The following is a 116,272-nucleotide window of genomic DNA, read 5'->3' on the forward strand; positions in this document are numbered from 1 at the left end:
CGCGCCTCGTAAATTGTAGCGCGTTCAACGTAACTGTCCGCACGCGCGCCCCAAGCTCTCCTTACTTCTATCCTGTCACTAACATCAAAATCCTGCTTTTTTCCTCGGAAGGAAATAAAAACCGGAGTTTTGAGGGGCTATTGTGGGGCCCGGCCCAAAATAATGGGCTAGTCTAACTACAGGCCCGTCCGAGAAGCATCCTGTCCGAGGAGAAATCACAGACAGCATTATTCAGGCCCAATTGCACCGAAGAAACCTGTCCGAAGAGTAATTCCTCCTCGGACATTACGAAGTCCAGACAAGGAACTTGCCCCAACCATTGCAGTTCATCCTCCCAGCATATAAAAAGAATAAAATCCAAAATATCTCATGGAAAGCTGTCACCACCACATTAATTATGCCACAACCACCCTCTTGGCCGCATTAATGAGGAAAAGACCCCTGAACAGTACTACCTTGACCTCTGCAACTCACAAAGGGAGTGATAGGGGTATCTGATGGGACAGGTGCTCAAGTAGATGTTTAGATGATCAACAAGTGTAAGGTTGAGATGAGAACAAGAGAGCGATATAATGTAGTGGAGTCCCTCAAAGAAGGGGGACACAAAAAACTGTATTCGGGACTAAAGAAATAGAATCTGACGTTGGAGATCCATCCTTGTGTTTTTATTTCCGCAATAATATTGTCCATGTATCATACCAAATAGGCTCGCTGAGGCTAAATTCTTTGACCCATCCTCTACAAAAATTTGTTGTGGGTTGCATCTTGGGCCGAAACCTGATCAATAGGATTTGGGCCAGGAAAATCGTGCAACTACAGTGAGTTTCAACTACCTAATGAATTAATGTTTTGATTATTTTTTGGTGATTAACGACATATCAATTTGTAAGTTTAATATAGTAAAATTTGTGGTATCTTTAAAACTATTATTAAAATAAATAGAACCAAAAAGCAATAATAATAGCCATCCAAATAATAATAACAATAATAAAAAATAATGAATTTTAAGAAACAACAGAAAATGTTTTATAACTCTGCATTTTTTACTTGGCTCTTTTTTTCTCCATACACATTCTAAAAAGGTTAGGCCTCTTATGCCATCAAAACAAATAGAGTAGACTAATATCACTTACCTGTTTACTTCTAAACTTTGAGACATATATAATATTATGCAATTAGCATGAGTAATCTACAATATGTAATCGAGATATATATATATATATATATATATATATATATATATATATATGTGGGGCCAGAGAATTCGTGGCCCAGGCCCACTCTACATTAGGGTCCAAGGCCTAAGCCGAGGAGAGCTATTGTCTAAGACGCATAGTGAAAGCCCAAAAAAGGCCCAAGGATGTGGCCGAGGACGATCATATGCTCAGCACTCACAAAACGCCTGAAGAAAAGGACAAACTCAGTACAGGGGCAAGACAAGGGAGAAAGCTGCCGACGTCGTAGTGCAGAATCCTGCATCTGACAGGCCCATACTCCAAACCATGCTATTTAACTTTTCCAACCACCCCCAACCACTCTGGGTATGGATTAATAGGACAGGTCTGCACCCCAGAAAGAAAACTTACACATGGACACTAAAAAGGGGGCGAACACTAGTATAAAAGGAGGAGGGAGCCCAGAAGAAAGGGGACCCCCGAAAAAACGGGAGAAGGGAAAGGGTACAATGCTCCTCGAACGTAGTCCGAGGATTTAAATCCTACAATCCGCACTAGTGGTAGGCTTAGCTAGTCAAGCCAAGTCCACACATATATAAGCTTCCATAAATACCACAACTAAACCGCGGACCTGTGACCAAGGTCATGCCTTTCAAGTCCACTCTCTACAAATCATATTGTTAGGGCCCTTTACATATGAGCCCAATGTCCTTTTTGGGTTGTTAAATAATCGTGTCCCTACAATTGGCGCCGTCTGTGGGGAGGCTCGCGCGTTGGCACAGGTGGCGTTGGAGTCAAGCCTCTGTCGTGGAAGGGTCTGTGGGGAGGCTCGCGCGTTGGCACAGGTGGCGTTGGAGTCAAGCCTCTGTCGTGGAAGGGTCGGTGAAAGGTCCTTCATTTCCAGCAGCACGTTGTTGTTGTTCCGACATAAATTTCCACTAGAGACTACGCCTTGTAGTGTCAAGGGCACGGGTGGCTCTAGGGGCTTCCAACATCAAGCTAACGCCCCCCCCCCCACCTTGGCCGAGGGGCTAATCTTCGAAAACAAGAAAAAATACAAGTTTTGTATGGTTCTCGAACTCAAGCCTCTGGGGAAACCAACTACTTAGAAGAAAAATACAAGTTTTGGACAGAACCAAGGCCTTGTATGGTCCTCGGACTCAAGCCTTTGGGGAAACCAACTACTTAGAAGAAAAAATCCAAGTTTTGGATAGAACCAATGCCTTGTATGGTCCTCGGACTCAAGCCTCTGGGGAAACCAACTACTTAGAAGAAAAATACAAGTTTTGGACAGAACCAAGGCCTTGTATGGTCCTCAGACTCAAGCCTCTGGGAAAACCAATTACTTAGAAGAAAAATACAAGTTTTGGACAGAACCAAGGCCTTGTATGGTCCTCGGACTCAAACCTCTAGGGAAACCAACTACTTAGAAGAAAAATACACGTTTTGGACAGAACCAAGACCTTGTATGGTCCTCAAACTCAAGCCTCTGGGGAAACCAACTACTTACAAGAAAAATACAAGTTTTGGACAGAACCAAGGCCTTGTATGGTCCTCGGACTCAAACCTCTAGGGAAACCAACTACTTAGAAGAAAAATACACATTTTGGACAGAACCAAGGCCTTGTATGGTCCTCGGACTCAAGCCTCTGGGGAAACCAACTACTTACAAGAAAAATACAAGTTTTGGACAGAACTAAGGCCTTGTATGGTCCTCGGACTTAAGCCTCTGGGGAAACCAACTATTTAGAAGAAAAATACAAGTTTTGGACAGAACCAAGGCCTTGTATGGTCCTCGGACTTAAGCCTCTGGGGAAACCAACTACTTACAAGAAAAATACAAGTTTTGGACAGAACCAAGACCTTGTATGGTCCTCGGACTCAAGCCTCTGGGGAAACCAACTACTTAGGAGAAAAATACAAGTTTTGGACAGAACCAAGGCCTTGTATGGTCCTCGGACTCAAGCCTCTGGGGAAACCAACTACTTACAAGGAAAATACAAGTTTTGGACAGAACCAAGGCCTTGTATGGTCCTCGAACTCAAGCCTCTGGGGAAACCAACTACTTAGAAGAAAAATACAAGTTTTGGAAAGAACCAAGGCCTTGTATGGTCCTCGGACTCAAGCCTCTGGGGAAACCAACTACTTACAAGAAAAATGCAAGTTTTGGACAGAATCAAGGCCTTGTATGGTCCTCGGACTCAAGCCTCTAGGGAAACCAACTACTTACAAGAAAAATACAAGTTTTGGACAGAACCAAGGCCTTGTATGGTCCTCGGACTCAAGCCTCTGGGGAAGCCTCTGGGGAAACCAACTACTTAGAAGAAAAATACAAGTTTTGGATAGAACCAAGGCCTTGTATGGTCCTCGGACTCAAGCCTCTGGGGAAACCAACTACTTAGAAGAAAAATACAAGTTCTGGACACAACCTGGACATTGTATGGCCCTCGGACTCTACCCCGGAGAGGAGTTACCCATTAATGGTAGGGTTAATCCCTAGATTGAATGGAATCCCCAATTTTTCCTCGGATCCTCAATACCTAGGGGACCAATGTGATTGTGATAGGGCCAGGTGTTATAAAAAACACGGTCAAAGTCCCTCACTGCCCGGCAGCCCATTCGGATGGTTTATTTTGAATTTCTCCTCCTCGGGCGGCTGCCTCACACGCATTACGGAGCACTCAGCAGTTATCGGGTTAGTCTCATAAGTTTAATCTACTGTGGGTTAACATTATTATATTTGGTAATGTCAATAAGTTCAAGTTAATAGCTTTTTGTTTCACGGTTTCCTGCCCAAAGTACCATCAAAGGAAAATACAAATGTAGTACACCCATTCACAAAGTAATTATTGCAGAATAGAAAAGTATTTAGAAGGAAACAGATTCATCTTTTATTGAGACAAAGAAAGAGTACAACGTACAATGAAAGAGCTTGAATAAGCTTATGCTAGAAACTAACTACGTAAGCAAAAAGAAAAGATACAAGGAAATAAAAAAAAATAAAAAAAATAAAAAAACAGAAGAGAGATGCAACAGTTCTAAAATGTTGTCTACGAAAACCATTCCTCAATACTTTTATATGCCCATAACTCGGGCAGCAAAAGAACCTAACATGAGGCTAGCACCTTTGAAGAAAAGGTGCAAGGAGCCGGAAGTTGATGAACCTCTATGTTAGCCACGCTCGTGATAGAGTAGATGGCGCTGATGACGGAAAACCTTACTGCTGACGCACCAAGAATCTGATGCGACCAGTACCTGCTTCGGATTTTGACTGAAAGAGGTAGAGATATCACCCCCACCTTGTTAAGACGGAGGATTATCTTGAGTCTGTGTCTCCCCTGTCCAGACCGCACCACCTTGAGTCTCGGAAGGATCCGGTGCCTCTGGGGCGGGTGTGGTTCCATCACCCCTACCCGTGCCTCAAACATATTGCTCTAAGGGTGGATTGCACTGGATATGGAGACTATGGCTTTGGCTGAAGGATTATGAATTTGAAGGGTTTATATGTAAGGGGAGTAACCTCCTATCCTACATATATAAAGGGCAATTTGGTAGCATTTAATTTATGCAGGTTTCCAAGGAATGCTACGGACAAGACGATTTTGGCTCGATTTCCAACATCATCTGCAGCCATAAGATTTGAATATCCTCGTGAAGGCGCGCCTCGAGCACTAAAACGTCAAGGACACCGCGTGGGTAAATCTAAAGGGATGCCTCTTAATTCGGCACATCAATAAGGTACAGAATTTGAGCAAACCATGATGTGGGCCCCGCATCACCAAAACCCTCCTCCCTAACTAAAAAGTCGGGCAGCAGGATTTTGAGGGGTTATTGTGGGGCCAGAGAATTCGTGGCCCAAGCCCACTCTACATTAGGGCCCAAGGCCTAAGCCGAGGAGAGCTATTACCTAAGACGCATAGTGAAAGCCCAAAAAAGGCCTAAGGACGTGGCTGAGGACGATCATATGCTCAGCACTCACAAAATGCCTGAAGAAAAGGACAAACTTAGTACAGGGGCAAGACAAGGGAGAAAGCTGCCAACGTCGTAGTGCAGAATCCTGCATCTGACAGGCCCATACTCCAAACCACGCTATTTAAATTTTCCAACCACCCCCAACTACTCTGGGTATGGATTGATAGGACAGGTCTGCACCCCAGAAAAAAAACTTACACGTGGACACTAAAAGGGGGGTGAACACTAGTATAAAAGGAGGAAGGAGCCCAGAAGAAAAGGGACCCCCGAAAAAACGGGAGAAGGGGAAGGGTACTATGCTCCTCGGACGTAGTCCGAGGACTTAAATCCTACAATCCGCACTAGTGGTAGGCTTAGCTAGTCAAGCCAAGTCCACACATATATAAGCTTCCATAAATACCACGACTAAACCGCGGACCTGTGACCAAGGTCATGCCTTTCAAGCCAACTTTCTACAAATCATATTGTTAGGGTCCTTTACATATGACCCCAATGTCCTTTTTGGGTCGTTAAATAATCGTGTCCCTACAATATATATTTTGAGAAATATTTGTAATCTATATATAATTGAAGATATTGGCTTTTGGTTGGCCTTAAGATATTTTGCCACTTAAAATTTTTAGAGCCACACAAATTCACAAGTCAATATTTTAATTAAATTTAAATTATATTGTATATTTAAACTCTCGATTATAATTTTTTCATGTTATATTTTATTTAAATAATAGAATAGACAGTTCTATATACAAATCCAATCAAAATAAAAAACTATGAATAGTGTTAGAGATACAAACTATTTTACAAAAAATTTTGCACACTGCTAATGTGGTAAATGATTATTTGTAAATAAAAAAGTAATATTAATAGTGGGTTTAGATGAAAAAAAATAAAAAAGTTAGTCACATCAACAGTTTGCAAAAATGTTGTAGTTTGTGACTGTAGTATTACTCAAAAACTATTAATGATTACTATAATTATATATTTAATAGTACTAAATAAAACCATAATCATATGTAATAAATACCTATTAATGATTACCATAAATTTATATTTAATAGTTTCATATAAAAACAAAATCATAATAAATGTCCATAAATAACTATCATAATTATCATATTCATATTTAATTATATACAAAATACTAGAGAGATAAAAACAATTTTTTAAAGATAAAACCATATTTTTTTTAAATGATAGAATGGATAAAACCATATTTTATTAAACATTGGTTATTGATTAGGTAACATATATAAAATTGAAGTTATTTGACTTTTGCCTAATTTTACGATATCTTGCTATATAAGCTTTTGTGGTCTCAGAATTTTACAAGTCATTATTATAAAAATATATATTAAAACCCTCAATTATAATCTTGTCACATTAAAAAAAAAAAAAAAATCTTGTTACATCTTATTTCTTTGTTTCTCAAGAAATTCGTGCAGCAGAAGATCCTAAATTTGAGACGTTCTACACCAAAAATATTCTTTTAAATGAAGGCATTAGTGCTTATTTCTTTAAATGATATAATGGATAATTCTATATATAAACATGATCAAAATAAATGTCTATTAAATATTAATGTTGAAAAATCACAAACCTTCTTAAATTTGACACCTCATTGGTTAAAATCTTGTATTCCCAAAGCTCTTTCCCTCTTTGAAAGTTAAAACAAAGATTTTTCATAACAAAAATTTTTCTTCGACCAATAAGATGGTGGATCAGGCAAAGAAACTAGATCCAAAAAGTGATATTACTCAAGGAGTTACACCTTTTCCAGCAGAAATTCTGGAGAAGTTACAACTTCCCAGCTCCAAAAATCATTAAGGATTTTTAACTTATGCAATAATTTTTAGCTTTTTTTTTTTTTTTTTTGACCCCAATAATTTTTAGCTTTAGAAACTACTGGATATGGATGAGAGCACATCATGGTGAAAGGACATTGAATGAGTCACCATTTTTTTAGATGCTACGAAAATGTTTTAGCAAAAAAAAAGATGCTATGAAAATGTACTAAAGATCCAAAACTAACATTAAATTTGCTGCTACACGATGAAAGGACATCAATTTTCTTCATCGATCCCGAAAATCGTTTTTGGAAATCTTTATTTTACATCAATGAGATGTTTACTGTTGAGGTGTCAAATCTAAGGTAGTTTGTGATTTTTCAACCAACAATCTGAAAAATGTGTCACTCAAACCTATCTTCTTAATAATTATCATAATTATTTTTTAGAAGTAATTACAATAATTATCAAATTTTATATTTAAATAAAAAATAAACAGAGAAAAAACAATATTTTCTTACTTTTTTTTTTGAATACATAACACGTAAGTTTGTAAGTGGTATGTAGGAAAATTTATAGAAAAATCAAATAAAAGCAATTAATAACGTGTGTGTAGGATTGGGTTCAAATTATACCTGATGTAATTTTAAACAATGTTTAACCACCTAATAACTTGTTATTCAATTTATATTTTGAAAATCTAATTGTTAAATTACATTTCTATATGTTCTTAACATGCACGCCAATTTTTATGCCAATCGGATGTAATTTGCCATTGATCCATAAACTCATCTTTTTTGCATAATTTTAAACTATAAAAACTTGAATTTAAATAATTATTTGATGACATGGCTATTGATCTTTAATCATCTTTAAATTTTGTAAGCTTAAAGAATATACGAAGATAATGTAATCCAGCGATAGATTTATCAAAATTCACATCTAATTAAAAAATATTAAGTGGTGTAACATTATTTAAAATTACACAAGATGCAACTTGAACTTAACTCATATATATATATATATATATATATATATATATATATAGAACAGAAAAGTCAAAGAAACCGAGTAGCAACTTGCAATCCAAAATTGCTGGTCAGCTACAGCATGCCAAAGCAATAGATCGGCAACTTGGAATCCAAAATTGCCGGTCAGCAACAGCATGCCGAAGCAATAGATCGGATTAGATTATAACTTTTTTTTTTTTTTTTTTTTTTTGGGTGGGGACAGATTATTAACAACCTATCTGGACCCTCAAAAAGTTAGGCAAAAAATTTGGAGGCTTGGATTTCTCTCATCAGCTGCTTTGCGTTTAACCTATAAAAAGTTTTCTCCAAAAAAATAACCTAAGTCTTTCCATTTTAAATATATTATACACTACTATATATATATATAATAAAATTTTTGGAGCTAACAATTCTATCTATGGTAAAATATGTATTTAGTTCATATCTTTATATCTCTTTACATTATATTTTAATTTGGTCTTTAACTTTTTATCTCTTGGATGAAAATTGTTAATATAACTAATAGTCAAAACTAATTTTATTTGTTAGAAACTAAATTAATATAATTGAAAAGTTATGGACTAAATTAAAATCTCTATCAACCAAAAAAAAAGAAAGTCTTTAGGGTCCACAAAAAAAAAAAAAAAAAAAAGTCTAAATTAGGGTCTCTTGGATGTTAACGGCACTTTATAAGGGATATGATTGATAGGGATATAAAGATACGATACATACGCACGGTAGATAAGGTACACCACTGGCAACGTAGCCTAAAAAGAATGGTGTAGCATTGGATATATAATAATAATTCATCATCTTCTATTGTGATTCACTGATTTGTATTTAAAATGCCTTCAACTATCAAAAGCTCTCCCCACGTTTCTCTGATACTTGGTACTAAAAAATTAGTGCTTTTTACTGTATTTCTTTACTCTTTTGTTATAAATAGTGTCTCTTCTTTCATATTTTGGTAAACTCAAAGTCCCAATAAAACCAAAACCAAAAAAAGCTTATTTGCCATTCCTTCTTATTCTTCTTAAAGTTTCAGAACTCAGAAGCCTAATTCCTTCATGGTTTGTCTCTCTCTCTCTCTCTCTCTCTCTCTCTCTCTCTCTCATACACTATCTATTTTTTTTTTCTCTCATGCACACAAAGGGTTTTGATATTAATGTTCTTCTCTTTCTTTTAACGTTTGCAGGCACAAGCACCTGACTTAGGAGGTGTTAAATATGAAGAGGTAAGCCTGGTTTCTAATTAATATTATAGATTCTATCATATTATATATATATATATATATATATATATATATACACATGTGTGTGTATTGAATTCATTGTTGATTGTTTGTTTCATAATTTTGCAGGACTACATCGTGAATTCCCGTGGATTGAAGCTTTTCACGTGTAAATGGATTCCAGAAAATCAAGAACCAAAAGCCTTGATTTTCTTATGCCATGGATATGCTATGGAGTGCAGCATCACCATGAACAGTGAGTTTTTTTGTTTGTTGGTTTGTTTGTTCATTAATTTTATATGGAAAACCAAATACATAGAACAGCAAATAAAAAGTATTCTGATATAATTTTTGTGATTGGATTAGGTACGGCAACCCGGCTTGTGAAAGCGGGTTTTGCAGTTTATGGGATAGATTATGAAGGCCATGGGAAATCAGCAGGACTGCAGGGCTTAGTTAAGATATTTGACAATGTTGTCGATGATTGCTCTGATCATTTTACAACCATATGTGGTCAGATTTTACTCTCTGTCTCTTTGAACCTTAAAAAAAAAAAAAAGCATATAGATCACAAACTGTCAAAACGTATGTGTTTGGGTGTTAAATAACCAATTTTTTCAAAAGCTTAATATAATTATATACTTCCTTCACATCCTTCACGTGTGGGCTCAAATTTTCTTTTAATAGGTAAAACTTAACACGTAAGATTTTAAATGAGTGGTAAAGGAAAAAGATATTGAATTTAAGATTCATTACCCTCATATCACCTCATATCATGTTAAATTATTAATTGCCTCAAAAATTTAAATTATTAGTAAAATTTCTACTATTGAATTCTATTAAATGGTTAGAATTTACTAAGTTCTTATCACCTTGAAAAACAACTAGGAAATTTTGGAGAATTTCAATTATAATTCAGCAATAAAGTCTTAGTTTTTGTCTTTTTCTGGCTTTGATGGAAAAAAAAAAGAGTTCAATATTGTGATTCTAATTAGCCTTTTTTTTTTTGGTGTGTGTGGGTGATATACAGAGAAGAAAGAAAACAAAGGGAAGATGAGATATTTGTTGGGTGAGTCCATGGGAGGTGCAATGTGTCTGCTATTACACAGGAAAAAGCCTGATTACTGGGATGGTGCAGTCCTGGTTGCTCCTATGTGCAAGGTATGAACTTCCATTGTTCATTTTTTTTCTCTTGTGGGGTTCAATGTTGTCCCGCTAGTTTTGGAGTGTGCTGATAAAAGTACGTATATGGTCCTGTTGCAAACTACTCTGTAGTTTCATTATTTGTCCTTATACAGTGTTCATTTGATGTGACCTCTGACCTTTATGTAATATTGTCTGAAATTTTTCTGAGGAGAGTTTGTTTTGAATTTTTTTTAGAAATTCTTAACTTATTGCGTCTGTTTTTAATTATGTCTGTTTTTAATGATAATTTTTTATTATCAAATTAAGATATTAATCAAATTTTAGTGTAGATTAGACCTTTAAGAATGAGCTAACAGTTTGTCTTGAAATTAATTGTTATTAGAGAGAGTTCTTCATATTTTTCACATTTTTTTTATACGCGGTTGGTGATACATAACTAGCACAACTTTTTATAGGGCCATAGGTATAGTTTTATCTCTCTTTTAGAATATAAATCCGTGTGTGATTAGTCAAATATAGATTGCAATTATTTTAGACCATTAACTATCTAGTGGGTCCTGTCTTAAAAGAAGTAAACTGTTGATAAAATAAAATAAAAAAGAAGCCTTGGCCGAGACGACTCTCCTTCGGAACCAAACAAAAGCGAGTTCCGTGATTTCTTGGGTGACACTTCAATAACGAAATAACATGGCATTTAGTCTCTATCACCAAGTTTTAAGGACTAAAAAATTCATCTTTTAAAACGGTATCACTTGACCAAATCAATTTAAAAATAGTAGTGATAGATAAGATGAGAAATGAGAATATGTTGAATGTTCTCTTGGAATAGAAAAATCTGGATTGTCAAAAAAAAAAAATAATAATAATAAATAGAAAAATCTGGATCCAATCGTGAACATTTATATCCCAACTCATGGTTTGAATTTTTCCAATAATTAGTCAGCCTCTAGATTCAATCTTGACAATTACATAAAGTTAATGACTATTTAAATATGACTTTATTTCCCATCAAAAAAAAAAAAAAAAGACTTTATTTTATTTTTAATTTGTTTTCAATTTTTATATTGTACACAGATTGCTGATGACATGAAGCCAAGTCCAATAGTCATCTCTATTTTGACAAGGCTATCCACTATTATTCCAACATGGAAAATAATTCCAGGACAAGATATAATTGATCTTGCCTTTAAAGAGCCCGAGATAAGAGAACAGGTATATATCTCCTGCTTTTGTTTTTATTTCCTATAAATAATAAAAGGGAAGAAAATAGAAATAGTTTATATTTAGTAACAAATAACTGAATAAGTTTTCAACTTTACTATGCCAGTGTGAAACTGAGTGTTAATGATAACATTTTAATAGGTAAGAGCCAACCCATACTGCTATAAAGGGAAGACTCGCCTGAGAACCGGATATGAACTTCTCAGGATCAGTACAGACATCGAGAAGAGACTTCAAGAGGTTAGTTCACATTTCTATTTTTGGACCTACCAAGTCTTTTTTTTTTTAATTATTATTTTCTGTTCTATTCTATAATCTATTAGGAAGTATTCTAGCATAAAATGATCATTGTCTATAATATCAATTATTCAGTTACAATGAATACTAAGAAAGGTATATATAGAGATTAGGAGATAGAGTTAGACATACATGAGTTGAGAAATATAATTGAGCCTATTGAACCTATGCGCATAAACCTAATACCTCTAACAATTGCCGACTCTATAAGACATTGTACATTTTGTTTAAAAAAAAAAAGAAAAGAATTTGAAGAACTTTTCTACTGTATGGAAGCAATTGGACAAGAGCATGAGTTAACATGTGTTTTTCTTTGACCTTTGTTAGGTTTCATTACCATTTTTAGTTCTGCATGGTGAAGAGGATAGAGTGACTGACAAAGCTGTTAGCCAACAGCTTCATGAGTTGGCTTCAAGCACAGACAAGACCATCAAAATGTATCCAGAAATGTGGCATGGTCTACTCTATGGAGAGCCACAACAAAACTTGGACATAGTGTATGCAGACATTATCAGCTGGTTAGAGAAGAGATCCAACTTAGGAAACTCGAGGTTGGAGAGGGAGCATAAGCATGAAAATGACCGATCGCTCAAAGACTAACAATGTGCCTGAAAAACAATAGCACTGCTGTTTTAGTGGCCAAAATTTAGGGGTGGATGGAAATTAATTAGGCAAGAGCAAGGAAAATTTTATGCCTGGTGAATTGCATATTAAATTTATTTATAGCTCAATTCATGTGTAAAAGAGAGCTTGTCAATAAGTGTGGCCCCAGGTTTTAAATACAGATACTATTGAATCTAAAAAAGAAAGGCTAGACCTTGGAAATTCATTACTATTTCTATTACATATTTGTTTCTTATTGAAAATTATAATTTTGCATTTTGATCTTTGTTTTGCACCTACTCTCATTTTTGTGGTTTGGAGGAATAACACTCAACTCCAAATCTTAAGATACACAAACCCCTCTTGAGGTTCGGAGAATAACACTCAACCCTAAACCCCCAAATCTTAAAATACACAAACCCCTCTTGAGATTTAGGAAATAATACCCAACTCTAAACTTTAAGATAAATTATACTCCATCTCCTTAAGGTTTAAAGAAATCAATACACTAATTCTCCTGTTAATAATTGTAACAAAATATTCTAAATTTTAAGAACATTCGTAATGGAAAATAGTATTTTATCTTATTTTACCATCTTAAAAAACTATTTTATCAATTATATCATACCATTTTACAACACACCCAACATTTCAATTTTTATTTTCCTATTCTACTCATCAAGATAATATATATTACCCACTAAAATAATATAATATATTTCAATACAACTCTCCCTCTCTTCTCCCCCATCTCTCTTCCACTTTATCAATTAAAATATATTATAATTTTTACTAAAGTGCTACAGTACCATCCTACATTTAGGATGGCAATGTAGCACAATTGCAAAAAAATTACAATTCTAGCATTTTACAAGTCCGGTTGCCAACACGTTTTTGTACTTTGATTGTACTTTTCCTTTACATTTCCCATTTGCAATTGTCAATGAAAATGCTCTAAAGAGACCCCTTTGATCAGAACATAGCCATGATTATTGAAGGCTTTCTTTTGGTTAAATATTGTTACATGTCACCAAATTGTGGCTAGGGTTTGATTTCGAGAATCTTTTCAAAATTTTGAATATATGTTATTATTGTTAACGAAAGGACTATTGTGTTAATTTGCTCAAACTTCAAGAAAAGTGAGTGTCATTTTCCTCCAAATCTTAAGAAAGATCATGCAATTTACCAAAAATAGAAGAAATAAATAAGCTGGAATCGAACAGGTGCACTCTTTCTTTTGACAACCATTCCTACAACTACAACCACATCCATACCTACAGCTACGTTGACATTTTGCTTAATTTACTATTTATTAATTATGATATACGTTATTATAATCTAAAGGTTTCAACTAATTTAGCCCCAAAAAAAAGGTTTGTGAATGATTTCACCAAATATTTAAAGAATGGGGGCTCTAAACACACCAGCCAAAGGGAAAACAAAAATAGAGGAAAAGGAAAATAAAGCATAGCTTTTATAGTTATAATTCAGTTGGGAGAGGGTGGATTTGAACCCTTAATATTTTTGTTAAAAACACCAAAAGATGCCAACTGAGTTGAGTAACAAAGTTCTTGGCAAAAAAACATAATTTTTATAAACTCATTAGGCATCAGACTGCATTTTAATCGATTCCCACAACCATTTTAAATTTAAACAATAATGCTAGTTACAAAACATATTTATTTTACAATGGTTGAGGAGATATGTTATAATTGATGTATAATAAAAGCAATGTTCAATGTAAGTGATGTTACATGTGCACCAATCACAACTTGCACCTCAATAAGTTGCAAAAGTTTTTTGTCTCTGAAACTGAAAACACATTACAGACAAAGATTGCATACTATCCATTCTTCTAGATCACCATAAATTGCTAGCTGAATAGCGTTAAAATTGCATGCTCAGAGACAAAAGAAACAGTGTATGAATGTTGATTGTTTCTAACTACAGCAGTGTCTCATTGTTCAAATTCCAAACTAGGTCGGACAGTATTCTCACATTATGTGATCCTGCAGGTTTATCTTAGTTTTTACAACTCCGTTTACTGACAAATATAAGTTCAGAAAAATCTAAGCGCTGAGCAGGCCTTACACACATTGACCAGGCAAGAATACCAGTAACTTTAACATACAATCCATGAAAAGAACAAAGTCAACGATATATTTTTTTTTTGATAGGTACAAAACAACGATAAATTTTAACTAAATACAACAAGAAAGGCTGTCTGGGATTTCCAATATGCTTGGCTTTTCCCAACATTAGGTGATTGCGTCTCTGTGTCTTGTTTAAGAATCAGACAACATTCCTTTGCCTAGCATCTACTGCCTCCTCAGTGCAATTACAACAGCTAATCTACGTAGATCAATATCTAGAACAATGGCCTGCATATACAAAGTACAAACAAATTATGGGTAAGATTTGGCCATTCTTAAAACCCTAACTTGGTCACGGTAGTCTGACTCTTGGTACTGTTATTAGGTTTTATTCAGTTTTCAGTGGTCTGCACTCTGCAGTTTGTTTACCATCTATATTTATTAAATTTAATTTCGTTCTACACCAATGTCATAATTCTGTTCAACTCGTAGTCCAAGCAGCATGTATAAGCTCATATAATCTGTCAATTTTTTCAGAGTTGGAATGAGAAGATAGCCGGCAGCCTAAAAATCTTCTTTCAGAATGTCATTGCCTTACTGCCTAGGAGAGAAGTGTGAACACTAAGGTTTGATTACATATTCTTCTTCTTTCTTTATTCTTCTTCTTTCTTTCTTTCTTCCTTCATGAATTGAAACCAGAGCGGAAATTCTGCCTAAAGTAGACTAAAATCTAAAACCTTGGGATTAACCCCATCAAAGCTTTTCCTAAATTTCTACTCCATTAGTGCATAACAGTATATAAACCTATAACATATCACACCATAACCAGCAAAAGATAGCGCAGTGCAAAATTTAAAGAACCCAGCAAAATTGTGCCCAAAAGGTGCACTGTTTTGACACAATGTCAGGACCAATTTGCTGGGTTCACCAATGTCTAATTATCTATATATATATATATATATAAAACCGAAACCTTTGAAACTTCCACAATTTTCTACATCATCATTTTAATTTAAAAAAATTTTAATTTTTAAAATTAAATAGTGAGAGAGTCCTCTACATCATCATTTTAATTTAAAAAAATTTTAATTTTTAAAATTAAATAGTGAGAGAGTCCTAACAGGAGTCTCTTTTATATATATATATATATATATATATATATATATAAAAGACAAAATCTTTGAAAACCCTAAAGCAATCTCCTCTGTTCGTCTCCACTAAGAGAGAAAACCCTAAGCTTCAATTTCTTTGGTACGCTTGCTATTGCTTTTTCTCTTTTTTGTGAATTAATTTTTTTTGCTTTTGTTTTGTATGAAGTAGTACTTTACAATATATAGTATAACTACAAGTATTGTAGTAAGTTTGCTAACTTTTTGTGTGGTTCAAAGATGCTATATTCTATATTATTTTAGATTATATAACCTTAAGCTTTACATTAAGTTTTCAATTCCTTTTGTGTGGATATTTTCTCACAGCTGTGGAGTAAGGTAGATGCACTATATGTTATCTTATGTTTTCTTTTATGGTGTCATGCTTCTTTGTTTATTAATTAAAGATTATGTTGGAAGCCTATATCATTTGCACCTTCAAAGTGTTCGACAATGTTTGAACCAAATTTTTCATCAATTAGGAAGAATTGGATAAAAAAAACTTAGAAAAACTTTCCATCTTGTCTCACAATAATGACTTTTTTTTTTAAATAATTTGTAGGTTCTGAATGTTTTGATTTTTAATTTTATTGTCTTTTGAAAGTTTGACCATCTAAATTTTTGGGTTCAATTTTTTGCAATATTTGAAACAGTTTAGCAAATTTCAATTGTTATAACTATGGACTATTCTCTTGAAGGTAACCTATCTTTCTCTTATATTTCTCTATTTGGTAGTCATATATATTTTGTTTTATTTCAATAATTTCTAGGCAGTGCCAGTAAATTTTCTGATTTTTTCCCCTTTCGAACGTTTTAACATCAGAACTTTTTAGTTATTTTTTTTTCAATATCTAAATTTGGCTTATTCATCAAATTGTAACTCAAAAAGATAGGAGCAATTCACGCAATAGTATAGTTTCATAATTAATTTAAAATTTTATAAAATTATTTTAGCATCCGTAATTTTATAAAATTATTCTTTCAGTAGGTTAATTACTTACTTTCAATAAAAATAATTGTCAATAACTTGCTTTAAATTATCCCGTGCATCGCACGGGTTAGCTACTAATTTATATAAAAAAGAAGAAAGAAAGCTATATTGATAAATAAATAAAATGAAGGGGAAAAAGGCACCTTTAAGTTGTTTTTTCCTCAAATGATCTTATTTCGAACTTCTTCAAGTTTCTTCAGTATCTCTCCTGGAGTTCTGTCTAATTCATCTGCAATTTTTCTCTGCAAATCCAGAGGCAGTGTAGGGAACTGCTCACATAGATCCCCATCGATCACATCCTGCCAATTAACAATTCAGTACTTACAGCATTGTTTCACAAAGTTAAGGTCATAAGTAATGGGACCAAATATATATACTCGCTCAGTCACAAATTGTTAGCCCTCTATTCCATTCTGGGTTGTTCAAAAATGAAGTCCCATTTGAAAAGTCAACTTACAAATTTTCAAACATACCATTTACTTTAATTAAAAAGTCAGTACCTCTCTTTTGCTAAAGTTTAAATTAGGAATGGTAGTTTTGGAAACATGTACTTATTTTTTTAAATGTAAAAGACAATTTTTTGTTTTTTGTTTTTGTTTTGATAGGTATGTAAAAGATAACGTTTTAAATGATGTTTCCTTAAAAAGTTGGATTGTCTAAACAAGCCTAACAATAGGGGAAGGAGGGTGTATATATATGAAAGGAAGCAAGCTGGAATGGTCAAAATTGATCCAATTAATAACTGGAAGTTAAACATGATCACCAAACACTGCTAACTTTTTGGATAAGAAGCTATGTTCTAATATTATTACAAGTAGGATTAGCATCAATAGTAGTAATTATAAATAATTTTAAGGCAATGGTCAATAGCTCATACACAGACCTGTCTTAAACCGTAGTAACAACAACATCATCAAAGTAGTAATTGTAAATATCCTAAGGCTATGGTCACAGTTCATAGACAAACCTTTCTTAAACGGTAGTAGCAACTACAGTATCAATAATGTTTTGGCAGTAACATTAAATTGAAGAGAAATAATTCAATTGTCCTTTGAAATCCACAGGTCACCTCCAAAGAAAATTCATATTTGTACATATGTACATATGTACATGAGATAAGAACTTGACTCATTCCAAAAGCCACCCTATTAGTGGAATCTTTTCCTTGCCCATATAATGACTCTAATTTTCTCCACAGAAGAGATCAAAATATGCCAGATATCAACAGCACATGCTCTATATAAGAAACAGCAGACCTATTATAAACACCTAATGTAAAGAAATACAAGAATCTCAAATATCTTTACTAAATTGCAAAATATCATTGAAGAACAAATAGCAGTTAAATAGGATTATCCTGGCATGTATGGTGGTTATATGGACAACAAGTAATATAACAGAAAGAATAAAAAAGGCATATTACCTTAACCGGAAAATATGCAGATCTATAAGCCATGTGATCTCTTCCACACAATGGAGGATTATCCTGCCTCAGATGCATCTCCAAGTGAGAAAAGAAGTCAACATCATCACGGGATGTGAATGCTAGCAATGCCCCCAAGCTCCCCATCACTGTGCCATATATGAGGCACTCTCCACCTCCTGGAATTAGAGATGCCTTCTGCAAGCAGGTGACAACATCACCGACATGAAACTGCACTATCTCCTCTACCTTGTTCGGAGCTCCATTCAACTTCCCCTGCTCCCATTTTATCTTCCCACCGGTTGGATCTTCTTCTATCTCATCTGAAACATCCTGTGGTAATCGCACAAAATAGACATTCCCAAACTTGTCTGCCCCTGCCATGGTGTCAAAGTCTATGTGGTATGATGCAGTCAACCATCTTGGAACACTATCATCAGCAAATATATACAGTTGATTCTCATCCCGTCTGTACTTGCAGTAATGGAACGACTGCAGAGAAGACACCAAAAGCAGTTATAGAAAGCACTTCCCAACACCCCACTTTCAGTATACACCACAAGCAGTTAAAAGACCAGGATACAGATTAATTCCACCTACCCAACTAGTGATTAGAATGACCCACCTGATGGTATGAATATATATCATATATGGTTTACTATCTATCAGTCATTAAAGGTCTGATAAATTGCTAATTATTCGAGTGCTTCATGTATTTTTTTATTTTTTTGGATAAGTGACTGCTTCATGTAACTCAAATTTTGAATGTAACAAACTCGAAGGTATAAATAAGAAAAAGAAATAAAACCATACCTCTTGAATGTCACCAACATATATCCGATCACGGTAAGTGTGAATAGAGACAATAGTGTTGGGGAACAGCTTGTTCTCACATTTTCTAAGCAATCTCCTCTTGCCCAAATCATATAATCTGAGCACAGGCCCTATACCAGCAAGTAATCTTCCCTGAAACTGGCACAAAGCAGTAGGAACACCTTCCACTTGTGTCTTGTGCAAAAGTTCAAGGGATCTTCCATCCTCTAAAAACCTATAAATATGAATAAAACCAGCAGTTGAACTTTTTTTGGGCCAAAATTGTAGTCCTTTTGCTGTGCCAACGGCTAAAAGAGTTCCATACTCCTTATCATGGAAATTCACAGTGCATATGCTGAAAGCAGCTTCATTCTCCTGAAGCTCAAGCAGACAAGTTGTACTTGCTGTCTTTGGGTCAAGAACTCTGATGCAAGAAACCCACCTCTCTGACTCTGCATTGGGATAGCCATAGTTCTCATCTGAGAGGGGATCATCTTTGTCTTCATCATCACCACCATTCTCCATCTTCTCTGCATTTCCATTTTCACCTGTTCCAGAAGCCTCAAAGCACTCCTTTTTTGCAGCTTCGCGCTCTTCAGCCGAGAATGCTTTTTGATCACTCTCAATAATTACCAACAATTTTCGCTTGGGTTGAAGGACAAACTTTCTTGGGGTGTACCTAAGGGGAATCACAGTTTCATTAAATGTTTCACCCAGTCTCTCAATTGTGAAAACCCTCAAAGCATCACCAGCAACAGCAACCACACCTTCTGCACATTGGTCGGAGGCAAATGATGCTGCATATTCAAGAGTCTCATACGACAGGGGTGTTAAAAGAAAATGTCCTTGGTGAATATAACCAAGCCAAGGTCGACTTGATAAGCAAAGCATTGCACGCTTGCCTCTTACAATAATAGAAAAGAGCTTTGGGGCTCTCAGTCCCAAGAATCGAGAACGGGAATCAGAAAGCTGACCAGTCACCATATCTACAACTGTTCTGAACAAAACCCCATTCTGTAGACCAGCATTAAGAAAAAGGCTTGCAGGATGATCAGCACCATCTTCCCCACCTACTGATGCCTGGACTTCAAGAAAAAGAAGAGATTCTGGAGCTGAAGAAACACTTTGTACACTGAGATCCTGCATACCTTCGTCAGGGTCCAATGTTAATATACGAATCGTGTTGTCATATGAACCAACTGCAAGGAACCGGGATCTCTGCCTTCCTTCAGGAACAGGGGCAATGTCCAAACAAGCCACATCACCATTCATTTCATGCTTATCCACCTCAATCAATTGACCAGTGATATCCACCTCAAAATACACCAGTTCACCCCCACTAAGTGCAATGACTACTTGAAGTCTGTTAGAGCCAACCTTGGCAATTGTCCTCTTTCCAGGAGCCCTCCACTCATTGATACGTCCATCCTCCCTAATATGCCTTATGCCATTGGGATGAACTTGCATGAGAGAGTCATCACCTATCAAAGAAACAGCAAGTGAAGGGGTAGTATCAAGAAACCCACTGTCACTAACTTCTTCAACTGTCTCACCAATGGAAAGAACAAGAGTTGCATTTGAGAATGACACAACAATGTATGCATCAAACTCATCAGTGACATTCTTTTTAACAGTCCAAACTGCACTTGGTACACCAGGAAGCTCTGACACAGCCATTTCACTAATAGCTAAACCAGGTCTTAATATTCTGAGGGATGAACGAGGACCCCGCCCACAAAGTGTAAAAATCTGAGGCGTTTCTTCTTCAAAGAGATTTACAACTTTCATGTCCATTATTGGACACAAGCTCTCAACTTGGTCAATCCTAAGAAGGTTCTTAAGTCGTCTGGGCTGGAAAAACACTGGCTGGAAACCTTCTTCAGTTTCCATCAACGAAGCCGACGAAGACTCCACATCGGCATCATCACCTATCCCCTGGAACTGATAAAAAGCATGATTCCCAAATTCTGAAGCAGCAAATAAGTGACCTGACTTCAACACACACATGGAAGAAGTAACTGGAATTGTATCAAAATACTTAATCTTCAATTCCGTAACATGGTCATTGTCATGGTCCAAAGTAACCTTAAAAATATCCCCATACTCCGTTTGCAACAGAAAGAAGAACATCGCTTTCTGCTTATGCGTAGCTGCTGAAACAATAAGAACCCCACGCTCGGCAGGCAAATCTGCACGCCTAGGAATCACAGCCCTAAGATCCGGGTGTCCCTGATTCTTATATATCACAAAATTTTCCGCACAAACCAACACGCCACTAGGCCCATCCCCACCTCCAGGAACAGTAACAAGCATATTTGCACCATTATCAACAGCCTCAGTCCACTTCCTAGACACATGGTTAAGCCCTAAATCAAGCTCATAAAAAGTCAAATTCTTCTGAGCATCACCTGCTGCCATCCCAGTCGAATCCTGGTCTGCCTCCGAGTAATCCAACTCAATGGCAGCAAATATGGGATTATCAAACCCACAATCCACCCCACAAATCGAATACACTATTGTATGTGACTTATGCGCCTCCAAAGGAGACGAAATGGTAAGCCTAGCCGCTGTATCCCTATTCAACACATAAACAAGCTTCTGCTTCTCACAAGCCCCAATCATCACAGCCCTACCTTTCGGATCGATACCCAAGTACTGACCCGGAACTATTCTACGACACCCAGATTTCCCAAAAGTTTCTTGGTGAATTTTATCGAACACATTCTTTTCCTTATTGTATTCAAGTATCACAATCCGACCCGAGTCGGAACCAACAACAATATAGTCTTTCTGAGATCCAGTGAGCCTAAACTGAGCTAAAGACCTAATTGCACCGAAAGTTTCGACGGAGAGAAGGGTTTGGATTTTACCGTTATCGTCGGGTCGAAGAAGCTCGAGAAGTTTGCCGCGCGCGACCACGATCTCTTGGGACTTGCCGCCGGAGAAGCTGCCATTGATGGCGCAGACTATGCCGGTGGCTCGCTGGAGAGTGAGACTGTAGAGGTACATGGTTTAGGGGGAAATTTTTGTGAGCTAGGGTTTTGAAATGCGAGGGAAAATTTGGGGATTAGGGTTTTAGAGAAGGGACATTTGGTGGTTTTTGCTTTCGAGAGGGTTTTGGAATTGGGTTTTTTGGGTTGTAATTTTTTTTTTTTTTTTTGATAAACTTTGGATTGGAATTGTGAGGGGAAGAAGAGTGTGCTAGTGTGTGATAAACCGGTGAATTAGTTAGAAGTGAGTTTAGAACCCTAGTGGACTTTTTGGTTTTGGGGGATGGGAAATGGACCAAATCAAATGGTTTTTGGGTTTGTTTGAATCAGACGGCTGAATTTGAACTACTATCGGTGAGATGGGCTTTATATAGGCTATAGCTGCTGAACCGAAATGCATCTTCACATTAAGATGGGCCCAAACAAGCAAGAACCCTATATTCTCAAAGAAGCTATTAACATTTATGGTGATCATTTATGGTAAAACTAAAACATGAGTAATGACACATTACTCAATGATCAAGGCAATATGAGTCCAAAAAGTTTTGGATTCATTGTTTAGTTATTGAAAGAATAAATAAAAGATTCATGAAATTCAGTTAGCTCAATTAATAAAATTTATTGTCATCTATGAGATATGAATTCAAATATTGTCTATATAAAAAATCAATTAGTATTTTAAAATAATGATAAAGAGTAATTTAATTTATATACTCCCTCCGTCCCATTTTATTTGTCCTGTTTGAAAAGTCAAATATTTTAAGGGAACATCATTTATTATTTTATCTGCTTTATAAAAATGTATAAATTTACAAAACTACCCTTAAATAAATTTATTAGCCATTTTTAAAAAGAGTTATTCTTAATGAGGCTTAGGGGTATAATAGGAATATTAGTAAACTAATAACTTTTATTTTTAGAAACATGACAATATTTTGGGACATCCCAAAATGGAATAGAGGACAAACAAAGTGGGACGGAGGGAGTAATATATCTTTCTCAAAAAAAAAATTATATAATATATAAAAACTAAAGTGCAGCATTTATTGTTGTCACATTCTTATTGATTTCATCAAGGTAGTATTTTGGTTCAATTCTTTCTATTTCAATCCAATTCGGTCCATTCGATGAATGCCTTAGGAGAAGATGTTTGTGTAGAAAGATGAGCAACTTTATTGAAAATTATGTCACATTCTTAGTGTAATCTTGTTAATTTCTTGATAAAATTACATTTTTATGTTATTAAAATCTTACATTTTTTTTTCTAATATAGGTGATGAATTTACTTATATGTTATATCTACTTCCTCTTTAGGTCATGGGTTGCAATTAGCAACTGGTAAAGTCTCTTGTTGTACACCATAGGTTAAAATTATCTGTATTTCCTCTTTAGATTATTCAAGACATATAAATGATGAACCCTTTGTAATGAGCACTAGAAACAAATTCCAACTACACATTAAATTATTTACAAATTATCACACCTTATATAATAATTGAATGTAAAATGCATTATGTCTCCTTGAAAAAAAAAAAAAAAAACTACTAAATTTAAAACACTTTCAAATAACAAATATAGATAACTTTTTTTTTTTTTTTTTTTTGAGAAAGACAAATATAGATAACATATTTTAGAAAATCTAATATATTATATCAACCATACTTTATTGAAAAATAATCACATCATTTTAAAAAATGTTTGAGACTAACACTTATAAATCTTGCCAACTATTTTCATTTTTCACTTATTAAACAAACAAATTGTCAAATTTTTCTGCACATCTATGACTGTAGGGGCCTTTTTGTGTATGGTGTATTGAGCTGCCTCCTATGGTGATGGGCCCAAATATTTCTGAGTAAGAGAGTTGGGGCAGGTCCAATTGTAACTCAATTTGGGCCGGTTTGTGCACAAACTTATGCCTTGTCTGCCAGGAGCAAACTTACGGTAAGTAGAACTGTTGCAGATGAGTTACGGCAGGCAGATATAATAATAACCAAAACAGAGTATTCTGACTATTTAAGTAAATGGCTATGTACTCCTTACTAATAAAGCATGATTACAGTCATAATAATGTCAATCACAGAAAAAGTAAAGAAAATAATACGAACTAATCAAATGAGCATAAATCAAGTGTTTTGGTTTAGTTTGCCGAAGCAAAACCAAAGAGGAGAAAACGCCTCTTCTCAATGCAAATAATCTCCCAGGAAAAAGATCTTGCCATGGGGATTAATGGTTTTGAGGGAGTCGGACCTGAATGGTTATTGCCCAAAGAGAAAGAGTCCTTATTTACGTTTTGGAAGAAAGCAAGATTTGAAGGGGGAGAGAGGAAAACCGATCTATTGGTGTATGCCCATTGAACTAACTCTCCTTTTTCCTTAGTTTCCTTTCCTTTCTTCTCTGTTTTCTTTCTTATCTTTTTTCTTTTCTTCTTCCTCTGTTTTTCTTTTCACTCCGTAAAAAAAAAATACTTTTTTTTTCGATCTTCTTTTCAGGGCACGACAAGGGTCCTTTTATAGTGCCTGCTGTGACCAACGTTTTACCGTTTTGCTCCTTAACCGCCTTTGTCTAGTCTGGGCATACTTGCCGACCACCAGGTCTGTGCAACATCCACCCTTACCAGACAGATGCAAGTTTGTTCTATTCCTCTGTATACCGTAACATTTCTTCCTACCACGGTATTAATGCTTTCTCTCTCTACTCTCAAGGCATGCACCCAACGATTCTCCCTCAAACTTGCCTCTTTTGGGTGGTCTATCATCCCAGCAGGACGTATCTCCCAAAAGGGTTTGGGTAGGAACCACAAAATAGACATTTTCCCCTCTCCTCACCACCAAACCATACCCCCTTTACCTCTTACCTCTGGTCCATGGCCCTACCATGTCCTATATTGGCTGGGTACATGCTGGTGGTGCCTGGACCTTACGCGTGCTTTCCTTTCAGATATGTCCAAGAGTCTGCCTGTTGCTCATGCGTCTGCCATGATCTGGAGACTCTCCGTCTGCGTTTCCTGACCCTTCATGTGGGCTTTTCTTTGGTTTTCCGCTCCATTCGGGAGTTAGGCTTCGTATGATAATGAGCCTTACATTTCTTTGGCCCACTTTTGATTTTCTTTATTACCTGCAACGTTGAACTGTTATTCCTGCTGTAATAACTTAATCCTGTTGGACCTCTTTTTGGGCCAGCCGTTTATCCTTTTTCTCAATGGCCTGTCATGGGCACTGTTTTGCTTTTACTCATAGGCTCCTATGTCCCTTTGGGCTTTCCTTTAGGCATCCATGGCCCGATTGCTTTCTTTGGGCTTCCTCGGCCCGTTTGCTAATTCCACACTCCCATGGGCTCTTTATTAACTTTATTGGATTTCCCCGGTTCAATAACCTTATTCTTATCTTTGGGGTTCATGGGCCTACCATAAACTCCTTACTCTCTTAGTTTGCATTGCCTTAGACCTGCGGCGGCTCTTTCTCACTTTTCTACCTCATACATTGCCCATGAGATGCTATTTCTTTCTTTCCTGGCTTCTTTGAGCCCGCTTGCCTCTTCAAGACCCATTTATTTATTTGTTGGGTCTGTGATCCATTATTCTTGTCGCTTAGGCCTAATGGGTTTCTTGCTATCTATTTTGTCAATTCTTTGTAGCTCTCATTATTGGGCTTTTCTGTCTGCCTGAGCCTTTACAAATGGCCCTCAACAATGACAAATGGTTCTCAAACCAAGTTCTAATGGAATAGAACACGAAGTCAACGAGTCCAGTCTCACTCGAGTCTGCAATTAGTTATCATAAAACGAATGTTATAAGTTCAAATTTATCACACACACGTGTATATATATATATATATATATATATATTAAATACACAAATAAAAGAGTTGTCTTAAGAAACAAACTAGTTAAATTCATCTTGTAAATAAAAGAATTGCTCTCATACCAAGGAAAAAAGTAAAATTGCTCTATTATATAAATTTGAAGGAGGAAGGCAACAATTTGCTTATTCGTCCCTCAATTAAGAGGCCATAAGATGAAAAAAATAAAAATGTCCATAAGATATTGTTTAGATTTAGACTTGATAAAAATACTAGATCCACAACTAACCACCCCAACTAGATCTAACCAAACCAATTCTTCGAGCCCTACCCTTTTATAAAATGCGTTGTCTGGCTGCAAAAGCAAAAGCATTATTTCCTCATGAAAATGGCCAAGCTTCCCTCCATGCTTACCGTAGCCTTTATCTTACTCTTATTCATGGCCATAATCAATCACTCATCTTCTGCTAGAACTCTTGGCAATCGAACCCCAACCCATCATAACCATTATCACAAAATCACATTTCTAATGAGAGACGTGCTCAATGTGACTCACCACCCCTTATCAAAACCCTCAACCACTAAAGTCACTGGTCAGCTGCCTTTCCAAAAACCACTAGGATTTTTTCCTCCTATTGGAGGAATCCCCTTAGACAATCCAAAAATTCAAGGCACAGGATCGTCCACTCAAACACTTGACTTATCAAGCATTGGTCTATCTTTCCCAGCTAGAGCTACTCTTCAAGAATTGGAGTTTGGGACAGTAAAAGCAATAGATGAAGAAATATTTAAAGGGCCAAGAAACATGTCACCTATACTTGGAAAAGCACAAGGGATATATGTTGCTAGTTCAGAAGATGGGAGTAGCCACATGATGGCCATGACAGCATATCTTGCTAGTAGTGACTTCAAAGATGGGTTGAGATTTTTTGGGGTGCACCAAACTGATGTTCCTGAGTCTCATATTGCAATTATTGGTGGCACTGGGAAGTATCAGGGTGCTAATGGTTATGCAACAGTTAAGGCTGTGGATGTAAGGTCTCATGTTGATGGGGAAGGAAAAGGAACCAATAAGGTCATTTTGTTCAATGTATATCTAAGTTAGTGAGAACTTTGGTAGCCAAGAGACATATCAATTTTAAGCTAAAGCTTGTGCTTTCAGCTGTTACATTTACATTTAACTATACAGTGAATGTTTTAATTGAAAATTGGGTTATTTGGATCATTTTGTTTTAATTAAAATTTTGAATATATCCAATTTTGGTCATGGCACTTGAAAACCTATCAACTATGTATTCTTTGAATGTTGAAACTAGCAAATTGCTGGAAAGATTTAAGATGTTTACGGCAAATTCATCAATATTTTGTTAATTTCTCAACTTCTCAAGGCATACAGTTCTGCAGAAAATGCTAATGGAGAAATTTTTAACATACTACCATTGTTGATTAATGATTAGCATCAATGAGCTGTTTTTTTTTTTTAAATTAATGGAGAGGTTTTGTTACTATTGAACAACTAAAGCTAGCTGCAGCTTCAGCTTAACAGATATCACTAACTTAATTAATTTCATATTCATGGATTTTTTTTTCTTTGGTCTTGCTGCCTAAACTTCCCTAAAAGAGAAGGCTTCAACCGGCTTTGAATTTTTAATGGCCTCATTCTATTACCTTAGAGCTTGAATGGAATTTTCAATATTTAACATTCCAATACATGATTCAAAGTAACAGGTACCAAAACTCACTAATCGTCACCCGAAAAGAGAAAATGGGGAAAAAAAGAAAGAAAGAAAGAAAAAGAGTATTAGGTACCGACTGTATTAGGAAAATTTTCTTGTAGTGGCCCTATGCTTCTTTTAGACAAGCTTCTGCTACCCTGAATCAGTTTCACAATTCCAATTAGCCTCTTCAGATTCAGAAAGAATGGAATATCGTAAATTGAAATTTATGAAGAATAACCAGATAATGGATCTTTTTAATGGCACTATATGCAACGAATACTTATAAAATTGTGCTTTTTTTATAGGTTAAAATTATGTGAAAAGTTACTTAAGGCAAGGAGTACGAATTAATTCACCTCCATTGTCTGCAGGTCATGTAAGTTGTTAGTGCACACCTAAATAAGCACTAGACTGCTGCACAATTTATATCTTCAGATCCTATCACTTCAATGTCTCACTGGTCTAAATGCAATGCACGTAATTTCCCGTTGTAAAATGCCCAAGATGGTCGAGCGGTTGATGGAAATGCCAAGTTCCATTCAACTTAATAATGGTTGTATAATCTATGATAACTTCTAACATGTTAAATTCAGTGATTTTGTTTGAAAGATAATGAATTAGCCTTCTAGTCCAAGCACCAATAGGCTCTGAGACTTTATCCTAGTTCGAGATGCATCAAAATACTGGCCATTGGCAAAAATTGATAGATACCATGGCATTGATATTGGGCAACTCCTCTGCTTCAAACAACCTTGAGTTCCCAAAAATTACAGATACTTGGTGAATGCACAGATACATTTCCTATATTAACAAAATAGGTCTGGAAAGGAACTTGATTTGCTCAATTATTAAACAAACAGAACCCACCAATTCATTATCAGTAGGTGCATGAGTTCTCTTACCTTCTTGAAGTTTGTTTTGGTTTGTTGGGATAAGTATTGTTTAAATGTTGTAAATTAGGAAGGGATCCAATCAATTTTTACGAGGAGGCCTTGTAACACTGATCTACTCCACTAGAGTCCCACTGCCTGTTTTTGATGTTCTATTATAAGATATTCCGACAAGAGTCCCCACTAAGAAAAAAGGTTATCCCATGGTTCAGTTTATAGTCAACAGCACTATAATACTATAGTACTCATATATCATCAATGAGTTAGGTGTTTCAACCAAAACACACCCTGGCTAGGGGAAAGGGTATGCAACAATTCCATTACATCAGCTCCACTTCTCTCTAGAAATTCTCCTCATAAAACTCTCCTTAGACTATATATATACCCATAGAGAATTCTCCCTAAGCAACAAAAGCACATTCAAACATTCTCCTTCTTCTTCACAACCCAAAATGGCCAAACTTTCCCTCCTCACAACCAAGACACTCAAAGCCACCATGTACCTCTTGTACCTAGCCATCACCCTAGGATGTGCCAACTCTGCCAGGATCCTTGATGAGGTGGACACACAACCCCCCATCCTCCCTAATCCATCTCAATTATCCAATCCTGCCACAACAACTGTCCCAAATGTAACTCCAACAGTTGGTCCCGCCACCACATTGCCAAGTGGCCAAATCCCTGCCACCACCACCGCTCCCACTACTGTAGTCGATGACACTGACTCGCCACTACCCGAACCTGAAACTCCTGACGCAAATACCACACCCGTGGCACCCGTAGTTAGTCCAATTGTTGACCCAATTGTTGACACACCACAACCCGAACCTGAAACTCCTGACGTAGACACCACACCCGTGGCACCTATAATCAATCCAGTAGCCCAGCCAAATGTTCAAGTACCCAACACCATCCCGACACCCGTTGCTGGCGTGGCACCCGTAACTAGTCCCACCACCACTGCCACCGCCGCCACATCTCCAACTGGACCAACCCCCGTTACCACCGCCACCTCAGCAACACCTGGCCCACAAATTCCCCCACTAACCTTCTTCATGCACGACGTCCTAGGAGGGACCCATCCATCAGCCAGAGTGGTCACAGGGATCATAGCCAACACCCAAATCAACGGCCTACCTTTCTCCAAAGCCAACGACAACATCTTCCCAGTCTCCGGAGCGGTCCCACTGACAAACGAAAACCTCAACGGCCTCCTCAACAACAACAACAACCTCCCATTCCTCGCAGGTCTCAACGGCATCGGACCCCAATCCTCCACCACCTTCCAAAACAGCGGCAACAACGCCATCACCAACGGCGGAAACAGCCAGCCTTTTGTGACGGCGGGCCAGTTGCCATCTGGGGCTTCGCTACAAAAACTCATGTTTGGATCGTTAACTGTTTTCGACGATGAGTTAACCGAAGGACAGGAGCTGGGTTCAGCTGTGCTTGGTAAAGCTCAAGGCTTTTACTTGGCGAGCTCGTTGGATGGGACGAGTCAGACCATTGCTGTGACGGTGTTGCTTTCACATGGTGGTGGTGGTGCCGGTGGTCAACAACATCATGATCAAACGGTGATTGAGGATGCGATAAGTTTCTTTGGGGTGCATCGGACGGCGTCGCACGAGTCTCAGATAGCGGTGGTTGGTGGGACCGGGAAGTATGAGAATGCAAAAGGGTACGCCACGTTGGGGTCGCTTCATCAGGAGAATCAGCACACCACGGACGGCGTGGATACCATCTTGGAGTTCAGTGTTTATCTTTCTTATTAGTAGTATTACGGTAGTTTGTGGTTGTTGTTGATTGGTGTGGCTGTTTCAGTGTCTGTGTCTGAATTTCAAGTTTCTGTATTTGTATGAGAATGTTGTTGTTTATATATTAAAAGAAAGTTTGGATTGTTTTGGGTATCGATTTGAATGAGTATGAGCAACGTGGTCTAGTATTTCTCGAAGGGGCTAATGCAAAGTACAAGTGTACAACATAAAATCTCTTTATCAATGGAATCAAAATTTGAAATAGCCAGCGATTAAGAAGAAATGCAGGATTCGAAGCCGATCCACTGTACTAGGAAATAGAAAAGCTAATAAAAAAGATAGTGCATACTGCATATCTCTTAATGCACACATAACCGTGACTTCAAGTTAAGATTTTATTTGAACTTCAAAACTGTATTTCTCTTGTTTTTTGAGATTACACTTATGTAGGGACGTGGCACCCAAAACTCAAGGAACAACACTGGGCCTAAGATTTGTGCAGGCCCAAGATGTACCTTTCCAAGAAAATGAGCTCAACTTCATAAGCACGTACCCTGGAAACCGACCTTATAGGGCCCATTACCCTCGATCTAAGCATGACTGGACCATTTAAACCATCCAGGATAAATGTCCATAGACACAAGGGCATCCCATTGAAGTACGAACTATATTATCCGAGGATGTCCAAAATGCCTAAGGCATACCATCGAGGTACGCCTAATGTTTGAGGAATATGCCCTCCAAATCTTTCTGTTGAATCCATAGCGATCCATCTTATGTAATTGCATTCAATGCAACAGATAACTTATTAGAATAAAACAATTAGTCCCAAAAGTCTTTGTTCATCATAACCTTAACAAAATAAGAGCCTGATGGGACAAAAAAGCTGCCTAATCATATCAAGATTGCACCTACTGTGGCACAAGGTGGAGAAGAAAATAAGAAGAACCACGCATATAATAAAAATGAGGAAGAAGGAGAGGAAAAGTATTAGAAGGAAAGAAGACAAACAAGTGTGTGTGAAACATCAGGAGTGAAAATTGTAATTGAAGTGAATAATATGAATAAGAGTTTTCCTTTTTTAAGTACTAGTATGAGTGTAAGTTAAATTCAGGATACTTCTTCAAACTTCTCATTGCGGATTGTTATAAGCTCATAATCTAAATTAATTGTATACTTAGGAAGGTAGTCTACCGTGGGTTGATTCCTTGCCTCTGCAACATATTTTTAACTGGATGTTGTGCGGCTAATCAATTGTAATAAAAAAACAAAAAAACAAAACAAAACAAATGTCAACCATAAACAAATACACTTTAACACTTGCTAACAAGACTTTAAAATTATAGGAAAAAGTGAAATACTACAGTAACATCACAATGTAAATTAAGAATAGGAGTGGACCTTAAGGCTTTTTTTTTATTATTTATTTTTTTATTTTTTTTATTGTTTTAAGTTGAATAAAAAAGAGATAAGATTTTGAAGGTAAATCACATCATACTAGACATGATATACCACAAGATTTTTTCATTGGCCTATAGCCACTACAAAAAAAATGCCTATTAGCGACCAAAAATTTATGACGGACCCAAAAAGCCCTCTCAAAAAATCTTATTTGTGATGGCAAAATAAAGTCATCGCAAATACTTGATAAAATGTGAAATATTTGTGACCAACAAAAAAAACCGTCCCAATTATGTGTTATAGCCATCACAAATGCTAATATTTTGGAGGGAAATTTTCCCTCCATATTATTTGCGAGGGACAATTAAAACCTCTCGCAAAAAGTGTATTATTTGTGACAGTTAAAAAAATACCGTCACTAATACTAAATTATCAGCGAGGGCTAAGATTAACCTTCACAAATAATTATTAAAACGTAAAAAATTTTGGAGGGAAATGTTCCCACCAAATTATTTCCGAGGGACAATAAAAATTCCTTACAAAAAGTTTATTTTTTGTGTGAGTTAAAAATATACCCTCACTAATACTAAATTATTTGCAAGGGCCACAATTAGCCTTCGCAAATAATCATTAAATTATTAATTTTCTTTGGAGATAAGAGTTATTTTAAAATTCCAAAAATATAATGATTGGTGAAACATAAAGTGATAGGAAATTTGTATTCAAAATTACGCCTATTAAAATTCATAATATCTTGTTTTTCATCTCTGGTTTTCAATTAGGCCACCAACTTATAGATGGTTTGCTCAAATTCTTTGAAACCTTTGGACTCAGCTTGACTTTGAACTTCTAATTTATCCATCATTTTCTATCTGTGTAATTAACCTCTACAAGAACTACATGATCACTTCTTTGGAAAGTTGCATGAACTAGACTACAGAGAAAATGTAATTTACATATCCACAACACATATAGCAATTAGTGAATGCCAATCACTCAATACTGGGAAATAATATAAACAAAAAAAAAAAAGAAAAAAAAAAGCCCAGTTTTAAAATCAGTACAAGGCAATTAAGTGGTGAGAATTGGAGGCAGTAATTTAGACTTGGATCCAAGAACTTTAGCCTTTGTGTCTGGGGAGAATTCTGTCTCAGGTAGCACTTTAACCTCTCCTTTTTTAGTGATATGAATGGGATAACTGAGCAAATGACCTGGCAAGTCATGGTTCAAGCTCAGACAGAATAAAAATAGATAGTATAATCACATATTAAACTCAATGGGGTTAATGAGAGCATTATATACTAGGGTAATAACCTTAGAGAATTAAGAAAGAGAGCAAGAGAGATAACTGCCCGTACCTTGTCTGTGACTAAATTTCTATTTCAATAAGCATCCTTAGTATTATGCACATGGATAACTAATCTAGATGAAGCCAAATACGGTGATGGAGTGAGGCTGTAAGCCTTTGAAATCACTCGATTATCATATTCTCAACACCACTCCTTCTCCAATCTATATCATCATCCTCATTTTCTTCTTGCAGCACATTTGCATTACAATGTAAATTGTCTTCTTCTTGGTATGGCTCTTCTTCATCTGATGGCATTTCATAAAGGTTTCATGGTTTGGTTTCAATCAAAACATTCCATGTGGGATCTTTTATTCCGTCAACATAGTAAACTTGAGTTGCTTGACTTGCTAATACAAATGGCTCTACAGTTTTCAACTTTCGTGATGTATTAACAGTAGTGGTTCCGTGCCGATCTCTCTTATAACCAATTCCTTCACGAGATACATCATACCAATCACATTTAAACAACACAACTTTGTTCCCTTCAGTATATTGAAGTTCAACAATGTCTGTTAGTTGTCCATAATAAGGCACATTGCAACTTTGATCCTCCCCTCTCACCATAACTCCATTATTTTATGTTCTTTTACTTTCATCACATTGATTTGTATGAAATCTAAACCCATTAACATTGTAACCACGATAAAAAACAACCCTTTTCTCAGGACCCCGAGCTAATGAAAGCATATGCCCATCAACTTGCCTTGTATTATATAAGTCGATGATCTACAATAAAACCTAAATAAGGTTAAACTCAAGTTGTAGTAATTAAAATATAAACAAACATACATTTTCAAAATAAACTACTATCTTACTCTTTTTTCGAACCACGCAATAAATTCTTGTTTATGCACCCTGTCAATGTCAAGAACATCTGCATTTGTAAGAATGTTCTTATGTTCTCTGCACACAGTTAAATATGCTAATCAGTTTTAATATCATATCATGAGAATATCAAAAAAGTAATTTTTGTGAAGATCATCTTACTCAACAAATCGGTTAGCGTCGACACAATTTTGAAGAACATAAAATGTTGCTGCATTGTGAAGATCATCATTCAACTCACACCTTATTGCTTTCCCTAAATGTCGTCCAGGTGTTGAGAATATGGACAATTGAGAGGTATTTGCACATGCGGAAGTACCTCCATCATAATTTCGCTTTACCCGATTAAATTTGGTTTCTATTCCATGTAAATAGCGAGAACAAAATGTTAGACATTCATCTGCTAAATACTTTTCTGCAATAGACCCTTCTGCGTGTGCCTTATTACGGACATAATTCTTAAGCTTGCGCAAATACCTATATTTGAAGGCATAATATGAAATTTTATCAAAAATAAAATACTAGTGTGCAATTGTAATTTAGATTATAATGAAATTTTGTAAACTTTACCTCTCAACTGGATACATCCATCTGTATTGCACTGGACCTGCAACTTTAGCTTCCCAAGATAGGTGAATGGCCAAGTGAACCATTACATCAAAGAAAGAAGGTGGAAAAATTTGTTCTAATTTATAGAGGGTTATTGCAATTTGGGTTTCAAGACGATCCAAATCATCCACTCGTAACACTTTAGAACACAATTCTTTTGAAAAAGTTACTTAACTCAGTCAAAGCATCAGATACGTTTTTAGGTAAAAAGTCACGCACTGCAAGTGGGAGTAATCTTTCTAGGAAAACATGACAATCATGAGTCTTCATACCAGAAATTTTTCTCTCCTCAATATTCACACATCGAGATAAATTTGCAGAATAGCCATCTGGAAATTTAAGATTTTTTAGCCATAAGCATATGGCCCTTTTCTCATCATTTGACAGTGTATAGCAAGCTGGAGGTAGCTCTATCTTTCCATTAACCTCTATGGGGTGGAGCGTATGTCGTATACCCATTTCTTTTAGATCAAGACGAGTGCTTAAAGAATCCTTCGTCTTATCTTTAATATTCATAATTGTCCCAATCACACTGTCAAATATATTTTTTTCAACATGCATCACATCCAAATTGTGACGTAACAAAAGTGTTCTCCAATATGGCAATTCAAAAAAAATGCTATGCTTCTTCCAATTATGAAACTTCCCATGCCCTTCTAGAAATTGCTTTTTCTGGCGTTTCCCAAATATAATTGGCTTTAATGGACGAATTTGTTTTAACACATCATCACCAGATAACCGTTTGGGTGCTGTCTTCCTTTCTTTTTTACCATTAAATTGTGACTTCTTATTACGCCATTTGTGGTCTAACGCCAAAAAACGGCAATGTCCCATATAACATATCTTATATCCATTTCGTAACCTGTAATGGGTAGTTTCATTATGACAACAAGGACACGCCAAATTTCCCTTTGTACTCCAACCAGAAATAACAGCATATGCAGGAAAGTCATGGATAGTCCACAACACTGCTGCTCTCATCTGAAAGTTCTCATTTGTTGAAGCATCATATGTACACACCCCATCTTCCCACAATTCTTTCAGCTCATCAATCAACGGCCTCAAGAATACATCAATGTCATTCCCAGGACCCTTTGGACCTGGTATAAGTAATGACATCAATGAGTAAGGCTCCTTCATGCACATCCAAGGGGGAAGATTATATGGAAATAAGATAAAAGGTCAGACACTGTATTTAATACTCATATTTCCAAATGGGTTAAACCCATCTGTAGCTAGTCCAAGCCTAACATTACAAGGATCCATTGCGAATGACTCATGAATTTGGTCAAATTTTTTCCAAGCTTCACAATCTGCTAGATGTCGTAACACTCCATCATTAACACGTTTTTCATGGTGCCATTTCATATCCGCAGCAGTTTTTGTTGACATAAACAATTGTTGTAGCCTTGATTTAAGTGGAAAATACCGCAAAACCTTCCATGGTACCTTTTTATTTTTTCCTTTACCACCCTTATTTGGCTGCCATCTTGACAGTTTACAAACTGGACATTGAGTTGCTTCTGAATACTCCTTATAATAAAGTGCACAATCATCTTTGCACACATTTATCTTCTCATAATGAAGGCCTAGATCGTTGACAATCTTTTTTGCCTCATAGTTCGAGCTAGGTAGTCTCTCACACATAGGAAATGCATCCTTTAACAACTCCATCAACATACTAAAGGACTTGTTGCTCCATGATGATATGCACTTTATGTGCAATAACTTGACTATGAAGGACAAGCTTGAATACTTTTCACAATCTGGATACAAAGGCTATTTAACCTCTTCCAACAATCTATAAAATTTCTTTGCATCTCCATTTGGCTCTTGTGGTTCATTTTCACTTGATTCCTTGCCACACACCACTTGTGGATAAGCATCCTTGATCATATCAAACATATCACCATATAACATACCATCATCATCATCACCTTCCACTTCACTATCACCTTCCTCTTCACTATCACCTTCCCCATGAAGGTACCAAGTAGTATAATCTCTCCTTATACCCCTAAATAAAAGATGATATTGGACCTCATCCCGAGTCCTACGATACCTGTTGCTACAATCAATACACGGACAGTTGATTATCATATCTCCATCTGTTGAATGTTTAAATGCATACTCAAGAAAGTTTTCAACTCCATTAATATACTCAATGCAAGATCTAGTAGGAAGATGCATCCAAGATTTATCAACTGTCATTTTATCTACACCATTTAAAGCATTGTAAAAAAAAAAAGTTATATCTACGAGTAATGCTAAATAGTTTTTCTTTTTGAGTAAATACATGTAATTGGTGTAACAATCTGTAGTGAATCTATGTATAAATAATGGTACTCTAATCATGACAATCATTATTATAAAAAATTATAAATAATTGTGTATAGTTATTATTATTACTTAAAAAAAATTATAGTAATAACTTATTGTAGTTCAGATTTAAGTATTTTTGTTTTCTCCGTGTATCACATTTAATACCAAACCCCACACACACCCACACAGAGAGTGAAGGAGCTTAAGCTCGTAGCTTTTTCTTGCTTGTCATGTCTGCTCTGGGATACAAATGTCATGTACAGTAATTGACATGCCAGCAGCTTACTTTTTCTCACACAAATTCCCAACACCCATTTCAACCATTAACTTAATATTCAAGTCAACGGTTTATAGGAGAGTAAAAACTGAGCACTGAAGACTAATTTCAGTGTGTGGGCTGTGGGCTGTGTCACGTGTGGCATAAATATAATAACACAAAATTGAATCAACGGTAATAAATTTGTAACTTCAAAATATCAACCCAATCTAACGGTGACAATTCTCCATTATCTCAAATGGCTCTCTTCACTCTCCTGACTCTCTTCACTTTTCACTTCGGACTCAATCTCAGAGTTTAGATTGAATGCTCCTGTCCGTGGTCATGGGACTCAGTCTCAGTTCTCTACTTGCCTCTCTCAAACTCTCACAGTCTCAATCCTCAAACCAATGCTCCAAATCCAAACCCTAGCCGCCTCCAATGCCATAGCCCACTCCCCTCTTCGCCTCCAATGTCTAGCTGCTGCCGCCGCTGTCCACTCCTCTCTCCGTAGCTACCGCCGGTGTCAGTACTACTCTGTTTCTCCGATCTTAGTTTTTTGTTAGTGTCGTTGGTTTCATACTTTCATTTGTTATGGAAATCCAAAGTTAAAATCAGGTAAACCCAAAGATTTATAATATGAAACCCTAACCCCTTCCTTCTTGGTTTCATTATAGGCAGACACGGAGGAGAGGAGAAATAGTCCGTCCACTGCTGCCTCTTCACCGCCGCTCGATCACTACCGCCTCTTTTCTGCTGCCTCTTGAAGATTAGCCAACTTAGATCGGTTTTAGATTTCTTGTTCTAATTAAATATGTCTTTTTCCATGTTCTTGATCTGTTGTTGTTGTTCTAATTAATTTTTTTTTAAAAAATTTTAGATTGTGTTACCATTACACTTGGGAGAGAGAAATGAGCTCGGTTGAGAAGGGAAAGAGTGAAGAAAAAGGAAAGGAGCTGATTTTTGGGGTCTGCTCTCCCAAAAATGACTTCGTACTTAATTTGTTTGTACTGGAGATGCTCTTATTATTTTTTTCTCAATATCTAATTTATGGTTTATATTTTATTTTTAATGGGTTTTGTATATGGTTATAGGATTTTTGAATAAACTTTCAGGAGTTTCCTAAAATATTTCCTACTCTGAGTTTTATTTATTTTTTATTTTTCTCTTTACCGCTATTTTCCATAATTTTTTCACTCTTTGCCGCTGTAGTTGCACGATTTTCCTGGCCCAAATTCGATTGATCAGGTCCTGACCCAAAACGCAACCCACAATAAATATTTGTAGAGGATGGGTTAAAGAACTTGGCCTCAGTGTGTCTATTCGGTCTGATGCATGGGCAATATGGTTGCAGAAAATAAAGACATGAAAATGGATCTCTCCCGTATAAGTTTATTTCTTTAGTTCCTCATACAGAAATTTTCGTCCCCCTCTTTAAGGGACTCCACTACATTATATAGTTCCCTTCTCTCATCTCAACCCTACACTTGTTGACTATCTAAGCACATACTTGAGTGGCTATCCCATCAGACGCCTTCATCTCTCCCCATGTGAGTTGCAGAGGCCAAGGCGGTACTGTTCAGGGGTCATTTCCTCATTAATGCGGCCAAGAGGGTGGTTGGGGCGCAATTAATGTGGTGGTAGCTCTCCATGGGATATTTTGGATTTTATTCATTTTATATGTTGGGAGGACGAACCGAAGTGGCTGGGGAGAGTTCCTCGTCTGGGCTTCGTGATGTCCGAGGAGGAGTTACTCCTCGGACAGGTTTCCTTGGCGTTTATGGGATTGAGTAATGCTTCATACGTGGTTTCTCTTCGGACAGGACGCTCCTCGGACGGGCCTGAATTTGGAATAGCCCATTATTTCTGGGCCGGGCCCCACATTAGCCCCTCAAAACTTCGGTTTCTATCTCCCTCCGAGGAGGAAAAGACGGGGTTTTGATATTTTGGGAGAGGGTGGAAATAAAGAGAGCGTGTGGCGCGCGTGCGGACCGTTACTTCTGACGCGCTGCAATTTACGAGGCGCGGCCATTAACTTCTGAAGGCGTTATGTTCCCTCATCCAACGGTGTGGCGTAGATCGAACGGCTATCGTTTTTTCCCGTATTTTTAGGCAGGAGCGATCTTTTCTCTCTCCTCCTGGCTATATAAGACGTCATAGGGGTTCAGTTTCTTCTTTTATCTGCATTTCACAAACCTTAGAGGCTTCCAGAGAACTCCATCGAACCCCAGAGATACACGAACACTTGCGACCGTTACGCCATCGTAGCCGTTTTTGTGAAGCGTTTCGTCCACGAGAGATTCCCAGGCGCCTCATTGAACGTTTTGTGAAGGTACCAGTACATTTCGTTCATCTTGCTGTTTCAATTTCCTCCTCGGACTCTACTTTTTTTTTCTGAGTCTTTACTTTTGTTCCTCGGTTCAGTCCAGATGGGTAGATTTGAGAAATTAGTTAACACCCCTGCCGCTATGGAAGCCTTTAGGGCTAAATATCACATTCCCCCGGGGGTTGGGCTGCGGTACTGTCCTCTTGAAGGAATATTGACAGATAGGCGTGCGGGAGAAGTCGTTATCCCCATGATTGCCTTCATAGAGGGAGGGATGACACTTCCCATGCGTAGGATTACAAGGGAGTACTTGTTCAACCATAGGTTGACGCCGTACCAGTGTGCCCCGAATATGTTCAAGATACTAGGCTGTGTAGATGTCTTAAACGAGCGGATGAATCTAGGCCTTACTTGGCACGATGTGGCTTATCTGTACGAATGTCACCGCCTCGGGGATGAGGGGTATTATCTTAAATCCCGGAGCGAGGACGTTAGGTTGATCTCTTGTCTCCCAATATCCAATAAGACAGTGAAGAATGATTTCCTTATTGCTTCTGGGGAGTGGTTCGACGGTATTCATTGTCCAACTCGGGTAGGAAACCCAGGTGCGGCGTTTCTAGGATCGGTCCCTTTTGGGATAGGATTTAGCATTGAGGGGTTACACTTTTTGCTTTCTTTATAACTGGAAGATTTCGTGGACTAATCCCCTTTTCCTTGATTGTTTGCAGATAAAATTCACGTCGCCCCTCGGCTAAACTTTGTGAACGTGCCAGCGCTGAACTACCTTCTTAGGTCGGAGATCTACGTTTCCGAGGACGGGCAGTTGCGTGCTGCCCATCTGGTTCTGGGCTATCAACCCCTGAGCAGCTCTTTCCAGGCTATCGGTCACGCCATAAGGGCTGGTAGTCCGAGGTTGTCTCGGATTGACGTGTCCAGGGACGGGCTCCTAGCTGAACACGATCTGCCACCAGTTGTGTTGCCCGGTGTTAGAGATCCCTACTTGGCAGAGCAGCTACCTCAGCCAAACGAGCCTGGTGCTGCCGCTCAGGTCGAAGAGGAAGCTGAATCATCTCGTCTTTCCCTTAAGGCAGAAATAGACGAGTTTTATTTTGAGGAGGAAGTTCAACAGACCCCCCTGGTGGAATTTTCTGATCCCAAAGGAGAGCGGGACCGACATTCTGCAGTTGGTGTTCCTTCCATCGTTCTCTCTCGGACGATACTTCGGACGAGGAGGTAGAGCCCATAGCAGAAAAGGGAAAAACTCTAAAGGAGCTGATGGCCTCCCGAGGGAAAGGCCGGTTGCCGAAAGGACAGTCCTCGAAGGCACCAACTCCACCACAGGGCAAGACCCTCCCTCCTGTGGTTCCTACGGACACCTCAGACCTTGGCCTTAAGGTTAATCCGAACTTAAAGAAGAAAAGGCCGGCCGACACTCCTGAGGAGGGCGAGGTGGTTGCCCAACCGACCAAGCAGCAAAAAAACCACTCGCGCGCCAAGGAGCAGAAGGGGAAACTCCTCGGAGAGTCGAGACGAGGAGACTCTTGCGGATGTACGTGCTACCCCGCGTGTATGGGGCCCCAGATTGGAGCTGGATGGGGTGGCCATTCCCTACAATGCTTCGATCCGAGAGTACAATCGAGGCCGGGTGGGCTACGTGGCCGAGGCCTTAGAGCAGCCCCTACTCCTTCCTCGGGATATGGAGGCTTATAGGCGGTTCTCTCAGCCCGAGATCTTCCTATCCCTTAAAAGGGATCTCGCGATGGTAAGTAATCCTTTTACTGTTTCATTAATTTCTTTGACCTTAGATTACAGCAATCTTGTTTCGTTTGTAGATTACCCAGCAGGTGTTCGTGGCTGAGGAATTTTGCCGTGGTAATAGTAGTCGGGCTGAGGTCGAGAACCAGGCGCGAGCGGAGGTGGAGAAAACCTTGGGGTCCCTCCAGCACGATTACACTGAACTTATGGACAAGTTCAAGGAGTCGGAGAACCGGCGCAAGTCTGCAGAGGCTGGTTTGAAGAGTGCTGAGGCCCAGGCGGAGGACCAGCGCAAGGAGCTGTTCTCGACCCAGATTAACCTTGCCACCGAGAAACAGGCAGTGCAGGATCTCAAAACCGCTCTGCAAAGGGTCGAGGATGAGCTGCGACGGGCCAAAGAGGAGGCCCAACTGATCCGAGAAGCCACAGAGGCTGAGAAGAGTGCCGCACGCCAGCTCGGGGCCGAAGAGACGGAGGCCAGGCTATCCGAGGAAATCCCCGAGGTATGCCGGGAGTATTGCGATATCTCATGGTCTCGTGCCCTCGACGCTGCAGGAGTTCCTGCTGACTCGGCGCTGAGACTGCCCGAGAGCATCTTCTATCCTAAAGAGATCCGAGCGCATCCTGATGGTGTTCAAGCTGCCTCTGAGCAGGATCTGGCGACGCCTGATGCTGTCCTTGTGCCCAATATGGCGGATGATCCCGTCGCAGACTCTACCATCGAGGTTCCGCCTCCTCAGCCCGAGCAGAAAGGAGATCCTCCTGCTGAGGCTTAGCCTTCTAGGCTTTTGATCTTTGTACTCTTTCCTTTTTTGACCGAGAGTCGTCCAATTTTCTCGCTCTTTTGTAAGGACCTCTCCTTCTAATGTACTCGGAATATTAATATAAAATGTTCGTTTTGCTTACTATGGATGCACGTCAGTAGCGCTCTTCTTTAAACATTTGCAACTATGTAGATACAGATAAACGGTCAAGATAAAAATGGGTTTTTGGGCTGCGCATCTGAGGGTTGCGATGGTGCCAGACTGCGCGCACGTATTAAAATGGTTCCCTTTAAGTAATGATCTCCCAATCTACCATAAGCAATAATTTCCCCCAAGTCTGTGGCCCGAGGAGCCATGCAGGACTTAGGTTCTGTTTAGAGCTATGAATAGTTGTCTTAAGTATTAATTTCCCCTTAGTCTGTGGTCCGTGGAGCCATGCAGGACTAGGTTCTGTTTAAAACTTATATTAGTAATAATTTCCCCCAAGTCTGTGGTCCGAGGAGCCATGCAGGACTTGGGTTCTGTTTAAAACTATGGATAGTTGCCTTAAGTATTAATTTCCCCTTAGTCTGTGGTCCGTGGAGCCATGCAGGACTAGGTTCTGTTTAAAACTTATATTAGTAATAATTTCCCCCAAGTCTGTGGTCCGAGGAGCCATGCAGGACTTGGGTTCTGTTTAAAACTATGGATAGTTGCCTTAAGTATTAATTTCCCCTTAGTCTGTGGTCCGTGGAGCCATGCAGGACTAGGTTCTGTTTAAAACTTATATTAGTAATAATTTCCCCCAAGTCTGTGGTCCGAGGAGCCATGCAGGACTTGGGTTCTGTTTAAAACTATGAATAGTTGTCAGTAGCCCAGCAAGCAGCGGATAATCATGAAAGAAAACGTGTGCTAAGCCATTCTCATTAATAATAATATCTTCTGAGGTTATTTACATTCCATGGTCGAGGTACAGCTTTTTCATCTAAATCTTCTAGGTAATAGGCGTCTATTTCGGCCACGGATGTGACACGGTATGGTCCCTCCCAATTGGGCCCCAACTTGCCCCAAGAGGGGTTCTTTGCGCTGCCAAGAATCTTCCTCATTACGAGATCACCTGGCCCCAGAGGCCGTGGTTTGACGTTAGCATCATACCCTTGTCTCAGCTTCTGGTGATAATAGGCCACATGAATCATCGCTTTTTCCCTTCTTTCTTCGGCTAGGTCCAGACTCCGTTCCAATAACTCGTCGTTATCGCTTGGGGTAAACGATCTAGACCTCAGTGTGGGAAAGTTGTTCTCAATCGGGAGCACGGCCTCAGCCCCGTAAGTCATCGAGAAGGGGGTCTCACCGGTCGATCGTCGCGGCGTCGTCCGATAAGTCCATAAGACATGGGGGAGTTCTTCTACCCATCTCCCCTTCGCCTCGTCCAACCTCTTCTTCAGTCCGTTCACTATGACCTTGTTCACGGCTTCGACCTGCCCATTTCCCTGAGGGTAGGCGGGGGTGGAATATCGGTTGATGATTCCAAACTCGCGGCAATACTCCCTAAAGTTTTTACTGTCGAACTGCAGACCATTGTCGGAAATGAGTGTACGCGGGGTCCCGAAGCGGGTGATGATGTTCTTCCAGATGAATTTTTGGGCGTCCACGTCCCTAATGTTGGCCAATGGTTCAGCCTCCACCCATTTAGTGAAGTAGTCCGTTCCGACTATTATGTATCGCTTGTTCCCTGCGGCCTTGGGGAAGGGTCCAACTAGATCAAGGCCCCATTGTGCGAACGGCCATGGACTCGAGAGGGGGTTGAGAACTCCTCCGGGTTGGTGGATATTCGGGGCGAATCTTTGGCACTGATCGCACTTCTTAGCGTATTCTTGGGCCTCTCTCTGCATGTTCGGCCACCAGTACCCCTGGGTAAGTGCCCTGTGCGCCAGCGATCTCCCTCCGGTATGACTTCCACAAATCCCCTCGTGTAACTCCTCAAGCAGAGATTCGGATTCTTCCGGGTGTACGCAGAGTAGGTACGGTCCAGAATAGGAGCGCCGATATAGTTTGTGGTCCTCTGACAGCCAAAACCGAGGAGCATTCCTTCGTATCTTCTCGGCTTCCAATTTCTCTTCCGGCAAGACGTCGTTTTGAAGGAAGTTCTTTATGGGATCTATCCAGCTGTGACTCTTTCTGATCTGATGGACTCTGGTAGGGCCTCTACTGATGGGACTTGCCTGGGCTAGATCTTCAACCAGGATAACTCGCGGCAGATTATGTGCCGAGGACGTGGCGAGAGTGGCCAGCGAGTCCGCATGGGTGTTGCCACTCCTGGAAATGTGTGTCAGATTGAAGGACTCAAAATTCATCTGCAGCCGCTTGACTTGTCCCAGATACTCTTGCATCCTAGTATCCCGGGCTTCCAGCTCACCCATCACCTGTCCGACTACCAGTCTGGAGTTCGAGAACGCTTCTATCATTTTTCCGCCCAACCTTTGAACCATCGTCATCCCTTGAAGTAAGGCTTCGTATTCGGCTTCGTTGTTCGTAGCCGAGAATCCGAGCCTTAATGATTTTTCAATGGCAGCACCGTCCGGGGATATTAAAACTATCCCAACTCCTGACCCTCTCTGATTGGCTGCGCCATCTACGTAGATCTTCCAATTCGTGTTTCTCCCTGTTGAGATCGCACCAACCGACTTCCCATCCATGTCCCTCTTCTCGGTTATTGTTTCTATGGAGGGCTCAGCAAACTCCGCTACCAAGTCTGCGAGGACCTGCCCTTTGATGGAGGATCTGGGCATATATTTTATATCAAAGGCTCCCAAGAGCGCACTCCACATGGCGATTCTTCCTGTATAGTCAGCGCTTCGAAGCACTGCTCGGAGGGGAAGCTGAGTCAGAACGATGACCGTGTGCGCCTGAAAGTAATGAGGAAGTTTTCGGGTTGCATGCACTATTGCCAGAATTGCCTTTTCTAAAGGTAGGTATCGCACCTCGGCCTCATGTAGTGATTTGCTCACATAGTACACCGGTCGCTGCACCCCATTATCATCCCGTATTAGTACCAGGCTTACAGCGTGGGGAGCTACGGCGATGTAGGCAAACAGCACCTCATCTGCCTCAGGGCTGGACATGATGGGTGGTCGGGACAGGTAGTCTTTAAGTTGCTGGAAAGCCTGAACGCAATCCTCCGACCATGCAAACTCTTTCCACTTGTTTATCAGGAGGTAGAAAGGCCGACATCGATCCGCAGATCTCGATATGAACCGGTTCAATGCCGCAATCATACCAGTGAGCTTCTATGCCGCATCCACCAATCGATCAATTCGGGGTAGGGGGAATGGGTCCTTTGGGCATGCCTTGTTCAGGTCCGTGAAGTCTACGCAGACCCTCCATTTCCCTGTCTTCTTCTTTACCACCACCGTGTTTGCCAACCACTCTGGGTAAAAGACCTCTTTGATAGCCCCCGCTCTTTTTAGCTTTGCCACTTCGTCTTTTACGGCACTAGCATGTTCCTTTGAAGGGCGTCGGGGTGGCTGCTTCTTCGGAGTGGAAGAGGGGTTGACGTTCAGGTGGTGACAAATAAGGCTGGGATCGACGCCCGGGGCGTCGTAGGCTTCCCATGCGAACACGTCGACATTTTCTCTAAGAAATCTGACCAGTTCCTCCTTTTCTTGAGAGGGCAATTCCGAGCCGACCAGAAAGAACTTCTCCGGGTCGTCGTTGACAACGATTTTATCTAAACTTTCACACCCTATCTCCTCGGCCAGTTCGTCGTCTTGCTCTGCCGAGGCGGCTGATTGCTATAAACTTTCAGGGGCCGAGGACTCGGCATGGGGCCGATGTAAGACGGCGGCCACCATACACTGCCTGGACACGGCCTGATCTCCTCGGATCTCTTCCACTTGTCCTTTGGATGGGTATTTCACCTTCTGATGAAGTGTGGAGGTTACGGCTTCCAGGGCGTGGATCCATGGCCTGGCGACTATCGCGGTGTAGGGTGAGTAAACGTCGACGACGATAAAATTCACTTCCACCACCTCCGTCCTAGTCTGTATGGGTAGTCGGATTTTTCCTTTTGGCGTAACCATTCTTCCCTCGAAGCTAAGAAGGGGGGAGTCATAAACTGTCAAATCTTCTAGCTTCAGGTTCAGCCCCTTGTATAGATCAGGGTACATTATCTCTACTGCACTTCCCGAATCCACCAACACCCTTTTCACATCAAAGCCCCCAATCCTCAGAGTGACCACCAAGGCATCATCGTGAGGTTGAATAGTTCCTCTCTTATCCTCATCCGAGAACCCCAGTATCAAAGAGCTTCCCTTTTTTGACCTTTTGTGTTCCCTCTGCCTGCTCCCGGAGGGGAGCCGATCAACAGCTAACACCCTGGGGATGGGTGGTCCCGTTCTTCCTGGTGCAGCGAAGATGACATGTATCGTCCCGGTGGGTGGTCTTAAGGTCACGTCCTTTCGAGGTTCTTGTGTTGCTTGGCCGGTGTGGCCGTTCGATGGGTGCAGCAGGTGACGTAACTTTCCTTCTCAGACCAACTGATCCAGATGTTTCCACAGATTCCTGCAGTCCTCGGTAGTGTGCCCATAGTCTTGATGATAGTGGCAGTACAGGTTCTAGTTACGTTTGGAAGGTTCTCCAGCCATCTTTCCCGGCCACCTGAAATAGGGTTCATCTCTTACTTTCTCCAGTACCTGTTGTACGGGCTCTCTGAATATGGCATTCACTGTTTGCGGGTTACTCTGCCCAGCCTGTCGCGAAAAATCTCTCCTCGGCTGATCATGATTGTGCCGTTCCGACCTGAAATCATTTGCTTTGGGGTGGATAACCTTCTTCTTCCCCCTCCCTTGCAGCTGATCTTCCTCCACTCTTTTGTACTTGTCTATCCTATCCCTCAACTGATCAACGTTGGCAACCGGTTTGCCAGTGAGGGATTTCCTTAAGCCATGGTCGGTGGGGAGGCCGCTTTTGAATGTGCTGATAGCGACAGCATCGTGGTTATCATCCAGGTCATTATATACTTCCCAGTATCTATCGGAGTATGCTTTCAGAGTCTCTCCCTCGTGCATGGACAAGGACAATAGCGAACCGAGGGGCCTGGGGACTCTGGTGTTAGTGATAAAGCGAGAGCAGAAATCCCGAGTGAGCTGCTTGTAAGAGCTTATGGAATTTGTCTTCAGGCCGTTGAACCATCTCATCGCCATTGATCCCAAGCTGGACGGGAAGATTTTACACATAAGGGCCTCATTTTGCGAGTAAATCGCCATCTTTTGGTTAAATTGACTCACATGCTCTACCGGGTCTGATCGACCGCTATAGATGGCGAACGCCGGTTGGTTGAACCGTCGAGGCAGCTCAGCCCCTTCAATTCTATACGTGAAGGGGGACCTTGAAACCTGATCTAACGCCTTCTTCATGGCGTCGTTTCCCGAACCCTTACTAGATGGGCTCTCATACTTCCGCACAAGGCGTAGTTCCTTTTCGTAGGTAAAGGTTTCACTTGGGGGGGTCCTTGACCTCCGTCGGTAACTCACATCCTCCGCATTAGAGGACTTGTCTGAGTCTGAAGGAGATCGCCTTTGCTGTGCTCGTCGTAGCTTCCTCTTCAGATCATCTATCTCTCGCTGCATGGCCTGGTGACTATTTCGCTTCTGGGACACGTGACTACCTATCTGAGTGTGACTCTGGCTTGTCCGGATAGTATGCACACTTCCCTCACGATTTCCCCTGCGGCCTGGGTTGACGGGATTATTTTGCCTCTGGGACTCGGCGGGTTGTGTCTGTTGGGAGTTAGCCTGGTGAGGATTCTCCTGGTGCGGACCTAGTCCTGCCATGCTTGACCGTTGTGCTAGCTGATGCTCTAGTTCTCCCCACAGACGGCGCCAATTGTAGTTGCACGATTTTCCTGGCCCAAATTCGATTGATCAGGTCCTGGCCCAAAGCGCAACCCACAATAAATATTTGTAGAGGATGGGTCAAAGAACTTGGCCTCAGCGTGTCTATTCGGTCTGATGCATGGGCAATATGGTTGCAGAAAATAAAGACATGAAAATGGATCTCTCCCGTATAAGTTTATTTCTTTAGTTCCTCATACAGAAATTTTCGTCCCCCTCTTTAAGGGACTCCACTACATTATATAGTTCCCTTCTCTCATCTCAACCCTACACTTGTTGACTATCTAAGCACATACTTGAGTGGCTGTCCCATCAGACGCCTTCATCTCTCTCCATGTGAGTTGCAGAGGCCAAGGCGGTATTGTTCAGGGGTCATTTCCTCATTAATGCGGCCAAGAGGGTGGTTGGGGCGCAATTAATGTGGTGGTAGCTCTCCATGGGATATTTTGGATTTTATTCATTTTATATGTTGGGAGGACGAACCGAAGTGGCTGGGGAGAGTTCCTCGTCTGGGCTTTGTGATGTCCGAGGAGGAGTTACTCCTCGGACAGGTTTCCTTGGCGTTTATGGGATTGAGTAATGCTTCATACGTGGTTTCTCTTCGGACAGGACGCTCCTCGGACGGGCCTGAATTTGGAATAGCCCATTATTTCTGGGCCGGGCCCCACAGCCGCTATTTCCCATAATTTTTTCACTCTTTTGCCGCTACTTTCTGCTAAAATTTCCCGCACAAAACCTGCTATATATTTCTTGTTTTTTCTACACCTCTAGTTCATCACAAAGAGGCTAGAGAACAAAACCAAATACAAGGGTACTAGGTATTGATTTATCCCCTCTAGTTTTATTCTTTGTGCCTTTAATTTATATATCTCCCTCTCTATTCCTAATTTTATATTTCTGTTTTCTATTAGCAGATTTGCTCAATCTATTATAGCTTTTGGTGATCCATCAATCAAAGGTATACATCTAGATTTATGTTTTACTATCTATATAAATAAGACCTACTTTAACTTTGAATAAACTAATGTTAAAGGATGACTAGCTTTACAGAATTAATCTTAAGAATTGATGTGATAGAATAGTTCGTTTGGTTTATTTTATAGGAATATAATTTTTTGAATCCAGTGATATCTTTTCCTATTGTAATATAATGAATTTCTTTCTGTTTCAATTTATCAATGTGATAGGATGATAAGCATGTATTTAGTTTTGAAAAAATTGAGTTATATTTTTTTTTTTCACAATAATGTCATTGAAGTAAAAGCTTTGTGGGTTAGGTAGAGTTGTGTTTCATGTGTAATTTCACATTAATATTCATAATTGCTAGTGTTCTTTATTTTTTGTGACCGCATTAACAAATTTATATTCTACTTTCATTGTGTTGTTTACAAGTGTTAGTTTTTCTAATAGTAGGTAGGCATGGCAAGGAAAGTTAAGAGGAAAGGTAAAGGCATTAGTGAGTCTCAAGACTCTCAACTACAAGAAACTCAGTCAACTAGGCCTTCCTTTTATCATAATGAAGTTTCTGAGCAGGAGCTCTCACAAACTCTACGTCCATCATCTGAGCCTCAAACTGATGAAGGAGCACATCAGGCCTCTAATTCCCCTTTAATAGGTAGTATTACATTATATACCTTTTTTTTTTTTATCGCATTTACTTAAACAATTGACATAATTCTAGATAATTATGTCAATAAGTATATGTTCTTTATCAAATTTTTATTATTATTTGTTTTATCAATAGGTACTAATGTTGGATCAAAAAAGAGGGGTCGAGGAAAGACTAAAGGCATCAATGCTGGAGATGGTGAAATAGAGGTTGAGATTTATGATGGCAAGTGAGTGACTTATTGCTATGTTGGTTTATTGAAATTAATTATGGTATTATAGTTATATGATATTGTTAACATGTTTGATTTATATTTTCAGAATTATTACACCAAAAGCCACTCGAGAGATTACCATTCTTTTTCACCAAAAGCTTAATGGAGCTTGGACAACCTTTACAGAATACCCAAATTCTGAGCTAGAGACTTTATATGCTCGATACAGAGCTCAACGCTTTAAGCATAAGCAGCCTGATGAGGAAGTCAAGAAGGCATTTATAGAATCAGTGAAACAACACTATTCTGATTGGATGTTTCGCATTAGAAATCCTATTTTTCAGAAGTACGAAGTGAAAGAAGATCGTTACAAGAATGGTCCGTCCTTCATTCCTACACCTTTTTGGAAAGAGATGGTGGATAAATGGATGATGGGAGATTGGGGGGTGAGTATAAATGAAATACAAGGCATAAATTCTCTCACTCTCTCTCTCTCACCATTATTTGTTAATATTTTCATAGAAACTAATGTTTTATTGTATGAATTATGCATGTAGGAGACAAGTTTGAAAAATAAGGGCAACAGAAATAAGTCTAAAATTTTCTCCATTACAGGTTTTGTACCAATGGCCAAGTACAGATATGAAATGGTATATTATACTATCATCAAATAGTTTTACATTTTATTGTGTATTTATATAGTTTAATAACTTTACCAATGTTTTTTATTCTTTTAAATATTGCAGTATCTTGAGACGGGCTCTGAGCCTAGCCCCATTGATTGCTTTAAGAAATTTCATACAAAAAAGGATGGCAAAAAATGGGCAACTGATCATGCTAAGACATTATATGTATGCAACTTATACCAAAGTTTTAATTTTGTTATCAACTTTAGTTTTTTTGTTGTTTTGATTATCCATGTGGTTTTTATTTATGTGTAGGAAAAAATGGATGCCATAAAGGCCCAAGCTGTTTCTGAAGGTACTAAGACAAATGATTATCAGATCTTTCGTGAAGTGGTTGGTGAACCAAGTCATGGTCATGTTCTTGGCATGGGAATAGGTATTAAGGCTAAGGATGTGTACGGCTTAACTTCATCTGGTAAAGGATGTAGCAAACGTTGTAGAGAAGATTTTACAAAAGAAAAAGAAGATTTGGAGGCTCGTCTTAGAGAGGAAATGGATTCCAAACTTGCAAAAGTTGTGGAGAAGCTTGAGGAGAAGTTTGCTCAAAAGTTGCAGTCAATGGGCATACTACAACAATCTGACATAGATCCAGCTACCACGGTACAATTTCAAACTTATGCTTTTGTCTCTTTGATCTTCTACAACTTTCTATTGGTTTGATGTGATTTACAGCTTGCATCTATTATAATATTTTATTATTTTATATTTAGTTTTGATAAATGATAATAGGACTATTATGACATTATCTATTGTTTTGAGTTTTGACAACTGTGTATAGGTTTTGTACTTAATTTTGTATATCATGTTTTTTGTGGTTTACATTTTTCATAATTGTTATATTATTTTAATTTATATTTGATTTTGATAGTAGTTTAAGTAATCAAATTTAGTTATTGTTATAGTTAAATTCAAAAAAAAAAAAAAAAAGTTACTTTGAGCAGATTGGGATACTAGAATTCATTTCAATTGTTTCATTTTAACTTATGTTTAATGTTTTTTATTTTTTATTTATTTTTTAGAATGGTACTAGCGGAGATGAAGAGGACAACTCAAACAATAACATAGAGGTTGAAAACAACTTGGAGAGTGACTCAGAGGAAGACTAATATAGATCTTGTCATAGAATAGTTGTTTAAGTTTAAAACAAAGTTGAATTTCAGGATTTCTTTGTATTTTTTATATTTTAAAGTTTGAAATGAATTTTTATCTGTTGATGGATCAATTTATTGTAACATGGTAGTTAAACAAAAATGATATAAAATAAATTAAAAATAAATAATAAAATATTTTAAAAATTATATAAAATATTACCATCGATGATGTAAAAATTTGGTCATAAATAACTTTATAGTGATGACAAAGTCTCTCGCAATTAATAGAATAGTGACATCCCTACCCTATCGCTAAAAATAAGTTGCGAGGGGTTAAAAGTCCTCACAAATAAATTCTAGCGATAATATTGTGAGGGTATAAATGTCCTCACAAATAGTTAGTAACGACAACGGCTTTTTCTCGCTAAAAATAAGTTGCGAGGGTATAACTATCCCTACAAATATTTATTAATGACAACTGCTTTTCCTCGTTAAAAATAAGCTACGAGGGGTTAAAAATCCTCACAAATAAATTTTAGCGATGCCATTATTGCGAGGGTATAAATGTTCTCACAAGTAGTTATTAACGACGACTACATTCCCTCATTAAAGATAAGTTGCGAGGGGTTAAAAGCTTTCACAAATAAATTTTAGCGATGCTATTATTGCGAGGGTATAAATGTCCTCACAAATAGTTATTAACGACAGCTGCTTCCCCTCGTTAAAAATAAGTTACAAGGGGTTAAAAGCCATCACAAATAAATTTTAGCAATGCTATTATTTGTCACTAAAAAGTATGTCGTCAATTTGGAATTTGCAAATAACTAATTGCGAGGGTATAAGGGTCCTCACAAATAGTTGTTAACGATGACTGTTTCCCCTCGCTAAAAATAAGTCGTCGACTTTTCTCGTCGTTTGGTAATATATTTGTGAGGGCGAATTTGTTCAGTAGTGACAGTAGATTGCCCTCATAAATTATTTATTTGCGAAGGTATGGTCGCAAAATCTCTTTTAGTGACAAGTGTAAATACGACGGCCTTCGAGGGCCATATGCCCTCGCTAATAACCTTTTGCGACGATATTTGAATTTTTGCGAGGGCATATGGTCCTCGCTAGTAGACTCTTTTCTTGTAGTGAGCCTTGGTGTTAATGTGTCCTACACTACTCAAATCCGTTCCTTTGGATATTTATGTTTTAACTTGAAATTCTATTTTTTTTTTTTTTTGTCACTGATTTATGTATAGTTCTTGATAGACTCTTTTTTTTTTTTTTTTTAAAGATACATTTTATTTTTTCAGAAAAATAAAGTATTAAAATTAACCAAACATGCACCTTAAGCAATTAAAATTCACTTTTTATGAGGTTAATAATAAAGAATTAAAAAAATAAAATAAACTCTGTAAGGACCAAAGGATCTAGCGGCCCAGGCCCACTTAGAATAGTGGCTAGATTAGTTCAACCGTGTCCCAAAACAAAGAATTTGTAAGAGAGAGAACCAGACAACCAAAGGGGGGATTCGCCCGAGGACAAAATCAAGGAAGAAAAGGCCAATTGTATTAGATAGGTGAACCAATTTATCCTTACAAGCTTGTCCGAGGAGGCCACAATTACATAGGAATTATTACTGTTCACTATGTTTTCTCTAAGTGTTCTTATCGTTTCTTCTCTGTATCTTGGTACTTGTGTCTCTCTCCCTTTCTGTAAAACCCCCATTTTTCTTATATACTTTTCCTTCTCTCATATCTCAACCATCCATCCTTACCTAACATACCTCTCATCATGACACTTGTTTCTTTCTGTATCTGAAGAAGGTGGCGGAAAGAATCTGCTTAGCTGTGACTTACACTATTCAGGTCATTTTCTCATCAACGCAGCTAATAAAACTATTGCCCACCATTAAATGCGGAGACAACAGGCTACTTCAAACTAGAAATTTCCCCTATGATCATGGATTCTCTCTCCTCATACCCTTCTCTCCACTTGGAACATCTTAGAATCCTATTACTCATCCCTTCCCCTCCTTGGGTCCGTGGTCCGTAGCATCTCAACACCAACACTGCAACTCTTCAACTTCGTCCTCGGTCCTCAGGCACCCACAAACTCCATGTTTTCGTTCTATACATTCAAATCAAGTTTGGGCCTATGCATAAAGTGGGGTGTTTCCAATATTAGTCAAGCAATCAAATTCATCATTTTTTACCATCTTACTTCTAGTTTTAAAATAAAAAGTAAGGTTCAACTTTTATTTAAAAGAAGTAATTAGACAATACTTTGAAAATATTGTACTCCCAAGATATTTTTTAATATTCTTATTTTAAAAAGAGAAGCAAGAAATCTAAAAAATAAGATGGTGTATATCTCATGCTATGTAGCGGATATAAGACCCCTTCTCTCCGGAATGGGGTCCTACTCCTTTCATAAGAAGTGAACTTCTAGGCTTAATTCTGTTATTTGTCTATTTAATTAGACCCATTAATTTATTCATCAACTATTGCCAAAGTGAATGAACGGGAGATATCTGGGTCTAGATCTAATCAAAAGACTCAAGCCCCTTTGAATTTATTTAATTACTTGATACTTTATCATTAGTATTTTTTTCTTGATAATTCTATAATTAAAGGAAGGGGGATTTGAATCCTAAAAATTTCGATAGTTGAGCTATAAGGTTCTTGCATTTTTTGTTAGATAATTCAATAGTTAGTGAGGGAGGATTTGATCTTAGATATCTCTGGTAGACACATTGGGAGATATTAGTACAACAAAAAGATTTTTGGCACCATTAGTTGTAAAGAGTCTAAAAGACCAATTATCTAATTTTAGCTAGTTCATCAGCCAGGCTAACAGCACAAAAGAATTTGTTTAATCATTTTAATCTACCATCTTTATACCTTTTAGATGAATTAAGGACACAATTCTTTTTATTATAGTGACCGTTTGGGTAGAGCTGAAACTTGCGTTTCAGCTCTACGTTTTCCTGCTTTTTTTTTTTTTTTTTTTTTCTCTGCATGTGAACAGTAAAAGCACTATACAGGAGACAAAAATTCTATTCACACACTGTTTATGTACTGTTCATGCACTGTTCATATTCATAGGTTCCACGACATTATTCACATATTTAAAAATTATTTTGCTACAGTGTTTTCAGTTTTCAGTTTCAGCAACAATAAGCTCAATCCAAACGGACCCTATATGTTAAAAAGGGGGGAGGTTTGGAGGCCATTCATGCGATATCTACTCTAAGATAGGTTGAATATATTATATGTAATTTTAGATGAAGATGAAGCCTAGGATGCAATCTGAGGAACAAGAAAGAAAATTGGTTCTTGACTTTGAAGACACCTCGTGTATTTGACATTTGTTGTTGAAGGTGTTAATTCAAGCATAAGGTGGGACTATATCAGTATATATACGACAGGATTTCCAACTTTAATAATTTATGAAGCTTTGCAGATCATGTTAGTGGATACTGCTATTAGGCACACCGGCTCCAAGAGTGATATATTTGAACCTATAACACGCTTATAAAATTTTTGATGATGGACTCATGCTTATTTCAAGGTTTTATTTTTTGTCAAAGAAACGAATATCCACCAAAAAAAAAAAAAAAAAAAAAAGAAGTGAAATTGGATGTATTTGGAGTTTGAGTTTTGTGTGAGTGTTTATGTGCCATCTTTGTGACTTTTCTATTTTAGTTAGTGAAACTTTCTCCTTGATGCCACTTGTGGACTTAGGCCTAAGGCCAAACCACGAAAATCTTCGTTTATATGTGATTGTTTATTCTGTTTTCTATTTCTTTTTTTCATAACCCTACTATTATAAATGGGATATACTTGAGAAAAATAGATGTCAAAGCTTTTGCTATATCAAATCTTCCTAAAGAAAAATTGTCTAAAATGACTTTGGAAGTGAATTGACTTTCATATATAAGTGTTTCACATATCACTCCATATCCATTTTGTTTCCAACATTTTGCTTTCTTTTTGGAAGTTGTTTACATCACATGAGATGAATATACTTTGCAATCTTTTAGATGAACTATCTTCTCAAATTTAGATGATCAAAGGGGCGTTTTCCATCTTGCTGTTACAATACCATCACCATGCCAAGGGACAAAAAGCCCCTCAAAAACATTGTAGGGAAAGAAACAAGTTGGAATCATTTGGTTTCACCAGAATCACAAATAATCAAACACATTGCTCTTTAAGGAGCTTACATTCCCAGATTGCATCTGTCTTACAATTACAGCAAAGTTAAAAAACCACAAACTTTTGACATTTCAAACACAAACGCATTAGTAAGAAATATAAACGGTGAACTCCAACTTCGTCTCCACCCCATCAGTTTCATGCTGCTGATTGGCCTGATCCGTGTAGGTCTTAACTGTGGCAAATCCCTTTGCATTAACATACTTTCCAGTCCCACCCATGATAGCTAATTGAGACTCTGACACACCAGTCCTATGTACCCCAAAGAAGCTAAGACTATCAGCATAATGCCCACTCTCAAACATAGCAGTAAAAGCCATGGTCTGACTAGTGCCATCCTCTGAGCTCACCACATAGAACCCTTGTGCCTTTCCAAGCAATCCTGACCTGAGCTCATTCCCCTCAGTTAGCTCATCATCAAATACTGTCATAGTGCCAAACATGAGCTTTAGCATGTCAGAGCCTGATGGGAGTTGACCCCCATTAACTACTGGAACATTTGCACCATTGTTTTGTAACACAGGCGAAGTAGCGCCACCAAGGCCAGTAAGGAATGGAAAGTTGTTGTTATCGTTATTTTGAGGTCCATTATTGCTGACTGGGAGGACTGCCCCATTGGGCTTTGCAAATGGGAGTTGACCATTGAGAGCCGGGCTATTAACTATTCCTGTCATGGCTTGGGCTGAGGGCTTTGTCCCACCTAGTATGTCATGCAAGAAAAATATTAAGGTATGGGAGGAATCAGCATTGGCACCAGTGGTAGTGGTTGCAGCTGAATTAGGTGTAGTCACTGGGGCTACATTGGTGACTGGTGGGACAATTGCATTGGTTGATTCTGGTGGCAATTCGTCGAGGCTTTGAGTTGAGTTAGCAGATAAAATGGTGAGGGTGAGGAACAAAAGGTAGGCTATGGCCTTGGTTGTGCTAGAGAGGGATTTGTGGGTTTCCATTTGAAGTGCTTGGTAAGGAATGAGAGATAAGAGAGTTTTGAGAAGATTGTGTTTGGTATTGTGGTGATGGATTGGAAGTAAGGCAAGTGTGCTTATATATAGTTTGAGGTTCCAAATTGGAGTTGATGGGATGGAGTTGGTGATGCATCTTTTGGTTTGACACCATTTGTTTGGGTTGAACAATGGTTTAGGTACCTAAGGAGATGCAAATAATTGCTTGACTTGCACCCACACAGCACTTGCAACTTCAAAAAGGATTCCCTAAGCCGGAATAATGTTCATTCAAAGACAGAGAAGTTGATTATCTTACAAGTTAAAAGCAGTTGGCATTAGAAAATTTCTAGTGGCCTTTTTAGTATGACATAGCAGTTTTTTTTTATGAAGTGTATGCATAACCATTTTTGTTCTGGTTAAGGATTGAAGTGTATAGCTTGAGCTTTGAAATTGGAGTTGATGAGATGGAGTTGGTGCATTGGGTCAGACCCTAGATTTTTATATATTTGACCAAGAGAAAAAGTGTTGAAACTTAAAAAGTGGATGAAAAGAATGATTTGGCTAGAACAAGGTTTAGGTCACCTAATAATAAGACATTCCATAATATTTGTTTGACTTGCACCCACTATGCTTGTGACAGCAAAAATGAGTTTCCAGAGCTCAAATAAGCTCATTTCAAATATTGCGGATGATCTGCCTTAACCGAGAGGCTAGCATTAGGAATGTTTGCCCTCATAATTTTTTCATCTTTTGTTCCTCCATGTTATGGATGATGGAGTGGTAACCAGTACATCACGAATTACCTTCTAAATTTTTTATTAAAATATTGAAGTGAACATCTTGGGCATTCCTGAATTCAGTTGTAAACAATAAACATAGGATCTAGTGAGTTCAATTGGTTAAGGGGAAAATTCACCTTTGATTTTTTTTTTTTTTTTTGGTATCAATAAAAGAGCATTAGTATTGGTGGTGCTAAAAAGTCATATTACTATTTTTAGCACTACCAATACTAAAAAGCATGCTGTAATGGTGGTGCTATAGTTGAAATTTTTTAGCTTCTTGTTACAGTGGTATCAATAAAAGAGCATTAGTATTGGTGGTGCTAAAAAGTCATATTACTATTTTTAGCACTACCAATACTAAAAAGCATGCTGTAATGGTGGTGCTATAGTTGAAATTTTTTAGCTTCTTGTTACAGTGCACAACTATAAAAAAATTTATTTTATTACACTTCCACGCTCTCTTTCTCCCTTGCACGCTCATCTTCTTCCTCTCTTTTTTTTCTTCTTTCTCTCTTGCACGCTGTTTTCTTCTTCTTCTTCTTCTTTTCTTTTCTTTTCTTTTTTTTTTTTTTTTTTAAAATTTCTTTTGCCTCTTTCTCCCATGCACGCTATTTTTCAGCTAATGACTCCCAGCTCTCTTCACTTTTTAGATGTTGGTTTGTTTTATGGGTTTTGCAAATTGGAATTTTGTGATTTTTTTTTCCCCGCAAATTTGTCTGTTAGTGTGTTCAAATTGGAAGAAAAATAGAAGGTTAAACCCACTGCAATAGTGGTTGTGATAACTGTTTATTGTAGTGGATATATTATTTTATTATGTTGTTTATATTATTTTATTTTGTTAAAAACTAAAATAAAACCACTGATGTTGATGGTAAAATAGATAAAATAATTTTTTGCTATGTCATTTGCTAAATTTATGGCTCCACCAATGTTGATGCTTATGGGAAAAAATTCTACATGTTTTCAATATGGTTAACACTAATCAGTATTCATCACTGTCAGAACTATACTATATGAAGTTTTGTAAATCATGCTTTCAAAGTTAAAAATTAAATAAATAAAAAATCATCCACTTCCATTTTCTGGAACCTAACACTACCACAATATCCCTCTGATTAGTTTTGCTTATAAAGTTTGCCAAATCCTGTTATCCCTAGTTACAAAGATGAGCCCAAAAAACAACTGCAACCGGTTCCTTTTTATCTGGCAACATCCTGGGACCAAATAAGAAGTAACCTACACCATAAATCTAGGTGCAAACTTAAACATCAAATTAAGTAATTAGAGAAAGGAAAGTTTGAACTTTAAAACATAGTATCTTCAAGGGTTTATGATAAAACAACAAGTCATCACACAAAAAATGTATATCACTGTTATAACACTTCGCAAATCAAAAGTAAGATTACTGCCGTTATGAGACATTTTGAAACTTCAATACCTAAATAAATAAATAAACAAAAACAATATCATGATGGTTTGAAAATCCATCAGAAATACAAGACCTTGAAAATTTCAATACACTCATGTATGAACAAAATGAATCTATACCTAAATCCTCTTCACACTTTGTCACTCAGATCAAAATGATTGCTATATACATTTTTTTTTTTTTTGAAAAGTTCTCATATTTCAATATAGATATCCGCCAAAAACAAAACACTACTGCTCAAGAAATGACAGTGCTAAAAACCTCTGCTACAAGCTCCTCAAGCAATAATCTCTCTATTTCTCTACCTAAAAAATTGATATCATCTCCTAAATCTATAGATCCTAGTTCCTTTCCCAGCATATTCATTGCTGAATCCTTGCTCACTTCCTTTTCTTGGCTGACCAGCAACATCCATAACTCTTCCTCAATCATGTCCTGGCTCATCTTTGGTTTAAATATTTTAGACACAGGCTTTGCCCATGAGGGCACGCCCATGCATGGCTGGAGAATCTCCAACAGCCCTGAATTTATTCGGTCAAAGAGAAGCCTCCTTTCTGACCTCTTCCAGGAAGACTGCTCACCAAACCTTTTCTCTAGGGTCTCAAAAACTGAAAGGCTTATTGGGCATTCTGAAGAGTGCCAGGCACCAAAGTCCATATCCAGAAGTTCACCATGAAAACCTGCCTCAGTTAATACATCAACAAGGTAGGAGAAATCCCTGCTTTCTTCAACACCAAACAAGCTCATCAAATCTTCATTTTCTTTAAGGTCATCTACAGATCCTTCATCAGAATCTTCATCACTTGAAACAATCATTCTAGCTGCCTCTGAGAGAGTTTCTGAGATATCTGTTGTCAGAAACTTGCATCCATGAACCCAGCCAAAGAAAGGAGAAAAGATATATCGAAAGAATTTGAACTAAAGGTTGGTTAATATAATGAGATGCAGTTATAGTCATCTTACCACTAATGTCAGTGCTGACACTTCCTAAGCATTCAGAACCAGATGAAAGCTCTTCTTTATAAGGTGCTTCCAGAACTGAAACTGGACTAGGATGATTAGCCTCCCCCAAGCTTAATATGGATTCTGGCTCTGTGCCAGAACACTGTGAGAAAACAGAACCTTCTTCATGGAATCCAGCATATGTTTCCTACAATTTATGACAAAATATGTTGTGTCAGAGAAAAATATTGGTACCATAAATCTATAAATAGGTGAACAAGGTATGTATTAACAAAATTGGCATGAAAATTGGAAACATGGAACCAGTACGAGAATCATTCATTCAAAGAAACACACACAAGTGCAGTGGCTATAAATAGAAAATTGGGATTTAAAGAATACCAAATGCTGAAGAAGAAGAAATAAATGGTGTTAGATTCTAGACACTGTAGAAAGATATTAGGCCATATTTAAGTATAAAAATGAATTAATGATTTTGAACCACATTTGGATTTTGTATTGTTTTAGAAAAGTCAAGTATGCTTTTTATGAAAAAGCTGATAAACAATCTTGAATTTTGCAGTACAATAAAAATTGAATGTTCAGTCTCTTCCCTTATGGCCTTACATATCATAAGATATTGTCAAGGTGTGATACATATCAGTGTTAGAATATCAAGCTTGACAAAAATATCAATAAAGCAGAGATATATTGCCGGCCCATATAGCAGATAGAAGAAGCCTAATATACAAACTACTACGCCAGAATATCTACTGTTTACAAACATCTAGGTATGTAATTATGAGAGCTTTGCAAAAATAAGTAATATCTTATATAAGAGAGAAACATTGTACCTGTTGAATTGAAGTATCTGAGGCAAGACTAGAAGAATCAGAATTTGTCTCTAGGATGAAAGTTGTTGGCTCAATCAGCTCTTCCTTAGAATTTCCAGAAGGCCTACCCACAGCCTTAATCTTCGCATCAGCCACCACATCAGTTACCATGCTTACTGAGGCAAAACTACAAACTGATGGCTTAGGAAGTGAAACATTCTGTTCACACATATTGATATTGTCAACATTGTTCTTCAGCTCTCCTTCCACCAACCATTTATCTTGTACAATGTGATTATTTTCCAAATCAGAGTAAGAAAAACTGGTAGTTGATGACTGAGGACCCAAAAAATTCTTATCAGATAGATCCTTCTGAAGTTTGATTTTCACCTCATCTACAGTATGATTATTTTCCAAATCCAAGCAGGAAAAAGAATGGGATTTCTCATAGCTGAATAAGTTTCCACATTTTAGACCATTTTTCTGGTTTAAATTTTGCTTCCTTGACTTGTGCTGTGCCCAACAAACAGACCCTTCCAAGCTCAAATTCCATTCACTTTGAAGACCTTCATATCTAGTCCTAATTCTAGGACTCTCCATGGCAGATGAAGATGCAGAAAGAGATCTAGACTTTGGTAAGTTTCTGATAGACCCATCCTTCAAACCATCCCTGCTGCTAATGCCTAAAGGACCACCGGAGTTCACATGTCCATCATTTGCACCAGTTTGATTGCTCAGGCCATGCTTGACAGGCTTGTAATCAACATTTCTTGCCCCAGTTTCATGATCAGGCATAGCAAGCAATTCACCCAGAGTACTAACTCTCCCAGCCAGTCCATCTTTTTGAAACTTCTTATTCATCTTCCATTGTTCGGAGATTTTCCTAGTTGCTTCCCTGGTGACATATGACCCACGTGAAGGGGAAAATGAGGACTTGTATTGGTTCTTCCAATGAGAGAAATTTGAAGGCATCTTCAACTCAGACTCTTTAGCAACAGTGCCATCAATTCTCAATCCTGACCTTGATACCTTTGTTGAAATCCCAATTGTGCCATGCCTTGTTTGTCTAGTAACTTCTTCTGAAATCTCTCTTGAAACTCTAGGTCGTCGCCTTGTAGGTTCCATGTCATTCGCCAAGTTCTTCCTCTCTCTGACTTCAACGTCTAATTTCCCATTTACAAGAAAAGGAGAATCTTTTAACTCCCCATCACCCAAAAGAGAACCTTCATATGAGCTAGGTGAAGCAAAACATTGTGAATTCTCTGGATTGCCATGGTTTGGTTTCAAAATAACAATTGCTGTGGGCGGATGGCATGCTTCACCATTTGACTCCAATTGTGATCTAGAATACTTGCATATATTATCAAGACCAAGTTCTCCATGCAAATTTCTAACAAGGCCATTCTTAGGTTTCTGCTGCAATTTAACATTCCCTTGTACTGTTGTCCTCCCAAATTTCCCACATTTGTCAATATTGCTACCGTAAGAAGTATGTGATGACTTTGAGACTGTATGATGCTCTGATTGCGAGTGAGGAAGAACACTATGTGACGACTTATCCACTGAAATGCATTTTGCATCTGAAAAATTCTGCCTTATGAAAGCCATTTGTTCTTCTGATGAACTTGAGCTGATTTTCCCGTCTTCAACCAACTGGTTATGTTGCTTACATCTATTTAATGTTTCCACTACTCTAAAGTTGTAACCTAATTCCTTCTGCTCTTCACTGCTTATTCTAAAGGAAGCACGCTCATGGTATGAATGCTTCTTCCGGACACCTATAGAAGCAACCCTCTGTAAATAATACTCAGAAAGCACTCTTTGTTGTTTTTGAACAGGCTGCTGAGGTGGAAGTTCATCAAGGCCCATCAATCTTGCAATAACACTTGGCATCCGTTCTTTGGACTCCATTTTTATTGACAAATCTTTGGCTAGTTTTAGCAAACACTCACAAAAACTCAAGCACCTTTTAGAAGATAAAAGTATGCTTCTGCACCAAACAGGGAGAATGCTATATGAAGAAGTGAACATATAATAATCACTGCCAACTAAATCTAATAATGAAATTTGAGGAAAACAATTTATCAAGATTGTAAATACAAAAGAACAAAAACAACAACAATCTGCTAACCAATTCTGGCTATGTAGTATATCCACAAGCATGAACAAATATCAAATGCAAAATTTGGAACATTTGTAAGTCTTAAAACCTCTCTGCTTCCTCTAAGTTCAGTTCTATAAGATTTAAATGAATACTCAATAAGACCTTATGCAAAACTATAAGCATAATTAAAAAAAAAAAAAAAATCCAAAAAAACAGGAAATTGCTCGTTTCACATCAAGATCTAAAACTATATTTAGCCCTAAATACAATTATTATTATTATTATTATTATTATTATTATTATTATTATATATAACATAATATAATAATAATATAATGAACAAATTGAAAGAATCCGGTTTTGAAAATCCCATGTAACTATGTAAGTGTCCTCTCATGAATACAATACAGTAAAGTTTCGAGCAATCAACAATGAAACCACTAAACAAGTGTAAAGAACATGAGTAATTGCAACATGCAGGACCAAGTGATTGAAGCAACCTTTTTTGGTAGGTAGTTACTGGAACAAAATTGAAACAACTAAACAAGTGTAAAGAACATGAGTAATTGCAACCTGCCATCATGATCCTTAAAATAGGCAAATCTGATACAATAAGCCTTCAAAACACTTGCACAACTTTATTATAAATAAAATAAAATAAAATAAATAAATAAATAAATAAAATCCTGCACAATAATAATTGCAACCACCCTACAGTTCATTGAAACAAAAACTAAACAAAATCATATTGATGCCACTACAACAGCATATCCCTATTAAATTTTCCACAAGAAACAAAACCCACTTTGATAAAAGCACACGCAAAATTCAAAACCCAACAAAATTATGGATCCCAATATTCCATATACTAATTGGAGTGGACCATAAAAAATCATTTTAAATAATAATAAATAAAAAAAGACCCAGAAATTGATTACTAAAAATAGAGAAAAAGCTGACCTTGTTTATTAATTCTCTGCTGTATCATAACAATGATTCTGGATTTTAATGCGTACCCATAATTCAAATGCTGTTTCACATGCAGAAACTCTCATAGCCCACTTCATTCCAAACCATCAAAGTTTGGAACTTGATAACAAAATCAATCAACAAAAGGACGCGCCGACATGATGACAAGTTTGGTCAAACAAAGATGCTAAAAAAAATTTAAAACGTCAAAATCACCGAGAAAAAAAAAAATTTTCCTTTTTTTTTTTCTATTTTGACACGCAAAATGGTCGGTAGAGCAAATTCTGGGAATTGGGTTATGGATTTTATCTGGAAAGAGAAATGGGTTTTTGAAGAAATAGTCTGAGACGTGAATTAAGGAAGAAATAATCTGAGAAAAAGTGTCTGAAACGATAGGAAACCAAAGAGAAAACATGGGAGATTTGTGAGTGTGTATGTGTTGAATTGGTGGAGTTTTTAAGTTATTTATCTATTTATTATTATTAAATTTCTATTGTCTTTTCTGGAACTACGCGCGAATATTTTTTTGTCCTATTAGCGTAGCTCGCGCTACAAATACATGGGTTTTTTTACCGAGAGTTTGATTTGCCAGGCACAGGGAAGGGTAAGTTTGTGGGTTAGTTGTTGTAAAAATGTGTATTATTACTGCACATCTTTGCCGTAACACTCGTTTTATAAATATAAGTGTTGGTAGAATGTGTAGGGGATAAAGGTTGAGATTTTGAGTTTCTAAAAGAGAATTTCATGCACATATATTTAGATTGGACTAAAGTAAAGTTTTATATTTTTATTTCAAATAAAAAAAATAAAAATGTATGTGTTGAAATGATTTAAAAAAACGTACTTTTTACCTGTATGTTATGTGAATAACTCTTCTAAGAATACACTACTAACTCTAAGATTAGGGTGAAGAATGGAATCAACACTTTGGTTATACCTTACAAGTCAAAGTACCCAAGCTATCAACCTTCTTTTGTGATGCTAGGCTAGCTATGTTTAAATAAGGAAAATACTAAGGTGGATCTTTATCCTAATCATACAATTATTGCATTAAATGAAAATATGAAATACACACAAGAAATTTTATTTTCAAAGATCACATATCATAAGGAAACATATCTTAAATTCAAATTCGTAATTAAACGAAAATTAAGTTAATTAGTCAAATTAAATCAAAGCAAAGAACTTGATTAATCAGTTTAAATTACATGTGAATTATATCAAATTATCCTATTTAAAAGAGACCTCCGAATAGAGGGAATCCAAGCAATATAATTCAAATTTCCTTTATTCACTCCAAAAGTGAGACCACGCATATAAAGGAGGATTATTCAAACCCTAAGACCTAATAAAGAAAAGATCATTGATTTTTTTTTTTTTTTTTTAAGATCATTGAAATATTTTAATTGCCCTAATCGTTGAGGTTTCTAATTAATGCAAACCAAGTCAGATTACATGTGAAGATTTATAATCAAAAATTAAATTCAACCACCCTTAAATCAAGCCAAGAATTTTTTCCCTTAATACTAAGAATAAGGAAAATCACATTGTGATGTCCCAATTATGTGAATTATATATATATATAAATATATATATATATATATATATATATATATATAAATAAGCACCTCATTTAGTAAAATATTATGTCTACAACATTTTTACAGTAAATCATAAGTGGCAAATTATTATTAGAAGACAAAAAATTAATTTTAATGACGGATTAAAATTAGAACCAACTCCAACTCTTTTTCTTTTTTTTTGAACAAAAACATGTGTTTTAGGTTGAATTTTAAAATCACAAATTTTCTTAAAAATACAAAGTCAAATTCCAAAAATTTCGTATTACATTACAATTCAGCGTCATCTACTTAAGACTTTTTCCTAACAAATTGTAGGGCCAGATGGAGTGGGAATAGCGAAACTTCGCGTTTTACAATATTCGGTACACCTCCATTTCCGACATGAACTAGCTTTTTGACCATACTAGGTTTTCGTTTCTCTTTTCCTTTTTTAGCCTTTTTTGGTCAAAACTAGAGTTGTCTGATCGTATCATATTTAACCCTAGGGAATTCTTTGGTGGCTGATGGGCCGACAACATTTTGTGACCCATTAAGGAAGTTTACTTACGGGCCTTATTGTTTCAGCAGTTATAAAGCTTTTTGTCGGCTTTAGTTTTTGGTTAGATTAGATTTCTCTAATAGGGCTGTGACCAAGGCCCAATTTATTTCTGAAGTAGGCTTTAGGGCCCAACTTGGACCATGCGGTTGTCGCACAAAACTTCGCCTTAATTATATAATTAGAGAAATACTGTGTCAGTATGGGTTTGGATTCAGCGGACGCTGAATAATGCGTCGCATTTTCCCCGGCTTTTTTTTTTTTTTTTTTGCTTTCATGAGTTTAAGGAGAGACAAAATTTACTGTTCATGATAAAAATACTGTTTATGCACTGTCCATGAGTTTCACGACACTATTCACATATTTAAAAGTTATTTTATTACAGTGCTTTTAGTTTTCAGTTTCAGTAATAATAAGTTCAATCCAAACGGATCCATGTTCATAGCGTGCCTTTGGGAGTTGCGGTTTGCGTGTTTTGTGTTTGGGAAGGGCACTATTCATGGACCAACCATGAAGTGAAAAACGAAAATAGGTTTCAAGAACGGTGTTTTGTCATTTTAAAATTATTTTGCTACAGTGTTTTTAGTAATAACTTTTCAATTTTCAGCAAATAAACGGTATTCAAACACACTCATAATATTTTCATAACAAATTTTAAGTGGTAGGTTGTTATGAGTGGGTAAAAAAATAATTTAAATTGTAAATTTAAATTAGAACCAATAACAACTTACCATTTATGATTTGTTATGAAAATATTGTGAATATAACACTTTTCTTATGATTAGTTCAGTCAATACTCTTGATCTTTCAAAGTTCAAACCAATGCCTTTGGGCTTTTAGGGCCCATTCAATGTGGTCAGCCTATTTGTGTTTAGTTTAGATAGAGCCTATTCGGATTTGCGCTAGTTTGGGTGGGAATTTTTACCTCCCTTTTTTTTATTTTTTTATTTTTTTTTGGGGGAGAAATTTCATGTATATTTTAAGCGCATGTCTATTTCAAACCACATGGGTCGTTTTCAGGTTATTATCTCCCATTCTCCCCTCCAACTAAAATTCTACTTGGGCCATTTGGTACCTGCCAAACCCAAAGGCTCTATTTGAAAATGAGTGGCAGGTATGGATATTAACATTATTAAATTGAAATTTATAATTTTATATCTCTAAGTTTGGAGTTATAAGTTATTTTATTTTACCTTTGCTTATGATTTATAAATTATTGGGCGAATTTGATGTGAGCGGGGTTAGATATATATATATATATATATATATATATATATATTTGAAACCTGGTTATTAGATTCATACTTAGATAATAGATATAATGGAAATAGAAGTAAATGCTTTAAGGAAAAGGATCTCCAAGATTATTTGTGGTTTGATATTTAATGGAAATGGAAGTAAATGACTCCTTACTTATTTAGTTATGAGCCAAAATTGAGAATGTTAACATGGAAATTTTAGATCATGTTATATATGGGAATTAGTCTTTTAAAAAATTTGGAGAAAGGTTGCCTACTACGATCTCTCACAGATTCTATAAAAGTGAGAGTTTTGTACATTAGTTACAATTTATTTATTTATTTATTATTTATTCTGCTTTGTTTTGTATAATCATTGTTTGGACAAGGTTGAGTTTGTTATTGGTTCATTTTATTGTAGTTGCAAGTTCTCTAATTTTCATTTTTGATTGCAATAGGAAAATAATGGTTCAAAATTGCTCTGAAGTCCACAATCTGGTAACTCAGTTCTAGATCTTCGCAATAGAGAGAGAGAGAGAGAGAGAGAGAGAGAGAGAGATAATGATTTTTTTACCCTTTTTACATGTTCAAAATGATGTAATTTTAGGGTGAGTTTGGTTTAGTTTTCTAAAACTGTGTCATATGAAAAAGTTGTGGTTTTATATTTCATTTTGTTGCAATTTGGAGTTGCTGCCTAAGGTGTCCATTGCAAAAACACAAAAAATCATGTTTATTGGACCAAACGATTAGAAGCTTTTATTAAACACAAAAAATCATGATTTGAAAATTGAAATCATGATTTTTGACCCTAAACACGCTAACTTAATTGCCACCTAACAATCTCACTAATGATGTGTAACCTTAAGGGTCACAATCTAAAAATTTTAAATTTTAAAAGATGAAAAATCAAAATTTCCAAAATTTTAAGATGTAGTCTATTAATTTTGAGAATATGCCAAAATATCATCTTGCCATACAAAGTTTTTTGGTGCATTAAGGAATATTCCTACTTTAGCAATTGCCAAAAAATAAAAGAGAAAAAAAAAAAAAAGAAAGAAAGAAGGAACTTTAGCAAAAGTAGAAATCATTAATAGGTTACTCTCAAGATCAAAAGTGAAAGTCATTACGCTTTTGACAATTTAGAGGAGAAAAGAGAAAGAATATGTGATAGATAGATAGAGCTTATTAGATAGAAAATGTAGACAAAATGAACCCATTCTCCTGGAGAAGTTGACAGTGAGATGATTCCAATAATTGCGTGGACCACGACCATTACTTTGCAATTGAATTGAAGTTGCTTTTTTTACATGACTCCAATAAATCCTGACCGTTTACCCAGGGTGGGATTAGGACATAAAGCACCGCCATGACATCTCTTTTTCTTCTTTTTTGGGGTGCGAGGTGGAGTGGGTGATGGAGCGACATAACAAATGACATATTCATAGATTTGAGCTATTTTGATACTTTGCCTGTGGACATTTTAGTCTGTTATGACACTTTGTATAATTGTATTTAACCGAGCGCAGTCCTGAATCTTTTGTTTCCTTTTAATTGTTTTATGCTATTCCGTTTTTAACCCAAAAAAGAAAAGAAAAGAAAAGAAAAGAAGACATATTGGGTGTATTGACATCTATTCAAAACGTATCAATTAGCCAAGTAAATGTTAAATCATTTTTGATAGTTTTTAAATAGGATGATTAAGGGTATATTTAGATATCGTTTATCTGTTAAAAATTGAAAACTAAAAATATTATAACAAAATAATTTATAAATATTTGAATATTGCTGTGAGACCTAAATTTATATTGAAATTTATGTTTGGATGACTTTTGTGAGTTCGTGAACAGTATCATGGGACCCATATTTTTTCAACAAAACGTACAAATGCCAGTCATAAACAGTATCCAAACATGCACTAACATTTGGTTTTTTTTTTTTTTTTTTCCTTTGATAATTCAATAATTATAGTAGGAGAATAATGATCTAAATTTTAGATGTTTTAAAAAATACAAAAATATATTTATAAATAAGCTACAGGGATTTTGATAGATCTTAATTACTCTTTTAAAGGATGTGTATTTAAGATACACATTTCGTCCCTATTATGGAGTATAAATTAAAATTAAACTTTAGTAATATAGATGAGAATTCGAGAAATGTAAAAAATATATAAATAATATTGTTGGTATTAAAATGTTAAATTAAGAAAAATAAATTAATTTTCCAAAAAAGAAATAAGATCCTATAAGTATACACTCATTTATTTTAGTTTAAAATCTACTTTATTTTCACTTGTGATTAAAAAAAAAACAAAATGGAAAGATGGACCAATAAAAGACATGTCCGTTACCAAAAATAAATAAATAAATACATAAATAAAAGACATGTCCTAAATCACTATGCATCACGAATTTGGCTAACATTATGACCAGATTCATGGTAGTGGAGTTGTTCATCCAACGAAAGCAGTTTATTCTTTTCAAAAAAAAAAAAAAAAAAAAAACGAAAGCAGTTTATTTTTTATTTATTTTTTTAATTTTAGATAAGGAAAGCAGCTTAACTTTCAAGCTCCCTTTTATCAATAAGGATTCCCATGAAAAAGTTGGGTCATATTATATTATATATCTGATTTAAGAACCAATTCCCATTCTTTAATTCCCTTTTTTCTTTTTTTTTATTTAACCAAAATTTTTTTTATAGGATTTAAAATTTTAAAGACAAGAACTTTCTTTCCATAATAAATAAAAAAAGAAAAGAAAAAAAAGACACGAACTTTCTAGTACGAGGCTAATCCTGACAGAGTAATTAAGAATTTCATCCAGCTAACTTTCATAAAACTATATAAAAATACCATTTTATCCCCAACACAGAACGCTATTAATATTATCAAATCCCTCACAATCCCATAGCTGATATCTCAGTTTCTACATTCTATTCCAGTAATACTATCTGTGAAATCTCTGTAACAAAATGGCTTATGAGGTCGCTGCCAAAGCTGCTGTTGGTTCTCCTGATGTTCTTGGAGACTGTATGATCACATTTCCTTCTTTTTTTTTTTTCTTTCTCTGATTACTACACTTCTGGGTTTTGATTGAAAATCTTAATTTGTTTGTGTTATAATCTGGGGTGTGCTTTTGGTTTCAGGTCCATTTTCACAAAGGGTTCTCCTAACTTTGGAGGAGAAGAAAGTCCCACACAAGCTGCACCTCATCAATCTCTCTGAAAAACCCCAATGGTAATCACAAAGCCTGTGCCTTTATTTAAAAAAAAAAAAAAAACATGTTTTTTTGGTGTTGTTTAAGTGTTTGGGCAGATGGGTTTGTCATTGTTTTTGGTGGTGGTGATGATGATGATGATTGTTTGAATAGGTTTTTGGAGGTGAACCCAGAAGGGAAGGTCCCTGTGGTGAAGTTTGATGACAAATGGGTGTCTGACTCTGATGTTCTTGTTGGAATTCTTGAGGAAAAGCACCCTGAACCTTCTCTTACTCCTCCTCCTGAATTTGCCTCTGTGTATGTTCCTCACTCTCTCTTTTTCTCTGTCTGTGTGAGTTTGGATTTTGTATTTTAGGTATCAGATGGTGCTCTTGATACGCATAGGGTGCGGAAAGTCCAAGGCTTGGGCTGTCCATTTGTTTTTAAATGTGGTGGATGTTGTAACTATATTAATATACCTTAGAGTTTAGACTTTAGGATTACCAAAAAATCAAAAAATATACTTAAGACTTTATAGTCCCTTGTTCTTTGATTTATAGTTAATTTCAAGGACAACTACACTTTACCTACCCTTGTGTTGGACCAAATTCATTTAGGCACGCTGTGGTTTAAAAAGTTGCACTTTACACACACAACACATAAGTCTAACTCCCTAAGAAAAATGAGCCCAAAACCATTAAAAAGTTGCATGTTTAAATCTCGTTTTTTCAAGGTAAACCCAAAAACAAAATAGCAATCTCATTACAATAGAAATTCATGAAATTAATCCTTATATGGGTAAAGTTGGACTTTTTAAAGCACAAGTTTACTGTTTACAGATCGGATCTGACCCCAAATCACAAGGGGGAAAGTGTAATTAACCCTCATTTTAATAAATAAGAGTTAACCCAAACTACAAGTGCAAAAATGTAACTATTCCTAATTTTAATAAATGTGTGTTGGGTCTAGCAAACATGTGATAACTAAGCACATGATAACTAAGGTTTATGCAAGGTTTATTTGGGAATATATTTTTATAAAATCTTATTAATATTTATGATGTCCTTTTACTTTGCAGCAGGAATTTTTTTTTTTTGTTTTACATGAAGTTCATTGTTTTTTTGGTCAGAATTTGTTATCGACCTCTTATTATTTAATTTAATGTGTTTATTATTTTCTAAATGGTCTCACTCAAAAGGACCTTCATTGATTTGCAGTCTGGGTTGTTATCCTTTTGTAAATATTTTTAAATGGGAAATGCTAATGAGTGCCCTTAGGGCACTCATTAATAATTCATTTAAAAAAAGTTTTTATGGGAAATGAAAAAAAAGTAATTAATATTTTGACAGATTTTTTCATTTCCCATAAAAGTGGTATCAAAACTTTCTTAAAATGGATTATTAATGAGTGCCCTAAGGCACTCGTTAGCATGACCCTTTCTAAATTTCTACCCTCCTTTTATGGTGAGTTTCCAGGGGATCTAAGATTTTTGGGGCCTTCGTTAAGTTTTTGAAGAGCAAGGACCCCAGTGACGGATCTGAGCAGGCTTTGCTTGATGAATTAAAGGCATTGGATGAACACCTTAAAGCACATGTATGTGTGTTTACATTTAAAGAAAACACTTGTAAGAGTTATTAGTTTTACTTCATTTTTGCTTTGGAAATGTATGCTGATAAGTTGGAGATGGAATCAGGGGCCGTATATTGCTGGAGAGAAGATAACTTCTGTTGATTTGAGTTTGGCACCAAAGCTGTACCATCTCGATGTTGCTCTTGGTCATTTCAAGAAGTGGACCGTGCCTGCAAGCTTAACTCATTTCCACAAATACAAGGAGGTATATAATTTTTATACGTTGTTGTGTACTGGGCGCAGTTTTGTTTTCCTGTTTTGTGTTCAACAATCAGATGGCTTTTTGGCATGCGTGCCTCAATAAATAGCAGATATCCGTATGATGAAGTGTGGAAACTAATAACACCCCCCACCCCCCACAAAAAAACAAAAAAAGGCACTGTGTTTGTTACTGTTGTTTTTGTAGTCATCCTATGCTTGGACTTTGGTCTAGGATTACTATAGTAGCATCTATAATTGTTATTGTAGCGTGGTAGTCATATGGATATAGTATGTTGTTAAGAACTAGATGCACCTTTCTACCACACTATCTATTATATGTAGATCTATATGTAAATAGCACTCCAAATTTCTTTCTTCGCTACACCCATTCGTCTCTCTTCCAATCAATCAAAAGTAGATTTTTTAAGTGTTTAAACTCAATGAAATTTGCCACTCAGAGCTAAAAATGAGTGGCTTGTAGTAGTTTTTCAATAGGGAAAGTCGTTTCTCTTTGAACCTAGAACTATATGAAGCCAAATGCTCTTGGATGGGCAGTTGAATGGGGAGAGAAATCCTTTTTTCTCATTCATATTGAACGTAGTCTATCACTTTGAGGTCATGAGAACCTTGTGAATTGATTTATTATGGCATGCATCTCTAAGGAGAATGGCACAGCCAAACATCATCCCAGAAGCAAATCCGCTTACCATTACCCAACCAAAATCTAAAAAGCCCAAGTATTCACTTACTACCTAATTCTGAATTTCAACCGAACTGCTGGCACCTGTTTTCCAAGCTCTTGCTTTTAGGGCAGATAGATGGTCTGAATTTGACATGACACAGTCCCTCCGAAGAGTATGATCTTGTGGCCATGAATCATCCATTGCATTTGGATGTCGTTTTTGCTGAGCAAGATTTAGTGGATAACTTTTCTGGAAATTCTTCAACGGAAGATAGGCAGGGTGAGATAAAGATACTTTGGACTGTGTTTATTAATCTGTCTAAGACACCTTTTCTTTTCACATGGTTCCATTTAAGTAGAATGCATCTGAGGGTGAATCATTGAAAGGTAATAATAGGTAGCTCATGATATGCCAGTGACGTTTATATTTGTAATGTTCTTTATTAAAGGTTGAGGTGCAGACCATCAAGTATTGCATTTGGAAATTTATCATAATTTGGAAGGACTTTGTCCAGTGGAAGATTAAACCTCCAAGACTCATAATATGCCAATGATGCTTGTGGTAGTTAGCTCTCACTTCACTTATTCTGTATTGGAAGTTGAAATTCACTTATCAAAAAAAGGTGCAGAGAATCAAGTGGTTGAGTTTGAAAATTTATATACTGAATATGGAATTGGAAAAACATAGTCCAGTAGAAAGTTACCTCCTGTTCTACTGCCCCGTAACAATTAATATCTTTCCTTTCTGAGAGAGCTACCTGGTTATATGTTTCAAAATGTGAACCCACATTAGAAACAGACCTGAATTTCTATCCAAAGAATGTCTCCTAGAATAACAACTACCCAAGATTTTTAACTGGAAATGCATTTTTTACCAGCCAATACACCCTACAGAAATTTCTCATTATGAGAAGGGGTTTCATATATCTAAAATTTTAAATGCTGGAAGTGGTTGCTAATGACAATGTATTGCATTTTAATGACAAGAAATGCATGTTTATTTTGCTGTAGCATTAAGAATAGCAGTAATAAATACTACTGCTTATGGAAGAGGTGTATTGAAATTTTTATATATTTTAAAATTTTCTAGATATTCATTGCTGTTTCACAATTTATTCTGCATCGTGGATTTAAGGGATAGGTGATGCAAAATACAGTCATAATTTTTGTAGGGTTCACATATTTAGTATGGCTCAGTCGTTGTATTTGGCAAAATGGTAAGGTTTGAAAATTGTTATACTTCAAACCAAATTAGATTTTGTGGATTGGTATTCAGATCCATTAAGATATATGATGCATATAATGTTTCTATTTTAATTTTATTTTGCCCCTTTTTTAAATCCAGCATGTGGAGTGTGGACCCATATACTTGATGCACACGCTTTAGGCCCTGACTACTCTGAAATTACAATATTGATTTTCAAGGTGTACGCATATACATTCATGCGCAGAGTTATAATATTCGACTTTGTAGTAGTGAAGCTGGAACTAGTCTCTCTCCTGTATTTTCTCATGCACGTCTGCTAGTTTGAATAGCAGTAGATCATTAGAAGTTATTTCAGTAAACTAATCGTCAGTTATGTTTTGTGATCATATTTTGCAGTTGCTTTTCTCTCGAGAGTCTTTCCAGAAAACCAAGCCTACAAAAGAGCACGTAATTGCAGGATGGGAGCCGAAGGTCAATGCATAAAATAGTTCTAAATTATAAGGCTTCTGAAATCTAGTTATGTTAATTGGACATGGCTTGTTTCCATGCCTAATAAATGTATGCATCTGTGTTTGGGTTAACTATGGTATTTACTATTACTTGAGTAACAACTGCTCTATTTGTGCTTCCTTTGGAGTGTTACCTGAGAATTTTGATTTATTTTTTTGGATAAACTACAATATATATATAGAACACATAGACAGTCTCTCTTACAGGCAAGACTCTAAAACTCTAGGGAGATTGTCTTTATTACAACATAAAGACTCTTTAGAATGGAAAGTGAATTTTGCAGCAACATGTGCAGCTGAATTACACTTCCTTTTGACCCAACGAAAGCAACAACTAGCAAAGTAAGACTTAAGACATAAAATACTACTAACAATGTTACTAATAGATCAGTCAGGTAGTGCATCAGCACTTTGCATCTCCTTCAATTACGATATGGTTCCAATGCTCTTGGCTTGCAATTTGTATTGTCCAGAAGAGAGGGGGTGAGGTGCATTGTCAAAGCTACAAAAGTCATTATTATGGGTTCAAGATAGAGAATTGGTAAAGGGTGAGTGGGTGACAAGGTTTGCAAATGGCAAGATAGGTGACTTCCTTCCCCTATCAAATACAAAGTAATTTCTCCTTCATTGCTGTAGCCGGAAAATTCACATGTTAGTAAGCTTATTGACCAAGCTCGACATAACACGGAATTCGAGCCTCATTGATGAAATCTCCCCCCTTTTTGAAGTTACTATGATTAAGTTAATAATAGAGTTGTTTTACTGCCACAACAAAATGTCAGCATTCGTTTTACAGTTGAAACTTGGAAGTGTCAACCTATCATAGGTTAAAAATAAAATAATAAATATTATATTGGAACTTACCAGTTATCACAACTGAAAACAAGGGTGGTGTGAAAATGTCTTGACATTATGTTATGTCCCTAGACTTTTTCTAAAGGATATGCACTCGAGTACTGGGAGATAGAAGGAGGATGTGTTGGTTTGGACAGGGACAATGAGGGGTGATATATTTCACCGTGTAGAGTGCCTACCAGTTGCAAGTGGTAGAGCTCAAGCTAGCATTTGTTAACAGAATCAACATAAAAAACCCGCAAGATGTTCATGCTTTTTGGTAGGGGCTAGCTTGTGCATCTTTACTGTCCCTGTGCCTAACAAGATCAAAGCCTTTATATGTAGAGAATGTCATGGGATTCTGCCAACACGAACTAGATTATTCGACCGTGGCATTTCCTCATATTACAAGTGTGTGCTATGCTCAGATGCTGCAGAGCTTCTCAACCATGTGCTTTGGGACTGTCCTTTTGGGATGCAAGAATTAATAGTGGCAAGTTACAATGCGGTGCTCCTTAACTTATTTGAGGTTGGTCTGGTGGTAGAAGAGATTAGAAACATGGCATTTGTTGGGCCGTATTTAATTTAGGCCTTAAGGGCTTTGTTTTTACTCTTTTCAGCCCATGTTGCAAGCCTTTTTTAAAGGTTTAAGTGTTGGAATTTACATCATACACACAGGCACAAAAGCTAAGAAAACACACCAGTGAGAGATAAGGGATGTGAGTTACCAGGGGTCTTTCAAACTTTACTGAAGCGTCTCAAAGGTGTTTGGGGTCCTTTGGGGTTCTCGACCGAGGGATGTAGGCCTAGTGTCAGGACCATGTAAATCTTGTGTATGCATTGTGCATGTCTTCTATGTGTTTGATACTTTGTTTCTTTAGATTTCATATTGAATATCTTGCTAGTTTAGCCTTGGTATTTGTAATGGGCTAACATCTATTACATTTGTATTGGTAAACTCTCACTTGTATTGGTAAATTCACACTTGATTGACAATATTGGGGGATACTTTGGTCTCACTAAGAAGTGTGTAGTTTTTCCCAATAGCTTTGTGGTTTAGAAACAAAAGTTGTAATCGTGCTGCCCAAAATAGTTGTATCTTATTTATAAGGCACAATTCTTCAGTAAATAACTAACTCTAACAGTTAATTAATTCTCTCAGTAGATTGGTGAAGCAACACCATCTACCAAGTGAGGGTAATTATATAAGTGAGGGTGCATTATATTATGGTGTGATCACCTATTATATAATAACAATTCTGTCTAAGGTGCTAAAGAGAGGGAGGAGTCCCTTTTTTTTTTTACTTCCCATTGTACAAAATGATGTTCCTTAAATAAAAATTATTGTGTTTCAATTTTAAAATAAATGTATATCTATGGTCCATGAGTGCCCAAGTGCATAAGGTTGAGTTTTATTTATTACAATTGATCAACTTGTTTTAGGAAGTCGCACAACATTTAGTGAAATAAATATTTGTTTATTTGCTTTTGTTACTTTCCAATATAGTGAGACTTGCTCAATTTCTCTTTAGTGAGCGCAGTCATGCACCCATTAACATATTCCACGTATATATATTAGGAAGTCGCACAACATTTAGTGAAATAAATATTTGTTTATTAGCTTTTGTTACTTTCCAATACAGTAAGATCTGCTCAATTTCCCTTTAGTGAGCGCATTCATGCACTCATTAACATATTCCACGTGTGTGTACACACACATGTAAGAACTAAAATCATTACTTATGACTTTCTAAAAAAAAAAAAAAAAATCATTACTTATGAAAGGCAAACAAATTTCCACGTGTGTGTGTATATACACACATGTAAGAACTAAAATCATTACTTATGAAAGGCAAACAAATTCTGCAATATGACAACAACTAAAATCATTCGAATATGACTAGTATAAAAGGCAAACAAATTCTGCAATTGACAAAGAAGAGATCATAAATTAATAAATGAAATTTTACACGGAAATAATGAATTGTAAACAAAAATGAAAAATTGCATCCCTATAAATTTTTTTGATAATCTTTTTTTTTTTTGATAATCTTGCATCCCTACAAATTAGAGTTGATTATTGGTTTTTGTTTAGGTGAAACTACACTATTGGTCCTTAAAGTTTGCCTATTGAGCGCTTTTAGTCCCTAAAGTTTCAATAGAGCGCTATTAGTCTCTAAAGTTTTAAAACTAAACACAATTGCTCACTTCACTGACTTTCGTTAGTTTCTTTACTTGTCTAACTGAGTAGGCATATTTTTAATAATGTGGCAACCCTGTCATATTAGCTGCAATGTCTAAAAGTAAAATCGTTGCAATGTAACTTTAGTGGCCGAATCAAAATTTGACACTTCATTTAATAATACAACCCAGAACCAAGTCACCAAAATTCTAACGGAACCTTAAAATCTCTTTTTCTCTCTGGTACTCCTTTCTCTCTCTGTAAATTTTAGCCAAACATGAAACATCAGATAGATACAGCGAGACAAGGAGGACTCAAGACAGTAGCCACTTCATTTGGATCAAAGTCTCTGAAGACCTTTAGATCTTCAAAGAGAGGTAGCACACCTGAAGCCTTATAAGATCCTAAACTAAAACATTCATGAAGCCCAATTTTTAGCATATAAATCTCAAGAAAGCAACGCTCAAAGAATTTTCCTAGATTGTCATAGTTTTCTTGTTCAACCAAAGCTGACTTTTTGCGCAGATATTACGCCAATGATAGAGTCAAATACCAAGACAAATTATATAATATTAAAAAAAGAGAGAAATAAATGGAGAAAATGAAAGGGTCCTAAAAAAAAAAAAAAAAAAAATGAAAGGGTCCTATTGGGTTATTGAGAAATTTAATTTTAAATGTTCACAGTAAAAGATTTGCTCTAGATATTGCATATATGTAGGACTGTGTAGGCTGTGCAATGATGTACGGAACTCTCGCTTGCGGATCTCCTTGTCTTGTTGTCTCTAGAGATTTTTGACATGGATTTCATCAAAGTTACACAGAAAGAGAATGAGAGCTAACGGAGAGAGAGAGAGAGAGAGGGGTAAACGGAGAGGATAGATTTTTGGGATTTTTTAAAATAAAAAATGTTGCCATGTCATTAAAAGTATGCCTACTCATTTTTTCATTAGACACATAAACACAAAACTAACATTAGTTAATAGAGAGACCAATTGTGTTTAGTTTTGAAACTTTAGGGACTAATAGTGTTTAGTTAAAACTTTAGGGACTAAATGCACTCAACAGATAAATTTCAGAGACTAATAATGTAATTTTGCTTTTTATTTATAACGTTATTGTACTCGCATGATCGATGACATCACATGCATGATTACTAATCTTGTGTAAGTGAAACTACGCAAGTATTTCCATGCAAAACATCACAAAATTGTCTATGTTATTATTATACAATTACATGCAACATTTCTACTTTATACTCGTAATTGACGCTTGCTTTAGTGCCTCAAAAAGTTTGACTTAATAAGTCTAGGACAATCCCCTCATCCTTTCCTGTCCATAAGAGCATTTGCAGCAGTGGAGCTAAAAAGCTATAATGCTATTTTAGCTCCACTCATATAGCAAAATAAGCTCATAGCAGTGGAGCCAAAGCCATAAAATTTGGCTGATTTGCTACAGTGCACATCTATAGATAAATGTGCACTGTAGCATTCATCTAAAAAAAAAAAAAAAATTTTAATCACCTGCAGATTAAAATAATAATAACTCATTTATTTTTTTCATTCTTTTATTCCCTCACCGGTCACTGTGCACACTCAGTTCTCTCCCTCAAGCTCTCATCTCAAGCTCTGATCTGCCAGCCCACTCCACGCCGTCGCTGTCTCAGCCGAGCCACGCCGTCGCCGTCCCGGCCGTCCCAGCCCACACCGTCGCTCCTTACCACCATTCTTCCTTTGTTCAACCTCAGGAAATGCCTGTCCTCCTTCACCGGCCTCTCGTTCACGTTCTCGCCTCCAGCGAACGACACCGAAGGGCACCGCAGGAACACTAATCCACTCCCCGACATTGAAATCGCCTCGATGTCTCAGCCGATCCTTGGAGTGGCGGTGGAGAGCGAAACCTTGATTTGGGTTTTTTTTTTTTTTTTTTTTTTTTTTGAGCCTTGAATGATGTTCAGCCGATCCTTGGAATCGCTTGAGCCTTGATTTGGGTTTTTTTTTTTTTTTTTTTTTTTTTTTTTTTTTTTCTCTGCTGTGGACCGGTGATGGTGGTGGTGGTGGTGGAGTATGTTTGTGTTGTGCTGTGTGGTGGTGGTGGAGGATGAGCCTTGATTTGGGTTTTTTTTTTTTTTTTTTTCTCTGCTGTGGACCGGTGATGGTGTGGTGGTGGTGGTGGTGGTGGAGTATGTTTGTGTTGTGCTGTGTGGTGGTGGTGGAGGATGAGCCTTGATTTGGGTTTTTTTTTCTCTACTGTGGACCGGTTATGGTGGTGTGGTGGTGGTGGAGTATGTTTGTGTTGTGCTATGTGGTGGTGGTGGAGGATGAGCCTTGATTTGGGTTTTTTTTTTTTTTTTTCTTTCTCTGCTGTGGACCGGTGATGGTGGTGATGGTGGTGGAGTATGTTTGTGTTGTGCTGTGTGGTGGTGGTGGAGGATGTTTGTGCTGTGTGGTGGTGGTGAAATATTATTTTATTATAGTAGAAATATTATTATTTTATTATAGTAAAAATATTATTTTATTGTGGTGAATATATTATTTTATTGTGTTGAAAGTTAAAATAGATCCACTGCTGCAGCATGTGTGTAGCTAAAATAGATAAAGTAACTTTTGGTGGAGCTAAATTGCTAAAAATTTAGCTCCACTGCTGTGGATGCTCTAAGGCATAAACTCCATCACTAATTTCGAATATCAGCCAAGAAGCAAGAAGACAATTTTCTGTCAGGTCTCATCAAACATCTTAGAAACGTGATATATTGATGTTTCATGTATGAGTTCAAAGTTCAAACATGATCAATACACATTTAAAAGACGATCTCTTGACCATAACGATGTGTTGCACCATATCTAGCATAGGAATGTGCCAAGATCTGAATCAACTATGAGAAATATTCTTGAAAGAGAAGAATATGTTGGGAAATTTAGACCTCGGTTAATAGAATTAACAAGTTTTAAACCCAAGTTGTTAATTAGATTTATCATGAATAAATCTTGTTAAAACAAACAAACATCAATATTATGTTAATATCATGCACAACGAAATAGTAAATAAAATAAGATATGATGACCTAGGAAAACTAATGAAATAAACTAGTTTTACAGTAAAAAAACCCGGGGTGAAGTTTTTCCAAAAAGCAATTCACTATAGTAAAGAGAAGTTTCAAATCTAGTACAAAACTTTTGTCTCTAGACTCTATAATCCCCGTAGATGAACTTACAGCAAAAACCTTCTACTGCTTCAGAACCTTTGAACTTTTCAATATATGAATACCATCCTTTGCATGGATCCTAGTACGTGACTTGTAAGGACACGATTCGTAACGACCCAAAATGATATTGGGTTCGCACGTAAATAAGCCCAAACAATATCATTTATAGAGCGTGCGTTTGAAAGGCTAGGCCTTGGTCACCAGACAGTGGATTTTTCGTGGTGTTCATACATAGTTAAATTGTATTCACTCTAGGAGTCTTTCTCTAAGAGGCGGGCTGGGAGGCTCTGGATTTTGGCCATTTTTCCCAGCCCCCTCTTTTGGTGCATTAACCTTCATATTATATAGCCCTTCTTGGTTGATCTTAGCCCTCCACTTGTTGATCAGGCAGGTGCCTACTTTTGTACCCGTCCCATCAGCTGTCCCTCCTTACTTTCTGTTAGTTGTGATGATCGAAGTCACCCTGTCCAGGCGTCTTTTCTCATTAACATGGTCAGGATGCTGGCGGGTGTATTTAATGCGGAGGGGACGTATATACCCTGAACCAGTTTCGCACCGTACCCCCACGTGGGTCCCATTCTACTTGCATCTCCTTCAGGGGGTTTTCTGGGGACAGCCATCATCGAGACGTTGCTCTTCCCCTTGAAGTCCTGGAGTGCCGAGGACAGGGTCATCCTCGGCTGTTCCACTCGACACTTTGGCATTTCCCCATTCGTTCTCTGCAAATACCATCTTCGGCACGGGCCCCGGGCCCTAATAAAGCGTAGGCCAGATCATAAGTTCCCTGGCCCCACAATAGTCCCTCAAAATCCTGTTATTCGACTCCTCGAACGGATATGAGGGTTTTGATGACATCAGATACCTGTCAATCCTTATCACCTATCGGTTCCCGAGACTTTTCATCTGCCCGAGACACGTTCCTGAAGCCCTTGGAAGGTGAAACGTGGCCTCATTAAATACGGGCGGCTATGTATTTCCCACGTTCTACGGCATGATGAAAATCAAACGGTGGTGATTCCTTGATCTTTATGGGTGGGAAAATTTGTGCAGTTACCCTAGAAAGTATAAATGATTTTTTGGAACGGATTTGTCTCTTCAGTTTTGCACTTAAGAGTTCTAGCGCGTATACCCTGGGTTCATCTGAACTTTCGTCCAAACTCAAGTCTATCTCCAGCACAAAAAGCATGTCCGAAGCGTCTTTCCTCTTTTATGTAAGTTCCCTGCCTCCATTAACTCATACTTTTTCTTTTCTGGGTTTATTTTTCTCTGGTTCTCTTTCTTCTCCCGTCGCTGGTTGAGTTTGTTTAGTAAATCATAGAGATGGCTAAATCGAGACAGAGGAAATTAGTCGATACTGAAGAGGCGATGAAAAAGTTCATCATCGATTACAGGATTCCTCCCAACGTAAGTCTGAGGCATTGTAAGATGGGGGAGTGGCACTATAAGAGGGAAACGGGCGAGGTAATAATTCCTGTCCTCGCCTTTGTAGAAAGGGGTATGAGAATCCCTATGGGGCTGGTAACGAAGGGTTACCTCAGGCACTTCCGATTAGCCCCCACCCAGTGCACCGGCAACATGTTTAGGATTCTGAGTTGCGTGGATGTTTTAAACGAAAAGATGGGGCTAAGACTGACTCATCATGACGTGAATTGGTGCTATAATCTCCAAAATTTGAAGAGGAAATCCTACTACATGAAGACGAGAGACGAAAGGGTTCGACTAATTCAATGCCTCCCTGATTCCAATAAGGGATTAAACAAGGATTTCCTTATCGTCTTCGGTGAATGGCACGATGGCAATCCGTGCCCCATAGTAGAAGGAGAACCAGGTGGGATATAGGGAATGGAAGGGCGCCGACCCTTTGTGTCATTCTAATCTGATGTGGTTCGGTAACTAACCATGCATATGTGTTTTTCTTTTGTAGATCCACACGCTTATCAACGACATTTTCACTTAGTTAACCGGGTGGACTTGGAGACTGTTCTACAAGCGGCAGTTTTCGTAAATGACGAAGATGGTCAAGTCCGAGCTGCTCACAAAATATTAGGGTACGCTCCCGTTCAGAAGTAATTTGCCAACCCTAGGCACGTGATCAGCGCTAGCCATCCTCGGCTTCCAAAAATTACCGTGGTCGAGACAGGATTTTTAATCTTCGAAGTATCATCTGTCCCAGAGAGCATCCCACTAATGGACCTCTCTTCATCTCATCAAGTAGCGGAGGAGGAAGGCGAGTTAGATCAGCCCGAGGAAGGGTTTGGGGTATTTGACCTAGCCAACCAATCCGAGGATCTTTTTGGTGATACAGGTGATCCAGCCTTGTCCGAGGTAGAATTGTCATCAGTAGGCACATCTTCTCAAGCCGAGGTGGGACTCAAGAGAAAGCCCCCGACCAGCTTATTCGAACTCCTCGAGGGTCAACCTGGGAAGGGTGCGAGGGGAATACCGCAATCCAATGCTCTGTCCCCACAGCCTCAACCCTAGACTATCCAGACTAGGTCATCCTCCACAAAGTCACAGCCATAATCCCCCCGCCCCAAACTTCCTGCTCCTTCCCAACCAGCTCTGCCTCCTCGGCCGGAAAGTACTGATTCAAAGAGAAAGAGGAGCCCTAAGGGCAAGAAAACCACGGATGGGGGAAAATCCCAACCTTCTAAGGAGAGGGAGGAAGCCCCGCGTGCGAAACAATTGAAGATTGGGTACCAAAGCAAAGGTAAAGAGACTGAATCCCAATCTTCCCAAGGTAAGGGAAAGGGGATCGAGGCCCAATCCTTGCCAAGTGCCTGGCTTCCTGCCCCAATGCTTCACAGGGGGCCACTGCTAGAAACTGCGTCCATGAGAGACCTTGGAGATGGCGAGAGTGGTTACATGACAGACGCACTAGGGAGAACCATGCTACTTCCCGCCGACGTGGATGGGCTGAAGAAAATAAGGATACAGAAGGTCTTCCTCAGTACGAAGAGGTACTTGGGCATGGTAAGGCTCTTGAAACCTAAAACTTTACTAACTCTCACTCCCGGTCTGTCACTCACGATGTATTTATCTCCCTTGATAGGCTTTCCAGGCCACCTATAGGATGGAGGAAGAGGTGAACAAGCAGAGTAAGGTGGCTGAGAATGAACTCTCCAAGCGCTTAGAGGCCACGCGGACTCTTAAAACTTTCGAGGACGACCCCACCAAGGCTAAGACTGCCCTAACAGAGGCTACCTGAGATAGGGATAGCGCCTCGACGGGTTTAACTAGCGCCCAAAAACAGGCCGAGGACCAAAAAAAATGTCTGCTAGAAGCCGAGGATCAGTTGTGAATAACCAAGGAGCTGATCAATGATTTAAATAAAAGACTGGTCACGGCAGAGCATGACAAAGGTGTGGCGGAGTATGCCCGCGACGAAGCCATGAGGGCCAAGCGGGAGGCCAAGTTTGCCAGAAACGAGGCTAAGGCTGCTAAGGAAACGACCGAGGATGAGGGTTACAACGCGGGGGTAGCTGACACCCAAGCCTCCCTCAAAACCCAAATTCCTGGAGTATGCAGGCTTTACTGCTCCCAGGTTTGGGAAGAGGCCTTAAAGCGAGCTGGGGTGGATGCTTCGTCCAATTTGTGGAAAGCGGAGAACATATTCTACCCTACAGCCATCCGTGAGGCCACCTCCACCAGGTCCATGGCTGTGAGCGACCAACATGAGGGAGGGGTCACCCAGTCGAAAACTGTACAGGTCGGCGCCTCTCCTAGCGAGCCGCTCAAAGAGGGAGAGCTTCAGGATGTAATAGAAGCATCTCAGCGTACGGATCCCGAGGTACCCAAAGAGGTTGCTGAGCCCATGGTTGGCACTCAGATGCCTAATACCGAAGAGTCAGCCATACCTGCCCAGCCCCTACAGGTAATTCCCCTTGCTATGGTCCCCAAGAGCGCCAACACCGATCCTGCTCAGTCTTCCCCAAAAGGGACTGTCCTCTAGGGCATCGAAGCTGATCCTGTTCCACCTTCCCATGATGTGACCGATGCAAAATTAAAGAAGTAGAAACCCCAGCCAGGCTTCATATTTGTTTTTAGTTTAATGATTAGCTAGTTTTTTTATTTTTTTTATTTTTTTATTTTTTTATTTTTTTTTATTGACAAGACTTTGTATTCTGTTGGTAATTTGAACTTGTTGACCATATATATGAAATTCTTTTCTTCCTTTTTCATTTTGGTTACTTGTCAGTTGCCCTCGTCGATACTTACTACTGTTTATGATTTCTTAACTAATTATCGTAACATGTATGCATGGTTGCACATATAACATGTTTAGGACCCTGTTTCAGAATAGTAGCAAGCCCGCACCCACAGGGTATTGAACTCGTGTCTGGATCTATTTCAGCGGGTACATAGGCATCGCCTGAAATGTCATATGTGCCATTAGGACCAACTTGGTGGACCATACAATACCTTGGTTCTGTCCAAAACTTGATATTTAAGTAGTTGGTTTCCCTATAGGTTTGAGTCCGAGGACCATGCAATACCTTGGTTCTGTCTAAAACTTGATATTTAAGTAGTTGGTTTCCCCATAGGTTTGAGTCCGAGGACCATGCAATACCTTGGTTCTGTCCAAAACTTGATATTTAAGTTCGACTATGGCGTGGGACCTTGGTTTAGGGGGATTAGTTCCTCGGCCAAGCCCCTAGAACAATCCGTGCTACTGAGGCTACGAAGTGCAGCCCCTAGTGAAGAAACGCAGTCCCTAGTGAAACTTTACGCTAGAACACTATATCCGGTTGCTGAAAATGATGTGAAGGATTGTATCAACCCACCATCTGTGCCAAGACACAAGCCTTTCCCACAGACGGCGCCAATTGTAAGGACACGATTCGTAACGACCCAAAATGATATTGGGTTTGTACGTAAATAGGTCCAAACAATATCATTTATAAGCGTGGGTTTGAAAGGCTAGGCCTTGGTCACCAGACAGTGGATTTTTCGTGGTGTTCATACATAGTTAAATCGTGTTCGCTCTGGAGTCTTTCTCCAAGAGGCGGGCTGGGAAGCTCTAGTTTTTGGCCATTTTTCCCAGCCCCCTCTTTTGGTGTATTAACCTTCACATTATATAGCCCTTCTTAGTTGATCTTAGCCCTCCACTTGTTGATCAGGCAGGTGCCTACTTTTGTACCAGTCCCATCAGCTGTCCCTCCTTGCTTTTTGTTAGTTATGATGATCGAAGTCACCCTGTCCAGGCGTCTTTTCTCATTAACATGGTCAAGACGCTGACGGGTGTATTTAATGCGGAGGGGACGTATTTACCCTGAACCAGTTTCGCACTATATGCCCACGTGGGTCCCATTCTACTCGCATCTCCTTCAGGGGGCTTTCTGGGGACAGCCATCATCGAGGCGTTGCTCTTCCCCTTGAAGTCTTGGAGTGCCGAGGACAGGGTCATCCTCGGCTATTCCACTCGACACTTCGGCCTTTCCCCATTCGTCCTCTGAAAATACCCTCCTCGACACGGGCCCCGGGCCCTAATAGAGCGTGGGCCGGATCATAAGTTCTCTGGCCCCACATGACTAATTCCAACAACTTGAAGATGTTGTTAGCTGCAAAATTCTTCACTCACCAATAATGAAGATCAAGATGTACTTGGTTACAAAACTCTAAGGCGCAAAAGACGCAATAACTTTTTACAGAGAGAATAAGGCACTAGGTCACTTTCTGCGTGTGTTCTCCATGTATAACGACCTTTAAAATAAGCCTTATATATGTCTAGGGTTGTGAGAAAAGAAACCCTACACATGCATGTCAGCTAGGGCAAAAAATTAGATCTAGTGTGTTCTCCATGTATAACGGCCTTTAAAATAAGTCTTCTATATGTCTAGGGTTGTGAGAAAAGAAACCCTACACATGCATGTCAGCTAGGGCAAAAAATCGGATCTAGAAATTCTGATTTTGTAGATCTCGACAGATTCAGCTTATGTCGAGTTTCGTTCTTAAATCTCGATAGATACTGTTTTTGTGGAGGTATCTGTCGAGATTTAATGAACAACTTTTCTTCACTTGTTTCTTAGTCCAATCTTTATGACTTTAATACTTAACTTGAACTCTTATTTCTTGAAGTACTAAACCCATCCTAGATCTACCCAATTATAAGTAAAGTGCATATTGTTAAAGGATTAGCCAATTACATAAAATATGTCCTTAACAATCTCCCTCTTTGAAAATCTATGAAAAAACCACAACAAAACAACTAATCAAGAGAGAAGTCTTAAATCACTTAACTCATAACCACTTATTGTATTACAAAATAAATCTATCCCTATTACAAACTCTTGAAAAACTTTGTAAGAATATAGTTCACTACATGATAGACTTTCACAACCTGTCTTTCTGAAACACTTAAAAAAAATTAATCAAGGCATCATGTGTGGAACAGAAATAAAGATTGCGTACATAAAGAAATATGTGTATCAAGATAGAAAAGAAACAACACATGTGAAGATAGGTGAAGAAAACATACATCATCATCATATATATCAAATGAAGTACATGTATGTAAAAAAATAGTCACATGATTGATGTACAAGAAGCTGAAAGAAGCTCTTAAATCAACAAGGAGGTAAACACTCCCCCTAACAAGATGAAACACAACTCCCCTTTACAAAGGCATGCATTTCTCCCTCTAACATGCAGAATCTTAAAAAGAATCCACATTTTCTTCCCCTTTTTGTCATGATTGACAAAGGGTACAAGAAGCTATAAAGCTTCACCTGAGAAACATAAAGATGATCTAATATGATCAAGGGACACAAGGAATCCATATAAATGCATGAATGTAACGAAACAAGATGCTATGGATAACAAGATTAAAAAAAAAAATGCAAAACAAAGAAAAGTAAAGAGCATGCAAGGGTATCTCGATTGATTGAGGAGGTGTTGAAAATCTATCGAGAAGAAGCCAACCTCGATGGATCGAGAATCTATAGAGCATGTGTTGAGCAAACAAAGAGCACAATATTTTGGCTTGATGGATTGGCCTTTTTGTTGAGAAGCTGTCGAGGTCAAACCCAGAAATCTCGATAGAAGAGGTATCTGTTGAGATTTTGTCGAGAAGCTATCGAGGATGTAGAAAAGAGGTTTTTCAAGGGGGGAAAAACACATAAGATGAGAAAGAAATAAGATGGCTACTCAAACAAGCATCCAAGCAACATGTTAAGCACTTTGTTGAGGACCAAATTTTCACAAGAAAACTCATTCCATGAAAATTAAGGAAAGACCATGGATCTTAATAAAAGAATGCCCAATTCATGAAGTTAAGAAGGACCATAAAGGCCCAAAGTCCCAAAAAGAAGGAAAAAGAAATAAATAATAATAATAAAAAAGAAGAAGAGGACCTAGACTTGGTTAGGCCAGAGGACATGCAGCAAGGATCTCAATCAGGCTAGAGGATATGCAACAAGATGAACATCAAGGCTCTAGGACCTTGATATGTCCTTTTAAAGCCTTGAGAAGAGGACCTTGGCTGACATATGGGAAAGCCAAGATGTATGTTTAGCTTTCCAGCAAAAAAGCTATTAAAAATCTAACAAAACCAAGTATTATCTTTGTAACCCATGGTCCAAACTCGTGAGATCCCTAGTGGATAGTAAGGGAGAAATGGTTTGGTTAGTAGGGGAGTGATTTCTGGTAAAAGGAGGACCCCGAAGGTTTCTCTTGGTTCATATATTTACTTGGAATGCATGAACCAATGGAAAACTCAGTTCCCCCATGTGCATGACACCTCCTCACAATTTCCTCTCAATTGTCATTTTCAACTAAAGTTGTCATCCAATACATTGAGCAGCCCACCCACTCTTTTGATTTTCCAAGAAGGAATCTTTCATTTATAGTTAAAGCTAAATGCCCATTTTGAGTTATAATTGTCTAATTAAACTTAACCTTTGCCCAATGCACTTTTTCAAGTTCCAGAGGACACGGTTTTACCTAGTAGACCAAGGACATCCTCACCCGGGGTACTAGACTATGTCCACTATAAAAGGAACACTAAAGCATAGCAGTATGGGGGAGAAAAGAAGGGATTCAGATGGAGGGAAAAAAGGAGAGTTCAAAGGTTCAAAAGGATAACTCTTAGAGCTTAAATAGCCCAGCAAGGGAGAGAAAAATGAACAAAATGAGAGAGCCAAGGTGGAGGAATTCGTCCCATATCCTTGAGATCATTCAAAGTATCTCTTAGCCTCCAAAGAAACATATGTCAAAACATGCACACATCAGATATCACTCTCTGCCATAAAATCCTCCTCACTTAACTATCTTGAGAGGCAATGCCCAAGTAAAGCTACTTGGACTTGAGTTCTAAATCCCACAAATCTTGTGCAAAGCACTAAGTCTGTGAGAATTGGGGACAGGATCCTTGTGGCTGACTCATTCTCATAAAATTTATTTACATATATGTATATGTATTAAAATGTATATTCTCATCTAGGAAACTAACAATTATTTGAAGATATGTGTATTGTATAGTGTGTTCTTGTGCATAACCTATAGGGGTAAAGGGAAAGGACGAAACTCCATTGCATAATAAGCATGGAGAAAGGTCCTACAGTTCAAGGAACCAGAGATTCTAGGTTCCACGGATTACTGACCTAGTACACCTAGGAGCCACAACATAACATTCGAGATACCACGACATCACGTCCGGGGTACCACGATATTACGCTTAGGGAACCAAGTGAAGGAACTCTTTTAAATGTTCACACAATAAAATATAAGCCCTAAACCTTCTATTTCAATCTCCTTCTCATTATGAATATTATGAATGATTATTTTACTTATTTCGTAATAGTAAAAGATCGTTTTATGACACTAAAACACTTATAATGGTGTATTTTATTACTTAGGAGGAATCGCATTTTTGCCTTGAGGAGTTTTATGTGACTTGCGCACAAACTGGTTCATATAACGACCCCAATAGGCCACGAAGAACCAAACCCAGTCCAACCATCTATCCTTGGAGGCCCAAGATCCCTTATCATCAATGGACTTGGGTACCTTCCAAAAAAAAAAAAAAAAAAGAACTCACACACTCAAACCCACCTCAAACTCTAGATGTAAAGCATTCCTAGAACAAAAACACACACACACACACACACACACACATACTAAACAAGTCTAACCAATTTATATTTCAAAAACAAGTTAAGATATTTTAGTGAGCATTTATCAATACATGTATTCCTTGTGATTGCTAAATCACATTGTATCTGCACATGTATCAAAAGTAGCAAAGAATTTGCATGTTGTGTGTGAAACAAAGCAAGAGTGCACACGTGTCTCATATTATGAAGATTTGAGACATGAGAAAATCAAATACACTCGCACACAATCATAACTATTTGATGGGGATTATCACATTTGAGGTACATCATATAACTCCTACATCTCCTGAAACACGCTTACAATCATTTTAAAAACATTTTGATTCTTTTTGCTTTTATATTCTTTGCATATTTTCTTTTTGAACATATCATGCATGAGCATATATGAGAGAAAAGAAATACCTAATTATGTAAACCAAAACATCATAATTTTGCTATGTTGAAGCACACAGATGTTATACATGATTAGTGGGCTTTAGTGGTGAGATGGTTATTTATGCATTTCTCTTAGGATTTTCTAGTCATTCCCATAAAAAAGAGTGATATGAGTAGATATAAGAAACAATCTTAATCGTATTTATCACAAACACGAGCCACGAAACTCACTTGCTTAGTTGTGCATAGAAATGCTCATCTAAGCTATAAGAGATGCAAAGTTAAGAAAACTTTGTTTCAATGGCTATCCAAGGTACACAAGTACCAACAGATACAAACACACTATTTTCGTATTTTTTTTTTCCTTTTTATTTTTTTGAGAAAAAAAAAAAGGCCTAAACAACCAAACAAAAACAGACAAACAACAAGAAAGCATAAAGATAGATGCAGATGCATGAAAGCATGATTCCTAAAACAAATAAGAAATCAAGCAAGAGAGTCCTAATTTAGATAGAAAGAAATAAAGTAGAGGATAGATAGAAAAGACAATTAAGTCTTAGGCTCCTTTCTCACTCACACAACATGAGTCTTTGGCCATGAAGATGAAAAGACATGTGTCCTACTATATCTACTTAAGGACATAGAAGAATTAGAATTCTCCTGAAATTGAGTTAAAAAGCTCAAAGCTTTTAATAATTCTCCAAACAAAGGTGTTAAACCTTGAGAGGGAACTTGTAACTGTTTGGACACTTGCTTATGAGAATACAACTTGAAACAATTAGGTCGAATGTGTTCAGAAACACCACAATGGTGACAAACATGAGTAGTTTTTGAACTACTAGACTTCCTAGAGTGGGGTCTAACAAAGGATTTAGAATTAGCCAAATCATTTTTGGATTTCATACCTTTATCACCTTTTTCAGATTGGGGCATAAAGATTGTCTTTGATCCAGAAGCTGTGAAAGAGGAGGGGCCAGAGGAAATAGCATATCTTAAGCCAGTCTTATCAGAACTAGGCTTTAGAGCACTAAATACTTCATCAAACTTTGCACTAGACAAGCTCTCTATTTGAGTTCTAGCTTGACTAAGCTCAATCTCGAGATTTTTGACATTCTCTTCTAATGAGGTGTTCTCCTCAACAAGAGTCTCAACTAACCTTGTAGTCTTATCTAGTTTGACTAATAGTTCAACTTTTTCAGTTTTTACCTCATTAAACTCTTTTCTACAAAGATGAGAAGTCTTTTTTCAGATTTTATAAATTCAGTGCATAGCTTATCATAGGCTTCCTAAATGGTCTTCTTGGGTACTTCATCATCAGAAGAATCCTCACTGTCACTAGCACTCTCCACAATCACCTTATCGGTTGTGGTAGCAAAAGCCATATAATGACCACATTCATCCTCATACTCATCAAAAAGATCACTCTCAGAATCACTCAAGGTAGCAACCAACACCTTACCTTTTTAATTCTTAGTCTTTTCCTTCATAAGATAGTTTGGGCACTCTATCCTCATATGACCAAAACTTTTGCACTCATGGCATTGGATCAGGGGTTTCTCATTCTTGCCCTTCCTAGAGGATTCAGATTTCCTAGGGGCTTTGTTCTTATCATTTTTCCTATATTGGAGAAGTTTGATAATCTCATTAGCTATGAAGGTTAAGTTCTCATCCTCATCCTCATCTTCGTCTTCATCTTCAGAGTCATCATTCTCTTCTTCTATACCTTTAAGAGCCATGTTCCTACTCTTTCCACCTTTTCCCATTTTACCTAATCTCATCTCATAGGTTTGAAGGCTCCCTACAAGCACAGTCGAAGGAATTTGATCAATGTCCTTCGCTTCTTTAATGGCAGTGATCTTGGCACGAAATCTTTTGGGTAAGGACCTAAGGAATTTCCTAAAAATTTTGGATTCTGTTATAGATTCTCCAAGGTTGAAGGTAGAATTCACAATATCCTTGAGTTTAGCATAGAACTTATCAAAAGCCTCATCCTCCTCCATCCTTATTTCTTCAAAACTACTAGTGAGTCTTTAAAACTTCATAGTCTTTATTGCCTTGGTACCTTCATAGGTAGTCTAAAAAATGGTCCATGCTTTCTTGGCAACTTCCGTGGATGATATTTTCTTGAATTCCTCATTGGTCACCCCACTAAACAAAGCATTCAAGGCTCTACTGTTGAAATTTGCCGCTTTGATCTTTGCTTCATCCCAATCCACCGGCGCCTCCTTTGGCTTAACCCATCTGATTTCAACAGCTTGCCATACTTTTTCATCAAGAGCTTGCAAAAAAGCTTTCATACGAACTTTCCAGTACACATAGTTAGTGCCGTTAAACAAAGGAGAAATCAAAAGAAATTGTCCATAGTCCATGACAACAGGGGTCAAGGATCACACTTAGGAAATTAATCTACTCAGAGTGAACCCACTCTGATACCACTTGTTGGGAAATTTAGACCAAAGTTGATAGAATTAACAAGTTTTAAAGCAAAGTTATTAATTAGATTTATTATAAATAAACCTTGTTAAAACAAACAAACATCAATATTATGTCAATATCATGCACAAGGGAATAGTAAATAAAAGAAGATATGATAACCTATGAAAACTAATGAAACAAACTAGTTTCACAGTAAAAAAACCTGGGGAGAAAATTTCCCGAAAAACAATTCACTATAGTAAAGAGAAGTTTCAGATCTAGTACAAAACATTTGTCCCCAGACTCTATAATCCCCGCAGATGAACTTATAGTAGAAACTTTCTACCACTTCAGAATCTCTGAACTCTTTAATATATGAATGCCGCCCTTTTACACGGATCCTAGTACGTGACTAACTCCAGCAACTTGAAGATGTTGTTGGTTACAAAGTTCTTCACTTCATCAACAATAAAGATCAAGAAGTACTTGGTTACAAAACCTTAAGGCGCAAAAGACACAGTAACTTCTTATAGAGAGAATAAGGCACTAGGTAACTGTTTGGATTCCACTGAAGCTGCATCTGCGATTTGAAGCTGCGTTTTCGTTTTTTTTTTTTTTTTTTTTTCACGCATTTTGGAGTAGTGTGGTTACTATTTATGCACTGTTCATTAAACAGTAACCGCAAATGTTGACTTTTCATAGTGAACAGTGTATATGTGCACTGTTTACGGACCCACAAATTACACTTTTCAACAACTTTTTCATTAAAAATGGGTCTCACGGTACTATTCACATATTTAAAAATTATTTTGTTACAGTGTTTTCAGTTTTCAGTTTTCAGTTTCAGCAAAATAAGTTCTATCCAAACAGACCCTAGGTCACTTTTTACGTGTGTTCTCCATGTATAACTGCTTTTTAAAATAAGCCTTATATATGTCTGAGGTTATGAGAAAAGAAACCCTACACATACATGTCAGCTAGGACCAAAAATCAGATTTGAAAATTATGATTTCGTAGATCTCGACAGATTCAGCTTCTGTCAAGCTTCGTTCTTAAATCTCGATGGATACAGTTTCTATCGAGGTATCTGTTGAGATTTAATGAACAAATTTTCTTCACTTATTTATTGGTCAAATCTTCATGACTTTAATACTTGACTTGAACTCTTATTTCTTGAAGTACTAAATTCATCATAAATTTACCCAATTACAAGTAAAGTGCATTTTATCAAAGGATTAGCCAATTACATAAAATATGTCCTTAACAGAATAGGTTACACAAATATGTTTATAAGCCAAGACTTGGACTTGTATGACTCTAGCTATAGGCCTTAGATAATCAAAGGTTGAATCATAAGCTAGCTAGGAAAGAAGCTGAAGCTAAGTAGAGAAATCTACAATGATTGCAGTGGATGCTTGAGAGGCTGGCCTACAAGCTACATGCTTTTTCACCTTATTCCCGTAACATCTTCAAGCTTTTGTCTTCATCAACTTTATCCTTCCACCATTCACAACTCATAAGAAGAGATATTTCAATTGGCATTAGGGCTTTAAAATGAGCCACATATATATTAAAAGATTAAGATTAATTCATTTAATTATATTTCGAACACAAACCAAACTTAATTTCATCACTTAGCTAGATTATATGTTCAATATTGGTTAATTTAATTCTTGTTGAACAAATTTGAAAACTTGTTTCAAATGCTGCTTGAAAAACATTTTTTTTTTCTATATATAGTAGTACTAAACACTATGGCTAAATTTTTTTTACCCTTTATAATCTATTTTTAATAATTAATAACTAAATTGTACTTAAAGTTATATCATTTGAGTAAATTAGAATGAACGATTTTAGTTTGTTTATGAACTTGTAAAAATGAGGTAATATCAATAAATTACAAATAACAATTCAATATTTTATGAACTTGTTTATTTATGATTGTAATGACTTGTCTCATGAGATTCTTTGGGTTGGAGAATTATAAAGTTACATAATATTCTAGTCTCAAGTTCATATAAATATATTTATATTCATGTATACATATAAACATATTCATTATATTAAATATACTTAAATTGAACCTTATACTTACAAATTTTTTCACAAAGATATTTTCATATTAAGTTTGGCTTGTTTAATGGTTAAGCTTAAATCTAAGCTTGGGTTTCACTCATTTGATAAATAAATAAATAGATTTTATTTATTTAATTATTTATTTTTATGAAAAATTTCATAAATAACATGATTCATTTGTAGTCCTACTCATAACTCATATTTTTGCAAGAAATTCACTCAGTTGCAATTGAATTTCTTTCATTTTCTCTAACTTGAATAGACAGTTGCAATCAGGGATGGCTCAATGCATTTGGAGGCCTAAGGTGAAAACTAACATTGAGGCCTTATATATATATATATATATATATAATATGACTTTGAAAAATTGAATATTACTTAAACTCTATTATCTTGTTTTATATGCAAAATTATTACTAATTAACATGAACTACGTAAAATAATAGTGGTAAGTAAAATAATAATGTTAGCGGTTGACCTAAGTGAGAACTAGTAAAAGTTTGTCAACTCAATTATTGTGAAAAATGTTGTGAACTTTTTATTTTTTGAGAAATGCTACATTTACAATATTTTTCCCAATAAATCCTAAGTGTTAAATTTTTACAAATTCTAATTTAAACCTTTACTAGAATTATATTTTTACCTTTAATAATGACCTGTAACAACTTGCTATTTAGGATTTCTTGTAAAAATGTTGTGGACATAGTATTTCTCTCTCTTTTTTTCCTGTCTTTCATTTGATGAAAAAAATTATTTTATTTGTTAGTTGATATTTGGGCTTAATTAATTAAAAAAAATAACCCTATTAGTTAAAATTTGGGAGCCTTTTTTCTACTTGGGGTCTTAGGCGACCGCATCAACTGCATCTACTATAGAGCCAGCATTGGTTGCAATCAATCTTCTTCACATTCCTACAAGCCACAAACATATAAAGTCACAAGGATTAATCATAATCTACAAGTCAATAAGGGCCCGTTTGGTTTTGACATGACTCAGTTTTCATAACTCAATACTCATAACTCATTACTCTAACTCAAATCTCATCACTCATAACCCAATCCCCACTATCACTCAAAAACTCCAAAATTGTTGTTTGGTTACAATATTCAGTCACATATCTCAACTTTTAAGTCCACTTTTTGACAAGATGGTGGAACCCACCCCACTGACACTACACAAGAGTTATGGTTGCTACCCATGTCAATTTTCTTTTCCCCACTTTCATATTCTCCTAAGTCCATCACCACCATCAATGGCAAACTCAAAACCCACCACTATCAACACCCAACGGCCACAAAACGGGGAAAAAAAATCTCAACCAAAAGAAAATCCAACCATCAACTACACCCAAAAAAAGAAAAGTTTTCCAATCATCAATACCACCACCAACCACACAAACCCACCTCCATCACAGCCCAAGTTTCAAACCACAACTACAAAAACAGAAAACCTAAACACACCAACAAAAAATCTTTAGATCGATGATCCAAAATTGCCAACCCAAACCCACAAACACAGAAAACCCAAATCCAAACCCAGGAATCCTTAGATCGAAGACCAAAATCATGAAAATGAGGAGTGGGTTTCTGTTTCTGGGTATATATTTATGTGTGGATGAACATGGTGAGTGGTTCTGAAGAAGAAAGAAAGAGAAAGAAGAAAAGAAAAAAAGACAAAACCAGGAAGAAGAGGAGAAAAGAGAAAAGAAAAAAAAAACCGTTGGTGGTGGAGGGGGTCTGATGAAGAAGAAGAAGAAAAAAAATGTTGTTGGTGGTGGAGTGGGTATGAAGAAGAAAGAAGGAAGAAGCAAAAAAATAAATAAATAAATAAATAAATAAATAAAAGAAAAAGAAGAAGAGGAAGCTGGTGGAACGTTGTAGAAGAAGAAAGAAAGAATGAAGAAGAAGAAGAAGAAAAAAAAAGTTGTTGGTGGTGGAGTGGGTATGAAGAAGAAAGAAGGGAGTAGAGAAAAAAAAATAAAAATAAAAAATAAAAAATAAAAAAGAAAAAAAGAAAAAAGACAAAGAGGAAGCCAGTGGAACTTAGGAGAAGAAGAAAGAAAGAAAGAAAAAGGAAAAGATAAAAAAATGATATGACACTGTTACTTGATAGTGACAAGTCAGGAGAATGGGTCCCATAAATTTGATTTTGTTACCATTTTGCCACTATCACTCATCATCCATAATCTGAAAATAACAAAATTGTGGTTTCAGTTTCCATCATCCAAACTCAAAATTTTGAGATTTTGAGTGATGGAAACAAACATCCAAAATCAAGCCAAACATTACATTATTCATGAGACCCATAAGTTTTAGAAGATGGATTATGAAAACTGAGTGATATCACTCAGTTTTTGGACTACCCAAACAAGCTCTAAGTTTCGCACAAAACACTGTTACCACTCATGTTTTGTTACTAAATAGTTAGTATATGATTGACATTAATATTTAAGAATAAAAATCCAACCAAAGGTCCAAAACGGGGAAAAAAAGCCAAGAAGAGAGGAGACAGATGGCTCAATTATTGGATCGAATCTATCACACACTTCTAATTTTCTTGTATTTCAAATTCAATTGTACTGCCCCTCCCCACCCCCACCCCAAAAAAAAATTCCACTACTTAAATTTAAAATTTTTTATTGAGAGATAAAAGGCCCTCAAATCAATTCCTTCTTCTTCTTTTTTTTTCTTTTTCTTTTTTTTATAGATAAAAGGCTTCTTAAAAAAACTGGTGTGAAAATATTTAGAGGGGTATATCAAATTTATGTTTTTTTTTAGATGCATTTATGTGTAGGCTTGGACCAACAAAGTATAGTTAGATTTAGAGAAAAAATCAAAAAGACATAGTAAATTGAAGAGAGGAAGAAAAGTCAAGAACACACATGCAGTACATCCATGGCACAAATTGCGTAAAGAGCTATATTATCTTTATAGTTACTCTCTTACATTTTTTTACTAAGGTACACTTTTAAGTTTTAGCCTTTAAAGTACATATGGGGTTATTTTCTTTTTAGGTCTTAACATTTCAAAAATTTTGTTTTAATACTTTATGTTTTATTCCCTTTTCAAATTAACTTCTTACATTTCAAAATTTTCATTTTCATAAAAGGTCAATTAGAAAACTCAATCAAACATAAAGAGTTAAAATAAAAATTATTAAATGTAAAAGGTGAAAATGAAAACAACTCCAAATGTATACTTTAATCTATTTTTGAACATTAAAGCTCTATATTTTAAGTTATATGAGGTTAAAGGCTGTCATACATATAGAAAAATATTGATGGATTGGTTTGGACCGTTTGGTGCAGCCTACTTTCAATGGTTTATTCTTCTCAAATAAATAAAAAGAACAAAAATGTAGTTGTACTATATAAGAAAAAAAATGATGCTTTAAAAAGCTATAGATAAACAAATCAGTAGAGTCCCCGAAAAATAAAATTACGGTCCCAAATCATAGAAACAGTAATTTCGATTTCTCTATTTAATGTAGATTTCAGTTAGCTCAATTGGTAAAGTTTCTGATGGTTGTATAAAAAATCTGGGGTTCAATTCCCGCCTACACCAAAAACTAATTGATGTCTTGGTCTGACGTCAATATACTGATCAATTCTTACACCAAAAACTGATTGATATCTTGGTCTGATAATAACGCCATAGATTGAAACTCTCTCAAACAAAAAAAAAAAAATTCTCTATTCAATGTATGGCCAATATACTGATCAATCCTTGAGCATAATTGACAAAAATCTAACCTTTTTTTTTACATGATAAAATCATTTTAAGTTTATATATATCATACTTTATTGTATCACGTAAGCTGTCTTTTTCTGGTTTGAAATATCATGTCAATCACCTTTCAAAAAAAAATATATATCATGTCGATCATGTATTCCGTAAAGTACCTTGCTAGTAATTACTTCCATTGAAACTCTCGTGTCCACTCAATCCTTGAACAATAATTTCTACGATTTTACTTTTTATTCAATCATAGAAAGTTCCATATATACTTCCACCTATCATTTCTTTCATATGGGTGATGCGTTACATCTACTTTTATTTTTTTGTTGAGGTTTCGGCTTTCACTCTTGAATGATGAAAGTTTAAAAAAAAACTAATCGTGCCTCAGTTTATTAGGCTAGCCATCAACCCGGCCAACCCAAGTTCATATAGGTCAGAAGCTACCATGTATTGAGTTTTGTACCCATTTGGAACCTTCCCATCATTTCAAAAGCAACATATTTCACCGTAATAGTTAAAAGTTTCACATTATATATTTCCAAGGCTCATACAAAACCGCTAACAGTCTAACATCGCCCTCACTCAACAAGAAAAAGTTCTTGACTGCGACGATGCTAGTATTGTAGCCCCCACATTATTTGCTTCATTCATGAAGCTCACCACAAACAAATTTTAGTTTTACACACACACATATATATAATTCTGATGCCACATGAATTACAAATCCCCCAACACACATCGTACAAATATATATTCAGCTTAATGTAAAGCAAAAAATACATTTGTATATACGTACCTAGCTAGCTAGCTAGACAATATTGGCAGTAATAAGGTAATGTGGCATGGTTGTGATGGTTACTGCTTGAAGATTCCTGCAAATTGTCCGTACTGATCTCCCACATAATTCCATAACATTAAATTACATATATGCATATATTATATATATAGGCCATGGGGGATTTTGGGACCACTGTGACACTAGAATTGTCTTAAATACTTTTGTGTTTGGCTGGATGTTAAGAATTTTTGAGGTACTGATCAACTACCAACCAGAACCCAAAAGTAATATCGTTTTCAGATGGCATGTTAATCGTCGGAGTCTTTGGACGAATCCGATATCATCTTCTGGATCATTTGGCTTGTCTCTTCCTCGGACATTCGGTCTTCTTTGCTCTTTGATTCAGCATAAGCCTCAAAGAATTCTTTGTTTTCTTTCTCCAGTTCATTCCACACTGCAAAAAAATTTGATGCATGGCTTTGCTGTAAAGTTATCATAATAAAATAATCCTCAAGATACACCAAAATATGTTAATTTAACTACTAAACTCTTGGCTGTGTATGCATAACTTAAATATAAGTAAAAAAGTGCGCACTTGTGATTAAGATGGTAACAAATTGAATAACATCCTGGCCATTCCACCGGAAGGGTTAAGAATCTAAAGATATAATTTATTGAATCTAATTATATAAACAGACTATCATCATGTCAATTAAATATTGAATACACATTTAAATTTATAATATTTAGTATAAACCAAACTGAACCGTATTCGGTTGGTTTGTTTTTTACTCCTTTCCCCTTTTTTCTTTTTCTTTTTTTTTTTCTTTTTTTTTTCTTTTTTTTTATATTTAATTTCATGTAAAATAACTCATGAACTCGAACATGATTAAAATGAGGATTTCTCACCATCACTGAAAGTGGTGTTTCCAATAGTAATGGGCTCCACTAAGAGCTTTTTAGCTCATATAGCATGATGTTTCTAATAAAAATGTTTAGTGTTCAAATTTTCCCAATATATATTTTACAAACCTAACTAAATCAAAACGCCGTCTGCAGGCTTGGTCAGGCTCGTTACTAGAGTTTAATATGCCAAGGCTAAACCTACTTGAGATCTTGTCAAATTTCCAAGCCAGGCTGAAGCATGTTTTACTCAACTCAGCTTCGCTCTTTTGCAGCCTCTCTCTCTCTCTCTCTCTCATATGTGTGTTTGTGTATCGATGTACAAATATGCATCTGTGTGTGAGTTTGCATGTGATGATTAACAATATATACACAGGCAGTAAACAAACCAGTGGAGGTGATGACAGGCTTGATGTTTGCATGTTTTGAAAGGGCTTCCATGCACTCTTCTTTAGTCATGCGGAAAATCAGACACTTCTCTATCAGGTGCTGCACCTACACATAATAAGTAGATTCCGATCATAATCAACACCACCATCAACAACAAAATATAAATTAATATCCTTTGAAAATATGAGTAATGAAATCAAACAGAAAGATCAAACAAAAAAAGTTCTAACTGATATATGATCAGTACCAAGTGTATGTATGAGGCAGAAGAAGAGTCCCCCATGATCCTATGATCTCTGATCTCTGTATATGTAAAATCAAAGAAGATCAAAAAGGAAATGGTTATTTAATTAACTAGTGAAAGAAAAATGGTGCAATATGATGTAGACTTGTAGTATACCATGTTGCAAAACTATCAGATATATAGTACTAAAAAAAAAGAAAGAAAGGAAGGGGTGGGGGTGGTGTGGGGCCAAGATCCCACGTGGGAGATGGATGATAATTGGTTGTGAAGAGATTAGAGGAGATTGTAAACGACCATTTCTTTGTCTTTTAGATTACTATAAGCCTATAAGGCGGAATCGTTCCACGTGATAAGTGGGCCAATTCAACAAAGAAATCCTCCAAACAGACAAAACCCACAGTACCCACATGGCATCCTCTCATATAGTAGCCATAATGATCCTCTCCTTTGGTAAGCCTCATAAAGCACCACACTTTTGTTTCATATACACGAGAATGTTTTTCTTCTTTCCATCACCATGATAAATCAATTCCAAGCTTAATTTCTCAGTTTTCATCACCATGATAAATCACTTCCAATGCTTAATTTCTCAGTTTTCATCACCATGATAAATCAATTCCTATTACTAATTTCTTAGTTTGCAAGAATAGGAATTTGGCCCATATATAGCACGTGATGGCATGCAGGGATTGGTCGACTTTGTTACACTTGATGTATACCAACCATAGTGCAGTAACATCAAAGGTTAATTCAATTATTCAATGATAGAGTGAGACATTGATTCGGTGGGTGGAAAGGATATTGGAAGTATTACACAAATAATTTACTCTCCTGATTTCATGAACAGTAACAATCTCCATTCTAGGAGGGACGCGTGATATAAGACTAATTAGCCAACTTAACCTGACTTATACATTTGGGGTAGAAAGTCTATTGGATAGGTCATTCTCCTTCCACTTTAAACCATGTTTAAGTAAATCCGCTAGAAGTTAATTTCTTATTTACTCCTTAATAATTTTGGGCAAATTACGACATGACGTTAATTTAGAGAGGAGAACACGTCCTAACTTGAATCCACTTCAAAGGATATGTGGGTTCCACATTTATTTTCTCACCTCAAACACAAGTCACAATGACTAATTTCTCATTCAATTATTAAAAATGTTTTTTTTACAAAGCTATAACATGATTGTACTTTTATGTCAGGATTTTTTGAACTCGACTGCATCCTTTGCTACTTTCAATAGAAATGTAAAAAGTTCAAATCATGATGACATCATAATTCATAACTAACTAACTAATTATTGTAGCGTGTGAGAGATTCAGTGACATATGTATATGTCACTGAATCTATCACATGCTAAAATAATTACCACTTAAGCTAATTACCGCATGTCTAAAATAAATTAAGCATAGCATTTCTCATTAAGCATATGTTTAACTAACTTCTAAATGAATTACGTACATGCCTAAAATATTTGAGCACACGTTCTAAAAGATAGTTTTACTTGGATGGCTTGCCCTTGTGGAATGCCTTCATTTGACCACCTCATCAAGGCACACTTAGCCACATCATCAAACTTGAAATATTAATGCCCTTATGCCATTTCAAACTCATCCACTTCTTCTTTTTTTATTTTATGTGTTTACTGATTTTTTTTTTTTTTTTAACAAAAGCAAACACAAAGAGAACAATCTACCTTAACATCCAAAAACAAGGACAACCATAAGAAGATGGGAAATCCTTCTCAAGCACAAAGAGACAGATTCCCATCAAGCAATATCATGTGCCAAAATTAAAGTTTGCTTCTCTCACTACGTGGTTTACAAATGAAAAGGAAACAGAATGTAATAAAGTTCTATTATCTAAGATAATAGAGGCTACCGATTAGGAGGGGAAAGAATAAAAGAGCAGACTATAAGATTTATTTCATTTACCTCAGGTCCTCAACGCACACATTGAACTTGTAATTACCTCACTGTCTTGTCTAGTTTTACAAGGGGGAACAGAACATAGGTCACAAAACTTTATAAATGGGGATCACCGACCATTTATTAGTTTAGGATCTTAACTCTGCTAATTTCGATAGCTATCTTCTATGTGATTTGATAACCTTTCCCTTTGATATTTTCAGCTAGCTAGCTAGTAATAGTTCGATTTATACCAATATTCTTTGGTATATTTATCACTTAGGGATGCATGAAGATTGAAAATAGAATGAGTAATTAAGTTCGACTAAGATTGAAAACAATAGGCCCAATTACTTGATTAGACTTCCAGTTGTCACGCTAATAAAATGAAGGTCACAGGTTTGAGACCACAAGGAGTAATATATTATATTTGTTTTCTTTAGAAAAGTCACTTTAAAACTGAAAGTAGAATCAATGACAGTTTTGTCTTTTTTTTTTTTTCTTTTAGTTCATTAAGCTGCAACATCAAAATTTCCCACTTCAAAAATATTTAAAAAAAAGAGGAAGAAGAAGATCAGAGAGAACAAAGAACAATTAGGCTCTAGTGGCCATGGCGGCACAATAGGCCAGCCAACACTGGACTATGCATCCAGAAAATGAATTGTTTGCTTCCCCGTAGATATTTTTAAACAAAAAGAAATATTAAATACATGAAAATAAGAATTGACACCGACATAACACGAGACATGATACACTACATTTCTTGAAAAATTAGAACACAAAACGTAAAGAATATGTTAATTAATTAATTAATATTTATTTTTAAATATATTTTATATATTTTAGATATAATTTATGTTTATATTAGATTTTAAAAATAAGTACGTAACAACTAACAACAATAAAATGGTAAAAACATATCTAAAATTAAAACAAAAGTAATCAAGATAATAAAGAAGTACAATGATACCCATTTTTTCCGCATTCATGCCCTTACAAATAATTCAATATAATAACAAAATTAGATAATGCAATTAATGTTGTGTACAATGAGTTAGAATCTATACACTATATCAATTAATAAATAAAAAAAAAAAAAATGAACTGAGCTCACATACACATGCTAACCCCTGCCCTCACATTTATTAATAATAATGACTAACACTTAATCAAACCAAATTTCTTTTCCAAAAGATATGCTAGTGGTTTAGTGGTGTGAATGGAAAATATTACTCTACACATTTGTTATGTACTTCTAGCGGATTATAGCTGAGTTTTTTTTTTTTCAATAAAGTTCCGAGGTTTTCTTCCCAAAATTTTTTTTCTTCTCCAAAAAGGCAAAAAAAAAAAATACACAAGCAATGAATTCTTGAATACGCAAGCAAATGCAGATAGTTCTTCTGCGGAATGTCATATATTCTGTCAAGTTGGTTTGCACTTAATTTGCAGATAGTTCCAAAATGTGAATTGACAGTGTGCACAGTGCATATATCATATATATAATGAATGGTGCCGCAAGTTCATCTTATTTTGCCATGTCAATACACCGTTAGCCATGGTTAGATATCATTTTAGATTGAGCTAGGTGACGTGTCAGATGTGGATTGGTCTACCATCACAAAGTCAGAAAGATAATGTTCTGTACTCTCTTATCAGTTTTCTCCATCTCTCGCTGCTAGCTAAGAAGTTGAAACTTCCTTCAACTTCCATAAGAGTGAATAATGAAACTTAATTGCTTCGCCCCCATAAGAATGGAATGGAGGGTTAGATTATTGATTTAAAACATCCACTAAATGCTTACCAATCAAAGGGAAAAACATTGTTTTTTTTTTTTTTTGTCAGACAAACTACTATATAGTGCAGGAAGATATATAATGCACATATGAACTGCTCCTATGGCTGTGGACAAGAAATGAGCTCTATTTGTGAAGCACGCTTATGTATCAGACAGCTGTATGTGGGCTCAATCAACATCATAGAATTACCAGTACGGTTGGATAACTTGATGTGGTAGCTATCATATGCGGTATAGCTCAAATCAAATGAAAACAGAAAAACATTAATTCTGAAAGTTAAATAACTTTGAAAACGCTAGTATTAAATTGTACCCCTAAATAATTTAATAAGAGCAGATTCTGACATTTCGTGCACTGTGCATGTGTGGCTTTAAGGAAATAGCTAACACATTGCATGCATGTCAACATGCACAACAATTATTCAATATCGAAATAGCTCTATCAAAGTATGTTGTGTGGCACAATAACTTTGAAGATTTTTCCTCACATTTTTCTGTTAATGATGAACTTTTTCTAAAGGGGTATAGTAACTATTTTTTCAGGAAAAAACTGAGAGAAAGGAGCAATGATCTTTCTCTTTCGTCCTTTTTATGTGATTATAGACTTCTCCAAATACATAAAGATATCTTCTCAAGCATAAATCACAGCCTCACTTGTTTAACACACACCCAACTTAATTTTTTTGAGGAAAACACACATCCAACTACATGGTAGTAATATGCAAGAAACTGATAAAAAGTATGTAAGTTATAAATACATTGGAAACTACAGCATGCATTAAATTTTAACAAATTCATGACCACGTTTGTCTCGCTAAAAATTGTTGCAACCCAAGAGTCATTTGCAACTTACAATTTAGCTTTGATAACCAATCAACGTACAGGTTTTTAGCTAAAAGAACCACTTAAATCCCACAAATATATACTCCTATATATTTCTAATTAAACAGATTTCATTGGGAATGCTTATGATTTGGTACCAATCTATTTGCATACTGCGAAAATTATGCACCATGAATCACATCCTTCTGACCTTCCCAAACATCTTTTTTTTTTTGGATGAACCTTTCCATACTTCTTAAATGTCCTAATTATGTTCCAGGAAAGAGAACACGCTACAGCTTTGGAAACCATTTTCTTCATTTCTCCAAAGAATGGTTGTAAGGAAAAGTAAAGTGCTTTACGGTGGTACTTTCCCACATTCAACAAATTCCTACATGATTTGTCTAATCAAATGACCATCAATATTTGCCTTCTCTATCTCTCACTAATAAACTTTTACCTAATAATTTCAAACGACTACTACTAAGTACTAATGATCCTTACTAATACAAGTCAATCCAACATCATCAAGGCACTTGTCCTGTCCTTCAAGCAGGGTATCTAATTGGTGATACTCTGATGAGCATTCATCTTTAAATATTGGCCATATTTACGACATTATGAATACTTGACACTCTTTATCTTATATAGTACACTGACAAAATTTGGATGTTACTCTTTGTCCTCTGTTTGTTTTGATATCATAATGTAATTTTAGAAATTTTTATTTATTGAGAATGTGTAATTTTAGAATTTAAATGGTTAATATTTGCACATATTCTTTATGTCTTTGTACTACTTGTTTTTATGTGTTTCTTTATCTTTTTATTATTATTATTATTATTATTATTATTATTATTATTATTATTTTATAATATTATATTATACATATATTAGTCATAGCTTCTTATTATGCCATGAATTAAGGCATGTCATTTATACTTGATCCAAGCATAATCAATGCCCCTATTGGTCATTCATTGTGCGTGTATATATCCTATATACACAATTTTTTTTTTTTGAGAATCAATATACACAATTTAGAGTGGTTGTTAGTTTATGCAAGTGTTTTTATTTGACTTAATATATCTACCCTCTATATTTTACTTTGTACGGGTCCTTCCTTTTCCTTTTTCCTTTTTCCTTTTTCCTTTTTCCTAAACAATTAAATAGATTAATTGATTAATTAATAGCATAATAATTGATAAAGCATCAAATATCCTAATTATTAGGTGATCTATCATAAAGATGAATAGACCTTATGACCATTCAAGATAAATAACTCCACTAAATTAAAACCAAAATAAGAAGTCTAAAATACTCACAGAACATATTTTTTAACATGCCAATTGTATTGCGAATCAACTTTTTTTTCAATACTTTTTATGTCATATATCATACCATATCATGTATTATATGATACATGAACACTATATAAAATTTATAAACATATATAAGGTGTATTTGTTACAAACTTGAAAAATATTCAGTGAATAATTTATTTATGAAATATTATTTAATAAATCTAACTAAATATGTTAATTAGAGAACATAATTATAATATTTGAAATTGATATATTAAAAAGTAATGGTTCGATTGTGCTACTATAGTCTCATTACTCCCATCAGTAAAAATCAGGAAAAAGAAGAAGGAAAAAAAATTTGAAAAGGAGACAATCAAAAAAAAAAAAAAAAAATCTTTTTTTTAGGGAGAGAGAGAGCGAGAGAGCAAACAAAAAGAAAAAAAAAAGTTGGAAACATGTAAGCATATTCTCCTAAAAACCCAACAAGAAAAAAAGAATAATAGATATAATTAACTTTTTAATTTGTTGAGCTTAACAAGATTTGACTCAGTTTTATTGTATGATGCATGAGCATCCTTGATACACCATACATTAATACTCATTTCTTCCGGTTTGACATTCCATACTAACAATTATGTGCAAATCAGTTTTCAATCATCAGTTGCTTTCATAAGATTAATACAACTTATAACTATTCAAGTTGTGTCAAATAACCCCAACAAAATAATGGATTGACCCAACCTGTATCTTATGAGTCGAATTTCGAGCTATACTCATTTTTCCAATCAACAAAATTTCTCTCCATACCTGAACAGATTCTAATCCAATTTTGTCCAGTCTAATTGTTCAATCATTTCGAACAGATTTTTTTGAGTTCAAACACTAATGAATGAATATATATATATATATATATATATATATATATATAAAAGTAGAGACCTTATTTGAAAAAGTATGAAATTCTGCCAAGTAGCGCATTGTATAACATTCTTTTCATTCAGCCTTTCACCTCATCTAAAATTAACATTTATGTCAAATTATTAAGTAATGACAAATACATTTATTTCAATGTATAATAAAATTCAAAGAATCTATATACATTTATTACTTCAAATGCTTTGGATAAATACGGTTGGATCTAAAAATTCATGGGGAATGAAGGAATTAAGTAAGACTAACTTCAACGCATAATTGCAAGAGTTGGATTCAATGCATAGTATAATATGATTATTTGTCTCCACATTTGTCTAATATAAATCCCCAATTCCTTTGGACTAAACCTTGCATAATTTCTCTTACAATATCTTTGGTTCCCTTTTCAAGAGGTATGTTAATTTCCAAAATATTATGTTTGTCTTAAATATTCTGTTTAGCTTTTATGTATACATTTTTAATGATGTATCATTGTAATGTGTAGGTTGGTTTTTTCATATTATGTGCTAATTAGATTTTTGGTTTTCTATATGATGCATATACTTGCTAGGAATTTGTAGTATTTTTGGTTTTTTGGCTACTTTTAGTTCAACTAAAATATGGAGGTTAAATTGTGATATTATTGCGTCACTATGACATTATTGTTTCTTTTGTGGTATCATGAAATTCTAGCCATTTTTATAGCTAATTGATTAAGATATCCTTCTTTCACTTTTCATCCTATTATAATTTTGATCTAAGAAAATCAAAATTTTCTTCAATTAAAATGTTAATGTGCCTTAATTTTATCTCTCATGTCAATTCTAAAGCTAAAGAAAAGATAATTTCATTGATATAAAAATTGTAGGTGTTGATATAGTGGAAATAGAGACTTTAGTGGCATAAGAAATGTAGAAATTAACACTATAGAATCTATACATAAAGCATAAATCATTCAAGAAAAATATCTAGAAATCAACAGGTTTGTAGATGATAATGTGAATTGTGATATGTTGACATTTGTTAGTTGCATGGATTAGAGGAGTTTTTCCACCAAATGTTTTTAGTTTGAATTTCATTTTACTAGAAAACTATGTAAACTAATAATAATAGCATTAATGAAATTAATAAATCATAAATAATTTCTTATAAAATTTATCAAAATGCATCATGTGTCGTGTGAGATATCAGCTAGTATTATAAACGGTAGAGATGAGAAAGAACAATGGACACAGAGTATGTCCTTTGCTGCTGTTATATCAGATTGGTTTTACATAATCGCATCACGTCTTCCAATAAATGAGAAGTCGACTAAACCCTTTTTTTTTTTTCTTGACTTAGAAATCGACTGATATAGCATACAGGCAAGATTACAAAACATCAAGTGGTCAAGGACAATTATTGAGGTTCTGTGCTATATCGTACACTAAAGTTCATGGCTATGAAGAAGCTTTGGCATTAGGAACATAACTGTTTTCACAGTACATTTCGACTTTTACGTTTGTGCCCACCAAGGACCATATATTATTGATTCTGCAAAAATAAAAATAAAAGGACTATATATTATTGAATAATTCTAGTAACAAACAATACATCTCTTTCCAATTTTGTATTATATAACTGGGTTTGATTGGTTGTTTATTACTTTTAAATAAACTTATCATCTTTTTTTGGTAAATCACAACTTACTTACTTGTGGTTTAGTTGAAATTTAAATTGTCTATCTGTGATTTGAAATTTCATGATGCAAGTAATCCAATAGATAGTTTTTGATCTTGTATTTTTATGTTTTTGGAGAAGAGAAACATAAAAGTAGAGCAAAATTACATATTTAGCTCTATTTTTAATAGGTGTGAGTTATAGAAATCTAACTTAGCTAACCTTAGGTGGGTAAAGTGTCAAATTTCAAACCACAGATAAACAATTTAAATTTCAGCCAAACCATAAGTGAATAAATTGTAATTTGCCCCTTTTTTTTTCTTTTACTCACAATCAGCTACATAGGACAATTGTGACAACAGTGTGTGGTCCTAGAATTATTTACAATTAAATTTTGCTTTCACAACAAATTTCACTGTTGTTAAGTTTTGTGTCCACCATTCAAGATCACTGTGAATATGAATAGCATTATTGTTGGCCTTAGAGCACTCATATTAATGGGTATATATAATAGAAAAAAGTGTCAAATTTATACATTTTTGCCCAAAAACTACTCATATTAGTGGGTGTATAAAAGTGCATATTTACAATTTTGCTATAGTAACTGTGTGTATTTACACAGGTAGCTTTGTATTTTATAATTTTATTCTTCTCTCTCTCTCTTCCTTGTCCCACCAATACACTTCTTGACCACCAAGTGAGAACGATGATGATGTGGGCTTGTGTAGGAACCTAGAATCGTCAACTATGGTCACTGGTTAGGCCTGTTGTAAAAAGGTTTGGGGTGATTTATGATGGTGGGATAGGACACTAATTAGGCCACCATTACTAAAAACAGTGATGACGTGGGCTCGTCGATGTATTGGGGGAACCTAGAATTGTTGACTAAGGTCGTCGATTAGGCATGTTGGTGGATCAGGTTTTAGGTTTGTGTGGATTTGGTCGTGTTTAATCTGTGATTGCGAGATAGGATGGGTGGATTTGGTTTTGGAGAAGAGAGAGTGTCTTGGGTTTGGAAAGGAAGAACAAATAGTGATTTGAGAGAGATGTAGTTTTTGGTTGAGGAAGAGAGATGAATTTGGAGAGAGCGTCTTTAACACTTTACCCACCTGAGATTTAACCGAAATTTAAGTTGTCTTCATGTGGTTTGAAATCCTATGATGCAAGGGTTCTGTTGAATTCTTTTTGATCTTGTATTTTTATGTTTGTGTTTTTGGAGGAGAAAAACATAAAAGTGAAGCAAATCATATATTTAGCCATGTTTTTATATATGGGTTAAGAAAATCTAACAGAACTAACCACACTTAAATTTGGCCAATAAATTGTAATTTTCCTTTAAAAAATTAAAAAAAATGATATTTTAATAAAATGTAATATAAAATAGATAAATTTTTTTTTTTATAAAGAAGTTAATCTAAATGTTTTCTTTGAAAAGTATATAAATATATATAAAAATAAAAATACTCACTTCATACCAATTTGTTTGTCCTGTCTGAAAAATCAAATTTTTTAAGAAAACATAATTTATTATTTTGTCTACCTTATAAAAATGTATAAGTTTACAAAACTATTCCGAATAAATTTATAAGCTCTTTTTTAAAAGAATTATTCTTAATGAGACAACTAAAAAAGTGTCCCAATTAGATTGATTTTTTAAAATATTTATTAACTTTTTTTTTTCAAATAATTTTGAAATAAAGTAGAAGTATTATAAGAACATTAAATTAATACCATATTTTGAAATAGAAAAAAAACAAACAAAACGGAGAATGAAAGTTAAATCTAAAAATGGTAAAGAGTAATGCTTGATAAATATAAATAATATTGGCTTAACATAAGGCCCAATTAAGAGTTTGAGTATTTCTGCTCTTAATGAGCTGACAAGAGATCAGACTAGACGAGTTGGGCAAATTCGGCAAATTGGGCTTTATGTTTGGGGATGGGCAATTGGGAGGCCCGCGCAAGTGAGTTCTGCAAAGTAAGCAGCGTCAACACTTGGCCAGCCTATCACCCCTCCATAAATTCTTGCGCACGTTTTGGTCGGCGCGGCGAGCGGCTCCCACCACTCGCTTTGTTTTCCTTACTCATTAGTTTAAGGCAGTCTGTTAAGTGCTAGCGAAGCTCAATTTATAAGGCTTCAGCCGGCCCAAGTCGCAAGCTCTAATCGATGTGGGACTATATGAAACTCATGCTCAATTAAATTTACACACCATAAAGATTGTGATATGCGCAGAACTGCAAACGGTTTTTCTCCCTGTTTATTATGTATCCATCAGGTAACTAACTACAACATAATAGATGTTACATATTACTTACATTCCAAGGTCCAGATTAGTTTAATCTTCTACCACTACCATTTTTAAAAATCTTCCTTCAAATGTGGAATGTCGCCTATAGCTTTGTAACATAGTGGCATTACTTGGTCACCTTGATGAAGAGAAATAACGTTCGAATTCTCCCTCCCCTACTTATTATAACAATTAAATTATCAAAAAAAAAATGTAGAATATCTTATGAAATAGACCATAATCTCCAATATGCAGTTTTCATTTCTGGCATCATTCAAACTACTCATGTATTTGCCACCAGCAATATAAATTTACTCCAGCCACTAGAGCCCTCTCGGGTCTCTAGTTGCCAAACAAATAGCCTTCATTCTGCACTTCGAAAAACTGCCATCTTCCTTTCCTAATTTTTACAAATGAAGCTGATCAACTCCATTTGCCCTTCTTCTTCACCTTCCCTCCTATCAGAATCAACACTTGGCATCCCATACACTCTAAAATTACTTGCCTTCAGTAATTTCTGTCTTAACTGTGCACCCTTCAAAATGCTTCATGAAATTTTGTAAGTGCTGAAGAGTGAATTAACATGAAATTTTGAAATTTTGGATTAGATTTAAATTCTTTTAACGAATGTTTCAACTAAAAATGAATTGAAACTGGCCTTAGCATATCTGATTTCAATCCCAAATTTTAAACCAATCCAGACTGCTCTTGCCAATGACTCTTTAAAAACATACAATTAGCAATGTTAATTATTTTCATTTACTTCGTTAGGAGGTGCAACCACTTTAAGTTTCCAAAGAAACAAAAGAACTTGGAATGCGAGAGGTGGAAGCCAAAGTTTAGACCATTTCCAACAATTGAACCCAGCATTTGAGATGTTTCCTAAATTACCATCTTTAAATCTGTAGTAAGTGAGAGCATTTCTTAACTAAAAACTCTCCAGGTTTTGAAGAAGGCCAAAAACTAATTTAATCTAGAATAGGCGCTTTAGGCATAACTGTGTAAAGGATTTGTCTTTCATCATCCTTGAAGAAATGAGTAACCAAATCTGCATTCCATCTTCCAAGTCCAAGTGCTCTGATCTATCGGATCTACCACCTTGACCTCAGTGAAATTGTTATTGAATACCAATTCCTCCTTCAATGGAAACCAATTGGGATCCTTTAGGCATAAAGATTAGCCACAACTCACCCAATAATGTGATGAATATATAACAGCTCATAATAAATGTCAACTAAGTAGATTAGGCTTGTGGATGTCCAATGTTCAGGAACGCGATTCAAGTTGGATTTGAAATTCATAAATTTTTTAAACCCAAACTGGGTGTTTGCATACAAGCAGGCAAATAATCCGAAATAATTGAGTGCAAGTTTGTCCCAATTGCAAAATTTTAAAATAAATGCATTTTTTTTTTTTTTAAAGTTTCAGTCCAGTGTTGGGCCATTTCATCTCCCATAGTCTAATGATCATAACACATACAAATTTAACCTCTCTGATTTGAGTACACTCCCAATAATCTTTGTAACTATTTCTTTTTAAGTTGTTAATCATTATCAATTCTGAATGCTAGTATAAAATCATATGACATAAGTACAAGATATTGCATGAGTTATGTTAGGGATACTACAAATTTAACTACATAGAGCTTACAAACTTATGTTTGTGAGAGACCAAGACCTTAGTTGGCCATGTTTCTAACTTATCAAGCCAACCCACATGAATTGGAGATTTCGTGTTAGTGTCCCTCAAGGTGGTGATTCGACTGAAATTATTTCCATTCTCAAGTCCATGGTTTGAAAACCCAAACTGTTCAACGAATCGTTAAAATGAGATGTTCAAGGTTTTTGAGGTTGAACCGGGGTCAAATCGAGGTCAAACCGTGATGATATCATAATTAATTTAATAATTATTTAAAATATAAATGTATTAAATTAGTAAAAATTGATAATTTCACTAAAATAGTCCAAAATAAATATAGATATCTATCTTTCAAATGTATTTTTTATATCACAACTTTCATAATACAAATAAAAATTATTACTTAAATTCTAAGCAAAAATAAATAGATATTGAGTTTCTCAATCAATAGTCAATACTATATCGAAAGTAGTTTTGAACTTGTCAATATCTATGTACCGTTTTGGAATTACCGTGTGTGTGTCTATATATATATATATATATATAGAGAGAGAGAGAGAGAGAGAGAGAGAGAGAGAGAGAGAGAGAGAGAGAGAGAGCTTTATTCAATTTTTAATCAAGTTAGTCTAAATTAACTTTAGTCATGACAAATCACATTTGAGTACCCAATAATTTTTATTTTATGGGACCCAATAAAATTTTTAAGAGAGAAATTGGTTTGTCTGCCCATGGCCAAGCCCATTTGACAATCCAATCATTATTTTTATGCCCAAGCCCATTTCAATGGTCCACTGTCCAACCTTTAAGATTCCTTTTTTAAAAATAAAAAATAAAAAGCTAGAAGATGTCTGCCCATTTAAAAATGGGTTAAAATTAAATAAACAACAAGACTCAAGAAGGAAGTGCCTGACAGCAAGCATTGGTGGTTGACGGTAAAGTAAGTATTAGTGGTTGACAGAGCAAGCAGCAAAGAAGAAACTCCAAAGGCAAAAATGCAGAAACAACCTTGTAAAAAATAAAAATTAAAAATTAAAAAAAAAAACCCTCTAACTGTCTGACCTGTGAGAACTGTTTATGGTTCACTGACTTTCTTGCATAGGCCGATTCTTGGGGTTTAAAAAACTTGTTAATGAACGGTTTTCGATTAAATCGGTGGGACTGTACAATATGGTCTGAGTTTCAAAATCATACTTAAATAAAGAGTTTTTACATTTAGTCACCACTTATTTTATTGGAAAACATAAGAACACCAAATAACAAAATGTATTTCATTGAGTAATTGAATTTACATAAGTAGAAAAATCAATGTAAGAGAAAAGTACATGGTGTTGGTCTTAGTTATATTCTACAAAATATAAAAGTGGATGGGTAAAACACTATTTAGAATCATTGATCTAAGTTTGGAGGCTAAGTTACAACGTGAAAATGTATTAAATATCACATTGTCTTGTAAAACCGGTCTTCTAAATTATGATGGTCAATAGACATATTTTATCATATACAAGCATTTAATATGTCACAAGCAATAAAGCAATATCATTCAACACAAAGCATGTATCAAAACATAAATGTGAAATTTCAAATTTGCCATAATGGAGAGAGAAAGAGCACGGGAACATGTGAATTTATGGAATTGATGAACGTGAGGAAGAAATTGAAAAAGAACAAACATATTGAAACAAAAATGTTATCGCATTGAACTCATAATGATTAAGAAATTAAAAACAAACATGTAATAGCATTGAATCTAGCATGGCAAAATACTTGAAAGGCAAACATGTTATGGCATGTGAATCTAGCATGGCAAAGGAATTGAGAGGCAAACATGTTATTGCATGTGATAGGCAACAATTTCAAATCAAACATAAAATTAATTCATGAACAGCATATGAACGAATGAAGAGCGTAATGAACAACATTTTATTCTAGCATGCTAAACATCATAAAAACACTACATAATAAGTACACAAGCATTTGAACACAAATAAAAAAATTTTAAAAAAAAATTATTAAAAACAACAAGGCCATTACCTGCATATGATTAAATACAAACAAGATGGGGGAAATCTTTTAGAGCATTTGACGAGTGAGGCAACAAGGTGCTTGGCTACAACCCGTGACAAGGAAAATTAGTGTTGCCCAAACATGACCGACTATACGCAGACAATCATGGAGTCTTACTCTGTTGCTTTCTTTAGAACTCAGGTAAAGTCTCTTGTCATCGAATAAGAGATCTAAGGTTCGATTTTTACCTACACCAAAGTGTTTTGGTTTAATAATAAAAAATAATCATCAGGAGCAGATGTCATAGGTTGAAACTGTATAAGATAATTATTTCTAGGATTCTAGAACTGAAACAAGAAGATGCTCACTTTCACTCCAAGATTAGAAAGACCGCATGCAGACAAACACATCTTACTCCTTCTAGAATGCTAAGGGGTGGAGTCCCTTGAATGGTGAGGGTAAGATTAAATGAATAAATTCATCATCTCTTAACAACTTAATTTTTTTGGAGAATCAATAGCTTAATATGATATCAAAGTAAAATATCATAAATACAAGCTCATGTCAAGCTGTCACTATCACCACCTCACCTCACATTTAAATTTCCTCATTATTTCATAACAGTAACCAATCACAAAGGCCACGAAATTCCCTTACATTTTATACACGATTATTTCACACAAGTTGATCAATTTTTCTCCTTCATTCTCCATGAACAAATTGTTGGAAAGAAGGTGGCTATAGACTTTATGTCCCTCTCACACAAAACCGCTAACATTGCTCTCACTCGTCAAGTGGAAGAGTGCCGTGAGATGGGACACAGAGACTTTTAAGTAGATGGGACCCATTATCATTAAAAAAAAAAAAAACCAGGTAGACTCGTCCCAACAATATTGTCTGCCTCATTCATCGATGATTGGACCCTCTTTTGCCAAATTATTTTTTAAATAAAAAAAAAAATTAAAATAAAAACCCTGATGCTTTAATAACAACTCATGCAACACAATAAAAGAGAAGGCGAAGAGAATCTACACGACCTCATGTAAACAATATGTTTTCAATTAGTGTAACGCATTACAATAATAATTAATTCCATAAAAAAAAATATATTAATTAATCTTTAATTAACTTTTTTTTTCTTTTTAGAAACAAACACACAGAAGGGAGAGGGAAAAGGGTTCTAACACAAAGGCATATCACAATTCCACTTAAAAGTCATGGTAACTTTTAAGGAAGGGTGAGACAAGTTGTACTACACACACCACTCTCTCTTAAACAATATCTTTAATTAACCTTAAACTTAATGGAGGACATATAAAAAGACATGTAAATTGGTTTTCTTTTTTTGGTTCTCCATTGATAAAGTATTCTATCGTTTACCTAAAACAATTTTTTTTTTTAGAAAACCTAAAACAAATTAATTACCTTGACCAAAAAAAAAAAAAAAGATAATATTTTTGTTCACAAAATCATATTGTTACCAATTTGTATACGTGAACATTCTATAATAGTCATAATACTACCAATAATCTTGTATTCATTGCTGGTGATGAAAGCTTTGACAGA

General features: G+C 36.3%; 12 protein-coding genes, 1 long non-coding RNA gene and 1 other non-coding gene across 17 annotated transcripts; 6 read left to right on the forward strand and 8 right to left on the reverse strand.

Moving 5' to 3' along the window:
* Positions 1–8,755: 8,755 nt before the first annotated feature.
* LOC115954692 (caffeoylshikimate esterase-like) lies at positions 8,756–12,680 on the forward strand. The gene is made up of 8 exons (XM_031072617.1): positions 8,756–9,011; positions 9,137–9,175; positions 9,302–9,428; positions 9,539–9,685; positions 10,203–10,333; positions 11,393–11,530; positions 11,681–11,779; positions 12,164–12,680. The coding sequence occupies exons 1-8, from the start codon at positions 9,009–9,011 to the stop codon at positions 12,434–12,436; spliced, it is 957 nt and encodes a 318-aa protein (XP_030928477.1). The 5' UTR covers positions 8,756–9,008; the 3' UTR covers positions 12,437–12,680.
* Positions 12,681–14,347: 1,667 nt separating this feature from the next.
* On the reverse strand, positions 14,348–22,200 carry LOC115954524 (spliceosome-associated protein 130 A). Its single transcript, XM_031072396.1, has 4 exons — positions 18,908–22,200; positions 18,095–18,586; positions 16,815–16,970; positions 14,348–14,820 (listed from the first exon to the last, which is right to left on the reverse strand). Exons 1-3 carry the CDS (start codon positions 21,914–21,916, stop codon positions 16,833–16,835), a joined length of 3,639 nt encoding a protein of 1,212 aa, XP_030928256.1. The 5' UTR covers positions 21,917–22,200; the 3' UTR covers positions 14,348–14,820; positions 16,815–16,832.
* Positions 22,201–26,085: 3,885 nt separating this feature from the next.
* LOC115957125 (dirigent protein 25-like) lies at positions 26,086–26,802 on the forward strand. The gene has a single exon (XM_031075350.1). It carries the CDS (start codon positions 26,086–26,088, stop codon positions 26,800–26,802), a length of 717 nt encoding a protein of 238 aa, XP_030931210.1.
* Positions 26,803–28,757: 1,955 nt separating this feature from the next.
* LOC115954869 (dirigent protein 24-like) lies at positions 28,758–30,077 on the forward strand. 2 transcript variants are annotated; one of them, XM_031072839.1, is made up of 2 exons: positions 28,758–29,104; positions 29,279–30,077. In XM_031072839.1, exons 1-2 carry the CDS (start codon positions 28,758–28,760, stop codon positions 30,075–30,077), a joined length of 1,146 nt encoding a protein of 381 aa, XP_030928699.1. The 2 variants fall into 2 exon arrangements, with proteins under 2 accessions (XP_030928699.1, XP_030928698.1); XM_031072838.1 differs by having other exon boundaries at positions 28,758–29,087; positions 29,193–30,077.
* A 3,702-nt stretch (positions 30,078–33,779) lies between these two features.
* LOC115954834 lies at positions 33,780–35,035 on the reverse strand. Its single transcript, XM_031072790.1, has 2 exons — positions 34,207–35,035; positions 33,780–34,113 (listed from the first exon to the last, which is right to left on the reverse strand). The coding sequence occupies exons 1-2, from the start codon at positions 34,287–34,289 to the stop codon at positions 33,795–33,797; spliced, it is 402 nt and encodes a 133-aa protein (XP_030928650.1). The 5' UTR covers positions 34,290–35,035; the 3' UTR covers positions 33,780–33,794.
* On the reverse strand, positions 34,387–35,919 carry LOC115957126. The gene is made up of 2 exons (XM_031075352.1): positions 35,448–35,919; positions 34,387–35,345 (listed from the first exon to the last, which is right to left on the reverse strand). Exons 1-2 carry the CDS (start codon positions 35,917–35,919, stop codon positions 34,387–34,389), a joined length of 1,431 nt encoding a protein of 476 aa, XP_030931212.1.
* Positions 35,830–36,456, reverse strand: LOC115954478. The gene has a single exon (XM_031072337.1). It carries the CDS (start codon positions 36,454–36,456, stop codon positions 36,025–36,027), a length of 432 nt encoding a protein of 143 aa, XP_030928197.1. The 3' UTR covers positions 35,830–36,024.
* Positions 36,457–37,109: 653 nt separating this feature from the next.
* Positions 37,110–37,950, forward strand: LOC115958475. The gene is made up of 2 exons (XR_004084543.1): positions 37,110–37,348; positions 37,501–37,950. It is a non-coding gene; the product is annotated as an uncharacterized LOC115958475 (long non-coding RNA).
* An 11,366-nt stretch (positions 37,951–49,316) lies between these two features.
* Positions 49,317–51,227, forward strand: LOC115954592. 2 transcript variants are annotated; one of them, XM_031072500.1, is made up of 6 exons: positions 49,317–49,376; positions 49,548–49,807; positions 49,919–50,011; positions 50,108–50,212; positions 50,303–50,647; positions 51,067–51,227. In XM_031072500.1, exons 1-6 carry the CDS (start codon positions 49,367–49,369, stop codon positions 51,151–51,153), a joined length of 900 nt encoding a protein of 299 aa, XP_030928360.1. In that variant the 5' UTR covers positions 49,317–49,366; the 3' UTR covers positions 51,154–51,227. The 2 variants fall into 2 exon arrangements, with proteins under 2 accessions (XP_030928360.1, XP_030928359.1); XM_031072499.1 differs by lacking the exon at positions 49,317–49,376 and having other exon boundaries at positions 49,402–49,807.
* Positions 51,228–55,429: 4,202 nt separating this feature from the next.
* Positions 55,430–56,293, reverse strand: LOC115955143 (dirigent protein 25-like). The gene has a single exon (XM_031073199.1). The coding sequence runs from the start codon at positions 56,291–56,293 to the stop codon at positions 55,430–55,432; it is 864 nt and encodes a 287-aa protein (XP_030929059.1).
* A 2,125-nt stretch (positions 56,294–58,418) lies between these two features.
* Positions 58,419–63,785, reverse strand: LOC115957876. 2 transcript variants are annotated; one of them, XM_031076217.1, is made up of 4 exons: positions 63,338–63,785; positions 60,295–62,263; positions 59,462–59,648; positions 58,419–59,337 (listed from the first exon to the last, which is right to left on the reverse strand). In XM_031076217.1, exons 2-4 carry the CDS (start codon positions 62,182–62,184, stop codon positions 58,736–58,738), a joined length of 2,679 nt encoding a protein of 892 aa, XP_030932077.1. In that variant the 5' UTR covers positions 62,185–62,263; positions 63,338–63,785; the 3' UTR covers positions 58,419–58,735. The 2 variants fall into 2 exon arrangements, with proteins under 2 accessions (XP_030932077.1, XP_030932076.1); XM_031076216.1 differs by having other exon boundaries at positions 58,419–59,346.
* Positions 63,786–69,446: 5,661 nt separating this feature from the next.
* Positions 69,447–74,275, forward strand: LOC115955933 (glutathione S-transferase DHAR2-like). Its single transcript, XM_031074347.1, has 6 exons — positions 69,447–69,730; positions 69,847–69,937; positions 70,071–70,214; positions 71,372–71,489; positions 71,590–71,730; positions 74,012–74,275. Exons 1-6 carry the CDS (start codon positions 69,673–69,675, stop codon positions 74,096–74,098), a joined length of 639 nt encoding a protein of 212 aa, XP_030930207.1. The 5' UTR covers positions 69,447–69,672; the 3' UTR covers positions 74,099–74,275.
* Positions 74,276–98,773: 24,498 nt separating this feature from the next.
* LOC115955083 lies at positions 98,774–100,517 on the reverse strand. Its single transcript, XM_031073134.1, has 3 exons — positions 100,377–100,517; positions 100,129–100,234; positions 98,774–99,290 (listed from the first exon to the last, which is right to left on the reverse strand). Exons 1-3 carry the CDS (start codon positions 100,410–100,412, stop codon positions 99,145–99,147), a joined length of 288 nt encoding a protein of 95 aa, XP_030928994.1. The 5' UTR covers positions 100,413–100,517; the 3' UTR covers positions 98,774–99,144.
* A 10,208-nt stretch (positions 100,518–110,725) lies between these two features.
* On the reverse strand, positions 110,726–110,877 carry LOC115958760. The gene has a single exon (XR_004084681.1). It is a non-coding gene; the product is annotated as a U12 minor spliceosomal RNA (small nuclear RNA).
* Between the last annotated feature and the right edge of the window lie 5,395 nt (positions 110,878–116,272).

Source organism: Quercus lobata, chromosome 8 (genome assembly GCF_001633185.2).
Source record: "Quercus lobata isolate SW786 chromosome 8, ValleyOak3.0 Primary Assembly, whole genome shotgun sequence".
NCBI classification, from domain to species: domain Eukaryota; kingdom Viridiplantae; phylum Streptophyta; class Magnoliopsida; order Fagales; family Fagaceae; genus Quercus; species Quercus lobata.

What these genes read in the sequence shown, in the direction of transcription:
- LOC115954692 (XM_031072617.1), top strand. An exon ending in GAGGTGTTAAATATGAAGAG is followed by an intron (nt 9,176 to 9,301) that starts GTAAGCCTGGTT and finishes ATAATTTTGCAG; the next exon opens with GACTACATCGTGAATTCCCG. An exon ending in TCGAGAAGAGACTTCAAGAG is followed by an intron (nt 11,780 to 12,163) that starts GTTAGTTCACAT and finishes GACCTTTGTTAG; the next exon opens with GTTTCATTACCATTTTTAGT.
- LOC115954524 (XM_031072396.1), bottom strand. Translation starts at nt 21,916, where the DNA reads ATGTACCTCTACAGTCTCACTCTCCAGCGAGCCACCGGCATAGTCTGC. An exon ending in ATGTTGGTGACATTCAAGAG is followed by an intron (nt 18,587 to 18,907) that starts GTATGGTTTTAT and finishes TCTTCTCTGCAG; the next exon opens with TCGTTCCATTACTGCAAGTA. An exon ending in CTGCATATTTTCCGGTTAAG is followed by an intron (nt 16,971 to 18,094) that starts GTAATATGCCTT and finishes GTTAATTGGCAG; the next exon opens with GATGTGATCGATGGGGATCT.
- LOC115957125 (XM_031075350.1), top strand. Translation starts at nt 26,086, where the DNA reads ATGGCCAAGCTTCCCTCCATGCTTACCGTAGCCTTTATCTTACTCTTA.
- LOC115954869 (XM_031072838.1), top strand. Translation starts at nt 28,758, where the DNA reads ATGGCCAAACTTTCCCTCCTCACAACCAAGACACTCAAAGCCACCATG. An exon ending in CCACACCCGTGGCACCCGTA is followed by an intron (nt 29,088 to 29,192) that starts GTTAGTCCAATT and finishes CCAGTAGCCCAG; the next exon opens with CCAAATGTTCAAGTACCCAA.
- LOC115954834 (XM_031072790.1), bottom strand. Translation starts at nt 34,289, where the DNA reads ATGGTTCACTTGGCCATTCACCTATCTTGGGAAGCTAAAGTTGCAGGT. An exon ending in TGGATGTATCCAGTTGAGAG is followed by an intron (nt 34,114 to 34,206) that starts GTAAAGTTTACA and finishes CTTCAAATATAG; the next exon opens with GTATTTGCGCAAGCTTAAGA.
- LOC115957126 (XM_031075352.1), bottom strand. Translation starts at nt 35,919, where the DNA reads ATGGAGTTGTTAAAGGATGCATTTCCTATGTGTGAGAGACTACCTAGC. An exon ending in TAACCCATTTGGAAATATGA is followed by an intron (nt 35,346 to 35,447) that starts GTATTAAATACA and finishes TACTTATACCAG; the next exon opens with GTCCAAAGGGTCCTGGGAAT.
- LOC115954478 (XM_031072337.1), bottom strand. Translation starts at nt 36,456, where the DNA reads ATGACAGTTGATAAATCTTGGATGCATCTTCCTACTAGATCTTGCATT.
- LOC115954592 (XM_031072499.1), top strand. Translation starts at nt 49,433, where the DNA reads ATGATATTGTTAACATGTTTGATTTATATTTTCAGAATTATTACACCA. An exon ending in CCAAGTACAGATATGAAATG is followed by an intron (nt 50,012 to 50,107) that starts GTATATTATACT and finishes TAAATATTGCAG; the next exon opens with TATCTTGAGACGGGCTCTGA. An exon ending in ACATAGATCCAGCTACCACG is followed by an intron (nt 50,648 to 51,066) that starts GTACAATTTCAA and finishes TTTATTTTTTAG; the next exon opens with AATGGTACTAGCGGAGATGA.
- LOC115955143 (XM_031073199.1), bottom strand. Translation starts at nt 56,293, where the DNA reads ATGGAAACCCACAAATCCCTCTCTAGCACAACCAAGGCCATAGCCTAC.
- LOC115957876 (XM_031076216.1), bottom strand. Translation starts at nt 62,184, where the DNA reads ATGGAGTCCAAAGAACGGATGCCAAGTGTTATTGCAAGATTGATGGGC. An exon ending in CAGATACTTCAATTCAACAG is followed by an intron (nt 59,649 to 60,294) that starts GTACAATGTTTC and finishes CATAAATTGTAG; the next exon opens with GAAACATATGCTGGATTCCA. An exon ending in TGTCAGCACTGACATTAGTG is followed by an intron (nt 59,347 to 59,461) that starts GTAAGATGACTA and finishes TTCTGACAACAG; the next exon opens with ATATCTCAGAAACTCTCTCA.
- LOC115955933 (XM_031074347.1), top strand. Translation starts at nt 69,673, where the DNA reads ATGGCTTATGAGGTCGCTGCCAAAGCTGCTGTTGGTTCTCCTGATGTT. An exon ending in TCCTGATGTTCTTGGAGACT is followed by an intron (nt 69,731 to 69,846) that starts GTATGATCACAT and finishes TTTTGGTTTCAG; the next exon opens with GTCCATTTTCACAAAGGGTT. An exon ending in CTCTCTGAAAAACCCCAATG is followed by an intron (nt 69,938 to 70,070) that starts GTAATCACAAAG and finishes TTGTTTGAATAG; the next exon opens with GTTTTTGGAGGTGAACCCAG.
- LOC115955083 (XM_031073134.1), bottom strand. Translation starts at nt 100,412, where the DNA reads ATGGGGGACTCTTCTTCTGCCTCATACATACACTTG. An exon ending in CTGCCTCATACATACACTTG is followed by an intron (nt 100,235 to 100,376) that starts GTACTGATCATA and finishes TATTATGTGTAG; the next exon opens with GTGCAGCACCTGATAGAGAA. An exon ending in GCCTGTCATCACCTCCACTG is followed by an intron (nt 99,291 to 100,128) that starts GTTTGTTTACTG and finishes ATTTTTTTGCAG; the next exon opens with TGTGGAATGAACTGGAGAAA.